Source organism: Diplotaxodon limnothrissa, linkage group LG12 (assembly GCF_057381915.1).
Source record: "Diplotaxodon limnothrissa isolate DT_005_m linkage group LG12, D_limnothrissa_male_GT1.1, whole genome shotgun sequence".
In the NCBI taxonomy this organism is placed as follows: Eukaryota; Metazoa; Chordata; class Actinopteri; order Cichliformes; family Cichlidae; genus Diplotaxodon; species Diplotaxodon limnothrissa.
The window spans coordinates 29494058-29638236 of NC_140607.1; the positions used below are offsets into that span (position 1 = coordinate 29494058).

At 39.8% G+C, this 144179-nt stretch overlaps 7 protein-coding genes and 1 non-coding gene across 13 annotated transcripts; 5 read left to right on the forward strand and 3 right to left on the reverse strand.

Annotated features, from left to right (window-relative positions):
- Positions 1 to 2802: 2802 nt before the first annotated feature.
- Positions 2803 to 2875, reverse strand: trnar-ucg (transfer RNA arginine (anticodon UCG)). Its single transcript has one exon. It is a non-coding gene; the product is annotated as a tRNA-Arg (tRNA).
- A 24492-nt stretch (positions 2876 to 27367) lies between these two features.
- On the reverse strand, positions 27368 to 32518 carry lipg (lipase, endothelial). The gene is made up of 10 exons (XM_085367458.1): positions 31855 to 32518; positions 30743 to 30933; positions 30353 to 30532; positions 29492 to 29603; positions 29181 to 29399; positions 28822 to 29064; positions 28494 to 28614; positions 27823 to 28050; positions 27618 to 27722; positions 27368 to 27508 (listed from the first exon to the last, which is right to left on the reverse strand). The coding sequence occupies exons 1-10, from the start codon at positions 31943 to 31945 to the stop codon at positions 27496 to 27498; spliced, it is 1503 nt and encodes a 500-aa protein (XP_085223584.1). The 5' UTR covers positions 31946 to 32518; the 3' UTR covers positions 27368 to 27495.
- Positions 32519 to 36016: 3498 nt separating this feature from the next.
- LOC146621555 (E3 ubiquitin-protein ligase KCMF1-like) lies at positions 36017 to 47893 on the forward strand. Its single transcript, XM_085368604.1, has 7 exons — positions 36017 to 36215; positions 37978 to 38145; positions 40671 to 40810; positions 42235 to 42336; positions 44048 to 44228; positions 45447 to 45765; positions 46170 to 47893. The coding sequence occupies exons 1-7, from the start codon at positions 36017 to 36019 to the stop codon at positions 46495 to 46497; spliced, it is 1437 nt and encodes a 478-aa protein (XP_085224730.1). The 3' UTR covers positions 46498 to 47893.
- Positions 47894 to 54087: 6194 nt separating this feature from the next.
- Positions 54088 to 100500, reverse strand: slc20a2 (solute carrier family 20 member 2). Of its 6 annotated transcripts, none has more exons than XM_085367465.1 (11): positions 100226 to 100500; positions 71119 to 71701; positions 67793 to 67933; positions 66122 to 66207; positions 65324 to 65420; positions 65027 to 65146; positions 63630 to 63863; positions 62836 to 63454; positions 62495 to 62680; positions 58120 to 58204; positions 54088 to 55251 (listed from the first exon to the last, which is right to left on the reverse strand). In XM_085367465.1, the coding sequence occupies exons 2-11, from the start codon at positions 71405 to 71407 to the stop codon at positions 55087 to 55089; spliced, it is 2022 nt and encodes a 673-aa protein (XP_085223591.1). In that variant the 5' UTR covers positions 71408 to 71701; positions 100226 to 100500; the 3' UTR covers positions 54088 to 55086. The 6 variants fall into 6 exon arrangements, with proteins under 6 accessions (XP_085223591.1, XP_085223585.1, XP_085223586.1 ...); XM_085367459.1 differs by lacking the exon at positions 58120 to 58204 and adding an exon at positions 59508 to 59592; XM_085367460.1 differs by lacking the exons at positions 58120 to 58204; positions 100226 to 100500 and adding exons at positions 59508 to 59592; positions 100081 to 100215.
- An 11786-nt stretch (positions 100501 to 112286) lies between these two features.
- mthfd2l (methylenetetrahydrofolate dehydrogenase (NADP+ dependent) 2 like) lies at positions 112287 to 125983 on the forward strand. The gene is made up of 8 exons (XM_085368606.1): positions 112287 to 112429; positions 113750 to 113934; positions 114192 to 114314; positions 114816 to 114968; positions 117549 to 117656; positions 121388 to 121480; positions 125608 to 125733; positions 125868 to 125983. Exons 1-8 carry the CDS (start codon positions 112287 to 112289, stop codon positions 125981 to 125983), a joined length of 1047 nt encoding a protein of 348 aa, XP_085224732.1.
- A 1864-nt stretch (positions 125984 to 127847) lies between these two features.
- epgn (epithelial mitogen homolog (mouse)) lies at positions 127848 to 129086 on the forward strand. Its single transcript, XM_085368607.1, has 5 exons — positions 127848 to 127881; positions 128116 to 128244; positions 128541 to 128661; positions 128788 to 128940; positions 129032 to 129086. The coding sequence occupies exons 1-5, from the start codon at positions 127848 to 127850 to the stop codon at positions 129084 to 129086; spliced, it is 492 nt and encodes a 163-aa protein (XP_085224733.1).
- A 1585-nt stretch (positions 129087 to 130671) lies between these two features.
- On the forward strand, positions 130672 to 136031 carry LOC146621559 (proepiregulin-like). Its single transcript, XM_085368608.1, has 5 exons — positions 130672 to 130711; positions 133292 to 133375; positions 133975 to 134101; positions 134616 to 134762; positions 135965 to 136031. The coding sequence occupies exons 1-5, from the start codon at positions 130672 to 130674 to the stop codon at positions 136029 to 136031; spliced, it is 465 nt and encodes a 154-aa protein (XP_085224734.1).
- A 3902-nt stretch (positions 136032 to 139933) lies between these two features.
- On the forward strand, positions 139934 to 143259 carry areg (amphiregulin). The gene is made up of 5 exons (XM_085368609.1): positions 139934 to 139970; positions 140650 to 140820; positions 141027 to 141255; positions 141583 to 141753; positions 143166 to 143259. The coding sequence occupies exons 1-5, from the start codon at positions 139934 to 139936 to the stop codon at positions 143257 to 143259; spliced, it is 702 nt and encodes a 233-aa protein (XP_085224735.1).
- The last annotated feature ends 920 nt before the right edge of the window (positions 143260 to 144179 follow it).

Consider the following 144179-nt stretch of genomic DNA (forward strand, 5'->3'; position numbering starts at 1 on the left):
TTTTTAAAGGTGATACAAGACAGGAACGTTCAGTCGGATTCCACATCCCCATCACAGGTGCACTTGTGAAGTGCCAGTGGAGGTGGTGTGAACATGGGGAGAGGAACAAACACACTGTAAAACAAATCAAAAGAAGTAACTACAGTCCTACTCTATACTATTACCACCACTGTGGTGGACAGTGTCGCTGTCCCTCACAGCAGGATCTTAAAGGATCTTAAAGCACCATTATAAGCTTGATCCTGCAACACGGAAACTTTGGGGGACTCTGGGGAACTTTGCTGACAGATTCACAGTGATAAGATGTCCAGACAGATCAGAATGAACAGTAAATATGAACTCGTCCAGACAACTGTTAGTTTGCCAAGACCAGTAGTTCATTTACTCTGCGATCAGTCATTATGCCCTTTGTTTTTATTATGTGACTGCCACTCTCACTTTGCATTTATTATGAACTTTCCAGACCACTGTGTGCATGCAAATGTTGTTCCACAACAAAAAAATGTCCAAAGGAGCATCTAGGCAGAACAATTTAAGCTTCTGCATGAAAACCTCCCTAAAAGATTTCAATTATTATGTTTGATTGCACCTCTTGTTCTGACTGCACATGACAGACATTTACCTCAGTTTGATTTTAGCTTCATTACATCTTACTCAACCATTACATCCTTTCCATTCCTGCAGAGGTTTACTCACCCAGAACAATCAGCACAATGAAGTTGTGTTAGAAAAACCTGTATAACTGTATTAGGCTTTTAACACCTTTTTTTAGGTCTTTTTTTCTTGTTTCAAACCCAAAGTTTGAAACTTAAAAAAGGGGCTTTTCTCGGCAGCATCACGTGATCAGATTGTCATTCACATTAGGTCATCTCTTGTTGGTAGAAACAGTACACCTCGTCGGTCTGGAAGAACTCCGCCCCAGCCCATCACCTCATCCTTCTTCTTGCCCAACTGCCGCTCGTTCTCTCCATTTCACCATGTGTGCACCACTCCCTTCCTTTGAATTATTTGTTTCTTAACTGTCAATGATTTCCAGTCGGCCCCTCTGAATTATGTAATCTGTGTTCTGGGAACATTTTAAAGAACTAATTTGAAATATTATTGTTGTTTCGAAAAACTACGAGATGCTAGGCTGATGATTTCTTTTTTAATTTCTTTAATTTACTTGAATATAAAAGTTTACCTCCAGACAATAGACATGAGCACTTGGAACTATATTAAAAGGAATTCTAAGTCCAGCTATTGTCTGCAACCACATGAGGACAATGATGACGCTGTTGTCTCAACTGTGGTTACAGACTGAGTCAATTTCTGAGAATTTAACAGTGATACTAGCAAGATGGTTTTTTTTCTACACATAACATCTCAGAAATGCTGGAGGAGCTTGAAGTTTCACAAAATTAAAAACAAAAGTGTATAAATATTTCCAAAGAGGGATTAAACGATATGGGCAGATTAAAGGTTTAATGAACACAGTAATCATCATAACAAGAAAAACCACAAGAACCACACCATGTAAATTGAAATCAATAGTTTCAGGCTGGTCTTATCCAGAGTGTCAAGTACAAAAGCAAAGCTGTGTATTATTCATCTCTGATATGTGTTGTAGTACAACGGCTCAATACAGTGGTGCAGCTGTTGTTGGGGACTTCCTGACTTCCAACTGGTGAGAGGTGGCGTGATGTGGATGAGGTGACTGCAGTGTGTGTATGTGTGTGTGTGTCTGTGTGTTTGTTTGGAGTTAGCTGGAGTTTTCAGACGGGCTTTTGCATTATCTAATTAAAGGGCAGACAGAGACAGTGGTGTGATATCAAGCCTATCTTTCAGATGGGTGAACACACTCACACCCATTTGCTTGCTCTGATAACCAGCCTCCTGGGAACTCTCGTCCGAAGCCAAACTTTTTGTCGCACAGAACAAAAGTGTAAGCCAGAACAGTCTGATCTGATGAGTACATTCCTTTCTGCTGCGGTTACTGCCTTCACTATATTACTGAGGACAAATTAACTTATAAAAGTCTGCAGTGTGATTATTAAATTCATCGTCTTTTTTTCTGTCTACCTATATCTTGCTTATCTTTAATAACGGAGACATACTGTTATCGGAAATTCAAGCAGAACCCAAATGCAGACAAAAAAGGCTGACTGCAAGGTTGGAAAGTGATAAGCTTTCTTTTTTTAAAGTACAGAATAGATAATAACATGTTTATGGAAGGTTAAGCTGACTTATATCACCAGATGATTATTCAGCGACGTGTTACACGTCCGAGGATGCTACAGGAATGTGTTACGAGGTCAGTGAGGGAGGAACAAACCGATAACAAGCAACAAGGTAAGCACTGAATAAGAACACAGAATATTAAACAAATAATGAACCAAGCAGCAGCTGCTGGGGCTGAAAAAGTGAAGCTATTCAGTTGAAGTGTCAAAAACTGCAGTTCCTCTGGGTACATGGCTGAATCTAAAAATGAGTCAGTTTCTGTTTCCGTTTTGCTTGGTGAAATTCTGCTGCTGCATTAGTATGTTACTTAGCACTAATTAGCAGTTATTTAGTGTTTGTGGATTGTGGAATGTTCTAACCTTAGCTGATTACGCCATTAATTACATTGTTCATTTATATTCACTGTGAAAGGAGACACATGAGCAAAGTTTTCAAACAATTTAATCCCACAATAGAACAAGGAACTATAGACAATGATATAGAAGAGTACGAGAAAAGAGAAGGAAATTAACCCATTAAATTTGATAAAGTTTTAATAATGCGTCGGGTAGGTTCCTCCGGGAAAATTTGTAGACATATAAATAACCACGAAGGGACTTGAACCCTCAATCTTCTGATCCGAAGTCAGACGCCTTATCCATTAGGCCACGTGGTCGTCTTTGGGTCATGGGCTCTTCAATTAGAACACGTGGTCATTAACACAAAAACAAAGGACGGCTGACTGTAACACCTCTAGCTATTGTGTGTTTATATATATTAATGCATTTCATGCCTCTACAAGAGAATTCTTTTTTTTAATACACTGTCTTATATTTTATATTTGAATGCTCTCTTTTTAGCGCAACTAAGTCAGTTCCTGCAAGAGCTGAGCTGATAGCCTGAGCATGGTTGCTCCATCCCTTTAGTGCTGCATTTTTCCTGTTTGTCTTTAGTCTCCCCAGGAAGAGGACAGGAAGTTGATTGGGGAAAAGGATGTTTGAGCTTTCTCAGCTGTGTTTCAGGTGATCTAAAACCAAAGTGACTGTCCTTTGGTCCACATGGCAAATGTCACCTTTCCTTCAGGCAGAAGTAGCCAGGCTTTGTTTACCATGCAGTTATTGTGAAATTCCTCTCCTGTGTATTATAGCACTGAAGAAAACACCAGGAGCTCAAAGTGCATGCATTAACCTTAATGAGGTCTGTCGTCTGTGTGTTTGCATTCTGGTTAGATCTACATGTATGTGATAGTGCATGACCCCAGAATGAACTCTACACTCCATATAAACCCTCTCAGTTTATCTCATTCACTTTACACTTGCAGCCTATGTTGGCATCTCTAAACACGTGGTGACATTTGTAAAATCAACATTAAAAGGATAATACTTCAAAAGTAACTGGTAACATTTTTTAACATTCTGAATGTTCACAGGTTTGTGGTTGTATGTGTGAATGTGTGCTGAAAGATTTTTTTTTGCTGCACATGAAGATCCAGTGTTACTCGCTCTGCCACTATTTTCAGTCTTTCGTTCCAGTTAAACATTTGGTAACTTTTTTTACTCATGACTTCGAGATATTTCTGTCATTTACAAGCAGTACCTCTACAGGAATGGAAAATAAAGCCAATGCGGACATGCCAGAAACTACTTCCTCTAGAGGTGTTCAAGCATGCTAACAGATGCAGCTGGTCTGCTAGCCCTGATCTCTGATAACTGGACTCACTGAACTGGATCCCCATTTCAGATCATCTCGTTTTGGAGCAGTTTCTTTGAATTATCTGACATCTGATATGACTTGCTGTGAGTCAGCCTGTCTAAAACATTTGCATTTTATTTTGGTTTGTTTCTGTTTCAAATGACATAAAACTTTGTATAAATATAAACTTGTAGTGTTTCACTAAACAGGGTGGATCAGTTACATTCTGTGGATTTCCAAAGAAGCCAGAACATTTATGACAATCAAGTTTTTTTTTACATGTTGTTACTACTTGAGTATTTTGACTATTGTTTCTTCTCCATGCAGCTAGGAAGATGGCAAAGTTAGACTAATTCAGTAGGCATTCCAGTAATGCCTATTACTTTCCCCCCCCCCCCCAACCCTTTAAAATGTTTTAAAATGTTAGCAACTTACTAATTGGCCATTATCAATTATAATAATCCGCATATTCACACATATCACACAACAACTGTATTCATTTGCATTATCTGGGAAGCTTTCTGTTAATTGTTAATTAGAAAAGGGTGTTTATTTTCTGTATCTGTGGAAGTGATTAGAACTGTTAATCGCCATTCAACGGCATGATAAGGACTGAAGCACTGGTTGTGTATTGACCTACAGCTACACTAGCAGATAGGAGTGACAGGGTCTAAGTACCTGATTCAACTTCAAACTAAAGTGGCCCCTTTCATGACAAAAGGCTTTTCTGAATAGAGCTTTGACACCTTATTGTGTGTTTGTTTGCATTCTTGGACAAGCTAAGACATCTTCCTGCAATACTGGCTCCCGAAGTGGATCCAAAGGGCTGTGAAGTCCAAGTCTGTGACTGAATTGCTCTCAAACAATAATTTCTGACGTCATTCAGTGTGTTTAAGGGTCTCCCCATTGTAAATGAATGAATAAAATGCTGAATGAAGTTCAGTTTCCTGACTCGTTATCCCACCTAAGCAGCTGTGAGTGCAACTTTATTTCCTTACTATGTTTCTTTTGTTGCATACATGGGGCTTTCACAGTAAAGATGGATGTAATGCTAAAGTAATGCTTTAATCATGTAAGAACATTTCCTTCTGGGCATGCAGAAAGCTCAGCTAGTCCCCTTTCCGCATGCCCAGAAGGAAAGCTGCAAATAGCTGATCCTTTTCGTACTGCTTTTTTTTTTTTTTTAGCACCATCTGTTTGTTGAAGTGTGTGTTCGTGTGTGAAATGTGGGGATCATTCATATGCAGAGATCGGCAGCAGCAGGCTGTCTAACTGTGCTGTCTAGCTCCCCCTGAAAGGTCCTGCAGCTCTCTCTAAACTTCAGATGACATCCTGACATCAAACACTCTTCGCATTTTCACACATAGGTGTGTTGATGTTTGAATCACTGGGTATGAATGCTACACTACAGGATCACGTTTGCCTGCACGAGCAAAGTCATTGTAAAGACATCCTGTTTGTGTGGGCTTCTTGTGTATCATGGGAAATACCCTAGACCAAGATGTGTGTAAAACAGTGATTTTCTTTGGTAACTTGAGGAGGGGGGCAATAAACCTAATTATGGATTATTTCAAGGGTTATCTTTTCAGATTAGGGTGTGTTTATTATCTAATAAAAATAAGCCTTGGGTAAATTTGAGCCTATGCTTCAGTGTTCGCTTTCAGTTTTGAAGGAAACATTGATGTTTGATAGCATGGCTTCAGGCAAGTAAATTTTTTCTTTGCAACTGTTGGCATGATTCAGCTTGCATTGAAGATTGTGTTATTTCAGACCCATTTTACAAGCATCTTGGAGAAGATCCATCTGAAGTGGACTATGTTCCTGTTGCTTTTGAGACATAGTCCACTTCAGAGTCTTCATGTGTGAAGCATGGTCGGACAAGCTTCACTTTTTAAGGATGTGAAGCCTTCATAGACATGTCAGGAAGTCTGAAAATCTGCAAACCTGTGGTTTAAGTTCTTCCCCTAACCTGAAGTTACCCAAAACGCATATAATGCTACATTAAAATGCAGCACAGGTGTTTGGAAGAGATCCACTATCTATGGCTTACTCATGGCATAAGAAGTTTTTACAAACGGTCACGTTAAAAGAATTGTGAAAGCGATTTGATGAGCACTACATGGTCACACCTAAAACATGCCTGTAACTGCAAATTTATTGACTAATAGTTCTGATCTGAGATAATTGTGGGTAGAATAGCATGTCATCTTTGGTAAAGATGTGCTGTTGGATAATGGTGATCTCGCAATTTGCAGAAGAATGTAGCTACCTTGCAAGGCAAAAGCTTCACCCTATAATACACCACTGAGATGTTTCTCAACAGTAGAGCTCCTATTTTGCTTTGCTTGTTCAAGCCCCCCACATTGCAAATGCACGTATATGTGCACACAGCTGATGCAACACAGTTTCTCACCAATAGTGTTGCACAATTTCTGTGGCATCTGGCACTGCATCAAAATACAGCACTGTGCCAGTAGAAGTAGGTCAGAAGAAGGCTACAAGCTAGTTCACATGCAAGTAAACAATGCAGGTTTCAACTGGCAGGAAAACCAGATTTCCAAATATTGTATAAGAATTGGGCATTTTTTAAGGGCACCTTTAGCCAAGGATAATTAGAATCTTATTAAATTATCATCACCACCAAAAAACAGAAAAACACTGTTTGAGTAGCTACTACTGTAATCTAGATGTGTGTGTAGTTTTTTTCTGACTGCAATCTTTTGCTACCCACCCCCAAACCCACCCCTACCAGAAAAACAAGGAAGAAAGAAAAAGCCAAACAACAAACACAGCAAGAAGCCTTTTTGATAGTCCACCTATCATAAAGCAATTCTCAAAAAGGATGAAGAGACTGACAACAGATTCCTTACAAAGTTCATAAAACAATAAAAATATATTTTTATATAATTTATATATTTATAAAAAGGCAGGCAGGTTGATGGGCATCGATATCAACATATCAGGACATTTTTTTGTTTGAAATGTGTTTTTTATTTTAGTTTTCATCGCACATGTAAAGTATTATTTTTTAAAGAGTAAACAGCTGTTATGTTGTTTGTTATTCGGATACTAGCTTGCCATCTGTTTTTCGTACGTAGTAATGTCAAGTCATTGTGGTCTCAAGTGTTCATCATCTGCAATATAAAATGATCATATTTCCATTGTTAAAAGGTCCCCCAAAAACAACAAAACAATGCGCTCAAGAACATCTTGACAGCAGCTGACGTCTTTGCTGTGCTGTTGTTATATGCTCTGTTCACAATGTGAACTAAAAGTTTAACGACCGAGGACAAAGGTTTTACTCTGAAACAGTGCCCAGTGATTCATTGTTGAACTTCTTTCTCGAGCAGTCACGCTACATTTTTCTGTAAGTTTTGAGATAAAAAAAAAAAGGTTCTGTGGGGAAATAACTGATCACAGCCACTTTCCCACCACGCACTCCAGCTAGATATAACACAAAGTCCCTTTGTTTGACCAAGTGCCACATATTCAATGGCTAAAATTCAGAGGGAGCACGGTGTCACAGCTCCCGGATTAGGGTCATTTCAAAAGTTGGATGGAGGAGCGAGAGGGTTAAGGGGGTTAAGGTTAGAATTGGCATGGGGGGTTGGCTCAACTACACAGAGCAGGAATGCGTATATGCCTACAAATGAATTTAGCCTGAATGCTGTTTTTATGGTTCCTTGGTAGTGTTTTCCTAGTGATTAGCTTCCTTGCCATTACTGATCTCTCTGACACATGGTCAGTCACGTTTGAGTGCCTGATAGGGCAGATGAGAGAGAGGTTGTCTGTGAAACAAGAGAACAGGGGGCATCACACTGCCTTAATCTAAAGATTAATGTGATTTTTTATTTTTTTATTATTATTTTATTACTTAATCAGAGTTTCAGGGAAATAAGTAACTGTTTGTACTGGATGTATGATGAAACAAGACGGGCATATAATAGTGAGTAAATATTCAGGTATGAACTGATCAACGTTTGCACATGCCACAATGATTGTTGCTTATGAGAATGGCATGTCTTTGTAGTGAATGTAGGTTCTCAGCCACACCAACACACACGAAATCTCAATGTCAATGAACTGGAGTAACCCTCTTTCAAGGTGAGGCCATACCTCTCAGCCAATCACAGTGGGTCTAGGATCAGGCACCCTGGACTCAGCCAATCAACACGCTTGTGTTTTTTTCTCCCCCACTTTTCTCTGGTTCTTTGTCATTCTTTTAGAAATAGTATTTTATGACTAACAACTAAACGCCCTAGCGGAAATTGTTACCATTTTGTTGGTGTCTGCCACTCAGGCAGTTTTTTTTCTCCTTGTTCTTATGCCTCTTAAGCTTGCATGCCATTGTATGGTCTCTGCTACTCATTCATTGACAAAGTAGACAATACAAAGGGGAAATCCCTAAGTCTGTTGCTGATGACCATGTCTGTGTTTTCAGTGGACAGACATTTATCCCATTTGATCATTTCGTTTTTGGAGAAGTTTGGGAGCTGTGTGTGAGTGCGAGTGTACAGAGGCATGTGTGCAGACGTCCTTAGTAAAGTGTAATTTGAGGCTGGGACACCGTCATCTGACATCAGCCGTTGCATAAACCATGTCAAGTAAAGACACGACTGCTTGTTACTCTGCACAGATTCCCACAGAATACCATAACATGCAGTGAAAGCTCAGGTGGTCTGTTCCCATATGTCAGGATGATGGGAATGTTGTAAGATGAGCTCCTCCTAATAATAAGTCATTGTTTTAGTTGAAGGAGCTCTTTGGGATAAAATAATGTTTTTGTAATAAGTATTTTAATCTGATACAGATCCAAGAACCTGTGGTGGGGAAAAATAAGAACATAGAAAAAGCCGAGTCTGGTTTACTTAATGAGATTTGCAAGATATACATTTGCCTTAAAGCTTTACAATTTGAAAAATACATCTTGCATTTGCTTGTATTCATTCATAGTTTACTTTTTAAGCATACTGTATAACCTCTGGTAATTGTGATCTTTTCCAAAAAGACCACAATTACTTTTCCAAAAGTCTACATCCTATTTTCATTTAAGTTAACTACAATGTTTTTTCCACACCTTTTTATTTAATCCCCCCCCCTCCCCCCGCAGTTTTAGTAAACTATAATGACCTTGGTGTACTGCTTGGGTGAGTGATTTCTTTTTTTTTTTTTTTTTGTTTTTTTTTTTTAAGTGAAATCTAATCTGATGAAATTCTTCAACTCGGGATGCACTGTTGGATACTCTGGTCATGGATGAGCACAGTAGAGAAAGAGATAATGCTACAGGGTAGAAAACTGAAGCCTGCAATAAAGTGCCAAAAAATGCAGGCTTTATAGTTTTTCTCCAAAGCTAGTCAAGCATTGAAGGTTCCCATGTTACAGAAGCTTTACAGCAGAAATAAACAAAATCTGATAATAATAGTAATTTAAAAAAAGGGTCTTTGGTCTCTGTATCTTATTTCCATTTCATGACAACTGTACTGCTGCAAGTGAAATAAATTTTTATACACTGTTTCAACTGTATTTCAGCTTTGATTTATGCATAATAATAGAAGGCGTCTGACCTTTGAGTGACAGATGGGTATTGTTTTGTCTTGCCAGTTCCAACCATGATCTACAGACTCCTCCAATTTGGACATTCCTTTGAAACTCATTTCTTAAAAAACTGCATGTGCTGGCTGCCGGCAGAGCCCACGGGCACGTCACTGCAGCCCCCTCTGGCTTCTGCCCCATGGCTGCTGGGTGATCTGGGGCTCTCCTCAGCTCTTCCCAGGAGGGTGATGCCCCTCTGGTGGTCCTTCTTGGGCTCTCACACTCTGGGGCCTCTGGATGTCTGGGGACTCTCAAGGCCTGGAGTTCCCTACCCCTGCTCTAGCAGATAGTTACATGGAGAAACCTTTTGAATACAAGCACGCTGATCCACATGGGTGTGCACACAGGTGTTCACTGTTCATAGACACAAACTACATTTTTCTTGGCTGCTACCTCAAAGCACATTGTGCGCTGTCAGTCTTGCGCGCTGCACAACAACATTCAATATTAAGTATTTACTGTTATTTACACTTAGCAAGATTAATGCAATGGTGTTGCATTAATTTTGATAGAACAGTGGCAGTATAATGCCCTCGTAAGTGGATATCAGGTCCTTGTAAAGAAAAATTAAGTATTTTGGTCTAGACATCCCAAAATGTGATGTCCACATATGTGGACGCCAGGTCCTAGGAGGTTAAGACATTCTGGGACAGTGAGAAAATGCTTGAGGAATGGAGAAGGAGTGTACTGGTACCAGTTTTTGAGAACAAGGGAGATGTGCAGAGCTGTAGTAACTACAAGAGGATAAAGTTGATGAGCCATACCATAGGCCATAAGGGGAAGTCTTTTTAAAACTAGGCTAAGAAGAGTGCTGACAAGCAGTAAGCAGCAGTATGGCTTCATGCTATAGATGTGACGTTTGGGTTGAGAGTGTTGATTGTAAAGTAAGAGAAGATCAAAGGGAGTTATGCTGTGACTTTGTGTATCTGTTTAGAGAGCGCATTTGATAGCGTGCCAAGAGAGGAACGGTGGGAATGCATGAGGAAGTCTCGAGTTGCAGAGAAGTTTGTGAGGTTGTGCAGGACATGTATGAGGTCAGTGAGACAGTGGCTTACGTCAGGGATGTGCTCTGAGTCCCTGCTTATTTCCAATGATCATGGACAAATTGACTGGGGAGATCAGGCAGGGTGGATTATGTGGGTTATGATGTTTGCAGATGACCTGTAGTAAGAGCAGCTGGAAGAGGGCTTGGAGAGGTGGAGATATACTCTGGAGAGAAGAGCAATGAAAGTCAGGAGAAACACGACAGAATATGTGTGCCTGAATGAAAGTTTCTCTGAAGCAGCAAAGGTAAGGAAGGTGGATTAGTTGCCAGGCAGGAGGAAAAAAGAGAAACACCACAGATGAGAGAAATGAATGTAGTGAAGGAAGAAATGCAGAGGGTTGTTGTAAGGGTGAGATGGAGTCAGAGGTTGCCACATTTTCTGCTTCATCCCTATTCCTTTTCACCTTTGATGTGTATGTCATACCATAAATAGTTGGTGTCAGAAGGAAATGGGTTTTTAATTAAGAAAAATATCACTGTAAAACTCCATATATATGTTTGTTTTTTGGTGTCTTTTCTTCTTTGATAATTCAAAGTCATCATTACAAAATACCCATTTACAAAAATATTAGTGTATGTAAAATGCGGCTCTAAAATACGTTGTGAATATTGATGAAGAAGATTCACTGGAAAGCAAACAATGAGCTTTAATTCATCTTCAAAACTTCAGCTTTTCATGTCAAGACAGCTCCAAAAATGCCACTCTTCCATGAGTTCCAAAACTGCAGTGTCTGCCCTCCTAGAAATGCCTTAGGTTAAACTGATAATTCATTTTGAGTCTCGTAAAAAAAATTTAATAAGACAACAGATAAGACAGCAAATTCCACAGTTTTTATAGGGTAGGTACTCAGTGTGTCTGTGCTCCATAAACAAGGTTTGAGTTTTGTGTGTTCATGATTTATTTTTGGGTTTATGAAGTCATTTATGTTCTACTTCTATATCCTTTCATCCTTTGAGTATATGAGTATAGTACTATTTCCCAGCACTTCTGAGTTTTGCTAATTGCGTTTCTAGTTCTCAGTTCTTGGTTAATGTGAATTCTCTTTTGTGTCCAGACTGTCCTGGTCTTATCTCTGCGGTTGACCCTTGTGTCTCCTGTATGAAGTCAGTCTTGTCTCTGTGTGTTTTACTTTCTGTCTTTGTGTCAAGTCTGCATTTCTGTTCCTGTGTTCTGTTACTTCCTATTGTATTTTGGCAGTCGGTAATTAGATTCTGTTCACCTGTGTCTTGTTTTCCCCAACTGTGTCTTCTCTCTTTAAATACCTCATGCACATATTTAACCCTCAGTTGTCTCAGGTTTTTCTTGTGTCCCGGTATTCTGGTTTCCCCTTTAATTTCCTAGTGTGTCTTCAGCCCAGCTTTATTTTGATAAGTTCCAGCAATAAAGATTCTGAGTTTAGTTCTGCTTTGGAGTCCTGAATTTGGGTCCACACCCTGTCTGTCTTTGGACTTTTAATGACCTGGCTGATGGGTATATATAAAAGAACAAAAGCCTGAGTGAGCAGCACCAAGAATTGTGTTTATAATGGCAAAAACACATTTTGATCATGAGTTTCCCCCATGTTCCTATGCTTCTGATTAAGGCAAGCAGCCCAGGAAATACGGGATGATAGTGATTAATTTTTGGGGGGAGAAATTTAGAGCAGATGTTTTTTTCTTCTTTAATTCAGTGATAATTGTTACCATTTTATCATCAAAGGTACCCTTTACATGGCCTTTTCTTTCTTGTTTGATCTGCTGTGAAACCAACAAATAAGATTAAGTTCTTGTGAAACTGATACTAATACTAATCTTGTTTTTTGGCTGTTGGGCTATTGCTCATCCGTTATGGACTAATAAGAATTACTGTTGGTAAAATATATGACCTCACTTCACGATAAGAGGATGTTTGGAAAGACAGTCGTTTCTTTGGGAGAACAGAAAACCTTGTATCTAACATCCCTTAGTAAATTACTTTATTTTACATCTGTTTAAATTCCTCGCACAGAACAGTCTGAACAGACAGCCTCTTTTAAAATGTCCTAAATCAGTTATTAATTAGTTTGAGACAAAAACACAACCTCAGGGGTCACAAGCTAGTCTACTCCTCATGCTGGTCTCAAGCCTGACTCAATGAGTTGGTTGTGTCAGGAAAGGCATCTGGGTAGAGGTCACCATGCACATCAGTCCACTGTGGTGACTCCTTGGGAAATAAGGGAGCAGCTGAAAATAGCCATCTGTCTCTGTCTGCTGATTCACATGTAATATTTGTTAATGTGTTTTTTAGTTCATATGTTTGCTGTGAGGATTTATGCAAGTGAGTTTCTATTGCATTTTGTGAAATTTAGCCTCAATAGCTTAACTTTCTTTTTATGACATTTCTACTAAATAAATACAGTGTCCTACCCTTTATATGTCAGTTTTGATCAACCTTCATAAACAGACTCACACTTGCTACTTCATTGTGTACACATGTTAAAAACTGATTGTTAATGCAAATATCCAATCAGCCAATCACATGACCATGAGCTGGAGTTCTCGGGGTGAAACTAAATGCCTTGTTGATGTCAGAAGAAAATGGCCAGACTGCTTCGGCCTGATGGGATGGTTACAGCAATTCAAATAACTGCTTGAATAACCAAGAAGAGCATCTGTAAATGACTCTATGGCGTGGTGTGGTTTGTGGCTCAGCTGCAGGGGAGGGGTGGAGCAGTGGGTTGAGGGTGTGGTGTCTGACTCACACACCTGACCCCATCATCTAATCATGTCTCCCCTGTCAAAGATGTTGCTGGCACCTGAGAGGGTTGTGTTGTGTCCGCCACAGAAGAGGAGCAGCTGGAAAGCTGCACGTTGGAAAGCCAGTCAATAAAAATGTGTAAACCTGCAACGCTGCTGTTGTCGGGTCCTTTCCCACAGACTCTAAAGGACAACACTGACTTTCCCATAGTTATCCCGACAATAAAACTGGTTCTGGGCTGGATCTGGATCAACTGTGTGAAACCCAGTTCTACCAAAGTGTACCTAATAACGTGGTTAGGCAGAGCATTTGTGTAGCTTTTTGTCCTATAGTCTAGCATTGCATAGTGTAGTTTAGTATAGTTGCTGTGATGTAAGAACCACAAGGCATTTTACTGACTCATTACAAATTCCCCCATAATTTAAGAGTAATTATATAGTAATTGTTAGAAAACAACACTATATATTGTAAGGTCTGTTATGTTATGTTCACTCAGAAGGACGCTGAAACAAAGTGTAAAACTAACTGTACAAACCTAAATAAACAATAGGAAGGTGGAGCCATACATTAAATACATTAACATCCACATGCTAAGGATTTTGCCTTTTATAGATGGATTTAGTGCCCCTGCGGACTGTCTTCCCCAAGAGAAAAAAAAACGTGATTCATTGGTATTAAAAGATTAACAGTAAATCCTCATTCCACAGCAGGGCAGCTCTGATGAAAAGTGACGCTCCCTTTGAGGTTGGTTTTGTCTGCTGCTGCAGTGAGCTCAGCTGAGACAGTGTAATGTATTTGATCTACTGTACAAATCAATCTTCAAATCATATGATTCAAACCATGTGACTTCAAAGCCAAATACCTTCACATACAATACAAGGACTCGGCTCAGCAACAACACGATGGCCGAAATCTTTACAATAAAACACCAAAAAGCATTTTCCAAAATGCTTGTTTGATTGTTTGTTTGTTTGTTTTGAATATAGAACAATGTGATGCATGTGTTATTTAACTTGCCTACCAATGCTGATTATATTAAAGTAGAAAACTAAAGGGTCTTTTAGGTGTCATATTTGATTGTGTTATGCAGGCAAAGAGGTGTGGTAATCATGTAAGCAGTGAACAGGTCATGTGCACACAGCTATTAAAAGAAGTGACTGGTCTTAAATAACCCAAGCACTGTTGTATAACTATATAGCAAACTTGTGGCATCAGTGACATTATTCTACGAGTGACCAACAGTTAGAAAGCTGATACGGCTGATGTGTGGATACACACCCACTTAGATAAGTCCAACTGCAGCTTGTCTTCCCAAAACAATAAGTATATAAATCTAGAAAATACCCAAAAACCTTCAAAAGAAAAACCATGAGTATTGCCACAGTCAAAAATAATGATTTTGCCATGTAGTTTGATTATAAACAAAACTAACTGCTTTATCATATCCATATGTCATTTGTGACTTTAACTGTATAAACCGATCCCAGACGTTGTCTGAGAAATAAGGCCAAATCAGAATGTTGATTCTTAACATTCAGACCTAATATCCTTTTGTAACATGAAAGAATTACATAAGTCCCATTGTCTGCAGATTATGGTTGTTTTTCTACGTTCCTTCAGCTAGAAGGGTATTTTTGTGGCTCCGTCACACTTGTCTGGCTCATTCCCACGAGAACTTGTGAGCCTACACTTCTGACACCATAAAATATGGGAACACAAGAAACGACCAGCTTCAGAGGCTCTTTGTGTGGCACTGTGTGTCCCAACAGAGTGAATCTGTGTTTTTAATCAAATACAATTCAATTAACCCTCTCAGGCTCAAATTAAACTTTTTGTTGCTAATGCACAACCAAGTCCTGCAGTGGTACTTCTGACTAAACAAACTCATAAAATATGTATGTGGGGTAATCAGGTTGTTAGTTTTTAACTGTTGGAAATCGGCAGAAATCGAAAGAAAGAAGCATGTGTGTTCTGGAGAAGACCAGTTTCACTGAAATATATTGCCTTACTGATGCAAATCTAGAAAGGTCAAGATCTGCACTTGTACTTCCTTCTTCAAAGAGGTTAAGACCTGGTTAAATTTAAGATGATTAAGATTAGAATTCCACTAAGGTTAAAAAGTTTTTAGTTGGACCTGTAGTTGCAGTGGTGCGGTAAAGGCTTAATCTTAGTCAACCTAAAAGGCTTGTGTGTGTATTTAGACTCTTCAGAATAGAACAGAATAGAATAGTCATTTATTGTGATTGATATTGTCAAGTTCTTTGCAGTCCGAATAGCTTAAAAATGTTTTTGAGTCTGGAGGTGTTTCATCAAAAGAAAAATTGGCTCCAAAGTTTATCAGATGCAGCATAACGGAACGTGATGATGCTGCACGACAATAATCATAAGCATCAAAATAAAACTATTGCATGATGGCGGTTAGACCGCAAACATGAACAAAAACAAACCTAAATCAATTAGCTGTTCATATTAGATGTCATAAAAATATGGCTGAGATTAAACAGATTTGTAGAGATTCAAAATTCCTTGTGAATGTTGCACACGTCTCATCTGTAGTTACTGGAAGCGGTTTGCGGCCAGAAGAGCTAAAACCAGTTTTCAAATTCAAGGGTTCACTTACTTTTATCAGCAACACTGGTGATGGTGTGTTCAGTAAAGACTTGAAGGATTATGTGTAAAGAGTATTTGATTTAAATGTATTTGTGTTAATCCTACAGCATCATGCTTTGGTTGCTCTTAATATGACTAACTGATATGAAGAAAGATAAAGTCTACATCATTTCTGCAGGCTCCCATTGACATTTTAAATAACTAATAAAGTTACTGTTTGAAATTTGGACTCAGTGTGTCCTTGTGTAACAATTGTTGTTTATTTATACATGTTTGCTTAATGGCTGTGTGTGTTTTGCTGACTGTACAATAATTTGCTGATCTGCGATAATAAAGATATCACTGATCCTTGACCCATGACATTATGATGAAATTGCTGCAGAGAAACAGTTGAAACATGGGACTTTACCCAGAAGCACATGTGGTGGTTGGGATTTCTGTTCAGTGTTAAACCAAAACTAAAGGCTCAGATATTTTTAGACTCCTACATTTTTCTCTCCTTTTCCTTATTTTAGGTTTTCATTCACAGTTTGGCTAGATTTAGACAACAAAAGTATTTCTTTTGATTTGGGATAATATCAAGGTTTAGATTAAATTAGACTCTTGCACAAGCCACCATGTGTTAAGTATTACGCACGCAGGACTGGTGTTGATTCCAGTCATTTGTAAAAGATTTCAAATGTCATTAATGATATTAACTTCAACAGAACAAATGTTATGTAGCAGATGTAACAGCTATGTTTGTAACTACCAGTCACAGATGTCAGTGAAATAAAACAGATTTTTCTTACTTCATGAGAATTCTGCTCATGAGAGAGTCGTTCCCCTGGTAACACTAATCCTGTGTGAGTAAGGTTCAGAAATATTTCTATCAGAAAGGATATGAGGCAGATAACCTTGAAGGTTAACTACACTGACTCACAAAGCTCTGAATAACATACATTATGAGCTGTAGGAACAACATTAACACGCATATTGTTAGCTTAAATGTGTGTTTGTGTGTATGTGTGTTTTACACAGATCACATTACATTTATGTTCCATATTCTACTCGGGTCTGGTTTAATAATTGAATCCTTATAAAGGCAACATTTGAATTGAGAGATGTTTTCAGGCAAGTGCTTCATCATATCGAAACATTGCCTTTTAAAGAATGTTTTATGAATGTTTTGTGAATTATTGATGAGACTTGTGGAACATTGGACATGCTTACTACAAGTACTGTGCAGAAATGTACTATAAAAGTACCAGTCCATTTACATTCATGTTTTGGAAGCAGTAGCATTAGAACCTGTTGGGATTGGTTATGGCTAAATTTGGCTGCATGTTAAGCCGATTTTTATCAGTTTTTATGTTAAGCCACACCAACTAATCCTGGAAGACAGATATAGTGATCTAAGTTAACCAGTTCAATTCAATTCACTTCAATTCACTTCACTTCACTTCAGTTCAATTCAATTCAATTCAATTCAATTCAGTTCAGTTCAGTTCAGTTCAGTTCAATTCAATTTATATGGCAAAAATTCATAACAACAGCTTTCTCAAAGCGCTTTATATTGTAGGGTAAAGATGCTACAATATTAGAAAGAAACCCAAACAATCATACAACCCCTGCAAGAACCTGGAGACAGTGGGAAGGAAAAACTCCCTTTTAACAGGAAGAAACCTTTGGCAGAACCACGTTCAGGGAGAGGCAGCCATCTGCCATTGCAGTTTGGGAATGAGGGGGAACAGAAGACAGCAGGGAGAGAACTCTTTAAACGAGAAAAGAAAATGGAACTTTACGAAGATGCGCAAATCAGCAGAAATAAGCATACAACAGATATAACTTCCTGGTTCATTAGAACGCTTGAAACAGCTTTGCTGACACTGAGCTTTAACAGTAAATGACCTCTGATGTTGGATTTCCCCTTAAAAAAGAAAGGCCTGCAATTTAGTCATTAAGATGTTTCACTGTAAAACTGATCCAGTCCCATTGTTTATTATATCTTTCCATTGTTCAAGATCCTGTTTGCAAGATGATTTGGCACTACTTCAGAAGTCGTGGCAAATATGTGACATTCAGACACAGCCGATTATTATTTTCTTTCCAAAGGGAGTTTCCATGAGAAAAGGGGATGAGAACTGAAGCTGATTCGGCTCACAGTTGACGAGGTCGGAAGAGTTCATTGATGTCCATTCCAACGCCGCTGGCTCACCGGTCTCTCCATTTTTGCTTATGTTGGCACTTAGTGGTACACTGAAAAAAAGGGATTGGCCAGCTCTTGGATTTATGTAAGCATCTTGCGTGTATTTAACACATGTGCCTCATGCTTTAAAGTTAAGTGTAACTATATAGTGTAGAAACTACATGATATGCAGAGAGGGTAGATTAAATTGTTTATATCATGTTTGAGTGAAGTAAGTCAATAATATAGCAATGTTAAATCTCGCGACACCGCACGGTATTTCAGTTTCGCGCGCTTTGGATCGTGGTTTCAGGAAGGCATCCCCCTCAGTCAAGTCGAGCAGCCTCCTCTACTTTTCTTGGTAAATAAATTTGGTGGTTGTTACATTAAAAAAGTCTAACTTGTAATTTGAACACAATAATTTCATGTTTCTATGAACCTAATTAAATCATGAAGGATCTGTAACAAATTCAACAACTTAATTTGTTCTTGTTTAGATTACATGATACAATCTAGTAAGAGTGGTTAGTTGCTGAACTCATGAAATTCACAAGATCGCACGAGATGTCAAACTTCAGGAAAATCACTGGAGTTATAAGAGGCAGACAACTACACACACACTATGTGTATGCTATTGCTATTTATTGTGGTTTAACCTGTCAACGACAAAGGCATGGATTGGTGGCGGTTAATGCTGTTGCTTCACATTAAGAAGGTCCTGTGTTCAAATCCACAATCTCGGCTAGTTTGCAGGTTTCTCTCTGGGCATTCTGGTTTCCTCCCACAGTTAAAAGTCATGCAGTTATTAGAGTTAGGTTAATTGGTGATTCTAAATTACCTGTGAATGTAAGTGGCCAATGGTTGTTTGTCTCTGTGATAACCAAGTAACTTATCACTTCAGGGTTATTTCCCTGCAACCAGGATAAAGATAGGAGGATTAGCTGTTGTAGATCCATTTGATTTTTATAGTAACCAGACTCTAGATTTTGCTGAACATTATGTAATATGAAGACAACATGTAATATTTAAGTGACCTGGGATAAAAGCTATTGAATAGTGTTGAAATAAAATGACAAAATTGTGAAGGATTAAAATATTCCAAGAGCTCAACTTACTTCATCTAAACATGTTTCAATCACGTTTTATGAACACAAAATGCACAGGTTTGTTAATACGGAAAAGTTATATTGATTTAACTCAGTTGTTTAAGTTTCTGCCAAAGCAAAACATTTGTGTGCAACCAATGTACACTATTGAATTAAGTAAATCCAACATGCCCTTTTTGTCATTGTAGGATCATGGTGATAACTGCACATTGTTTACTTAGTAAGTCATCATCTGAGAGGGCAGTGAGGACACAAGTCCAGCTGTGTTGGAGCTCTGCATTAGGACAATGACCCGAAGCCTGACCTGACAATCTTAGTCCGTTTCCGTTTCATATAACTGATGAGTGATGATTCCAGAAATATGTACTGCTCAAAAACAGTTAGGGGAATACTCTGACAATCTAACCTTGACTTCTGGTGGGATTTAGAATAGAGCACTCTGAGGATAGATTATTTTGGTATCCACTGGCCATTGTTATGGGATTTTGTTCTTAACAAACATGCACGGCAGAAAGATTGTCAACTTGATTATTTTGTTCTTCAAAACCCAATTACTGATTTGAGTGTTCTCTTAATTGTTTCCATCAGTATATATATATTTTTACTACAAATCTGATTACAGAATGGTTTTAGCTAAAATACACAGTGGGACTGAATTGTTGAGGAGCCAAAATATTATATCAAGCAAGAGATGGACATTTAAAGTCTCATCAGTTCCTGAAAAGGAAAAGAGTGCTTTTAAAAGAAGTGATGATGCAGCACAAAATGCCACTTCACAATTTTGTTTAGATGTGCTGCTGGTATTAAATAAAAAGGGAGCATATACTATAAAGTACTGGTCAAAATCCTTGAGCCATGTATTTTCTTAAAAAATGGGAAATAGTTGCAAACATATATCGAAACATCTGCAAACATGAAAACACAGTACATAAGGCAATAACAGAGTTTGCACAAATGTAAAAAGCTTAAAAGTCAATATTTGGTATGATGACCATAATTCCATCAATTTTCACAAGCTCTCCATGTGCACCTGACTGAATTACATCTCCAAACAGTAGATAGATCAGTTGAAGGGCCACATGCAGCTTTTAAGCTTTGTGTCAGGTATTTGCTGGATTATTTCCTATTTCTTAAGGACATGACTTTGCAAATAATACAAGTGTTTCCCACTTGTCCAGTTTGCAAAAATTGTTTAAGGACACACTGCACTGCAGCTAATAGCTCTAGCGAAATCAATTTGCTGGTGCAAAAATACTATTAGAAACAAAATATAAAGAAATGGTGGATGGCTCAAGACTTTGGCAAATTTTGTATTTTAAAAAAGTAATATCTTATTTTTACAAATTGGTTATTCTGATTTTAATCAGCCAGGCCATGTCACAATCCTGGGTCTGTTGACCCAGCGTTTTGAGTTTTAGTTTATTTTGATGTTTTTGGTTTATAGTTAAGTCCATAGTTAAGTTCATTCTATTATGCCCAAGTTACCATTATAGTTTCTTAGATTCCGCTTGTGTCTTCTACCCCTGTGTTTAATTTTCCCTTGCCTGTTATGTGTTTCATATCTTATGTCTTATATTGTCGAGTTTGTGTTGTCGTGTCTGGGTTCCATGCTGTTTCCTGTTTTATTGTGAAAGTCCCTGTCCTGTGTGCAGTGTCTAGTTTTGCTTCCTCTTGTCTTGTTGGGTCTGATTTGTCCCAGCTATGTTCCCACCTGTTCCCCATCCCCTTATTATCTTTCTGTGTACTTAAGTCCTCTGTCCTCCTTTGTTCAGTGTCAAATCGTCTGTTGTCTTTTGCGCTATGTCTCCATGTACAAGGTGTCTTTGTAGCAACGCCAGGTTTCATGTTTAGGGTTTTGTGTATCTTTAGATTCCTCAGTTTAGATTGTTTATTCTCGTCTTTGCTTGCCTTATGCATTATTTTGTATTTCTGCATCAGGGACATTAAACGGCTCCCTTTTTGCAAATTCAAGTTTTTGTTCCACGTTCCTTCGTGTCTGCATTCTGGGTCCACTATTCACTATTCATACAGTCTGCTTTGGCACACTGTGACAGGATGAAAATTTGAACATTTATGATTATTGTGAAACTTTCCAGGTTTTCCCTGGTCTTTCTCGCACCACTTCTCAAAAAATACATCTTGAAAAGTATTTATATGAAGCTAAAATTTCTTTGTACCATAACATTTTTATATAAATTGGAGATGGTTTCATGGGGAAAGCTCTCAAAAGTGGACAGAATGATCCAAATAAGATTTGAATGGTGTGCAACTCACTTTTATTTGAAATTAGTGAGTGTAAAAACATCTTTAAAAAGAGTAAAATGATCCTGGAGATAAAACCTGCCCACATAAATTTACTGAAAATCACTTGAAATCACAGGTGTCTAATAACCCTCAAAACGCTCTTGGTCTGTCACAACATGGCATAACGGTGCTGATGCCACCCACACATTCTCAAGTACTAGAAGGAGACTTGTGGAAAATTCCCCCCATCACACCAGCCCCATCCTACACACACACACACACACACACACATATCAACATAGGGACCAGGGTATATAATTACAGCCTCTTAAACAAACTTGTTATGTACCTGCAAAGCATAAACACTGAACTTAAACCATGTAGCCTCTGGGTGCTCGGGCAATTTATGATAGGCTAATGACAGTCATAGTGGGTGGCACCTTCCCACCCACAAACAACACTTTCCTCTTGTATGTGAACACATTTTTCCATCTGACGTCAATATATTTAGCATGTGCACAACACGCACCACTGTCCATGGGCAAAACAATAAATACAGCAAGAAGACGATTTTGGGGAAAGTAGCTTTGTACTTATTGTCACCAGAATTCTGCTGACTGTCATAATGCTCTAAACTGGAACCAAGCAAGATCACATTTATTACTGAAGGAGAATAAGAAGAAGGAGAAATAAGTAAAAACACTTTATTTACCACAAAAGTTGGGAAATTACTGTTTTACAAAATTTTATACATAAAAAAAATCATCCGATAAATCTCAATGAAAACAATTTACAAATATTTGCGTTCTCTTCCAGCATTAAAGATATGATCATATGAAGTCCTGTACAGTCCTGTGAAGAACACCACTGCATGTTAATTTGAAAGTAAGTAGAAGCCGGTTGCTGTGCCACATTGCTCCTTGCACTATAAAAGCAGAGGTTTTTGCACTTTGCTGGTCTGGAGCATTCATGTATGACAATACTGCAACATTCCTGGGAGTGGACATTCCATCAAATTTGTCATTTTTAAATACTAGCAGCTAGATGAAGTTTATGTAAAAATAATTTACAGCAACTTTTCTGCAATATCATTTACATCAAAAAGTGTTGCTGTTAATTCATTTACAGTGAGGTTTTGTAATAAACATGTCAATCCTAGTATCTACTACTGTAACCTGAAGATGGCACTAAATGCAAAAAACCAAAGGTCACTAAAATCATAAAAGACAACCTAAAGTCTGGACCACAGTCTTCATAATCCACCTCATAACTACAGTGTCTATGTCACCATAGAAACAAAGATGGTAACGATCTAACACAAATCAGCTTTGTTGTGTTTGCAGTGTCACTTCAGAATGTCAGCTTTCTATCAGGTCAACTGGCAGCAAAAACATAAACAAAAAAAGAGTTATTTGTGTTGTACATTTCAGCAACTTTGTCCATAACCTCTTCTTGAGACACAGTAAGGTAATTGTTTTTTTTTCTGGGGTTGATCTGGGATTTGGTTCAGGGATATCAGAGTTCATTGTCTCTGTGAACCTGCAAGAACACTGTAACAAGAAAAGGGGTTAAAAGCAGTTCAAAAAGTTGCAATGAATGCCCAGTCACAGCTTCCCCTCATTGCTTAGCATAGCACTTGAGAATAATCTTGATTTTCTGTTTGATAAGGTGGGGTGGGAAAATAAAATTTAGCCTATTTCATAACAAACAAACAAAAAAAGTGTCTTTCATACAAGGCAGCAGCTGTAATCAAGTAAATATCCCTCCATCTTCACTTCACTTTGTTGTATTATGGCCAAAAGTGAAAATAAACTGCAAGTTTGTCACAGGTAAAGTAAAGAATATTTTATGGCTGTCTAATCTAGTTTAACCTGCCAGCCTTTTATTATAGCATCTTCAATGTGTAGACAATTACTTGTTCGGAGATGGTACAGCTTTAGACCCAACTTCACCAACTTTGTAACATCTCCTAGAAAATGTAGCAGATGTCTTCCTTGGAAACAGAGTTAGTACATGTGACCTCAGAGTGCTTTCCGCTCATGCCAGGCTGGCTTGCCAAAACCAGTGAGCCGTCAGCACACTTTGTACCGTAAACCCAGAGAGGTCAACATTCATTTCTGCTCAAAGTGTCTCTAATTGACCACTGTGATGTCATTGAACGCCCTAGAAACAAGGTTAAAGTGGTTCCTCCCTCCTGGCTATAGGGTCATGTGAGGTGAACTCCCCCGCTTCCCACCACCACTCTGTGCTATTGATCGCACTGCAGTCACTGGTATAATGCCAACAACATAACATGTGGCAATGTACGCACAGCCACCCTTTAATCTGCAAGGCACGTGGCTCCAGGGAAACCAACAACACAGGACAGCTCATGTTGTGTTGCTGGGAGAAACTACAGAGCCACTGCTTGCAGGACCTTGCAATAAAAATATTTAGATTTAGATTTTCCAGGACATGCACAAATGAATTACAGCTGGACTGCAAATGTAGGACAGGTTTGCCTAAAACCTATTTTAATCACATTTCTGCTTCAGAGACCAGGCCCCATTTAAACAAGCATACACTGGCGAAATATAAACACACACATAAAGCATGTGGTCTGTGGCTGATTATTCATCTTGTTCTGCTATTTCTTGTTGAGTCTTTTAATTTCATGACAGTAGAACAGCTTTGTATTTAAAAATGACGTGAAATTTGGAAGAGATTCCCCCAAATCCCGCTGACTTTGGTAATCCTCTGACTTTACGTTCAAGGTTGTGAGTGAGAGTTTTTAATAGTTAGAGAGTGGATAAACACAAACTTGGTGCATACATTGATGTTCTCATCCAAATGCCGGGAAACATGCCAACATGCTTAATAAGGTGTTCACTGACATAACATTAACCTGGTACCACTGTCACTGTGATCATGCTTGGTTACATTTCTGCACTTTTGAAGAAACCAGCTTGATATCTGTCACTGCTTAGATGTGACAGATATCAAACCCAGAGAGGGTTTAATATCTGTCACAGCATAATGTGCTTAGCTGCCAAGCACATTATTTTGTTTTGGTGTAGAGGAGAGAAGGTGTATGAGGAAATGAAAAGCAATTTTTCATTTTCTCGCTACTTTAACCAGTTAAAGTGGCTTTGTGAGGTAGTATGTAATCTGCCTGTATGCTTATTTGGAAGGCCATGACCGATGTCAAATAGCTGTGGGGAAGCTGTGTCTGAATGTTTCTGTAACTTATACTTTGTGGAAACAGTATGGATCCAGAACTTTTTCTCAATAGTCCTGTATAAAGTCTCAAAAACATCATTGCAAAACACTCACTGCATGGAAGTGGCTTATTGGGAGTTTCGTGTTCTGAGAATAATGGTTTCAGTTTTGTAAGTGGAAAATCCCCTGAATTGTGGTATTTATTTGACGATATCGGGTACAAGCATGCTAACGTTAAATACATTTCATGGAAATTGTAAACACTTGATACTTTCAGAAACAGAATCTACAGACAAAGATGATAAACTTCAAAGAAAAAGACAATTTCTTTTTTGCTAGTTGGCACGTGCATACACTCACAAGTGCATTATATGGTAGCAGATTCACTTTTCAAGATGACTTTCGTTTGCAAATTTCTCATAACGATGGGTCGTGCAGGAGTTTCAAATGTGCGTGCGAAGTACTTGTTTCGATGCCTTAATCCAAACATGAACAGAAAATATCTGAATTAACAAAACATCAAAGAGAATCCTCAAGTTCAATTGTTTTAAAACTTCTATATCATGGGTTGTTATGGCTCCACCATGGTGATGGTGTGATGGTGAAAATTGGTGGACACAAAATGACAAAACTGACAGTTTTTTATCATTAAATTAAATAAAAATTTAATAAAACACATCAGTTTACAAAACACCAAGAAAGCAGAAGTTTAACCACCGCAAGGTTTGTTTGGCATTTTATATTTAACCATCAGAGGTTTTGAAAATGTTCTGTCTGTACTGAGGTTAAGATTCCTTTGCATTTTCATCATTTCTGAATAAGTCAAGATGCCAATAAGTTCCAGTTATAGAAAAGACATGTTTCAAACAGTGACTAAAAGCTAAAGGCTATGGCTTGTTTTCCATTCTGGAGGCAGACGACATTAATGGCATTAAAATACCCTATGACTATGAAACTGGAGTGAGTCACTGAAACAATATTGTGTGGTCAGCTTAGCGTGGTGGTAAAACCAGCTTCATGCCTTTAACCACAGACATTTTCTGAGCAGATGTTTGTTTGTCTTGGTGAAAATGGGTCAGCAGAGTTGTACACAGGCAAAAGTAACCACTGAAGATAGCAATCAGACAGCAGAACAGGAAAACAATTAAAACTTTGACAGAGATAGGAAGTCTTGATATAGATCATACGTAAATAGCTGCCAGGCAGCAGCGACGATCACAAGGACCCATCTCACGTTACATACAGCACATCTGAAGGCATTACTAGACCTAGAAATCTTCAAGTACACTATTTCACACACATCTGTCAGCTTATTACACTCTTTTCCCATGTTTAGTCAAGGCAACCGAGTGATATCAAGGGTCTAAATGTATTCAAAGAATTTCAGTGAAACATCACAGGATAGCAGTTGTGACGTAGATGTTTGTGAAGGAGTAATATGATGGGAAAAAAGTGAGTGAGTGTGTGTGTGTTTGTGTTTGGGGTGGGTGGGGGGTCCTGCTCCAGTAAATGGATGTCTCATTAAAGACTGGAAAAGCTTGTGGAAGGAACACATCCAGTTGGATATTAACTGCGTGTTGTGTTACAGCAGAATAAAGTGAGTCAACATGTATACAAGAAACAAACAAACAAAAAAAAATTCTGCTCAGCTCAACCTATGCCATGGTTGAACCATGCCACTGTATGCTATGAACCATGAAGTGTCATAGGTTTTCCTGTTTATTCAGAAACTATAGCTTAGAGGAAGCAATGCTGACGTTTCTCCTGACATCTTTCAAGGCCTGAGAAAAAAAACAAATTTTACAAGCAGAGCAGAAATCAGAGTGTACTACACTGCAAATTTACCCCATGACATTTAGCCATTTCTTCTAGTTTCTCAGAATAGCATCAAACTCCTTTTATAATGAAAGGTGTTCAGCTTTTATTTCAAATATAAAGTGAATCCTCACAGGAGGTAACAGGCGCGCTTGAAGTTCAAGCATCAGTTGCAGTGTGAGCTGTAAAAGCATGTTCTCACAAGCAGTAGTGGAGTCTTTTTCAGAAAACATTCACTTTCAGCGTTCTCCTAAAGTTGAGTCATACAGAAATGTCACATGAACATGACAGTGTGACAAATATACATGCTCTGATTACTGAAAAATCAAAGTGAATCTTCAGGTTAAATAGTTTCATCTTCTATGTTGTGAGTAGGCCACAACACCGATTTAATCTTGAAATGATGGACAAGGCACAAGCTGCTACAAACAGTGTGAATTTATTTCTCCAAAAGAAACAAATGTATTTACATTATGTACAGACACATCCCCTCAAAAGTAAGTCACATACAGTAACTACACACAAAAGCACAGAAAGGTAGGATCCAATAAGACTGACATCTCCTTCAATTAAACAGTGTATCAGTAATCTCTTTCAGCAGAAAGGCACACTTCACAGGTACAAACACGCACATTAATACACAAATACTGCATCTCGAAGAAACTCATTCAACATGCGCTCCATTATGGGGTGTGCTCTGATAAATAAGGTTGTCTTGCAGTGCTTTCATTTATTCATAAATAAATATTTTAAAAATTGTACAGTACAGTGACTATAACTGCTGGTGTGTCCACTGGCAGAAATCTCTACTTCACTAGTCCACACAGAGGAACTTTCTGTAACTTCTCAGGCAACCCACACAGTTGAGAGTGCCACCACTTCCAGGCTGTGCACCATTTTGCAACCGCCGCATGCTGAGAGAAACCCATCGTTCTTATTTTCAGAAGTCAGTGGAAACCTTCCACTAGAGCTGAACCCCCCCGCCCACTTCCCCCCTTCACCACGTGCTGATTAAGCCTAAGTGCTCAAATACAGAGGGCACAGCTTCTTCCTGATTCATGTTGGATTCCCCCATGGTGATGGTGCATTGGTTGTTGGGAGAGCCGAATTGTTACATGGGCACCCTGTTGATCAGAAAGAGCAGAATAATTACATACACCATAAACACAACTTTAAGTTACAGGACCAGGTAATGATAAATTTGAATTTTTCCAGTTTTTCAACTTTTCATACCGTTTTCTCGGTTTCGCATCCCAGCCATCAGGGCATTTAATAAAATTGATATATTCCCCTGGAGAGATTTCTGTTTTTGAAGAGTCTTCGGCACAGAAAGCATACCTGTAACACCACAAAGCATCAGTCAGTGTCTGAACAGATTAATTAAAATTAATTCTGCACCATTAAGACTGGCAACTGCAGTTTTGACCCTTCAGCTCACTTTTTCTGTGATTCTCCAGCTTTCACACGCATCCGACGAACTTCAAGCACGGGTTTGGAAGGGTTGGCGTTCCAGCCCCAGAAATTCTTCTTGATGTTTTTCCACATAGACCTCCAGGAGTCGGATTCTCCTTCCCAACTCAGACGGATCCTGAGCACTTCACCGATCTCTTCCTCGGCAAAAACCAGGAAGGTGTTTGTCATGTTCAGACCAATGGTGTTATCGCGGCTGCACAAGTAGTAAGAAATTTGTTTAAAAAAAAAAAAAAAAAAAAAAACCACGTTAAAAGGAAGCTGTGTTTAAGTCCACCATTTTTTAAGATCAAGCATTTGCAACTAAAGTAGACCTCTAAAATAAACAGTCTTCAGAGAGCTGTCATATTGCCCTGGCACGCTTGTATATTTATGAAAACTGCTGTTCGCTTCAGTCTGCCACCAAATTTGTTGTACAGCCCAAGACCACTTTGAAAAAATTCAGAACAAGCACTCGAGTTGAAAATTCTAAATGTATAGAAATAATCTGATTGTTTCTCAGTACAACATTCAGTCAAAAACAACTACCACACTGTGCATACAGAAGGTAACTGAGCCGTTAGCGATTTACACGTTGTCATGTTGAGACATTGTGAAAGAAGACTGGTTTGGCAGGAAGGGTTTAGGTTTTGAACTTACACGTCAACAAACATATCAGCTGTGTCCTTGTGCTCGCCATACAACTTGATATTGAAGATGGGATCAGCATCATCAGACTGTTTTTTGTTGAACACGTGCATCTTCATCTGGTAGTGGTAGCCTTGAACAAAAAGCAAGAGTTAATACTTGATCTAGTGTAGGTGTGTGTACAGTAGTAGTTTACACTGCAACTGTAAAATCATAAAACAAGTTAGATATAGAGGTTAAAGATATGAAAACAGATTGGGTTATAGTACTTGCTTATCACTTTTGCTCTAGGAAGTACACGTCATAACATTTCACACATTTCATTCTTCTTGTATCTCACCTGCGAAAGGTGTGTCAGCCCGGGTTTTCAGATACATTTTACTGTTACGCCTCTTGCGCATTTTTGTGGCATTGTAGCCAATTTTGTTGCAGCGGTTTTTGCGACAGCTCAGGCAGATTCCCTTCTTGAAGCGGTCGGGCCCAGTGCACTGGAAGGCATAGCTCAGGTGCTCCTTGTTCATCAGAGAGTCCACAAACAAGTGCACAGCGCGCTCGTGTTCACACTTCATCACCTCCATGAAATCTAGAAAAGTTGAGTATAGTAGATTATAGTTTAAAGGTCAGTAGGATTCTTTTTCTTCTTTTTTTTTTTTTAAACATAGGGGATACATGCAAAAGTAAAGACTTTCAGCCACTTACTTCCTGCCACTGCCAGCACGTCCCCAAGTCCACAGCCCGGCTGCACGTCACCGCCATTAGGATAGATATCAATGTCCCCAATTGGCTGCTGGATTCCAATGCTCACACCCAAAGCCTCCCGAGTGTATGTGTGCAGAACATCCACAAAGTCGGCATCATCTGGTGAGAGGCGCTTCTCCTTCTCCACGCCCTCAAACATCGGTCCTGCTGGGTCTAGACCTATGAAGAACAAAGATTAGAAAGGTCAAGCAAATGAGGCAACCCTCAAATTAAAGGGCTATTTTTTCTGGCTCATATTACTTCCAACTTACCAGTGATTCTGCCAATGGTCCCTCGTACATGCATTCCTGCGTAGCCTGCCACATGAGCACCTAAACTATAACCAATCAGGTGGACATTCTCCAGAGGGAGCTGGTGCTCATCCTGTTTCAGGAAACAATAAAAAAATATATATATAAAGATGTCAGCTGCTGCCACAGTGGCCTAAAATGGACAGAGCCTGGATTTCAGCCAATGATGAGTTGTGCCTGCAGCTGAGCCAGGCTCAGTTAACCCGAACAGAATCCACTGATAGTTCCTTCCATGGAGCAGCGCCTCCACCCTCTGTCTCAGTGACACTCTTTGTCTACATTTACAACTACATGGCAAGATGCCTGAACGCTTTCTGAATTGCCTTTTATTTACTGATAAAATTTTGTAACAGTCCCACTGAATGGGAATTGTTGTCTTTGCCTTAGAAGTGCTAAATGCACTGATCTTATTTGGAAATTGGGAAAACGAACCATACAAACAAAAAGGTACTCAAAGCAAAAAAACAAAACAAGTATATTACGCTAAAAAAAAAGAAAAAAAAGAAAAAAAAAAGATTTCAGAAATGGAGCAACCATGTTGTACTATATCAGAAGCACAATGTTACACTTTAAGGCTATGATGAAAGCCATTTATACATCAGTTCTGCAAATGAAGCCATTTTGCCTTTGATAAAGTTATGCACGAGTGCACCTTGGTGTCCACTGGGATGTTACAATTAAGTAGTTGCACATCAGTTTTCACTTTCTATAGTTTAAAAAAAGAAAAGGCTGAATAGAAACCCACTGAAGCATTACTAATATTTGAATGTTTAGTTTTGGTACTCTGGGTGGGTGGGAGCTTCTTTAAATTACTGTACATACCTGAAGCCAGTTGAGCAGCGCTGCAATATCAAGGCCAACACCATAAGTGTGGTTGACTGCATCAGGGTATAGCTGCTGGGCCCTTGATATCCAATCAACAATCACCACGTTGGCTTCACTTTCACGTTGCATTAATGCAGAGACGAGCTTGTGCATCCAGTGTTCAAACATCCCGCTCATCTAAGAGGAAAGGACAGCAGAAGTCAGTCATTGGTCAGACTGTTAACTATGTAAGCATCTTTCTGCTACCCCCAACAATCAAAAATAAATAGTTAAAACATTTAAGCTTGATTCACTCTGAAGTCAAGAAAGTGACCTAGGAAGCCAAAGAAATAACCTAAACTACACAGATGCTTATTAACAGAGATATAAATTATCATTCATATGTACCGTCCAGCCATGGATGATGAAGATAGTCTTGGCTGTAGCATTGAAGCCACATTTCTCTAGACAGTCATTCTTGCCAGTTTTCAGGTAGCAGCCCTCCTGCTCCAGATCTAAGCTCTTTCTCATGTTGTACTTGATGATGCCAGCAACAGAGTGGCTGTCTGTTGACAAGTCATTCTGCCCACTGTCTTCACCTGAGGAGAAAAATGCACAATAATAAATATAAAAATTGACTGTTTATATTGTCTTTATTTTCAGCCTTTAGGGGCTGAAAAACAAAATAAACCTGCTTTTGCTGCCAAGATTTGCTCTTGAACAACGGTTAGGTGCAAGCTGGACTCAAGAAGCAGTAAAGTCATCGCTATGCTTCTTCAGTTCATCTTTTTCACAAATCTGCAGCTACAGCTCATAATTATGCCACAACTTAGCATACCTGTCTCAAGCCTGAGATTAAAACGCCTGGTGAAAGAAGCCGACTGTTTCCAAGTTTAAAAATAATTGCAGCCGTGCTTGATTTTAAAGATGTACAGTCCGAATTGGTTTTGAATAGGACTTTTAATTTAGTCTCATTGTGTTACGCTCTTAATAATGAACCGAATGAAGTCTGGTTTACCCTCGCAGCAAGTAAAGATCAGTTTTAGTTATAGCCAACATCGCACATTGTGTCAAGGAACTTCACAGTGTGCTCAACATGAACTCAACGCCCCAATGGGCCACACAGACCAAAATGATTTCAGCTGAGCTGGGTAATAAAAACGATCTCGTGAAGTCTGCAGTAAAACGCGGATTCAGCAGGACATCTTTCCAAGGGCAGCGCACAGACGTGGCGTTGTGTCCTGGCTCTACTTGAAGACTCCTTCCAAAAAGGACGCGTCGCCCTCGTGTCCTTTAAATCCATTCCAGTTTTTCTGCTTTGCTCTGCCCGCCACACTTGTTCAAATGTGTAATTTAGTCTAAAAATGACGCGCATTAATCAAGCGAGACGTGGGAGAATTTTAGGATTTTCTCAGGCGTATGATATATACCCCGCTGTATGCTAGACGTGAGGTTTTCACCCTCTCCCTTTATTTTAGAGAGCAATTGGCGAATGAATAGACAAAAAAGCCATTTCTTACCTTTAAGAACGGCGTTTTCCTCAGTTGCTGATGAAAAAAGCGGATAAGCACATAGTAGGAAAATCCTGATTAAAACGCTTTTATGATTCATTTCTCAGCCACAGATGAGTGTGGACGAAATGAAAGCTTTCTTAGGATATAAAATGTTTTTTGGTAGTACTGCCGGCAACGAGGTGCGCTGGTGAGCGATTGAAATTCAGTGGTAACAAAAGAGCCGGTGATGCGTTTTCGTGTGCGCCTGTTAAGAACCGGCTCCAGAAATGTGTAAGCTGTGAATGAAGCGTGTCATTACAGTTTTAAATAGTTTCTCCTTTCGGTCATCTGATCATCGGCTGATCTATGGCGGATCTTATTGGTCAAGCCCCCATTTGTTTACGTTGAGGGCGTGGAAAGGTTGAATGAATCGTAGTAGCCTATCTCACTTTAACCCTTAAAGGGTGTATAGGCGTCAGACGCAATTAATTGTTTTGTATTGGTCTGAAGATCATACAATTCCCGTCTTTGTTTTCTTACCGGACAGATGAGGGTAAAAAATAGGCAACATATGACAAAAGACGCGAAAGGAATATGCAGACAAAAATTCAAGAAAACTCCAAGACACCCAAAGAGAATGCGAAAATACGCTTTCTTTCTTTTTTAAATTATTTTTTATGTTTTGCTCATCCAGAGAGCACTTCAAATAGAAATGTTCCAGGAATCCAGGAGGCGCCACTTCTCAAAAAAGAAACAAGCAAACAAAAACCAAAAAACAGTTGAACGCTGAAAGACGCACTGAAACGAGACGGCGTTTTTACAATACCAACATTAAAAAAAAATCCAGTCATACAAAGAATATCCAATGGGAGCTCTTATAGGAATATTTAAAAGGCTGCTGGTTGTATGGAGAAGGAAGGGGTCTCTCTCCCCCTGCCTGGCATGCTGCCAAATCATCAGCTTAGCTCGCAAGCCAGTTTCAGTTGATGAGACGAAGAATGGGTGCACTCACGCAAAGGTCCCTGTTAAAGTGACACCACTGTTTTTTGTGTGCACACATCACCAGCTGGAAGTGTCATCTGCTACCCCAACAGCGCCTGATACCTGACATCTAAAAAAGTTTTTACGCATCTCTGCAAATAGTTACAGCGCAATTTCTTATGTTTTATTTTGCTTTTTTCACTACCTTAAGGCACTATAACTACACAGATCCTATCTGTCTGTCTGTCTGTCTGTCTAAGATGTCACTGCGTGTGTAATCTATTACATCGTGCAATCAAATGAGGGTACACACAGTACAGCTTTACGTTAATGAAAAACTAACAATGAGCCATCAGTGCACTGAAACAAGCAGTGATGGAAATGCCAATAACCCATATCCTTCATAGTGCTTCACTGCACAAATTGACCAAGAAATTATGTCCTTTTTGAATTTTTTTTTTACAATTTTGAAAAAAATCAGAAGACACACTAAAATGTATTCTTGAATGGAGGAGCGTGACACTGTGTGACAAAGGGCAGTCCAAAGTAACTTTTCGTATTTTTAACACCCATTTATATAAAAATGTATAGGAAAGTATATGTTTTGATTTCAGTAGGGCACTAAAGTTCAAGTGATAAGATGAGACAATGCACCTGACTGACTCAATACTACATTACTTGATCCCCTGAGGGTTCCAGGTGCCTTTCAAAACATTGAAGGTTGCCTTATAACAAAAAAAATTCACTGTCTTTGTGAGTCGTAAATTGAGGAGTAAACCTGGAGGTGGCAAAGCTGAAGATGCTAAGATTTCACCTGAAAATGACCAGAATGTACAGGATCAGAAATGATTATATCAGAGGGCTATAGCTTAAGTTGAGCGCTTTGATGACAAAGTTAAAAAGACAAGGCCAAAATGGTCTGAAGTTTAGGAGCAGAATCTTGTATTGGATGCGTTCGGGAATGGGGAGCCAGCAACGCTGGATGTGAATAGATATAATATGATTGGTGGACTTCAGGTGCATGTGATGAGTCTGGCTGGAATTATGTTGTTAAGTTGTTTGGTAAGACTGGAGACATAGATATGCAGATCTGCAAAGTATTTATTTACTTTCCAAGCCCATATACTGTGCTAATATAGGTATCACACTGTGCTGTGTGAGATCTATGTGGAAAAAAAGGCGTGGGTCAGATGATTACCTCTGTGACGTCTGTGCATGTTTGGAAACTTTCCAGTAGTAGAGCATTGCCCTGTGTTCTTTCACCTCTGGCAAATAAGTAAATATGAGATACAATTTCATGGGGTATTATAGAGTTCCCCAAGGTGTTTGAGGTCTAAAACTAAACATTTCTCTGTATGCTGTGGAAATAATAAAATTAGAAAGATTGTAGTTTAGAGGTCAACATATGTTTTACCAGATAAACTTATTTTTTTCTGCTTCTTATTAAAAATTAAAAAAAAAGAAAAGAAAAGCTTGTGGACTTCCCAGAATCAAGCTGATGTTGGACATTTGCGTCAAATTTAAAATAGCTTTGCATGCACAATTAAAGTTATTCTTTCCATCCACATACCTCAGCAAGCTGCCAAATGTGTGAGCCAGTTTGATTCTGCACTTTGCTGACCTGTCTTGATTTCGCTCTACAAGGTCTGCCTGGCAAGAAGCAACAATGAGGCACTGTGAAATACAAAAATAATCAGCAGTTCTCCAGTATAATTTAAACATCTTCATCTAGTGCAGCCGTTACTCCTTCCTTAAATTACTGTCAAAAACTTCAATTTTGAGCCATGAAGTTAGAACAAAGCTTGCAGTGTTGGCAGACCACTGAGATGACATCCTGGCAGCAGCAGCTTCTCAGCAGAACTCACACACAAAGCTTTTAGATGTCTCAGTCTTGGTGTGTTGAATAAAAATAAATGACTAAATAACAAACTTCCAAGATTAAATACCTTTTGACGTTATGTGTGGTCATCCTTGGTTTGGTCTGGGGAGTAGATCCCTTTAGAGTTGCATCAGGAACAACACCTGGTGTATAAACGTCTGCCAAATCATCATGCTGAGCAACCCGCTGTGGTGACCATTTGTGAATAAGGGAGCATCTGACAGTAGCTGACATGATCAAATCAAGCCTCCCAACTAATATTGTATGGGCACCCACCAAACAAGCTTTGGCACCAGGACAGGGATGTATGATCTCAATTCAATTCTTTATTTATTTGTCACATGTAGTTATAACTAGTACAACACACAGTGAAATGTTTTTTCCGGCTAAAAAGTACCCCCCCCGACTGTGCATCTTACTAAACTTATAATAAAAAATATCTATATAAAAGTATAAAAATGTATAATATCGTGCAAAATATTACGCTGTAATAGTTAAGAGCTATAGTGTACGTATTTACATAAATACAGATGTATATGATAAAGTACAAATAAAAATAAGGATAAAACTCAAAGGAAAATTATATACTGTGTATGGAATTGTCCATCATGTTGTCCGATTTGTGTTTTGATTGAGGAGTCTCACTGTTTGTGGGTAAAAACTCCTCCTGAACCTTTCAGTTCTTGTTTTCAGGCTACAGAGGCGTTTCCCTGACCTCAGTGGCCTGAACAGTTTGTAAGCAGGATGGCTGGAGTCGTTAGTGATCCTGATGGCCCGGGATCTGGGGGCGTTGGAAGAGGATCCTTTGAGATTTGGATCTGGTTTGGTGGGAGCAGATTATTCCACCTGATATCCTGACCCAGCATAACATTTCATTGTAAGGCAATGATGAAAATTCACCTAATCTGTCAGTTATTCTAATGCTGTGGCTGTTTGATGATGCTAAAAATTAAATAAAGTGGGTAGAACTGGAATGAGCAATAATTAGAGGTCACGACACCTCATCTGCATCCATCTCAAACTATCCCTAACACCCAGTCATCTGTCACACCAACCCGCTCAATGTTGTCCTTTACTACATTCATGAACCTGCTCAACCGGAGCTCTTCCTCACTCTTCCTCATTATCTTCAACTGTTCCAACTCCAGTTGCACCTCCTGTTTAATGATTTAAAAAACACTTGTGAGAATTTTCAATGCTGAAATTCACGGTAAATTAAAAAAGTGAGAACTAAGGTCACTATAGTTCATCCACAAGCGACCCAAAGCAGCATTTGTGGTAAAAAAAAATAAAATGGAACAACAGCGCCACCGTGTGCATGGAGTGACAATGCACTGGACAGTGACACAGCAGGAGGCGGAGGGAGAAGGAGAGGGAGGGGGCAGCGAGCCAGACCGGATCCTTCATGAGGGAAGAGGCCAGGGAGAGCCAGCCAGCCCCGGCTTCTCTTCTCTTCACTCATATTATTTTGCATTGCAAGGCGAAGGAGCCCGAGCAAGGGGCTGCGCTAGGATGTCCCGTCATGAAGGTAAGAAGGTGCTTTAGCACGGAGGTGGAAGCAGAGACGGGATTTGCGATTAAAAACGATGACAGCTCACCGCTAGCTAATGTTAGCTAGCCGAGAATTCCTTAGTTTGCAGCTCATCCTAGCTAACGTAGGCTAGTGTTAGCAGCGAGGTTGCAGTGAAATTTCGTGGGGGCACATTATGGCTGCCGGGAGAATTGGTGTGTAATCATAACGGACTCTTGGAGTTGGTCTTCTCTCTTCAGAACATATGCACTACTCTGTTTTAACTGACCAAAACAACGCTGACATATAAGCGGAAGGAGCTCCGTATCTTTAGCTAAGTGTGCTAGCTAGCCTGGGAGATGGGTAATGTAGGTTAACCTTAACGAGCCGGGGAGCGAGGGGAGTGTCGAGAATAGGAAACAGAAGCGTGGAACGCGACCCAGATGGCGTTATGGGTTTGAAACTTGTATGTCGTAAACGTTAGCTAGTTTCAGCCTCCTTCCTGGTCATTGCTGGCCTGCTGAATCAAGTTTCGCAAGCTAACATTTAGCAAACTAACATTCACGTCGTCCTTGTGGCCAACCTTGTTAGTTATTAGTGTTGAGTAGATGTCTTGCAGTGTTGTTAGAAGACGTTTCTGATCACAAACCGGCAAAAAATTGACTTGGGTAAAGTCTACCATTGATGACTTGCCTGTGAGCTAAGAGTTAAGTTGTTAAATTGTTAGCCGGTTGCGAAGGTTAGGCCGGGCGGCCTTTACATGCCATGCCTGTGTTGTTGTTTTTAACTTTGCTGTCAGTCAAGGTGTTTGTGCCTGAGTTATATCATGAAGGGGTTACCGTTATCACACTCGTTTATATACCTTTTTACAGCTTCATAGTTATGAATGGAGATATTAGGGGGGGTTACACAAACCAGTGTCATGCCATGCGTACACTGTGTCTGTACGACTGTCGTAGTCAATCAAAAAGTGCCCGGACTTGACCACAGTCCATCTCACATGGCGCATTACATGTATGTAGGTACTGAAATGAAGACAGTGGTAATTAGTAATTCACTGTTGTGAATGTAGTTTTTACTTAAACATTGATGGGACTTGGACTAAGTGTAACACAGTAACACTTTATTTATAAATTGTGCAATAAATAAACACTTGTAAGGAACATAGCCAAAAATCTACTCCAAGTCACCTATGCCCACCACAACACAAGCAAATATTGAACAAAACGCTTAGCCAACTACAACAAAACAAATGCACAAGAAAGTAATGCAATCCAGTATGTTACCACAAGAGTCGACTTCTCTCAAAGTCCCAGTTCAGACTAAACAGTGCTGTCTGTGCACTTAATATTTATTATAAATTATCTTAATGAACATTGAATTATCTCGATTGTGTTAGTTTTAATGTTGAGGCAGGAATTCTGCAGCGATCTGCGATATTCTGGCTCAGGACTGAAAAATCAACTGAATATCCATTACTTTAAAATCTTCCAACCAGACAATATGTAGTGGTAATGTTTCTGTAAATTTCCAATGTAGGTATGTTTTGAATATTATTCACTGCAGTTTAACTGAAGTGGACATACAAGGAAAAAAATATCAGTTGTAATCCAGTGAACCTAATGGTATCAGAGAAACTGTGATAAATTGTATCCAGTAATAAATCTGGCAATCCTCAAAAGATGAAGTTTTCAATTACTTGATTTTGAAAATTAATTAAAGTTGATTAACTGTCACATCTTCTAACTTTTCTCTCTTCTGTTCTCCTGTCTTCACTCAGGTGTGAGCTGTGATGCATGTTTAAAGGGTAACTTCAGAGGACGACGTTACAAATGTTTAATTTGCTACGACTATGATCTTTGCGCATCGTGCTACGAGAGCGGTGCAACTACAACCAGACACACGACAGAGCATCCCATGCAGTGTATATTAACCCGCGTTGACTTTGGTAAGTAAAGATGATATGCATGTCAACAGACAGTCAGCTAAAAACCAGGAATGAGAATGGAGTGTAGTTGAATTTATGAACATTTCTCCATTAGTTGAAATACTGAGCCTCAAATTACAGACACAGTGCCTGTAAGCCAGTTCTCATAGAGGGTAATTGCCTGTTGTATTTCACTGTTGAGTCAACTGAGGGACTGTAAACTGTCAAGCAATCAAACATGAATTTATCAGCTGTTAAAGAGGGATGATGTGTGCTCATATGGTGTGTTGAGTGATAGTCCAGGTATGGGCCAGGTGTATGAGGGAAGGGGAGGGGGGGGTGACAAAAGATGGAGAAATTATGAGCTGTTTTCAAACTTGGTGCAGTGGTATTTTTTTTTTTTTTTCCTTTAAAATGTGACAAATGCTAAAGAACTGAATTGTCTTGGGATGGTCACGACTGTCAGTTAGGGCAGAGCGGTAATACTGGCAGTGTTTTTTTTTTTTTTGTTGTTGTTTTTTTTTTTAAATTTTATAAACCTCCCTTCACTAGATTTTATAAGATTGCAAAAGTGCAATGTCGTATGTTATCTTTTCCTGGCACTGGCTTTTGTTTTCAGATGGGAAGGCTGCTCCCAAATGGCTTAACAGTGATGGATTTGACTCAGCCTGAGGAGTTTTTGGGAGTGTGTTGGTGGCCTTCTGGGTTTGATTTATCACTGCATAACTGGAATATTTTATATTGGCAGCAGTAAGGATTAAACTTCTCCAAATCTTTTAATATTCTTAATTCTTTAATTAAGCATTCGGGTAAGCGTGGTACAATCCAAATTTCTTTCGATTAAATGGGCCATTTGTCTTCCTTTTGGACGACTGCTTCTGTTATTACTTCTTGTCTTGATGTTGTGAAATATGTTACCGTTCAGCTTTTCACACATTGAAGATGCTCTTTTTCAGCCTGGTGAAAAAACAAATACAAACAGCAACTGTTGCTGAAAACACAACAGAAGGTGCAAGCTTAATAAGAGGTTTTCTTTTTTTTGGCAGTGATATTTTATTGACTTTTTGCAAGCATTTTCAGTGAGCCTGCTGGTTTTCCACCAACTGAGCTTTGTCTAAAAAAAAATAATTGATGATTAGAATTCTTTTGATTATTTGGGGAAATGAGACCCCTGCCATGAGTTGTTGTCATACATGTAGCTAGTAATAGGTGATTTCTTTCTCTTTAAAAAAAAAAAAAAGCGATGTGAAAGAAAAGGTGTGCTATAAATTGGTCTCTGTGAAATGACCCGTATCAGCAGCTTTTCTCAGCACCTCTATAGAACTATTCAGGGTATGTGAACATTAAAATTTTCTGGTATAGTTTTAGCGTTGTGCTCAGTTTCTTTTTCTTTTTTTCAGAGCTGAAACTTTCACACCAGGTCTAGAGTCAAATCAAGATGGTGTTTTGTTTTTTTTTCCCCCCACAGATGTTTGTAAAGACCAAATTTAAAAAAGGAAAAAAAAAGCTTCCATAATCAAGAAAAAGCGATGACTTATTTGCATTCAAATAATAATTCAAATATTTGCATCATTGCCAGTCTAACACAGGGCTAACACAGAGACAGGCTACCACACGCACATTAACACCTTCAGCCAATTTGTTTAACGTGCTGCTGCCCAATTCAGCCCAGTGATGGTTTTTCTTCCACTCAGTTTTTGAGTTTACCTGCAAATCAAACTGCCTAAAGCAGCTCAGAAGTACCTTTTTTTTATTTTTTTATTTTTATTATTTAACCTATGCTCACATTAAGGAAGAATTTGAAGTAGCAGTGGTGTTGCTGGACAACACAAGTGTTGATTTTTAAAAAGATGGTATTATGGACTGTAGAATGAATATAGATGAGCATGCATCTATAAATGCATGTTTTCATTGCTTTTCATTGATTATCCCTGAAGACTCGTGGCAAGGAACACATCTTTAAATTTTTTAGTTCAATAAATATCGGATCTTTAAGTTTATGATTAGTTGTGTTAAACAGTTGACATTAACCAATATTAATCAAGGTTTATAGATTAATGAATATTAACTGTAATAAACACCATTTTGAGGGGGGAGGGGGTTTGTTATTTGCGAGTGTTAACTATGAAAGTAGGAAAAGTGAAATTTGCACTTATATTTAACTCAAACATAACCCCAAAGTTAATGCTAATGTTGTTGTATGTGTTTTTTCTGTTGTTGTTGGTGGGTTTTGTTGTTGTTTTGTTTTTTTAAACAACTAATGGAGTGCTGAGTAGATCTCTCATTAGGAGCTAAATGTTCTTCTTAAATGGACTGTTGTAGTTTGTAACTATGTCTGTAGATGGCCTACTTGCTGATGGTTTCATGTGCATGGGTTTATTTATGTTTCCTGGTATATGTAAAGGGTAAAAATACTGTAGTTAACAGAGTATCTTTAATTGTGTTTACATTTTATAGCATACTTGTAGCTTTAACTTAAACTCTTGCATTTAAATGTTGCTACATAACTGACACTACATGGAATGTGGGTGTTTATTCCCTCCCAGACTTGTACTATGGTGGTGAAGCCTTCTCGGTGGAGCAGCCCCAAGCCTTCACATGTCCCTACTGTGGCAGAATGGGCTACACAGAGATGTCCCTGCAGGAGCATGTGGCTGCAGAGCATACAGAGACCTCCACAGAAGTGGTAAGTTGGTGCTCCATGAAATTAAACTTGATGTTTGTGCAGATATTAACAGCTGCATTTCCTTCAATATTATCTTAACTAAGCAAACTGAATCAGTGTCTGAGTGGGCCTCACATTGCAGGATCTTGTTGGGTTTGTCAGCATGCATTTATGTCATATTTATTGTCTTGGTTCACAGTATTATTGTTGAAAGTCCTTGAGTCAGTTTCTGAGTCTGAAATAAGAATCAAATTGCAAGTCATGGCAGACTTTGCAGCTCTATTTATAGCTTATTCTTTTTGTACAGTCAACAAAAACACCACCACCACTGGCTTATACAGCTGAGACTGCACGTGAGCTTTCCAAGCTGTTGACTTAAAATGATTTTTCAGTTATGGCTTTATATTTGTTTTCTCATTCTAATAAGGGGAGAACTAGTTTTCTATGTGTGCAATTTGTGAGAAAGGCGCACGAGCAGACAGGGAGACTGAGAAAGTACCGGGGAGGCACAATCTGTCCAGGAACACCAGATGAAAGTTAGTATATTAATTGTTAAAAGTCATACAGTCCCCTTAGATACCATATAAGGCCAAGAACATATGTAGCTAAAGGCGTTCTCAATAAGTTTTTATTCGAAAATGAATGAAATTTAACAGTATGTCTTCCCCACAGGTGCAGATAGCCATTGTGTAAAAACACTGTTAATGTCTCCTTATGTTTGCAAGTGACACAAAATCCTTGTTCTTTGAATATATGAGGAATTGCCTACCTGCTCTGGTTAAATCAACACTGCAGCTTAGCTTGGATAATTTGAATTTTCTTCCTTTTTAAATGTACAAACAAAAATTTATCACATTGTGGAAATTTCTAATGTGATTACATTAGAAAAAATTGTGAAAAACATTTCCCTGGGGAAAAAATGACAGCATTGAATAAACAGATTTTTATAGATAAATTTTAAAGATAAATATCACTTAACAAGTGAGGAAGATGGAACTGTGAACGATTAGCTGCCATTCTTTCTGTCATGAAACTCTCCCATAGATATCTCTCATTATAAAGTCTCAGGTGTCAGTTCCGGTCAGATGACGGCGTGAGAAAGCACAGCAGGTATCAGTCTGTCACTACTGCAGAAAATTGGCATTGAAATAGTAGTCAGAGTTTACAAGGTATTAAAATATTGATGTTTTTATTAATGTCATTGTTACAGCCAGTGCTGTGCAGCATTCTGATGTTTTGATGGCAGTCTGTGCCTTTTAAATTAATTTCTGTTGGATATATTCCTTTCACATGCAGGTTTCACTTTACTGATATTACATTTCTTCGTGTTTAAGCACAGTGTTTGTTTAAGAGGATTTAATACCTCGTGGTGAATGTTGAGTGTGAGGTGAAGTGTGTGTGTGTTGTGAAAACTAATGTGCACACTCTGTTTTTCTGTCATTTAGATCTGCCCCATATGTGCAGCACTTCCTGGTGGTGACCCAAATCATGTGACAGATGACTTTGCTGCTCATCTAACACTTGAACACAGAGCACCCAGAGACTTGATATCCTTTTCAAGTACTTTAAGTACCATCTCTGCAGATATGAAGTGACATTAGCTGCATTTTATGCTTTGTGAAAGAAATGCTGAGTTTCATGTCATTGAACTAGCCTTGTCTATTTAAAGATCATTGCAACAAGGAGGCATCTGTTCAGTGGAACTGACATTTGTTGATATTTTGCTTACAGTATTAAAGCCTACTCTGCATGACAAGCCATTTTAACATTAACATTTTATTTATGTTAATAAAATCTTTAGCAGTTTGCTGGTGATCTGGTGCATAGACAATGCACGACAGTGAAGGCACATGGACTAATTATCATGCCTCAAAAACAAAAATATGAACACATGATTAAGTGGTAAATTAATAGCATGAGGAAATGTGGCTAAAACAGATCAGTGGCACTTGTGTTTTCAGCTTTTTTCCCTTCTTTTTTGTTATTTGGCTGTTTCAGGTTGTCATAGGGGTTTCCACTGATTTTGATGCCTAGTGGCATTGTCATTGATATTTGCTCAGGATTTATCAATACAATCTGGATCCTTATTGATACTGATATTGTAAATACTGTACTGTTTTCCTCTACTGGTTACTTTTATTATTTCTCATTATATATAAATCCATGGAGCCAAAAGCTGCAGTTTTTTTCTACTCTTGGCTCTGTAAGATGCCAGAAAAGAGATGAAGAAAAAAGTGCTGATGGACAGAAACATTACAGTAGACTTGTTTTATGAAAGAGGAAAAAAATGTATAATGGAAACACTGATTTGCATTGTTTTATCACCTGATTTAGATTTTTGTTGATGATATAACTGCAGAAGGCAGTAACATGTTAGTGGTTCAGAAATCAGTGCAGGAAATAAGACCTGAGTATTTCATTCACTTAAGCATTATCTGGGAAATTTCTCTACTCAAAAAAAAATTAAGTAGTCTTAGGAGTGCTCTTATCTGATCCGTTACTTGATTGCTATTAAACTTTCCATAAACCCAAGGCTCTGTCAAGGCGTTTTAACTAATTAGATTCCAGACATGCATGCTTATCTCCTTCATTCCTTTGAGGATAAAAATGCAGACACATTGTAACTTAAATGAGTAAATGACCACTTGTGCAAAGGTTAAAGAAGCTTCACCTCCTCCCAAAAAAGGGACATTCATTAAATTGAGCTAATTGTCTAAATGGCTAAAATGTGATTGTCTACTTAGCCTGTCAGAAATCAGCTGAAAAGCACACTCGTGAATAGACTCGGACTGACAACAGCAGTCTGGCTGCCTATTTATAGCGTACTTTGAATGGGTGCAGTGAAGAAAACCACAAATGCAAAAATATAGTTGAATGAAACGTAGCTCAAACAAGTCCTTTGACAGCTTCACTGACAGAGCCATAACTTTTGATTGCGAGTCAGCAAAGTTCTTTGTCTTCTGTGTTTATGTTGACATGAGAGCTTTATGCAGGTATTGATTGCAGATGGCTCATTAAAAGTCCTGGGAAGCATTTAGAGGCGTGGCAGCGATAGTTTTGAGCTACATCTCGCTTATTAACTGTTCGTTTTTTAAAAAGCAATTTTATAAGCAAGAAATATCTGTTATTCACAATCAGGCACATTTTGAGGTTTATGGATTATTTTTAATTGTACTTTTTTTTTTTTATTCATTAATTTTTGACTTTTAGTTGTATCAATATTATGCTCTTGTTTTGTTCCTTGACGGCAAGCATCACGATGAGTCCAGTGGCGTGCGGCATGTGAGGAGGATGTTTCACCCCGGGCGCGGGTTAGGGGGCCCGCGAGCCCGCAGGTCTAACATGCATTTCACCAGCAGCACCACAGGGGGGCTTTCCACCAGTCAGAGTTCATCACAGAGCTCCAACTACAGCAGAGAGGCCATGGACCCCATAGCAGGTTAGTCACACATACACTCAAAAAAACTTTTTTTTAATTTTTTTTACTGGATTCAGGAAGTGCCTGATGATTTCTTCAGTATGAGTGTATGCAAGAACGGTTCAATAAAGTACCCAAGCCATTTCAGGGTAATTTTTAGTTCCTCTTCCATGATAGGTAATCTCCCAGCACGACAGTAAACGATGAGTGACGTATGTTGCGCTGACTTGAAATGTAAATGCCGCACCAGAAAGTGTTATTTAAAAAAAACAAAACAAAACAAAAAACGGGGAAAATATCCTGGTAGCTCTGTAAACGATGGGTTTTAACTTTACGAAAACCCTTGGAAATCCAGGCTTTGAGCTTAACTTTAGTACATTTGATGCAGTTTTTAAATAGTCTGAACCCACCAACCAGTAATGTCACCTCACCAAGGTTCAAATGCTGCTCCCCAGTGTGTAGTTTTCCCTTAGTCCCCAGTCCCAAAGCACCTGTTATTACAGGCTTCCTGTGGGGCACATAATTGTAGAGCAAGAAGCTGCAGAGCCAGGTGCAAGTCAGACAACAAATTATTACAGTAAGACACTAAAGGATTAATTTATCTTTATTGTTATATGCATTATCATATAGGTCTGACAGGGAAAGAAAAAGTGCGCTCAATACTAAATCAGGTGTAGCATGTTTATTAGGTTTTCTTTAGTATATTTTCCTCCTCACAAAAAAGGGTAAGCTAACTGCTGTAGCTTGGGTATTACAAACCATTGCTACTTGTGTCTGCATGTACTTAAGTGTTGTGTAGATGGTAAAGAAATGTGTGGGTAGAGTTGTTGCTGTAGCAATTCCTTGATTATCCTGTTCCCAATTTGAATCTGGTTCAGTGCTTGGCATTCGCCATGTCAGCTCCAGCTGTGCCATAATGAGGGACCCTGTTCAGTCTGCCTCACACACGGGTACCAGCCGCCTCTCTAATGACCCACTATACCTGCTGAGCCCTTGATCCAGCTCATCGAGTTTTAGCCCTGAAAATCACATTTGTCTTTTGATTTGGTGTGCTGGTGACAGTATAACTAATCAGTGCATATTTTGAGGGATAAAACGCTTGACCGACTTGATATATTATTTTGAAAATAATAAAATATTGCTATCTTTTAAAGAAATGTATTATTGAGCTATCATCTGTAGTTAGTATGATCAGCTTTAATGCTTTACACTGACCACTGTTGTTTTCTGTTCCTCCAGAGCTTCTGTCTCAGTTGTCGGGGGTACGGCGTTCAGCAGGAGGTCAGCTCAGCTCGGGCCCGTCTGCCTCCCAGCTCCAGCAGCTTCAGATGCAACTCCAGCTGGAACGCCAGCAGGCCCAGGCAGCACGTCAACAGCTGGAGACTGCCCGAAATGCCACCAGAGGTGGCGGCCGAGCCAATGCTATTCTAAATACCAATTCAGCCACTGCAAACCCCAACCCAAGCGCCAACCATAATACCAACCCAAGCCCTAACCCGGGCCCACCCGAGCCCAACACACAGCATACTGCACATAGCTCCCAGTTTCTACTCAGCAGGTGTGCCAGTTTTAAATGTTTTTATTTTCAAGTCTCTTTTGTTTTTCTTTTTTAAATGTATTTTACTTATTACCTGTGTTTAGAAATTCTTTCTGTGCAGAGAACGTGGAAATTGAGTGGAAAAATTAGCAACAACCACGTGCATGCTCGTTTGAGTATGTATGTGTGATCCACTCATTGGTTCACAGCTTAACATGTGATCAGAAACTCCTTTTAAATCTTAGTTTAAGGCAGTTATCTGCAAGCATTACGTTTGGCCCCTTTGTGGAAATTTAAAAACCTCTAAATCTTGTGTCCAGTAGTAGACGTTTTGGATTTTTCAGTGCGGAATAAGTAGTTACAGGATTTTTATGTTACAAATAAATTTCTTATTCTCATCACTCCTTCTGTCTCTCTCTGTGCAGGCTGAACGAACCACGGCTGTCTGAGGCAGAGCGCCAGGCGTGCGAGGCCCAGTGGGCCGACAGGAGCCTGTTCGTGACGGAGCTGCTGCTGTCCACACTGTTACCAGACGAGGACGCCTCAGCCTCCTCCTCAGAGGACGAGGATGACTGTCACGGTTCGTTGCGGAATTTCGCTGACTTCGAGGCCATGGGTTGTGTTGAGGTCATGACCTTAGACGTGGCGCTGGAGAACCTCAACCTGAAGGAGACGACCCCAGCTACCAAGACGACGAAGACGACAACTAAAACGGCACCAACGAAGAAAGAGCCTCCTCCGCCGCCTCTTTGATGACATGGCCCTTCCCTCCCCTCAAAACCACCATTGTAACTGGCTGACTGCGGCGTCAGTCCAACTGCCAATGGATGACAAAAAGACTGCAGTTCTTCTTGGCTTTTTTTTTTTTTTTTTTTCCTCTCAGTGATCATCTGTCAGTGATCATGTCATTTCAGCTCTGTTGCTCCCCACTCCACCCCATGTTTTATGTTGTCCATTGAATAAAAGTAGTGAGACGAGAGAATGTGAAAGCAAGAGTGGTGGCTGCGTGAGAGAAAGGAAAAATAACTATATAAATATATTATAGAAAAATCTATATGAAAGTTGATAATCAAATCCACATAACCCGTGTTTCCTTTAGCAGATGAGTAAAGCGTAGTTAGCCATTTTAAGAGAAACTTGTCACACACTCCACTCACCAAGGGAGAGGAGCAGACAGAAGCCTCTCTGGTAAAAACGCTGCTGTGTATTTATAGTTATAAATTAAAGAAGTGCTTGGATGGTTTACCACAACTTAAGCATGAGCTTAAATCACCATGTGCCCATTTTTAACTGCACAGTCACTAGACGGGGAGGTCTTTCTCTTTTTGTTCGTACACCTGAGTAACTGTACATTAATGGTGCTGAGTGCCGCATCGCCGGCACTTCACCGCACACACTAGACACACACACGAACACAGACTGATGACGGCGTTTGGTTACCTTCAAGTCCAATCTCACCCTCCTCCCTCCCCTTTGTGTGACATTACCTGTTTTGGGTCATGTGACCTTGCTTTCTATCAACTGTGGGCACTTTGGTTTTGAATTGCATATCCAGTGTCCATTTGTGTACACTACAGATGCTCTACATAAAAGCGATACACAACTTGGAGGCAACCAGAGATGAAACTATCTCAGCAGTGTGACCGTTTTCAGGCCTTTTCTAACATGGAAGAAACGCGACCCTGTTCTTCATGTGGTTTTTTTTTGTTTTGTTTGTTTTTGTTTTTCATCTTCTCCCTCCTTTCTCTCTTAATGAAGATCAGATGCTACTTTCTCAAGCTTCCAGTGATCTGAGATTAATCTTCTCTCCATTACTCATGAATGCAAAGATTACTCATCATGTGACTTGAAGGAGAGAATCCTGTATTGCTCTTTCCATTAATTTCTCTCACTCAAAACGATCTTTGTATGCCTCCACTGCTACCTGAGGAAATGCAATGTATGTTTTTTGGCTTATCAAAGAAGCCAAATCACAGGGTAAACCTTTCAGTTTGGAGGACAATAAAAAATGTTTTTGGATGGAAATGAACTAACTCAATCCTGCTCTCTGGTTTGTTTGTTTGGTTTTTTTACTTTCTTTTTTTTTTTTTTTTTTCTCTCAGTTGCTAACTTCTTGGCGAGCATGTACAGAACATGGTTACAAGAAAAAGAATAAACGCCTATCTTACAGGTCAAGGCATTCTCAGTTGGTCTTCTCCTGTCCTCATTCACAGCAGCAGATTGACACACTGGACTAAACTGAGTGTGGGTTATTTTTTTAATAACAATAACAAAAAGATTTCACCTTGAGTTCTGACATTGTGTAACTCACAAAGAGTGAGGCACATCTGTCAGTGTGGAATGGCTTTTATTACTGAGCTCTCTCTGACAGAAATGAGAACAAGGGTATGAGTCTCTTCGGTTATCCTTGAGATTATAGTGGCGCTAATGAACTTTTGGTTTTATGCCCTGGTTTTTGACTTGCAGGCCAGCTCGGCTGTTCTTGTATTTTCACAGTTAAATTAAGTTTGGGAGAAATAAACAGCATGATAATCTCAAATTTACAAAAATCATCTTTGTAAAAGTTGATTTCCTTGACAACCACTGGACTAACTTGGGTCATTAAAATGTAGTGGAAACTTACCTGGGGAAAATTTCCACAGTTTTTCTGTGCACAGTTAGGAAAAAAAACAACACATTAACTATTAAAGGCACAAATACTCCAGTGTTTTTTTTTGCTCACATTATGGCAGCTGCACTTTCCTCCTCACATGAACACGCACAAATCCAGACGAATATCTGTTATGCTTCACTGTGAACTTATGCAAATCTGAACACACGAACGCCACATGAATACCAATATAGAACAAAAATAGCCGTATCTCCGGCCTGTCTGCCATGTGTCATGTGAGCAGACCATCTAGGGCCAAAGAATCTCAAACATCAATGGAACAGTGGACAATATGTCTGGAATAACACACAAAATAAACACGTCTTGGTTTTTAAAGCACATAGGTGTCATTCTTAACCTTTGTTTCTAAATATAATGACGTCACTGCTGCAGAATGGAACAGTGGACAATTTTAGCATCTACAAATTCCAATCGATGGCAATGGCAGGACTGGGACTTTTTAAGAATCATGTAGTTGAAAATTAAGGCTAATTTTTTACAGCTTTACTGAAAAGACTGCAAGGTCTTTTGTGAAATACTTTCATCATCGTCATCTGGAGACATACCGCGTTTCAAGAACAACTTGAAAACAAGGTCTTTATAGAAAATTGATTCACAGAAAGACACATCTGCAACATACTACAAACAAATTAGACTTGGTGTTTGAAGTTAAGCATGCAAACCGGTGGTTGCAGACAAAGGAGGAGGTCAGGGGCTTAAAATGAAGTGAACCTCCACCCTGAACCCTGATGAGATTTTTACTGCAGTGCAGGAGCCACATTTCATCACAGCTGAAGGGTTGTCTGTTGTCAATTAAGATGAGGACGAGAACCACACATAAGTGGACAAATACCATTCACAAAGCACGCAGGCTGTGTGTTACTGAAACACTGCAGAGAGGTTATGGTTTCCATTTCTTGTTGGTTACTGATTTAACCGATGTGAAATGGAAACCATTATCCCTCTGAACGCAAATGGTGTCACTTGCTGTGTGCCAGCATCAAACCAGCATTTTTCACCGTTACTGTAGAGATGTATTAAATGAAACCCAGCTCAGACAGCAATGCTGCTGAGAACTTAAAGTGCAATCTGAGCCAAGTCAGTGAATTATTATTTCAGCTCAAAACCCTAAATAAGAGCAGCCTGAAAAGATCTGGCAGATTCATTTGGTCTTTAAAGAGGTCGGTTGCTGCAGGAAACCAAATGCATGCAAAGTGGGGGGAAATGAGAAGAGACGCAGCATGAGCAGAAGTTCATATTAGATGCAGTGGAAACTACACACTGTATAAAGCAAGTTGCCGTTGTTGGGTTCATAATACCAGAGATTGGACTGGATTAAAAAAAAAACAAAAAAAACACTCGGACTGTATATCAAAAGTTGGTTTTTTTTGTCTCTTTATTGACTTAAATAAGCTAAATAAGGGGTGGGGTGTTATTGTTTTTACCTTGTGAGTTTTATACTGCAACAGGAACTGCCACGGAGGTGTTTTTTGAATACTTTATCAGGTGTTTCTGTCTCTGTGGTTACATTTTATCAGCATGCCTCAATAACGCTGGACCTAAAACCAGTCAAAACTTTACAATGTTAACTACATTCCTGTAATCACGATCGAGAGGTTGGGTGTGGTCCAACACTACTAAATGGAAGTAGGGGCCCAAAGGTCCTGTGGCTCCTTTCCACTGTTGGATTTTTAATACATGCATAACTCCTAACATGAGACATCTTTATCTTGTATAAAAGGAAACAAAATGGTGTGGTTCAAGAACTCGCTAGCATCAGCGATGGTCTGATCCCATTGCCAGATGTTCTCTAGCTTACCCATAATGCAAAAAAAATAAATAAACACTATGTGAAATAAACAATGTGGTAACTTGTCTTAAATATCCGTCTCTTGTGCCTACTATGCAATAAAGCCTCAGTGTTTAATTATACACTTTCCCAGCTTTCCTTATGCAGCATACAAAGACATACCACACACCTTTACAAAAGTAAGACACAACTCAGTGGATTTTAGGTACTCTTTGTAATTTTAATTCCCATAATTTAGTTTAAATGCAGACATTTTCTCACTAAATCTTAAATAAAACATTACAGTACGATATATGCAAATCAGAAGAGCTTTAAGATTTTGTAGAAGCAGGCTACAGTTTCTTTAGATTTTTTTTATTTCTTTTTTAATTTATTCATTTGTATTCATATATATATGCATCTTATTTCTGAAGGACCGGACAGTTAAGTAGCAGTAAACAGTAAAGAGACATCACAGAGCTGTAAAACCTGCAGGCCAGCCAAGGAGCACATTCTATTACAAAACAGACCCGACAACTAGGAGACAGCACGCCACATCCAGATGAAAGTCTGAGCTGATGCTGCTCCGCCTTTGGGAGGCGGTGCTAGTCCCACACACACAGGAGAGGGCGCTATTACACCAGGGCAGGTGGAGCTACACACGACCACTAAAGTGACGGCAATGTAGTTGCACCTTCACGAGAAACGGCTTGTATTGCACATTCAGGGAGAAAGAAATGGCACATTCTGTTTTTTTTGTTTCGTTTTTTGTCTACAAAAAGGTTGATAAACAGTTGAAATGCGGCAGAAGCACAGCAGCTCCCTCAATGGCAATTCAACCAATCGTTGAAACAGTCCGTCTAAAATGCTGTCCCTCTCTACGGGGAGGGAACGTGTCAAACTGCGCCCTCTAGGGGCCGTGGTCATCCCTACGCCCAATCTTTTTTTGCGTTTGTGATCAAATTTTGAAAGTGTTCGGATTTTACAGGGAACCACGTTAGATGTATATATTTCCTGTTGCCGGCTCAGGATGTAGCCCTTTCTCTCAGATACTTAAAGCTGCCAGCAGAAGGCGATTTTCACTTTCCCTCCCCATCTTGAGCAGTGCATCCCTTTTGGCCTATCAGGACTGAGAATGCATGGAAAACAATATAGAAAATGACAGTGTGAGTTACAAAGGGGGGCTGCAGCAGAGGATGGTGACACTGCACAAATCAAACACGCGATGCATGCCGGCTGACCTCAGTCCATTCACAAACAAACCTCCTAATGCATGAAGGAAATAAAGTTTTTTCCGGCTCATTATATTGTTTAGTAAATCTTGCACCAGAGCAACAAACTTCCACAAGCCTCAGAGTAGAAAGCTGGCAAATGAAAGAGTCTTTCTTCAGCTTCTGACTTCATATTATGAATATAGATTTTTAAGGTTTAAACTGCTTTTATTTCAGCAGTTATAAATGCCATAGTATAAAATAGAATCCAAAGAAATAAAATAGCACAAAATGCTATCCTCACGACTGCATGAGAGATTTAAAAAATTTTGAGGCTACCGTCTGCTTTTACTAATTTTTGTCATTTTTGTGCCATTTGCTTGAGGCCAGAGCGCCTCAGCTGTTTAGCAATTAGAAGTTGGCCGTAACACTGGCTTGCTTTAAAGACAAAGGGGAAAAAAACATCCATGAAAGCTTCAGATCTCTGCTGCATATTTTCCTGGGTGGGGGGGGAGGCTAAATGTTTTGTGTCATCACAAAATTCCTTCTAAATATTCTTCCTCCGGGCATCAGAGAACAAACACAAGAGGATTTGAACACACCGGCTCTGTGCAGCCCCATTGAACAACACACAGCCTGTGGAAAAGTAGAAGGCCATGAGCTTCAACAGCGCTAACCTGCCAAAAAACAGGGAAACAAATTTCCTCACAATCAAGTTTCCAGATACCACTCATTGCATTCATCTTCATCAGGTCAGTCCTACACAATGGTTTTCTGGCACGGTGCTGTGCTGCTCTTGAAGCTCGTGGCCAAAGCAGTAGGGAAACAAAATTACAAAGTGTTTTCATCAAAAATTCAAAAATAAAAATGGTAATTTAAAAATCTGATCTACTGGCAACCGACACATCAGTCTATATGTTAGAGGAACCCACCGGGCTGAGAGGAAGTGTGGCACATGGCACCCTGAAATAAGACCATTTCTCAGTATTGCTGCGATTACAGTCTTACAACAACTAATCCCAATTGGCCAGATTTTACCATCAGCCCCACAGAGTGTCCTCCAAAGTGTCCGGAAGCTCATCCCGGTTAAAACTCAGATATGGTAGAAAAATATAGTTCTGATGAAATTTCTCTAGTTATCCTCTTTATTACTGAATTGCACCCATACATGTAGTGTTAATGCATTGTAGTAGCAGTGTAAGGTGACGGGGGTCAGGATCAGCACTACCGCTACAAGAAACAAAATGAAAAACGAGTCACTGCGCACACACTTGCTCTCGCTCTCTTTCTCTCTAGACACTTCTGGTTATTTTTTTAAAAATTTTTTTACTTGCACTTAAAAACTCACGGTTAATAGTTTGTCTTTCATTGGCATCATTAGGCAACAGTTGTTTTTTTGTGGGTTTTTTGTTTTTCAGATAACTCTACAATATGGTTACGATGTAAACACCACAGTACATAATTAGTTTACTTTTTCTGCACAAAGTAAAACACAAAGTTACAAGGCAAGTGGCTACGTAAGCATAGATTTGTTCATGAGAGAGAGAGAAAACAAACAAACAAACAAAACAAGAAATGAGGAAACACACCACAAGAACAAAAACAACTTGCGACACCTGGCATCGAGTTTGTTCAAATTAAAAGAAAAAAAAAAGACTTTGTTCATCTACAGGTCAGGTGACCGTTTTAAAAAGCTGGTGATGATCAGTTCTACCTCCAAATACAACCTTAAGTCCTAAGACAAAAGTCTTGTGATATTTTTGTGGCATGAGCAGCCTTGAAACCCTCACCGGGCTGTGATTCACACACCTCATGACATGGCGCTTAGACTGAATCAGATGTGATTGAGAGACTAAATGCTTCTCTGCTCCAAACAACACCTGCCCATTTTGAGGAGCTACTCGTGTGGCTTGGATTGAGTCCTCTTCCTTTCGACGTCTGCATAACGCTTTACAATTTAAGTATTCGATATGACAGATCACAAGGCCTTAGCTTTTTGCATGTCTCACTCTGTTAGATTTGAAACCTGGACTCGGATAATCTCGGATAACCGCGGTGCGAGATCTGAGATGATCTGAATATGAAAAAATGTAAAGGTTCATCAGTGGGCAGGGAGCCTTTGATATAAGGAAATGACTCCTGCTTTATCCAAAGTCAAAGGCATATGGATGATGATATGCAAACATTTTTACTAAACTTAATCAGTGCTTTATTTTTTGTACATCTGATCAGTTTTGGCATCTGCTGTACCTCATTTATCTGGCATACAGACATGGTGACAACAACTTACTTTGGCATGGTTCTGCTCTCTAAAGAGCAACCTCACTGTCCCTCGCTATCTGCGTATCTCCTCGAGGAGGGAGCCGTTAACAAAAGAACCTTCTGTCAATACTGTTCAATTCACCCAGGCAATAAAACAGTGAATGCAACGGCAACTCTCACTTCCTCTGCTGTGGATGGGTTTGGTAAAGCAAAACACTTTGTTCTAATCAATATTCTTCTGCCAACTTCAGAAAAACCTGCCAAGTGTTCATCGGTGGGAGTTTCCCATGAGCCGCGGGGGTTGAAACTAACCGTGAATTCTGACATCATTATGAGGTGAAGAGGCCCCCCCCCCGCCCACCCACTTTTCTGAAACCATTCACACTCACACGCACGCACGCATCCCCAATCCCCCATCCCAGACCCCCACATCCAAACTCTTAAAGGACATTATTTACAGTACAAATTACAGTATAATACATCATTAAAAAATATGAGATCTCTAAAAACATACAGGAGCTCTTGACAAAAACAAAAAATCAACTCTTTAGTAAATTAGGTTCCTATGGTATCATGTGAAAAATAATAATAATAATAATAAAAAAACAAAAGCAGAGTGACAGTCTCACCGCTCCTCTCTGAGGCGTCCGTTCCGTTTGGCCCCAGTTGTACCGGCTAGCATGTTGAAAGTGAGATGACGGATGGGTTTGGTTGACCACGCGCACATCTTTTCTTTTGTTTGAAAGCAAGCTGCAATACAACGAATCACACTCGACCCAATATCACAATATGTACAGTTTTGTTTTGTTGTTGTTTTTTTCACCCCTGGCATTTTGGAACAATGATAACGATAATAAAAAGTAAGCACTTGACCGATTGTGCTGCCTAGAATTTCAGGCAGAAGGATATGGATTTACTGCAGGCGAGTCTGCTGGCTTATGTTAGCAGAATAAACTGCTTTTTGATCATTTTTATTTCTGTATTTTTTATATTTACGTGGTTTTGTTTTTTAAGGAGACTGTCACGTGTTTTGTTAGAAGTTACCAGTAAGTCCCCTGTTATTGTCTTATGTACAGCAGATTGAATGGTACACTAGTTACACTTTTGTTTTTTAATCAATCCCACCAAAAAGAAAGAGAATAAATAAAAACCGATTGGGAACTCAAATGAGTCAAAAAGATCTCTGGACTACGGAGCCAGGCAGCACGTGAACCAACCCTCCTCACATCTACAGTACAACCAAGTCCACCTGTAAACCATCCTCCCTTCTTCCTCGTCACCCTTGTGCATCGACTCTCTTCCTTCTCTTCTATCAGCAACCCACACATTCGAGATATGACATCTACCCAAGTTTCCCCCTCTCTCTCTCTCTCTCTCTCTCTCCCTGACTCTCTTTTTCCTCCTCTGCTCTCCCTCCCGGCGCTGCGCCCTCAGACGTAGGGCAGGATGCCGTAGACAAACAGGGCCATGACGGCGGCGCTGAACAGGCCGGCCACAGGCACCGTGACAAACCACGCCAGGAAGATGTTCCTGAAGAGGCGCCAGTCCACTGCTTTCTGGGAGCGGATCCAACCCACAGCCACAACTGAGCCCACCTGGAGGCCGCAGCAAGGAGGGAAGAAAGAAAAATAATCAGCAGCAGCACAGAACAAAACGTTCAACGCAGCAAAGCCAAAGTCAGTATAAAGAGCTACAGGTTGTCCACGCTTTTCTCTTGATGGAAGTTTCTCCAAGATTGTTTTGCAGTCAGATTACGTCAGCTATTCTTAAGGCATGTTTTGCAATGCTTAACTCTTCTCTTGTGCAGTAAGTGGTTAATTGTCTAATTAACCCTATTGGACAGAAAAGATAACAGCAACAGCTGATTAATTAAATTGCAGATGGTGATTGGTGGAAATTATGTGTTAGTCTCCTCTAACAGTATCAGTCAGCACTTGAAGAAGTCCTCAAATTCTTCTGCAACAACAATAATAATAAGTTTAATATTAAATATTCTATTTAAGGGCTCCTTTTATGGTTTTCCTAATTTGCTCCCACATAAAACACTGCATGCTTATTTAGAACACGAGCAAAGTTTCAAAAAATGAGGACAGCGTATGTAAAAGTAATCTCTATGAGCTAAAGCTCAGGCTTCAGACTACGTTTTTTTTCTACTCGTCCCGAGATGACATCACCTCGGCATGGATGTCCTTACATGGTCATTTTAAGCACAAACAGAAGCACTAGGTTGAAAACATGGGGCTAAAAAGAATCAAATTCCTGTTTGTGGAAGTCAGGCAAGAAGAAGCCAGTTAGTAGAGTGTGGTCAGCAACTTTTTAGACAGGGGGTGAGCTAACATGCTTCACAGAGGGACAGTATAAGAAAAATATGTACATACATACTCAAGTCCATTTTCGTACTATATGGACTCTTACAAAAAAATACTTTGATACTTTGAATTTAATGTAATTGATATTGAAACTGGTAGTAATTGGTATATTAACTGTATCTAAAACTTGTACTGAGCAACAACAAAAAAAACTTCCACCAAAGAGTGCGGCCAGAAAGACACACGAACAAAAGGTGATAACATATCAACAGGTCAGCAGAAAGGCCACGTGCAACCTGCAGCTCTTCAAAATCAGATCAGTTTTCAGTGTCTGCGTTAGTGACTGCAAGCAGATTATAGAGGTTATCACAGCATAAATTAAATTTGGTATCCGTGGAAGCCTGAAATCAGCAGCTCCAGAGTAGCAACAGTCTATTATTTACTTAATATTAGGCTGTAAATATCAAAAAGCACTAAACTAGAGCTAGTTAGCTTTTGCAAATCTGTCTGCAAATTTCAGACTTCCACTTCTTTCTTTTGATAGAAATAACTTCAGAATACAAAAGAGATTGTTTTCTAATCCATGTTCAAAGACTCAAAGCGACACACCTGAGTGTTGGAGTAACGTGCAGTGAGTGGTTTCAGCTCTTAGTGACGCTACAGGTGGGCGGGAGTTAAACCGCGTTTCCCTGCTCTTATATGGCCGCAGCAACATGAGACACCGTCTGTCACACGCTGACTAAATGTGGAAGGTCGGGCCAACAGAGTCCAGCCTGTTCTTTTGGTTTATTAGTCAGTCTTAATAAGACTAAGCTCTACTAGACTCACAAAAATATCTCCCAGAAAAGACATTCAGGTCATGTAGCCTCTCTACTTAAACGCAAGATACTTTAATGTAGCATTTCTTGGATTCTCCTCTTTCCAAAGCAGGGTGTGCATGTGTTGAACAATATTTAACTCAGTGGTCACATTGTTTGTTTGATGGTTTTAGTACCTGAAGCACGGAGCAACAAATTCTGAACTCGGTGTGACCTCAGTGTTCGTATTGCTTTTGAGTTTTTGAAACGAGTCACTGCACATTACCATACCACACCAACCCACACACCCATCCATTCGGTTTAACTTCCACACCCACACACACAAAAGACCTGAAAAGAAAAATTATCACTCATACACAACAGAACTTCACAAACCGAATGGATGCCAGTGACACAGATACAGACACACTCTCTCTCACACACGCACGCACGCACACACGCACACACACACTGAAGATGTTGAGAGATGTTGCTGGCTACTTTCTGAAAACCAAACAATTTAAAATGTCAAAGAGCTGCAAGTCTTGCTAGTGGTTTTTTTTTTAGTCCAGCATCATCTGTGGACCATCTCCACATTTAAAATAAACAAATAAATAAGAATCACTAAATCATTCAAATCACCACCACGATTATATACCTCTAACCATCAGTAGATTTAGCATTTTAGCAGAGCAGTTGATTATCCAAGGTTTTTAGGAAGGAAACGCGAAGGCATTTGGAGGTGAGAAATGAAGATAAGGTATGGATGGCGATGATATTGATGTTTAGACAAATAGATCACCAGTAACTTAAACCCAGTTTTGAGTCTTGTGCAGTTTCCCTTCAGTGGAGCTAACATTTTTGCATTCCTGTTTTCACTGATTATTGCACGTATGATCTTATATAAGCTAAAAACAAACATTTCGGGTGTTTCATCCAGCTTCAGCTTTACGAGTAGCTAAGAGGCTAACGGCAATAGCTTAATATTTAGTGATATCAATATTATCATCAAACTCTCTACTTGTGTATTTGTTTAGCAAATATTCCTAGTTTTTCATCTATTAAAAAAAACTTTTACTACTAATTTAATAAACAAAAAACAATAAATAAATAAAGATGATATCTATGTATTTGCTGTATGTCTAATAAACATGCAAGTAACTGCCTGATAACATTCTTTAATCTTACAAAGCTACCTTTCAGTCAAACTTGGGGTTGTGTTGCTGAAGGAAAACTGCACGAGAAATCAAAACGTCAACTTCGGGAGTTGTGATTGGCTTTGGCGATTGACAGCTACAGGTGAAGCGATGAAGGCGAGCTCCCGGAGGGCTCTCTAGGATGACTTCACTACCAATACCTTGCAGTGGGTGGAGCTTATTGGGATGCCCACATTTGATGCAACAAGCACTGTTAGCGCACTCATTACTTCAATGCAAAATCCGCTGTGAAGATAGATGAGTAGAGAGACAGACAGAGAAAGATGGAGAGGTAAAAAAAAGTGGAAAACAAGTGTGACAGGTGGGTTTCGGGGGGGGGGGTGATAGGTATTTGGGAGGTTGAGGTCTGCTTGCGGACAAGCACGGCAGGGTCGAAAACCCACACACCAAACCATGCCAGTGCTAAGAGGGCAAAATGGAAGAGACTTGGTGGAAATGAAACAGAGAATGAGACACCGTGTTGATGGGGGCGGGCAGGGGAGGACTGGGACTGGTGGGGTCCGTCTCGAATTCCAGCCTCGATCTGCTGTTCCTGAAAAGAACAGGGGAGAGGGGCTGCACACTGCTGCCTGGGGCTGGTTGTAGCGGGCTGGACATGGATTCGTTTTGATCTTCTCATGCACCTCAAAGATTGGTTAGGATTATCAGTTCCTGCGGAGGATAAGTCTCGTTTATGAGAAAATGAGTGGTATTTACATCGTTTTGACAACGATTTCTACTAACGATGCTGTTACTGTGATCACTGTGGGAAACACTTTACCAAACTGGAAATATTAGGGTTCATTTTTCATACTCATGAGGATGGAAATGATAGAAATGGCAAATCGGACCAAAAACAATTGAGCAGAGCTTCTTCTGCTATTTGAAAAGCCGCCTGGAGCGCCCTGTAATAATTAAAGGCAACTCAGACTTACGAGAATTTTTATCGCCTGGATTTCAGTAAATCAGCTAGAGGATAATGTTTAAAGAGATTTTAATGATAAAATTAAAATGTAACTGTAAAACTGGTATTAGGAAATTTAACCGAGTCAGGCTCCCTGCTGATTTCCACAGGAAAATACTTTCTTGCTTTTTTTCCCCCCCCCACAACACACCCGACAGTAGGGCCCGTGTTACTGACTTTGTTGGACTAATGATGTCGTGCTCACGGCTTTCGGCCTAGCTTGTACAAGTGATCACAACAGACAGAAAAGAAGGTCAAAACTAATAAATAAGACCCACGTTTTCATAAACTGCAATTATCCTTTTTTTTCTCTGCCACAATAATCTGAGCTTTGATTTCTGTGGAGAAATTTAACTAAGAAGCAGAGCACTTGTAGGGAGGTAGGCATAAAATTATAGTAAACTAAAACAGATTTTAGCTAATTATCTCACGACATGACTAAGCACTAATTATAGCTAAAGCGGTGTGTGTGCGCGATTCTAGCTCAGTCCAGCACGGCGGCCTGGGAGGCAGTGTGAGCTCCCTGTCCCCTGGAAATGCCTGAAAGGGAGTTGAGAGGCCAGCTGGAAGGCCACTCAGTCATACCTTGCAGTGTGTGGTACTGACAGGGATTCCGATATTGGAAGCGAACACGACTGTGACTGCAGAAGCCAGTTCAATAGTGAATCCACTGTGGAAGGAAGGGAAGGGAGAGGAAGGGAAGGGGGGAGGGAGCAAAGAGACATTCTTCATTGTGATGTCTTGGATGATGCTCATGATGGCACGATCTCACTGGCATCCACATATAAAACCATTGCAGAGCATTCAGCAGTTCTTTAAAGTATACCCAACACACATTTGAAAAACAGAAATAATATTAAATATCTGAGACACACACACACACACACACACACACACACACACACACACACACACACACACACACACAATAAACACAGCATTTCTACCAGGTATTACACACTAGTGTGTTATTCATAATGGACACAGTTTCAGTATGTGATATACAAACAGGCCTTTGTGTTGGTGTGTTTCTGTGCTGCCTTGTGCTTACTAGAAGACAGTTTCTCTAAAGCCACCAGCTGCTTTCAGGACACACACAGAGAAGACATTAGACATTAGAATAAACTTCCAAATCATAAAAGAGGGGAAAAAAAATTAAACTAAATGCATGAAAATGCAACTTAAAAGGAGAAAAATGTGGCTTTTTTCTTACTAGATGGCAGCCAATAACATTCGTCAGAAACACTGAGCTAAGGTTCCAGATGAAGATACGACTGAAATTTAAATGTCACTGCAGGCGGAGTGTGGAGTGGTCGAGCAGCAGGAGCCAATCTCTAAGACAGCAGAGCACCAGTGATGTCACCTGATTAATTTTGAACCCATTTGTAAATGGCCACTTGGCCCCAACTCATGGCCTACAGAAATTGATAGCCATTAGGCAAATGTTAACTGTATTACTTAGACCTGTGCTTTCCCCCAGCTCATGTCAGAATGTAGGAGTAGAGGGTCTTGCAAGAAAGCTACAGAAAAAACTCACACCATTCGCTCCACCTCTCAACAGCAACAATAAACTATACACAACTGGACAAGTGTGCCATATCGACTCATCACAAAGAGATATGATTGTTTGTGTTTCTCTGAGTTCTGCTGGTTAAGCTTTGCAGAGCCTGGTAGATCTGCAGCAATCTGTCCCTGTGGTGCTTCAACAGCAGAGCTGGGCAGAAGGATGGAAAATCCATACTTCAAGTTTCAAAAGTCTTTTTACTGCTGTGATACATTGCACTTTTTAGGTGTTCGCTGCGGCTGCTAAAATATATTCCCGGGCACATAGACCGCAGACACACATATAAACACTTCTGTGTCCTTGCCCCAAACAAACTTCTTTTCAGAGTGATGCATGGAAACAGACACTGGAGGAAATCAAGTCTTTAGAACGGTGAACCAGTGCAAATTTGTCTTTGGGTCCTGGCAAAAAGTCTAAGCTGGTGATGGAAGGAGGGAGATTAAGAGAGAAAGGAGACAGACAAAAAAGAGAGAGCCCAAACAAAAAGAGGAGAAATGAGGGAAGGGAAAATAATGAGATGGCGTGGGCGTGAGCGTGAGAAAGAGACTTTAGGGAAAAGGGGAGAGAGAGAGAGAAAGCTCTTTAGGTGAGACGTAAAAAAAAAAAAAAAAAACAAGATGTAAAGGAATGAAGAAAAAGAAAAAAGCAGGGCGCTGAGAAGAAGAAGAGGGTTAACCACAAAAATAGTGATTTACAGGAGTGGGTAGGAAGGAGAAAGGAGGACGGGGGGGGGAAAGAAAAGTGCAAGAGTCAGACTGGCGTCCCTCCCTGCGGTTGGAGAAGAGAGGCTACGGTTCCCACTGTGGCCCTCCCTCACCCCTCCTGCTCTACTTCTCTTCACCCAGAATGCCAAACAGCTTCCTGCAACCCTGTGTGATGTTCCTGCCAGGCAACAAAACACAGCCACTCAAACACACACATGCACGCACGCACACACGCAAACCTCAAAACGCCTTGCTGGAACAATTAGACCCTAATGTGCATGCATGCTCGGACACATACAGTACATTCAATGCACAGTGACTTGCAGAGTTCGGTTTCCTCAGCACACAAACAACTCGGTGGTATGCACAGACACACACACACACACACACACACACACGCAAACTCTTCATCTTATGCGTGGGAAGAGAAGAGAGAGAGGAAGGAGGAGACTGAAGTCAAGGACAGAGCAACAGCACGGGTTTGTGGATGTGAGACGTCTACTGCCAGTGTCCTCAGGCTTTGTTTGTTGTGGTCCGAAAGTCTACTTGTTTATTCAGAATTTTTTATGTAATAGGTCAAAAAAATCTGAGAAAAAAAAAAGCGCTACTATTTCACTTCCTAGGCACCACTAAGATACTATTATTAAAGCAGATTTCTGTAAAAAAGTAGTAAGAATTATTTCTAGCAAAGTCTGGGATGATTCCCAAAATCATAAATAGTGTGCTTAATGCTGAGATCAAGATTTATTTATCACCAAATTTTTATTTATACGTTTATAGCAGGAAAAAGTAATAAAAAAAAATCCATTCAGTCTTTGTATTTTACCTAATAAACTCAAATGTAATGGATTTGAACACACAGATCTTTTCACTTAAACGATCTGTCTGACCTCTGATGATAAACATGAGTGCACATCAACACTGTGTGTGCAGGTCACTCCCTGGCAGAGAGTGAGGGAAAATCAGAACATTCATTAGTTACACAACAGACAAACTGCTTTATGCATTTTGCTGTCTGCACATAGATTACTAAGTATCTTCTGATTGTTCATTTGCACTTTACTGCCCTTAAGACATTGTGCATAAGCATTCTAATACGGCTGTGGGAAAGTAAGTACTCACCATGGAGGCTGGGAGCCCTCTATGAACTTGTTTGTGTCAGCGTGTTGAGGCTCTATGGAGCGCGTAAAACCAAAGCATGGTGGATAGTTCACCTCTGCAGCACAACTCTCCTTCAAACGCACCCAACCGCATCCACAGACATGCACATGTGCACTCACTCTCCTGTGAGGCGACTTTCTCACCTTGAGGGGGTAATGGGAGTGAGGTCCTTCCCCATGGTCTGGATGACGCGGCGGCCCCATACCCACAGGCCGGCACAGATGCCTATACCACCGTAAAACAGCAGCCAGATAGGAGTGGCAGCATCCTGCATCACACCGCCCTGTTCATAGATCATCCACAGTGCCACCAAAGGCCCAATGGCATTACTACAAACAAGAAAGTAGATAAAAACCTTATTCAGGCATTATATACTCAAGTCCAAAGAGCAGCGTGAAGATGATTTTTTATATTTAGTTGACAGAGAAATGTACTCTGGACCATAAAGGTCGCTATCTGTCATGCAACACGTAGGGGGCAGCACCTGACATCGTTGCCTCCGTGGGCGAAAGAACCGAAGCAGGCGGTGAGGATCTGCAAGAAGTGGAAAAGCAGAAACACCTCAGGTTTGTCCTTCTCCTCCTGATCCTCCAAGTCGTCCGGCCCTGGAGGTGCAGCCCCTTCTTCCTCCACCCCTTCCAGGTCTGTGGCAAGCTTCATCTCCACTCCGCCCTCCTCGGCCTCGATCTCAGCCTCGGCCACGGCGTTACAGTACGATGAGTAGCTGTCGTAGCGTATCCGCTTTTTGGAGTAAGACACGCTGTTGCTCCTGCCGCCTCCCTCACCAACCAGCTTTTCACTGTCCTCGCGTGATTCGGAGCGCATCGGCTGGACGGGCATGCCGCATATTGCCGCTGTGTAGCAGGTGTAGCTGTTGTTGCGGCGCAGCAGGCGGTAATTGTTGTCAGGCGGGCCGGCGTTGGAGCGCTCGTTGTCATCCATGCGGCCCAGGTGGATTTTGTGAAGCAGGTCTTTGTACAGACCCGAGTCTTTGTGCACCGTGTGGTACACCTGGCCATCGCTACGCATGTGGCCATCGAAGCTGAAGCTGCCGTTAGAGATGGGGGATTTGAGGCTGCCGTTCGTCATTGAGTGTGTCCGACCTGGAAGACAGACGATTAATGAAAAGTCTGCGTGGGAGCAGGATATTAATGATGATGACCGACGAGTTTGATCTCCATTAATGGCAAATTTATTTATGCTAATAAGTATTAACGCATAAATAAAGCTATAGTTACTCTCCTCTTATCAAATATTATTATAAATGTCCAGTTGTACCATACACCCTGCCGTTTGGCAGGATAGTGCCTCCATTCGCCAGGTTGGTGAGCTCGCTGCTGGATTCGCGGGTGCCCCGGTCACTGCTGCCGCCTGTGAGCGGCATCACAGCCTCATCTGTGCCCTTCGCCCCTGGTAACTCTTTGAAGACGGGGCTCTCCTCCTCCTCTTCAGGGATCTTATCCAGGCTCTCATCAGAAATCCTCGACAGAGCCTGCTCTTTCTTTAAACGACCTGGAGGAGATCAAGCAGCAGTTGAAAGAGCACCGAGTTAGGACATTTTTGCAGGTTGCTTTAAATCCATCATGAAAGGAAAGCCACAACTGTATTGTGGCAGCCTTTTATTATTAAAGGATTTCAAGGAAACCAATCTGGATGGCAGCCAGTTAAGAAAGCAAAACAATAGTTAGACAAAAAAAGGGAAAGAAAAAAAAAAGATTAGAATTTATTTGCAACTTTTCACGCTTAAAAAAAGCTGTTGCTTCTGCTTTCAGGTTCGGGAGACAAAACTTCTGACAAGAAACAGATTATCTAAATTATCCCAGTGCCTACCCGACTCTTTGAATACCCCAGTAGAGAAAAAAAACCCAATCAGAGTTATGACCTGTTTTATTTAAGTGGATGCAGTAATATCCAGATTAGCACCAATAATTTTACCTGTAATCCTCGCAGGCATTAGGGGGTTCATGACACGGTCACACAAACCACGAGTCAATGGAAAAAAACATTCATTTTTTTGGCCTAAACATAGATATTATTTTTCATGGCCTATAAATACCACTCAGCTTCTTATTAAATTTTATTTATATTTCTTTATAGTGCAAAGCATTTCTGGCATCGATCAGATTTTTTGGATCAAGTGTTTGAGCTCTTACACAAAGAACCTTTTATTTATCCAGCACAAAGTTAAAATAAATAGAGCTGTGCCTTGTCTTTATCCACCACTGTCTACTTTTTCCAATGTTTTAATTGTCTGTGTCATGAGTTTTACAGCACTGCCTGCTTTGCTGTGGGCTGGTTTTCCCATTAGGGAAACAATTCCCAGCCCTGATCCTGAAAGCTTTCTACACTGCAGGCCACGATCTTAGCCTCTTTCATCTGACCAAGTAGCTCTACGCCCAAAAATCTAAGTGGAGCACTGGAGAGTTCACAGGGATTTTTCTGGTGGCTTTAGTGCCTCTGGCAGAGGCCAACAAGAAAGCACATGCCCTGGCTTCCGTTGTTTGGTGTCAGAGCGTTTTCACATGGCGTGAGAGAGACAGACTGGACACACACACACACACACACACACACACACACTTGTATGGATATCCTTGTGAGGACATTCGTTTACATAAAACCAAATACCTAAACACAACACTTACCCTAACCCTAAACCAAATTTAACAGATACTTACTTGCAATCTTTCTCCTCATCCAGGGACAGACCAATATCCAGACCAGAGCTGCGCAGACCAGCGAGCCAGCTAAAGTGATGAGAAAGATGGCCCACACCGGTAGCATCTCCAACCCGAGCACTGCAGTTAATGAACACACATTAAAAAAAAAAAAAAATACAAAATCATGTACTGGCATCACACATTCAAGAGGAATTTTGAGCAAACTAACAAGCGCTTCCATCCCTGAGGTGATAATTTGATCATACACTGGTGTCAGGTTAAATAATCAGAGATATACTGGGAATAAGCACTTACATGGAGCTCCAGTATACATGATGGAGAATGTGTTGATACCAATGGTGGAGGCGTAGAAGAGGGGCAATGCTCGCAATCCGTTTGGAACAGAGTCATCCTGTGAAGTAAAAAAGGAAATGCAACAATAATGATAATAAATCATAAAACAAAACATGTACAACACAATAACATATTAGCTAAAATGAGAACATCTTCTGGCTAAAAGTTTAGCTCAGGTCAATTTAAAGGTGTGGAGTAATACAATTATTCCATCTTGCACAACCATGGCTTGCTTTTATCAGAAGGTTAATAATTAATATGACTAATGAGGCAGGTGAAATGTAAAATGACACTAAATGGGATGTGGATTTTACAGAAGTAACAAATCTCAACCCTGCAAACACAAAACAGAAAGATCGAATATTCTGATGCAAATAGCCCGCAGACGCAAAAATGAACTCATTCCTAATTTGACCCATCTATGCAGTAACACCGGCCCAAACGGCAAATCTTCCCGTGACTCACTCATATATAATCCTGCAGTCGTGACCCTCGGATGATCTGCAGCACTTCCTAGTCTGCCAGAGCTTTCCCATTACATAACAAATACGCGGGTGTTGCCATATCAAATGGGTTTTTATCTGTGCTCAAGTTCTTTCAGACAAGTTGGGCGTACACGTGCAAGTCTGTCTCCGATTTCTTATATTAAAATGACCAGATTGGCAGCTAAGTGTGAGTGCGGAGAGTGCAACGGCTGCAAATGCAAGGGCAGTGTCACAAAACTGAACACAGCATTAGTTGAAAGTGATGTGCGCCTACCTTGTTGAGGATGAAGTGTCTGATGAGCATAAAGAGAAGTCCAGACATGAGTCCAGAGAGCAAGGGGGAGATGAACCAAGACGCCACTGAAGAAGAATTGAAAAATGTTAATGAGGAAACGACAGGAGAGCCTTGCCAACTCTCTACAACTAGAAATTTTGTGTTTTAATAGTTTTTTGTGTTTTTAGCCATCAGTTCTCTTCCTAAAATGAATTCCAAGTCATTTCATTTATGCGTTATGTATTTAAGTATGAGAATAAATCCCAATAACCAGTTTTATGGTGACTAAGGCTGCCACGATTTGTCGACTAGTCACGATTACGTCGACTATCAAAATCGTCGACGACTGATTTAATAGTCGACGCGTCGTTTGAAGCTTTGTAAGATCCCAAAAGACGCAGGAATAAGTAGCAGGATTTAAGAGTGTAATAACGGACTGAAACAGAAGATGGCAGCACTGCATGTACAAGGATGCCAGCTGCCGTTAAACCCCGAAGAAGAAGAAGAAGAAGCAGCTGTGTCCCAGAATTCATAGCGCGGCCCAGCTCAGTTTCCAACAATGGCGGCAGCTAGTTAGTTTTAATATTACTCTTATTATTCTTTCTGGGTCACAAAATAAACGTTTAACATATTTTCAGCCGAGAATGTAGCTGTGTAAACCTCAAATATCGGCTCAGTTTATCAGGACACCGCATATTTTCAAAAGCGCTCTGACGTTTTCGGAGACGTCTGTTACCCACCAGCTCGATAGCTAGCCGGGGGCTAGGTCACTAGCGCGGTAAGAACACCGGACTCCCGGCAAATTGTTTTCAAACCCACCGCCGTCTTTCGCTACTCAGGTTAAATATATGAGTCACTTAGATAACTTAAAAATGTTGTTGTTTGGCTTTTTTTTTTTTTTTTTTTTTTAGTATTTTATTTGTTCCTGAGTAAATCGGTTTGTCTGAGATTAAAGTTATAGTTTTTACACAGCTGAATAAACGTCAAGCAGACAGCTGATTATCAGAAGTGTGAGATGCTGGAGAATATACTCCGTTGTCCTGTTATAGATAGCAAGGAGTTTATTAAACTTCACCGAAACAATCTGCAAATTTCATTAAAATTGAATAAACTATCATCTTGTCTTTATTTTTAGTTAGCACCTTAAAAGCTTAAAGCTGTAAGCTAATGATAGTTATATAAGAGCAGATGCTGCTGGTGCAATAAGCTGTAGTTTTACGTCCAGTGGATGATGATCTGATTAGTCGACTAATCGCATAAATAATCGGTGACTAGTCGACTATCAAAATAATCGTTTGTGGCAGCCCTAATGGTGACGTGAGAGTTTATTATTCTTTAAAGTATGCATTATTATTGGATGCTGTATGATGTATGACAGAGGCTCTTAACAAGGAAGAAATAGGTTTATCTGTCTAAACTAAACTCAATAAAGTACTGGGTATAAAGTGAGTCATGTACTTGGAAACACAATCTGAAGATTGTTGTTTACTAAAAACCTAGAAACCTTTCTAAAAATCAAACTCCACTGGGCATATCTCAGAGTGGTTTCTATTCCATCAGGTTTCACTGGAAAATGGGGCAGTTATTATAGGCACACACACACACACACACACACACACACACACACACACACACACACACACACACTATGATACAATCTTCTGCCATTACCAATCTTGACAAGCTGCATCCACTGTACTCCCTTTGTGCCGATGGCTACCATAGAGAAGCCGATGGTGGCGCCAACGATGCAGTGAGTCCCAGAGATGGGGAGCTTGAGGAAGGAGGCGATTAGCTGCCAGACGGCTGACCCTGTGACCAAAACAGAGACAAAAATCTAACGTTTAGCTTGGTTTATTTATTTGTCCGCCTCCATGCACAAAAACAATCTCTTGGGAAAATTAGCAGTTAATTCCCATCTGCAGTTTGTGTGACATCATGTAACATCTTAAATGAGGGCCTGAGAGTGCCATTTGAAATTCCAAATGACTGCCTTAAGTTTGCAGTGTTTATAGAAGCTGAGACAAAAGTATAATCTGAAAACTACACTAGGCTTTGTTTATCCCTCCTTTAACAAAGACTGCTATTCAAAAATTGCTCAATGATGTGAGTAATTGCAGTGTTTTTGACATAGAAGATTATATATATTTAAAAAGAGGAATATTTTAAGATCCAGTCGTGAGAAAAAGTTTCGAAATAATCACTCAAATATGTCTTCTAAATCACTACATTCATTAGAGACAAATATTTTAACTAAACCAATAACACAGACAAAGTTCAACACAGAGAGTAGTTTCATGGCCCAAGCTGGAAAATCGAAAAGAACATCTGAGACTAAGACTTTAAAAAGCTCATTAAAATCAGGAAAAACTGGAAGTGTGGGTTTAGAGAGGTACCTCTCTCTATAAATAAAGTCATAAAATGTGTGTAGTGAAAGAGCACCCTGTCAAATCACTGAGGAAACAGTGAATTTGAAAATTACAAGATAACTTTAGGGGCAGCGGATCATGACCTGCAGCTCTGGAGATTTTGGGTGATGTAAGCAGACAATGACCCAAAGCGCACACAGTGAAACAATAACAACAGAGCTGCTGAAAAAAGAAAATTTGTTGCGGAGGCTAAGCCAGAGCCTTAACCTTAATCTAATTGAGATGCTGTGGCATGACCTGAAGGGGGCTGAGGACAGGAATTAAGAGGGGCCGAAACAGTTTTACAGCAGAGGTATTCTATGAGGGATGACACAACCTGCCTCCAAAGAGCCAATCAACAGCTGAACCAGGAAACTGCACTGACTCATGCACACAGCTGAGGTTCACAACAGTTTCAGCCGAGTGGCGCTAGGGAATGTGTATGTGTAGAAAAATGTGTACCATTTCTCTCGGCTTACATTTCCATAAATTGAGTTAGCATGGTGTCTGTTCAGTGCTCCGGTAAGTAGAGCTAGAAACACTCATCGAGTTAGCTGTTAAGTACTGTTTTGGGTGTACATAGTACACTTATAACCTGCAGGGGGGGGAGGCAACCTTTTAAAAGCTTATTTTGGCTGGAGATTTTATACATGCGGTTGTTTTCATTATCCTAGAGAAGCAGATAATAGGACAAATCATTGTCAGCCCTAAATTAGACTTTAAACTCCAGCAAAACACCAAAGCCTCCAGTACACAAGAAGCACTGGAGGAAGTTTTAACAATAGGTTAAAACTTCTTTAATTATGCATGAACAATATGCCAGTTAAAACGTTTCTCCAACAGTGACCTGTGGCAGCCAGCCACACCTGAATTTTCATCTCCTTGGGAATCCCCTGTGCATAATGCTGCCCTTTTTAAATCAACGTTTGCCAGCAGTCTGTCATCAAAATGGTATTGTCCTAATGGGAGACCCATTGTTTTCTGCTTTTACTGAAATGGTGGTGTGCGAGTCTCCAGTTGATACTCAACAATTCCTCTTTATGTTTCACTTCAGGAGTTTTGTTTTCCTGCGGCTCTTAGGAAATACTTACAATGCTGCAAGGTTAGCTAACATTTGCAAAGCCCCAATAAAGTTTGATCTGAAAATACATTAAAAAAAAAAAAAAAACACTTCGTGCAGTGCCTTTCATGTACAGTAAGAAAGTGAGTGAGGTGCACTGCTTAATAACAGTAATTATGATACATACATGAGGATTGGTGCATGTCACAAGTACCAGCTGAGCCCAGGATAATATATATAACATTATTGTTAAATTCAAATTCATTTCTAAGCCTTTTATAAAGGTCTATGTCTGCATTAAGCTATGGATTTAGCAGATTTCGGGAGGATTAGCAGGGCCTAATTTGTGACATGGTAAATATTGAACAATACATATCAAAGTAGTTTATATGAGGTAATAAATAAGACATTGTTGAAGTTTTAAAAAAATTGTCTTTTGGGCTGTTGGAAAGTAATTTTTTAATTTTTCTCTTATTTTACAACTTTACAGGTGATGGGGACAAAAAAAAAACTGAAGCATTTCCTCTTTAATATATACCATATATTACTGCAATGTGCAAATCTTTTAGGCATGTGAGAAAGATTTCTAATGTAAAGAGTTTTTATTTATTATTTTACTAGGAAAAAGCATGTGTTGTTGTAATCCTAGACGGACAGGATGATGTTGACATCAGGAAAACTGCTGTAGGAATACTTGATCATGTGGCCGAATGGCTGAAAATAGATCTTTGGCTCTGCGTGACCCTTTGCTGGATAAGGATCGAAACTTGTAGTAGTAACACTGGAGTGATGGGGGGAGGGGGGCACCTTTGGTAACACATTTTTCATCTATGGAGTGGAAGTCGCAGGAGTTTCTCTTGGCTGCAACTAGCATCACAACTAATATTAGCAAATGAATCAACTTTTAAAGAGTCAAAAAATTTCAGGAAAAAAAAAATCGCCGAGGCAACAAAGTCAAATGTCTCTCTTCCATCGCGGCTCATTCAAAAGCCTTTTAACAGTCTTAGAAGACAGAAAAGAAAAATACACTTAAGCATCTCTAATAAAAAGCATTTACAGACTGTTTTCAGAGCTACTGACAACTATTATTCTTATTTCCAGTCTCATGGTTGTTTCCTGTTTGTTAACAGTTGTTTAGCAGCTATAACATCAAAAAGTCAAGCATGTTCTCCACTAATCGTGTTTGTTACAAGTTTTGATGAAGTCTGATGTGATTTGTAAAGGATAAAATAAAATAATGAATCCTAAATTTCATCGACATCCAAGTTTTTTTTGCACATTCAAGTTACTTCAAACTTCATTCAGACATGCGACAGGTTGCAAATTTAAAAAAAAAAAAAAAACAATCACTGGGTCTATTTAGTAGAAGTGCTGTTGTGGCTTTTACATCAAATTGACTCTGGTGCTTATTCCAGCATGGCCTAAAACTGTCCATCAGATAAACATAAGGATTTGCATGTCTAAAATGAGGCTTAAGACATTAGCGGCAACTGCGTCACTCAGTGGATGTAAGAGCAAATTCAACTTACCAACCATGGCGCTGACCTCGCCTGCCATGAGCACGGGCACCGTGTCATTGTAGAGGCTGACATCTATGATGCCCTTCCGAATCGTCTCTCCCACTTTGGCCCCGAGCAACATTGAACCCAGCGTCTCGAAGATGGATGCCAGGATGCAGGCCTGCTTCAGAGTGACCACGCCGGATCCCACTGCTGTGCCAAATGAATTGGCCACATCATTAGCTCCGACTGAAAATGCCAGGACGAAGGCAATGATGAAGCCAATAACCACCATCCACAGATACGACTCCAGATCCATCTTGATATGATTTCAGGTGAGAAAAATATGCAAAGAAACAAAAATCCTGCTTAAAATATCTACAAAAAAAGACGAAGAAGAAAAAAAAAGATGAAGTGCTCTGTGCGTTTTTAGCGGAGGACTTGGTAAGCCCACACCTTCTCTTCGTCCCCTGGTTATAAAGAGTCTGAGGGGAGAAGCACAGCCGCTAACTAAGCGTTTGGAGCTCAGTCCAAAGATTGGAGGTTAGTGATGGTGGGAGCAGAGAGCATTCCATAGCTTAGTGTGAGACAGTCGGTCTGCACGTTCTTTCACCTGCCGGAGAAAAGAGAGAGAGGAGAGACAGAAACAGATTAGTGTCATAAGCTATGATTACTCTTTTTCAACACCTCCTGACAACACCTCCCCGTGACTTCCTCAGAAAACCAAAAACAAAGAAGTCTGGGTGGGACTAGGAGAGAGGGGAGGGGAGACACACATAAATGAAAGATTCGGGATAGATGATGATGAAGCAGAACTGGCTTTGATGAAACAATGATAGCACTCCAGTGCACTCCAGTGAGAAAAGCTGAGGACATCTCAGATATCTACAATAGGAAATCACAGTCTGCACTTCAAAGGAATCAAATCAGATCGTGCAGAGGGTTTGATGTCAGCACTGACACTATAAAAAGATCACCGTTTCCAGAATGAGACATGAGCAATGCTCCGAACATTAGAAAGGCTAGTATCATTTTATCCCCGCGCACCAGGGCAGCTGACAACCTTTGCCACACATTCAGACAATCTCAGATAGGAGTTTATAATTTACTTAGTTTTAATGTTCAACCACACAAAAAAAGAAAAATCACACCATCTGTTATTATTTTAATCCGACCCAGTGATGCCAACAGTGATAACAGAGAATTTTTAAGTATTCTATGAAATGTTAAAACAGAAATGTTAGTCATAAAGTTGCTTCAGTGGCAGCCCCGTAGATGTTTTCTTGCCAGATTTACATTATAGCTGGTTTCCAATCTGTGCTCCTTTAGCCTCAGCGTCACTATAATTGTGCTTGCCGGGCGACACTGAAAGGTACACGAGTTTTGTAACCAGCTTTGGAGTACAAGTTCAAACAGAACCAAATGCTCTGGTGCAGTGCAAAAAAGAAAAACGTGGTGCGTTTAAGTTAAGACTGCAATGCAGCAACAGTATCTGCGCTGATGTTCTACTGCTGCTCGAGGTGGGATACATTTCTTGAGGGGACTTACAAGACTCTTCGTTTCTGATGTGAATAACTATAAAATAAAACTATTAAGGTAGCACAATATTTTTTTTTGCATATGAAACCGGAGGAGTTGTACTTACATGTTATGCCATTAGCTTGTCCTAAGTCATGGTTTCCTTCCACATATAGCTTTGCAAAAATTGCATATAAAGCACTGGCAGCAACAAAAACATAATATATTCCACGCTTTGCCGATCCGATCAGCTGTTCATAACACTTCCTAGGTTGGAATAGACACCAGCGCGAACTACTGTATGTCCGCCATTACCTGCCCGAAACCGAAGTGACGTCATCTTCGTGGAAAAAGTAGTTTTTTACCTTCAGGGCCTTATAAGCCTTTGCTGGTGTTTTTAAAAGTCATGTTTGACTTTTCTGAATAGTTTCTGGGATGCTTAGGACTCAAATTGCACTGCTGGAAATAGTTTATTGTGATGCACATGCAGTTTTTTTTTGCAAATTTGCATTACAATATTTATTTTAGTTTTTCCTGCAGTATATAAAAATTGGTGTTTCTCAAAAATGAATTTTGTATTTACAGTTTTTAGGAATAAACCTCTTAAATTTCTCTAAATAGAGATATATATATAAAAAACAAAAACAAAAAACGATTTTCAATTTTTTTTTTGCAGTTTATTGCACTTTTTTGCAATTTATGTAGTTTCTATTGATTTAATGCATACATATTATTAAAATTTGGGCTATAATGGTTGTATTGATGTATAGCAACTTGAAATGCTCCCAAAAATGGCACTACAGCATGTAAAAATATAAAGATAAGCTCTGGCGGACTTGGTTCTATGGTAGGTCTTAAAGGGTTAAGAAAGCCTGCCTTGGAAAGTTCAGACAGTGTCAAGGGATAATGTTAGTCATACTTAATATTAACTTTCAAGGTTGATAGAATTGTAGAAACTCTGTTTTTGTCTTATTTATTGTATTTCTATGTATGTTTGGACATGTTTCAATAATTCACTGCACCTGTTTCCAATTTTCCTGGCAAAATATAGAGGAACGAAGGGGGACTAAAGACCTTTGCACAGAACTGTATGTTCCTATTTACACCTGGTATTAAAATACACCTTGAGATATCAGATTACAGTGGAAAGTGCTAAATAAGTGTAAATGACCACCCTGACTCATTTCAGCGCATGAAGTCCAAACACTTGCTGAAGTTGTCGCATATGACTACCTGGTGTATAAACTACAAATGCATCGTCAACATGGACATAAGAAGAAAAGATGTCCCGAGAAAGGACATGGTGGTCCTTCATCTTGTCCTCTACCCTTTTTGCAACCTGTGAATGACTTCAAACAGAACCAAATGCTCTGGTGCAGTGCAAAAAAGAAAAACGTGGTGCGTTTAAGTTAAGACTGCAATGCAGCAACAGCATCTGCGCTGATGTTCTACTGCTGCTCGAGGTGGGATACATTTCTTGAGGGGACTTACAAGACTCTTCGTTTCTGATGTGAATAACTATAAAATAAAACTATTAAGCCCCTATTTCCTAATTTCTCTCTAAATTTAAAAAGTATTGTTCTGGGGGGGGGGGGGGGGGGGGGGGGGGGTGTTTCACAGTTAACCTCAAACAGTCTGGAATGGTTTCATTTTTTCTCTCTTCTGTTTTTTTTTTTGCTGTATTTCAATAATTGGATTCGTTACACTACTAAAGTCATTTAAAAATAATTTTTGTTTGTGGATGATCAGGTGCTGAAGAAGGGGCGATCGTGGCTCAAGAGTTGGGAGTTCGCCTTGTAATCGGAAGGTTGCCGGTTCGAGCCCCGGCTTGCACAGTCTCGGTCATTGTGTCCTTGGGCAAGACACTTCACCTGTTGCCTACTGGTGGTGGTCAGAGGGCCCGGTGGCGCCAGTGTCCGGCAGCCTCGCCTCTGTCAGTGCGCCCCAGGGTGGCTGTGGCTACAATGTAGCTTGCCATCACCAGTGTGTGAATGGGTGGATGACAGGTTGTGTAAAGCGCTTTGGGGTCCTTAGGGACTAGAAAAGCGCTATACAAATACAGGCCATTTACCATGTTTACCTGTTTAAAAGCCGATCGCATCCACTAAAACCTCACCACTGTTCCCCAAGGCTTACACACAACACAACAACAACAGTGACATGCTTTAAAATCAGATGATGAGGCCACCTACTACGAAGCCTCCAGTGGTCTTTAAGAGGCCTCTATGCCGCAAATGACTTTGCTTGGGTTTTTAAGTTTGTATCTTCATGGGGACCAATGACAGCCTACTTCCTTCTATGGTTAAACCAGTGGGAAGGGGGGGGGGTTCTTTTATGGGGAAGCATTAAATGTAAACAGCTCTTGGCATAAACCGACTGCATTCTCCTCGCGTGGGGGGCAAGCAGCTCCTTTCTAAATAGCCTGTGGCCAGTTATGGCTCCCTCCTCCCGACCGAGAACTCCATCTGGAACAGTCGGTGTCACGCACTCTTAGCCTTTATCCTTTGCAGAACCACAACAAACACATAAAAACATGATAATTTGTCTTTTGATCAAGACCTCCTGGAATAGGGATCCATTAGTGACACTAAAAATGATTACGTTGCTGCTGATTTGAAAAATAAGTGGACGCATTTCTTGGTTTTCTCACAGTAAAATCACAGAAGTGAAGGTGAGGAGAGCTCAGACGCTGCCAAATCTCAAACAGAATGAGTAAACAATGACTTGATGATGTACTGACCCCCGAGGTGAAATCCTCTCCAGTGAGAGAAACACATCTGAGCACAAGTTCAGTGCCTCTTGGCCAAATTTTTATGTATTATTGTAGGATCTACCTTACAATATAAAGTGCCTTGAAGTGACTGTTGTTGTGATTTGGCGCTGTATAAATAAAACTGAATTGAATGAATTAAAAAGTTAAAGAAACCAAGCTCGTGAACTTGTGTCCATCGCCATAACGAATGAAAATTAATGATGAACGATAAAAAAGACAATATAAGGCGGGGCATGATTTTATCTCTGATTACTTAATTGCTTCCCGACTCATATCTGCTGCTTGTAATTATGTCAATTCATAATAAAAGGCAGTTTAATAAAGGCCGCACCAATATGAAAAGCTACCCTAAACTGATTTCTCACCGAATCTTTATTGAATAAGTTAAAGAATCCATGTGTGGCGGCTTGTTTCATGCCATTGAGTAGCGCTCTCTAAAAATGTTTTCTGCAGTCAATGTATTGACTCTGGCAAAGTCTGAAGGACTAACAAGAGACTGTGTAAATGTTTATTCCGGGGAGCACTGCTGCCACAAGACGACCACATCACACACCACAGTCAAACACGAGCGTCCAGCAACACACAGAACCAGGCAATGCTCAGAAGAGATGTGCAGCCAAACACATCTGCAGCAAAAGCAGACTGAACGTCCTGTGCCTTAGGGTGACATGGAAGAAAGATAAGAAAGTGATTTGAGCGCGGGTGTGATCTCTAGGTCAGCTGGTCATAATTTTATTGAGTACGTCCTTGAACACAACTCAATAATCCTACCACGACCTGGAGTATGCACTGATTTGGATCCAGCCATTTAGCAAAGAGATTCAGTTTCATATTCATGTGTGTGATTCAAGCTAAATGGACTGTCTGGCTACATGACCTTCAGAATGAATCTTTACAGTTTTTGCCTGAAAGCAAAATAAGAACCGTTGCATGGTGTGTCATACAACCTATTATCTTTCCATTTTATTGCCATTTACCAAGAGCGGCCCTTCTGTAATTCACTTGTAACAATCAATGAATAATTCATGTAAAAGATGCGCTCAGTGTTAGCAGAATAAAATAGAAGCAAGGACGGAGCAGAACCACAATGCAAATTGATGCACTGCAAATATAATTGCAATTGCTTTTTGCTACCTGGATAAGAATGAACTCCGTGATGTTTCTATTTTGCAGGTCGTTGGGATGCAGGTAAGTAATCAGGTGATGAAACAGTAGCATACAAAATTTAATTTGAAAATTGGCAGCAGAGAGAGGAAATCACGTAACTGTTCAAACAACTTAGAAGAAATGTTTGAGATAAGGTGCACACAGGAAGGAGTCTGACCCGCTTTGTTAAGGAAACTAATGCATAGGTGCCATTTCGGTAAAAACACTGAGTCGGTTAAAAAAAACAACAAAAACTTGGAAGTCCAGGTCATATTTATATGATGTGATTTTATCTGCCGAAATGAAGCATCCCGTTTCCAACACAGCTCAGGTGAATCATTTACAACCTTTAAAAACTGTGCCGCTGCCACTCTCCAAGGTGCTGATCCTGAGACCACCAGGGATGACTGAGGTGACTTTGATAGACTTTTTAAGAGCAAGAGCAATATTCAGGTCACGATTAATGTGCCTGAGAAATGCTGGAATTATAAGGGAAAATTCTGGATACAGTGGCCCTGAATAGTTTCAGATGAGTATGAAGAGTCGATTAACAGGCACCATTTCCACAAAGGATGTTGTATCATATTAGGGCTGTTCGATATAACGATATATATCCGATGACGATATAAAACAGTCTATCGTTTCATTTTACGCTATCGTTTGTTTCATGGTGTCGCAAAATAAACTGTTTACGGCAATATTTTTTCATGGTTTTGATGGTCACTGTAGTGGCTATATTAATTTCTTAAAGTTCTCTCTTTCTCTTATATTTTATTTGACAAGCCCTGTTTTTATGGTTGTGATTAGCAACAACTACGGTAACAGCATCGCGTGTCTGCTTGTTTATGTTCCACATAAACCTTTCACAATAAAGCTCAAGATCCTGTTGAGACTTTTCAAAATAAACTGAATCACGTGAAAGAGCAGATTATTTAAGGATGAGAAGTAAAAAAGAGCCGCCAGGTGCTAAAAAAGAAACCTTAGACTCAAACGTTAGAACAGGCTTTTCCCCGCAGCACGCCGTGTAATAAATACGCAAAGAAAACGGCGGCCTTTACAACTTATGTCTAAAAGTGTATCGTTTCATGCATCGGTTAAAACACTCGACTGCAGCTACATGACGCGCAGCTGGAAACACTTCCCGCAAGTCGAGCTGCCCGAGATTCACAGAATTTACAGAAAATGTTACATTTTTGTGATTTATATCGTTATCGGACGATAGAATTCTTATATCGGGATATGAGATTTTGGTCATATCGCACAGCCCTATATCATATGTATAATACCTTCATTTTGTTTGTTTTGTCTGTTGAAATTTTATAATTTTTTGCATCAAAATGTTTCCAGTTGGTACATGGCCATACTTAAGCCTAGTTTATGGTCACCCACACTCACATTTACCTAAGGGCAATTTAGAATTACCAATTAACCTAACTCCACTAACTAAAGCCAGAGAACCCACACAAACACAGAAAAACTCCCCACACAAAGACCCTGCCCTGATGGTGGAAATGAACTGAACAGTTAGCTACAGTGCTAACCCCTGCAACACTTTCATACGCTTGAAGAATAAATGAAACTGAAATAACAAGGACATTGGTACATTTGGAGACACTGCCTTAATTTTCAAAAATACATCACAAACTAATAAGAGCTCAGATATTTTTCTGGATCCAGGGTCAGTCCAAGGAGATGAACCGGCAGTTCCTCCTGAACATGGAAAATTGGAAATTAATAGAATTTTTAAATATCAAGGTAAAATGTTCTTTAAAAAAATAAACCCCACACTCCACATCTTATTATAAACACCACCAGTTCTGCATTTCAATCGTCTGTTTAACCTTTATTTCCACAATCTGCTTGTAAATTGTGGGCCTTCCTTGTTTGTCCGCTAACAGTTTGAGGTTTTATCTTTGAGCGACTGTGTAATTGTTCCCAAAGAGCAAACCACGGCCTTGCACAGCAACGGTGCGCCAAGAGTACCTAAGAAAGCAACCCTAAATAAAAACACTGGAAAGTGACTCCGTAAAGCAACCTGCTCTTGAGGATTATTTCTGGCAGACTCATTTTCTTCCTGTGGATGTGGGTTGCCAAACAGTATCCATAATGAGAGCACTGACACAGACACACATGCACAAACTCAGAAATGACACAACATGGGCAAACAAGGCTAAAGTGGGTCTTCGTGTTGTCTGTGCAGAAGAAATTAAGCAAAGTAGAAACATTTAAACCTGAAAATGTTTTTTTCTGGAATGTTTTTTTTAAACCAGTCCAGCAATTACAGAGCAGCAGCATCATTCTTGGGGAGGCTAGATGCCAATTCACTCTCGCTTCGCTCCACTTCTTGGCCTCTATCAATTCTTGACACCTAATCTTACATTTGCAGGTGTACAGTGGGTTTCTATTCAATAGCTGCACGTGTTGTGTGCCATGGACTGTAACACGAAGCCTCTGTGCAAACTACTTCCAGTGATTAGTTTAACTGTTTGTTATCACTGCTGAACAGTGATCATTAATCCGCCGGAGATGCCAATGCACCACAGCCACAGCTGGTGCAAAACACTGTGTCACGAGCTACAGTCTGCATTGACACGCGGCTCCTCTATCCTCACACTGATTCAGCCCCCTCCCCTTCCTCTCATCCTGTCTAGGCACATGCTGAAAGAAACAGAACTAGAACATACATCTAGTGTCAAGATGATGACTCACAGCAGCATCCTACTAGCCGGCTAATTGTTATACCTGAAGCATACGCAACTGCAGTGCCTTCAAGGACACCGGATGCTCGCATCTACCAGATGGCTCAGTAAGTTAAGAGACGGAGAGAGATTATATTTAATAACACAAAACTATGAGAAACAGGAAGCCAAGTACAGAAAGATCAAATCCTTTAAAACAGCACCACTCACCTTCATGACACTTCACATCAAGAGGAGATGGGACAGTGGTGGAAATGAATAAACGTCAAAGACGAAATGTATTTTTTGAGGGGAGGTAGAGGGGGACAGAGGGAAATGGCAGTATGGAAAAGAAAACAGACTGGGAAATAGAGTGGCGAGTGATTGATCAGAAATAAAATTACGCAGAGAGACGGGAAGAAAACTGATGATGAACGAGGAGAGGGGAAGAGAAGGAGCAGAAGAGGTTTACTGAGGAATCGGCAGGTTGTGGTGGTGTTGCAGGAGAGAGGACGGCGCGAGCTAACCACCAAGAGCGAGGGAGATAAAGAGAGAGAGAGAGAGAGCGAGCAGCACAGCCAGCTGAGTCTAGACTGCCTCTTAAAGGAATTTATCTGCATTCACAGCACACATCAACCAATGACAAATGTCGTAGAAGAAGAGGTGTACCACTGACTGGTTATCTGAGTGCAGAGAGGATGGACAGACAGGGGGGAGGCGGCCAATGTCTGTGGAGGAGGACAGCCAGCAATGGGGGGGGGAGAAGAAGAGGAGCTGAACCTGCGTGGATGTGTTTTACAGCCAGGGAAAAGCATTCGGACAGATGAAGGGCATTCAGAGCACTTCCCTCTCCTTCATCACTCTGATCCCAACGCAAGTAGCAGACCGATTCATATAATAATAATAATAATAATATTATTATTATGCACACATACTAGAAAACGATGCACAGATGAACGCACACTGTCATCTCTAGCGGTTGTTATTGCAGAATAATCAGTATAATGAAATGAACTAAGACAGGACTACTTTTCTTTGTAATACAGAAGCCTATCACACAAGAGCGCACAGCATTTCAGCACCATTATTTGGCTGGAGCCCACCCATCACTTTCTCTGCCTTTCTCTCTCTGCCACAATTGTTCCTTTCAAAGACACGCCGAACAGTGCGTCTTTATGTCACTTGACTTGTGCGGGCAGAGATAGGGGCTCTCGTCGACACAATGAAGAGCCCAGGCCAGAGCTGATGTAGGCGACTAAATGCAAAGCCGCAGAGTTCGCATCTCTTCAGCAGTTCCTCAACACGTCACTGATAATTAAACAAGAAGAATGGCAAGAAAAATCCTATACTTGAGATGATTTTACAGGGAAACAAACTCTAATTGGCTACGACCAGCAAGGTTTTTGTTCTAAACTTATTGGAGATTTGGCTCGACAATAAACTACCTGCTTCCTAAAAAGTTTCTCTTTTAACCTTCACAAAATCTTTTGTGTGGATTTTTTTCTTTGTTTTTTTTAATCATTACTCACATGCGCCATTGAAGCCAAGAATAAGTCAGATGCCTCCACAGCACACTCTGGGTCCTGTTCCCTTCCTCCTCACATACTGTCCAAGGGCTAAAAACACGGTGACCTCATCTATCCAGTTCTGTTCAAAGGTCTGATGTTGTATTTGTTTGAGCTTTCTCTTCTATCGCCTCTCAGCTCATTCTCTCCCTTTCTGTCCCCCAAACTGGCCCTGCCTGCTAAAAGCCAATCTGCGTCAGCTGCACCTGCTGCCTCTGACTCTGTACTTCGCAGCAGGGAGGCGCTGTCTCTTAGAACCCAAACACGCACACATACACACACACATGCTACAGTCCTATGATCAGTCAGCGTTGATGGGCAGGAGGGGGGTCGCTTAAGAATGACAACAACAGCGCATGTCGCTCTCAGCACCATCTTCAAAAGGTTCACCAGACACACACACACACACACACTTTCATAAATCCTCTCACTAAGTCTATTTATTTTCTCCCCGCATTGCAGCACTAAGTCCGGTTGTTAAGAAGTGAATAACTCTTCAGATTGCTTCTGATGGAAACACACAGGCAATCTGTCAAAAATTTATGCGAGCACACAGCTAAATAAATAGTCTCCAGTAGAGATTTTTGCTAGATTTACTTTTGTAGAGATTCTGCTATCTCTGCACAATGACTAAAGTCTCAAGATAGACTGCTTTGAAATAAAATCCCCTCTTAACTTTGTTTCTAAAAATATGTTCATTTTCTCTTTATTTCACTATTACATAAAACCTGACAGCATCGAGTTCCTATCATCGTTTCAAATATAAGTTAAAGATGCATTAATGCAGCTGCGTTGGTTAAAACTCGGTTACAGTAAAGTATTTTGTTGAAAGGGGGACTGCTTTTATGGGGCATTCAACACACAGCAAAGATGACTCATGAATGGATTTTGTGACATTAACACAGCGTTGCCACGAACAACAAAAAGTCAATAGTAATAAATCCCTCAGAGTTAACCTTTAACCTCAATTGAATGTGGATATCCGCTGCAAAATGTACCACAAAAAGATTACTCCAACGATTTAGCACATAGAGCCATTTTAAATGCTGATAAGCCTTTTTTTTAAAGTGCCAAAATTCTTACAGCAGAACCAAAGATTCTCCACACATTTCTTCAATGTCAAACTTTGGTATTTAGGTTTCCCGCAATGCAACCAGGAACATTTTCTGAACATTGGGCGGCCTATCCTCTAGCTAATGGCTGTAGTCTCAACCCACAACCATCGAGCAGAGATGAGGTGCATGCTAAAGAGGTCTGACAGACCTCTTTTTGCACTTGGTTTTAAAATATGTACGGGGTGACTGGATCACAAGTGGACAGCAGAGGCACATCGTCATTTAAACCTGTGCCACTTGTGTTTGGATCTCATTAATGTCAAAGGGTCCAGTGCACCATTGTTACATGCATCTGTCACCAGTGAAGAAACAGATTATATTTTAGCGAGTGCTAGCACAATGTTTCAAGGACCAATATACATGTATGAGGAGAATGACAGGGCAAAGTCATTCACAGGTTGCAAAAAGGGTAGAGGACAAGATGAAGGACCACCATGTCCTTTCTCGGGACATCTTTTCTTCTTATGTCCATGTTGACGATGCATTTGTAGTTTATACACCAGGTAGTCATATGCGACAACTTCAGCAAGTGTTTGGACTTCATGCGCTGAAATGAGTCAGGGTGGTCATTTACACTTATTTAGCACTTTCCACTGTAATCTGATATCTCAAGGTGTATTTTAATACCAGGTGTAAATAGGAACATACAGTTCTGTGCAAAGGTCTTTAGTCCCCCTTCGTTCCTCTATATTTTGCCAGGAAAATTGGAAACAGGTGCAGTGAATTATTGAAACATGTCCAAACATACATAGAAATACAATAAATAAGACAAAAACAGAGTTTCTACAATTCTATCAACCTTGAAAGTTAATATTAAGTATGACTAACATTATCCCTTGACACTGTCTGAACTTTCCAAGGCAGGCTTTCTTAACCCTTTAAGACCTACCATAGAACCAAGTCCGCCAGAGCTTATCTTTATATTTTTACATGCTGTAGTGCCATTTTTGGGAGCATTTCAAGTTGCTATACATCAATACAACCATTATAGCCCAAATTTTAATAATATGTCTGCATTAAATCAATAGAAACTACATAAATTGCAAAAAAGTGCAATAAACTGCAAAAAAAAAAATTGAAAATCGTTTTTGTTTTGTTTTTTTAATATATATCTCTATTTAGAGAAATTTAAGAGGTTTATTCCTAAAAACTGTAAATACAAAATTCATTTTTGAGAAACACCAATTTTTATATACTGCAGGAAAAACTAAAATAAATATTGTAATGCAAATTTGCAAAAAAAACTGCATGTGCATCACAATAAACTATTTCCAGCAGTGCAATTTGAGTCCTAAGCATCCCAGAAACTATTCAGAAAAGTCAAACATGACTTTTAAAAACACCAGCAAAGGCTTATAAGGCCCTGAAGGTAAAAAACTACTTTTTCCACGAAGATGACGTCACTTCGGTTTCGGGCAGGTAATGGCGGACATACAGTAGTTCGCGCTGGTGTCTATTCCAACCTAGGAAGTGTTATGAACAGCTGATCGGATCGGCAAAGCGTGGAATATATTATGTTTTTGTTGCTGCCAGTGCTTTATATGCAATTTTTGCAAAGCTATATGTGGAAGGAAACCATGACCTAGGACAAGCTAATGGCATAACATGTAAGTACAACTCCTCCGGTTTCATATGCAAAAAAAAAATATTGCGCTACCTTAAGTGGTTCCAGTTCTACAGAGATTTAAAAATAGTTACGCAAAATAGGGCTGAACGATTATGGAAAATAATCTAATTGCGATTTTTTGCCCCAATATTGCGATTGCGATGCGATATGCGATTATTTTTTAAGGTCTTTGTCTTCTGTATTATTAAACAAAGACAAGCAATACATCATATAGTATGGCCAATACTATATTACATTAATTTTAAACTGTTCTTTCCTGGAAGACAGACCTCTGTTATGATGACATGAGGTGATGCATGAATTGATGACTGACATTTTTATTTAACTTCTTCAATCACAACAGTATATTTGAACATACACAATAGTTTATTTTTAGCTTACAAACATCTGAGCATAAAGTGCTGACAAGGAACCCTGGTGTAAACATTAAAATGAAAGTCAGTACAATGTGCAGATTGCAGAAATATACATAAACAAAATCAGTGGCTTTACCACACTCAGTTTTTCGACATCTGTGAACTACTAGACAGTCATTCAATTAAAAAATAATATTAAATAAATAAAACTAATAAATAAAAAATACACACATCTTACTGATCTCTGCAGTCAGTAACATTACACATAAAGTGCAAACATAATAGCAATTGTATAAACACACACACACACACACACACACACGCCTTTAAAATTTAAAGGCGTGAAATTGGACGGTCTAGCCTTCTGATTAGCTAATCAGAAGGCTAGTTCTGATTAGCGTCACCGCTGTCTCGGTGGAGTTTAATAAACTCGGCCGTCTGCTTCTTGCTATCTAAAATATAACCAGACACTGGCGTAAATTCTCGACTGTCTCATACTTCTGTTTAATAAGTTTTCTGTTTGACGTTTAGTCAGCTGTGTGAAAACCAAGGAGGAACCCACCCGGGGGATTAATAAAGTTTTATTTTATCTAATCTAATAACTTTAATCTCAGCCAAACCGATTTACTCACGAACAAACAAAACACTGAAAAAAGCCCAACAATAACATTTTTAGGTTGTCTAAGTGACTTATATATTACGTTTAACCCGAGCAGAGAAACTCCGCGGTGATCTGAAAATGATGTGCCGGGAGTTGTGCCGTTCTCGGCCGCATCAGTAACCCTCGAGCTCCCGGCTAGCTGTCGAGCTGGTGGGTAGCAGACGCCTCTGAAAACGTCGAAGCACTTTTGCAAATATGGGATATCTTGATAAACCGAGCAGATATTCGATGTTTACACAACTACTTTCTCGCCTGAAAATATTTTAAAAGTTTATTTTGTGACCCAGAAAGATTAGTATGAGTAATTTTAAAACTTAGTAGCGGCCGCCATTGTTGGAAACTGGAGTTTGGCTGGGCCGCGCTATGAATTCTGGGATATGGTAGTAATTTGGACAGCCTTCGGCGCGTCGCTGTGACGTAATCGGTCTACAAATGCGGCCTCAGGAGGATGCAGCCCATGAATTTGGACATGTCCAGAGTATAATCGCAGCCTTTGCGGTTAGAAAATTGCACTTGATCATGTCGCGATATTATCGCAAATGCGATATATCGTTCAGCCCTAACGCAAAACGGAGCGTGCCCGCTCGGACCGGTTTTAAAGGGTTAAACTAGTCTTCATTAATAGTTCTCCAGTCTTCTTGAAGGACTTTAAAAGATCCCACAGTGCTTCAAAAATGTAGAGGTTCAAGCTCTGGTGAGGCCAGTCCATGGCTAAAAGTGCACCATTGTGTGTTTTTCTATCCAGGTGTGCTTTACTGCAAAGGAAGGGTGTTTGGGATCATTGTCATGCTGGAAAATAAAGCTGCTGTCAATCAGATGCTTTTCACATGCTATTGCATGTTGTATCGAAATCTGACGGTACTTTCATGTGTACATAACATAAATTTTGACAAGATCTCCAACAACATTGTTTGAGAATGTTGTTGGAGCCGCATTGGAAAGACCTGTCACCACTGATTTTCAGTCTTGTTCTTGCATAATTTGGGATACCTCAACCTTTTCTCTCCCTTCTTTAGGGATGCCTTCTTGATAGCGACCCTTCCACCAAGACCATTTTCTGAAGAGGCTTCAGTGAACACCAGATGGAGCAACTGAAGAGTCAGATACACCTGCCAGGTCCTGTGTCAAGTCTTTGCTATCTTTTGCATTTTTCATAGATTCGTCTAAAGAAATTGGAACAAATTTTGTGTTTTTGTGACTGACTGGTAGTAACAGAGTACCTAAAGATACAATTTGCGTTCTTTGCCAAGTTGTCTGCTATGTATGGACACAACAAAAGCGTGGACAACTATTACTCAGTGTGGTAGTACTGAGACTCTCAGACCAATTACCCCAAAAGTATCGAATACATTTCCTGGACTATCAGAGGAGAAAGAAACAAAATTTTCATCACAGTCTCTAATAAGGCCCCTGTTACCGTTGGATTTGCATCTGTGTTATGAAAGCTTTTGCCGCTTAATTACCTCTGGCTAACCCTCAGACAGCAATTATCTTCGAAACAGTTTTAAAATGACATTCTCATGCACCTAACAAATATCCAAGCCTTTATCAATGCTAAACCGAGCTCTGGTGCAAGAGCAAACAATTGAGCCCCCCTGTGGCTTTCAATGTTGTGTAAGGCTTAGGTTTAAATACTCTTAAGGTCAGCTCTCTCTGGTTTCAGTGGAGACTATGCATGGGTTTGACACCCTTACTGAGAAATGGCAAACCAAGTAAAGCGACTCATCCCTATTTAAGCGTCTGTATGACTGTTTTAAATAACAGCCAGACACACTGCACAGAACCTAACACTGCTCGCCCTTGTTGAGGTTTCTAAGGCATCCAAATAAGGAAATTAACTTAGATCAATAAAATCAGTGTATTTAAAGGAAATACTGACTGAATGCATAAAAAAAACTAGAAAACGTCACAATAACTTCAATAATTATACTTTCTATACTTGAAGTTCATAAATTTGGGACTTTAAAGCCAAGGACACACACAATAACCCATGTACCCAATGCACAAAAACCACCAAGGCTAAAATAGCAGCTCACAAAGGATGGAGTGCTCAGAATAATGCTTTTAGGCAAGCAGAAACTATTAGTCACCTCTGAGAATAACCCATGCACACAAGTGGGATCTTAGTAGACCAATCAAACAGTGCCACAAAGAAGGAAAAAAAGAGCCAACAATTTATTACTAACAATAAGAGGGCCAGTTATTCAGGCAAGCCCTCATATCATGTGACTGACACAATTAGGCTTGGTACCTACCAACTATTTGGGGCCTTTTTTGAGGCTGCAGTCTGGCTTTTTTCACTTTCTGCCATCTGTGTCCATGTTCCTCAGTGTAGGAGTCATCTTACCCCTGACCCTTTCTCCGGTTTCCCCTCCTTGCTCCCTCCCTTCCGTACTTAGTTTTGCCCGAACAGCTCCAGTTCTTTTCCACGAATCAGCATAGGTACCCAAAAGCAAAAAAACAAATCCCCTTCAGCCCTGTCCTTGCTTCCTTCTTCACTCCTGTGCCGACCCCCTGCCACCCTCTCCTCTTTTTAGATGTGGAAGCAGAACAATTTTGATCTGGCTCTGTACTCACATAGCACTACCAGGACCTCCAGCCTACCTACTTTTTTCTTGACCGCTGAGACTGGTAATCTACTGCTGGCATGTTCTGTGGTATTAAACTGTGTTACTGGGACAAAGTGGGTGCCGGTATAAGTGAGTGCTGGAAATGTAGGGCAAAAATGGCGAAAGAGTCCAGTGAAAAATGAGACATACCAACATGATTAAATTATGTTTTGGTCCATGTTTACACCAGTGGGAATAAAGCATGTTGTCGCCTCAGTATTTTGTCTACACTAAAGCTGCCAAGTGACCCATGAAACTTCAAATGGTCTCCAAAGTGGAGATCTAAAACCTCTGGGATTGTTATGTAATGCGAAAAGACAAATATGAGGCCTTTTAAGCAAATGCTGACATAGGATTTCGTGGTCCTGAGTGCCACAGGATCCAGAACAATATTCACTATAAAGCTCTTTGCTTGGGAGGGGAGAATGATTTTTCCCTCCAATTTTGTTTACCGTTTATGTTTGAATTTCTCTTACTTTCTCTGTATCCTAATAAAAAGTATGAGAACATATGTGTAGAACACAAGCACAACAAAATGATTCACCTAACATGCTCCTATTTGTGATGTTTTTGGTAGTGCTAGCTGTTCGGGAACGTTCTATGTGGTGCTAGTGTCCCGCCAGTGGAACAGTGTGTGGTAGAAAGGTTAAAGGAGGACACTATTGGATACATAAACAGTACGTGTATGTGCAGATACTTTAAGCTGTGGGTACTTTTTTTTTTAGCAAAAGGATTATGAAAGCGCTTTGTTTTGTTTCACATTAAATCTATAGTATTTGTAGTATAACACACTTCAGTGACCTTGGATGGCTGCAGCCACCGCATGTGAGGTTAAACGTAAGTATAAGACAAAGCCAGAGAGAGAGAGACAGAGCAAAAAGAGAATGAAAGAGAATGGCTCCTCCTAAGCTGCATCTAGTGGCCGTGCCCTCTTGCTCTTAATCCTGGCTTCCAGCACATGACACAGCTAACACTATTACAGAAGTGCTTTGATTAGGCCTGCTGCTGCGCGCACGTAGTGACAGACGTAGCGGTGGCAGGGGTACGTGGGGTCCTGTACTTTGGCACCACTTTACAGGAATGCCAGGCCTCTGCATAGATGCATGTACAGCCACACAGTGTAATTAACTACATGTCGACCCAAGCGTACACGGCTTACACACAATCGAAGAAAAGGCACGAGGCCTGACAGATTACATCTGCAAGTCAGTGAATTGGTGTATTACCCCATTGCTGTTATTCTGAAAACTGAGAGTAATGCTCAACAATGTGTAGTTAGCATTAGCCATGGGTAATGTCTTTGTCCTAAGAATGAGTTGCAGTAATGGTACTTAGACTGTTTACAACAGGGAGGGGATTTTCACATGACAACTTCAGCAGCAGGCTTTAATCGCATCAAGGGGTTTAAAAAAAACAAACAAAAAACTGTATTTTTATAAACTAAGAGGAAAAAAGCTAACTGAGGACGTAACTTAAGTTTGCAGACAGGAAAACAAATGCTAAATTAGAGAAAAAAGGTCAGTCCATCATCAGTCGTGAATTTGCAGTCAGATTTATCAAAATCAGCTTTCTTTATTTATGTCTGAATTTTTCGTTTTCTGTTTTTAAAATACATAAATTAAGTGTATCCTCACTAAAACCATGGCGATATATTAGTGACTGCACTGAATCTCAATTGTCTTAGTTAAGGGGAGCTGAGGACACAGCAGCTCCAGACTCAGACGTTTCTGAACTACAAATACTCTGTTTATCTCCTGGAATGATTGATGACAACAGAGACGGAACAGTCCACAGGCAGGCCGCTGCCAGTGAACAAATGCGTGCATAAACAAAATCACAATCACGAATCCAGGACTGTCAACAGAGCACTGCATTAGGGCTGGGCGATATGACCCAAAATTCATATCTCGATATTTTTTACCTGGATGGCGATATAAGATATATATCTCGATATTATTATTTTTTTAAGCCATAAGTTAAGAACAAAAAGAGAGTTCTTAGTCACACTGTGTCCCAGCTGTCACACGGGCACTTTTATTTACATACAGCGTAGATGTACATGAAGAAATTACTCAAAAATAAATTATCAGCATTTATTAAATAATCATGGTCCATAAATAAAAGAAAACAATGTTGTTTTTGTGCATAACAAAAAGCTCACAATTGTGCAGTCAAAATGTAAACTAATAGATGCTGAGCGTAATAACAAAGAGATAGATTTCACAGCTGCACCACGTCTCTGAACAGGTCTCTGAACACGTATCACTCCGCGAGGCTCCTCCTCGGTAGCCGTAGTCCTCTGACAATCCATCAAGCGGTGCAACTCCGTAGCTTAGCAAAGTCATATTAAAACATTTTTTGACAGATTGCTGAGCGCTGTGTACCACATAAAATCGGTTCGCGGTCAGTAAGCACAACCAGAATTCATACATAAGGTGCACTGTCGATTTCTGAGAAAATGAAAGGATTTTAGGCCGTGCAGCACCTCCGGGCTGCATGTCGTTAGCGCGGTTAGCTCGTTAGCGCGGTTAGCTCGCTAACACGTTGACACCGTCCAGCCCCACGCACGGTAACTCGCTAACGGAGATTTTCCGCTTTCATCTTGTCATTGCCTGCAGGTGAAGCTATGGGGGAGGCGGAGTTGTGTTCAGTGAAGGAGAGGCGAGGCCGAGTAACGCAGCGTAGAGACAAAAGTGGACGAAAGAGAGGCAAACCTGCGGCTCCACAAGTATAATTATAACGTAACATAGACTATATCGATATAAACGATATTGTCACATCTTATATCTCGTATGAAAATATATCGATATTTTTAAAAAACTCGATATATCGCCCAGCCCTACACTGCATGGCAGGAGATGTTGGTCTACGTTGCTACGTCTGTGAAAGAACAAATGGCTTAATCTGAAAATTACACAGTAAACACAGTGTGGCCAGTGTTATCACATATTCAAGCTGCACCGCACATTCATGGCACATGGCGTCCACACACAGACACAATGCACTTTTCAACTTTAAGGAGGTGTGTTCAATTTTGCATTTGTGGAGCAAGCTAAGGTCACACCCAGGTGCTCAATACAAGTGTCCTAGCGTTCGGACTAAATGAAGAACCTGCAATCAAAACTGATAACAATTCTCTACACAAATGTGCAAATTATTTATCTGTCCTGATATGCGCAGCCTTGTCAGAATATTTCACACAATATTTTGATACAGCTGCCGTGCACACTCCAGGGAGTGATATTTTTGGGGGCAGCATCCTTGGAGGCTGTGTGTGACATGCGCTACTTTCTCTGTGTGTGAATGCTGTCACAGCATGCCTGGTGCTGAAGGAAAGCCGTTGTGACAAGTGGTCTGCTGGTGTTTCGGTGATGGAGGGTAGGATGGGGAGGAGGGCAGCTCTGCCTGGGTCACCTCTAATCTTGTTGGTATAACTCATTTCTTCAAGACTTTTCCATCCATGGCTCCAGATCAGAACATCATCTTGCCCAACCAGTAGGGGGTGCAATGAAGCTGAAATCCCCAACCCCCCTCTACTCTCAGTTTTCTTGAGTAGGAGAATTTTAAATACTTTGAGTAAGTTTTTCAACTACTAGCTTCAATGGCAACTTACCATGCTTCTGAATCAGGGATTTCAGTTAAACAAAAGTCCTCTTGACTATACACTTGACTGAACAAATATAATTAGGTTATAAAATTGTCCAAGTAAGAACGCCAAAGTGCTGATAAGTCCCATTTCCCATTAACTGTTTAAGCAAACATCTCCCAAAAGCCAGCAGGACTCAAAAAGAGGGCTTTAACGGAGCTGATCTCACAGCCATGCTTTGATGTGTTTGCAAGTTTAACTCTGACATTCAGACATTTGTATCAGTGGTCTATTCCTTAAAAAGTTGCCTACCAGCTTTTAGGAAAAAAAATATAACCCTGTCTTTTATCAAAATCAAATATTCTTAAGCTCAAAATGTACTTTAAAACTCCTGAACTTAAGCTCAATAAGACACGATTCTATTGCGCAAGTTCAAATTATATTAGAGCTAAAGATGTGAAAACTCTCTGTTTTACAGGTTTTACAGATTATACACGGCCCTAGACACCTAGTAAACATTTTCTAATATCATATACAGTATTCTGAAAGATGCCGTGTTTATGTGTAAAGATTATGTAGACAGGTTTGTTGACTACAGTTCAGACTGGAGCTGGGTAAGCCTTCTAAGTATTAGTAGGCTGCTGGCCATAACGGTTACTTGCTGTATACCGAGGGCAGGGCTGGAATGTGATAAACATTATGAAGATGTCATCACCTGTTCAGTATAGGGAACCCTCCGAGTTGTTCAATCACATTTAATCCTAACCTCCTGTAGTTTACTGCAGCGGTCCCCAACCCCCGGGCCTCGGACCAGTACCGGTCCTTGAGTCGTTTGGTACCGGGCCGCGAGAGTTGAGGCTCGGGTGTGAAATGTATGGTTTTCACGGTTTTTATCGGTTTTCAGCGTTATTTTGTTATTGTTTATTGTTAACTCGGTTTCTTCTTTTTTCTTTTTTTCGGTACCGGTACTAGTTTTATTTTGTTGTATTTATCCGCGACACCTTAAAGGCCGGTCCGTGAAAATATTGTCGGGCATAAACCGGTCCGTGGCGCAAAAAAGGTTGGAGACCGCTGGTTTACTGGACTGATATCAGGTTTACTTCACAATAGGAGTGTATTCTGTGCCCACACTCTGTTCCAAAATTATCTCTTGTTTCTGTCACACATCTAAAGAAGACCCAATTATACAACTAACCATTATTAAAAATAACAGACTTGTATTAGACCAACAATCATATCCTCCACTCCGTTTGAATACTCTGATTAATTCGTCCGTAAAGTGTACAAAATGCCACCTAACATTGTAATAGGTAGTCTCAGCTTGTGAGAGCTTAATGGTATGATTCAGTGAAATTATATGTGATCACAACAGTACTCCCTCGGTACTATTTTAGACTTAAAAATTATGCATATGGCAGTAAATTGGTGCTTACCGTGGAACAAATCATTGAGTAAAATGACTGGATAAAAATATGATTAAAATTTGGGATTTGTTGATAATTTTTGTCAATACTAGAGTTGCAACATGCAGCTTGAGATTCCAGTTAACTCACACAAATTCTCATTGTTTTCTATACTGTACCAGTTCTTGGCATGAGCAAACACAGGAAATTTTGCATTTACCATCACGTGAATTAAATGCAAAACATAAACGGGAATCACAAGATGACAGCAAATCTTAATGGTACAATGTGCAAAATATCATTAATAGATGTCAGTTGACTGATCGGAATCAACTGAGTTCTATTTTCTAACATCTTACAATTCAAGTGCATAATTAGAATAAACAACTCTGGCCACCATTCATCTCAGTGTGACCGTCAGTCTGCTGTTTACCTCAGCTGTAAATATGCTAGGCGTACAGGTCTATTTATGCTGGAGGAGGCTGCAAAACCTTATGAAAGGAGCCCAATACGAGTCAATGAAGTTTACTTCTGTCCGATGACAATGATACCAAGGTGAACTGTGGAAGTTATCCTGAACTTTTGTGTCCATAAGAGCTGCCTTTTTTTGCCCCTTTAAGCTACTGTTAGCTATTGTTAGCTACTGTTAGCTACTGTTAGCTGGCATTAGTGAAACTTTCTTTGAAGTTGATTCAACATCGTTTGATTTCATCTTCATTGGGAATCTAATCAAACTGTTTATCAGAGGGAAAGTGTGATTGTTAGGACACTTGACCCTAACCTTAGCTGGCATGATGTTAGTTTATAACCAGCTGTTTGTGTTTAGCTGGCTGTCAGCTATCGAGAGAGAGGAGGGTCACATCTTATCTGCTGACAATAAGTAATTACAAAAATATCGGGAATAAATAAGCATGTTTATGCATGTTTTCATGTATTAGAGCCTTGGCTTCAGTTCAGGAAATGAGGCTAGAGGTGAGAAAGAATAGAATGAAGTGGACATGAGGTAAAAGAGAGAGCAGTGGAGGAGGAGAATGACATAATGAGAAACACAAATCTTTTGTACAAATGTTACAGTCATATATAGTTTGAAAGATTGATTTTTGAGATTTAAATTTATAGTAACTCATAAGGTACTACTTATGTGGCCGGTCTCTAGCCACGTACATAAAGCCTCATTTGGCGCTTTACCATGGCTACTGTATTCAAGATAGCAACATGGTGGCTTCCAAACCAATGCCCCATGTATTGTTAATGGATTAGTTCTAAGCTTATGAGAATCCAGCTATTAAATGTAAATATTGAATCTAATATTGCTGTCTGTGAAAGACAGCAATGTTAGCACAGAAAGAAAGAAATGATGAAGCATCTATTAAGACATCACATTCAATACCACAACCTATCCAAGTGGCACTGAAGTTGAGAAATGACACTGAACAACAAACAGACTTAGATTCTGAAAGGTTTTTTAAGTAAGCAGCAGAACTGATCAATCACCTTATATCTTTACATCTTCCCAACAAGAACGTTGGATGTGTGTCAACCAACAATTCATGTGTTTATTTCCAGCGTGCCCAGTGACATGTGCAAACACTGTCTGACAAATTACAACTTTGTGGCAACAGTCTCAACCTGTTCCGACCACATACCTTTACTTCAGTCTTCTACTGAAGACATTCAATTGGCCATCAAGTCATGTCCTACCTAGCTTATCCCCATCCCACAAAGTGGCCTCTGGATAGATACCACTGGACTATGACGACTGCCCCCACCTTCTAACCTCACGGCTTCCTGAGGTGTCACGTATCCACCACTTGCTCTTGCACTTGCTGGAGGCAGCAGGGAGAAGGAATGATTTGGCTAGAAATAGCCGTGTCACATGAGCGTATGCAGTAACCAGTCTGCCAGCTGCTCAACCTTACATGGAGCCCTGCCTCATTCGTACAGTCAAATACAAATAAGTGGCAACATTATAGACACAACAGCAATAACCAGGACATGTACACGTTTCTCATTCATATCTGAGACCTCTTACACATTTCGCCACACAGCAGAGTAAAATGGAGAAAACTGCGATACGCTACCATAAGAGGTGACCTGTTTAAATCAAATACAATCTGCAATAAAATATAAATTATTTAAAATAAAATTGTGCAACCAACATAAATCTGCCAATTCTCAATAATTTTACCCAATTTGTCACAGACACATTACCCCAAAATAACAAAAATTGATTTCCCTAAGCGCTGTGCCAACAAACATTTTCCAAAATTTCAAACTGGCCTCCGGGCTTAGTGGCGAAATGATTTCACATTAATGTCAAGCAAGCCCCACTGTGCTCCTGAGAAACATACATGAGCGAAAAGAAGAGAAAAATGCATACTTTCCATAAATAGAACCGCAAGGCCTCACAGTTTAGCAGTAAGCCTGTCATGCTATGCCATTAGCATAGTTAACACAAGGCCAACATCCGAACAAGAGAAGCTCTGTGTGACGCCGCTTTGATACAGACCCTGCCGCTTACAGAAGGCCACCAGAAAGACTACAAAACCGCTCTTATGGGCAGAGTGGAGTGCACAAACAGGGCCAAAAAAAGCACACAACAGGACTGAGAAAATGATACAGCTATCGTAAAATACCAGAGTGTAATATATGGCTAATTGTTTTGTTGTTTGATGGAATGGCTTACATTTCTCATGGGAAGAATCTAAAGGTTCAGGAGGCAATAACTTCTTGTAAGCACCAGCCTTAACAATTTAAACGAGAGATTCCAGCTTTAAAGAAACCAAAACAGGAAAACTAACAGGAAACCTACGGCTGGCAGCACGATTAAAGAAGTGAGTCAGTAAATGCTGATATTTGTGAAGAAGACCGAGGAAACCTTCAAAAATACCACAATCGTCGTGTTACGAGTTCTCGGAAAAAAAATTTCAGCATTAAGAGCTATTAAGGTTAACTTATGGTTTCTAAGAATGAAGGTCTACATGACAGCAGTAAAGGCGGATAGATGAGCATTATGGCTCTAAACTTGGCAGGAGACAGAAGTTCCCTGAAACCAGCTGCATACATATACATGTGTACTAGCCACAAATATTTAAACGTATAATTGCAGCCTCAAGTATTTTGCGTCCTGATAGTTAAAATCTGGTTAAGTACTGAGGTAAAACCGAACTGATGGTTGTAAAATAGTCCAAGAGCTGAAATGGTTTGGGTTATTATCCCAAGCTTTAATGGCCCCCTGACCCTAAGGCACAGCTTAAATTAAACAATTAAAAAAAGGCAAATTTGAAGTTTGCTCGATCTGTTTTTGTCTTCTTTCTCTATCACTGATAGCTAGCAGATTCCCCTAAGTGTGTTTTGCTCTGTGTCCTCTTAAAACACTTGCATGCAAACCTTTCCGTCATCTTCTGTCCTATGCATGTTGTGACCTTAGCTAACAAAATAAGAAGACACGTGATTGATGATATGCTTAACCAGGTTTTCAGCAATAACATGGATTAAGCAATACTGGCATAAGCAGGCATGTAGCGCACGCATACACACACACACACACACACACAGCATGAAGATTCTCGCTCTTTCAGTGGTATCATGTGATGTTGCCATGGCGAAGGAGGGTTCAGACATAACAGGGTGATTGTGCTCGGAGGGCGAGGTGGGCTGATCAGAAAGACAGACTGTTCTCTGACTGTGAAGCTGCCAGCCCCGGTGCCAACTGCCCTTCTGCCCACAGCGACGCAGACACACCCACTGGCAGAAGGGCCGGACTGCACGGTGGGCAGCCATAACTGAAAGGAGGCGAGCACCTTTTCCTATCATTGTCTTTTATTCCAGGTCATGTTGACAGACAAGGTCAAACTAATTTAGTCTTTTTATGTAAGAAAATCCAAATTAAATCTGAGATAATTCAGAATTCTGATAGCTGTGTGTAACTGCCATCAATGTATACAATATTAACACGGTACAGCTTTATTTTATTCTAGTAATAAGAAATTATAATTCCCAAAAATTGGGGTTAGATTATTTGTTTAAGAATTTTAATTTAAAGTTGTTTCCTTTGTCTTCTTTGACATCATCATAAAATAATAAAAACTGCTTGGTTTCAGGCTGCTATTAACAATGTGCCACTGGAGGCCCTGCAAAATTCTGATTCACTATCCTCTGCAATACATATGAGCAAAAACATTTCTTGGGAAAATAACCTGTAGATTAATTAATAATTCAAAAAAAATATTTTGCTTTAGTTGTACTCCAGCTGTAATATTGCTAATCATAGGGTGAGGTTCTTGGAAACACTCCTTATGACATTTTGTCAACCAGAGGACACTGACGAGTCTTAAAATGTCCCAGTTAAGACATTTATTGTTATTTAGTAGATGTTTTTCCACAAAGTAATTGTTAATGACATGTAAAATATGAGGATTTTGCTATTCTGAACACTTAAAAGTAACTGTTGGAGCTGAAACAAGCTGTCAGCACAACAGTGACAACTCTGCAGCAATTTGTATATTAACCAAGATCATTGTGCATCTGAAAAGCAGTCACTATTTCAACAAGATAAGACTTCACCTAAAATTTTTTAAAAACCCCACTTGATTCAAATTTAGTGCTTATCCCCTTCAACAATGCCTCCTTGTGCAGCCCTGCATAACTACCAGAGCTGCCACGACACTTAAATCATTCCCTGTAGGGTCACTGTTGACCTCAAATATGTACATAAAACAAAATCTCAAATGTTGTGTCACTCTGACCCAAATTTAATATAAAATGTCATCATTAGTGACAAGAATTGGGTCACCAGTTGGTGGCCAAACATTAGTAGAAGGATACTCAAAGTATCCAAGGTAAAAGAACACACAAGTCTTTTTCTACTGCGAATGTATCCACCAGGGTTGGACTGTCAGTACCGATTAACCTGTGACGCACTGAGGCATCGGACAGAGAACATTCAGTCCAAACAGCCTTAACTTTATCACATACCATTAGGCTTTTTTTGGCACAATTCCTCTGCTTTGGCTTCCTTTGACGGCACCTAGCTTCCCCAATGAAATGAAATGATTAGAAATGTTGTTTTGACACAGTTTATTCACATCCTGTGAATATCCCTGCAAGTGGGCAGAGTGGGACTTCAAGTGAGCGATCCTAACAAAACAGGAGCAATCTGAACGTGCATTTCTACGACATGGAAGGAACCTTGAAGGGAAAACCAGCCAAATTTAAATCAGGTTTGGTTTTTACTTTAAAAAACAAAACAAAAAACAATCTAACAAAAAAATCTCAGAGTTTTATCACACCTTCAATCAAAACACATGAAGGTCTCCTCCATGAAGAGAGACTATAATATGAAGTGCTGTAGCCTGCCTGCTGACAGAAAATATTTTTGTGTAATCGCGAGAGGCCTCAGGGGAAATAACGTTGAACCGGAACTAAAAGCAAAGTCGCAGAGGGCAAAAAGTTCTTAGAAACGACAAACTGTACTTTAAAAGTACAGCCACGAAAACCAGTCTGCTCACTCAGTGTACTGTTGAACATGAAAACATTACGCAATGTACACATACCTCTTCCATGCATAAAAACTCGGCTCACCCCCCACCCTCCTCCACTGATGGCTAATTTCCACACAAAAGTTCTACTAAACAAGGTTTAGCTGCAAAGCTTAAATATGAGGTGCTCGGTGTCTGTCATGGAGCATTTGGTTAACCATTAGAAGAGAGACTATTGAGCATGTGGTCTAGGCTGTGGTTGCACCCTGTCGCCACGGAACTGGCAATTTAGTGTGAATCATTTTGGTTTGATTGTTTTTTTTTCTCTCAAAAAAGATTACACTCACAAAAGGCAGGTCAAAGTACAGTCAAACATAAACACAGTGGACCATAATGTTTCCGTGAACGCACCTTAACTCGACTAGATAGTGGTGGAACTCTTTAATAAAAGCTTTGTCAAAAGAAGTCCAACCACACTAACATGTTTTCTTCTCTCCAAAGCTGTCAAGTAAATAAGTACAACAAAAAAAAGAAGCTGACGCTCAAACACAGAAGTTGAACTGAAATGTTCCCTGTGTCAGTAAATCAGACTGCTTTAAAGCAGCAGATTACCCACAGCCGAAGGTGTAAGGACTTTACGTTTTAAAATCCCTGCATAACTGCGTGAAAGCCAGTGAGCCCAGCTTAGGTAGACTGGCTACTGTTCATGTTATTAAAAAAGTTAATCCAAGACACAAAAATGGCCGGATGGTGTAAAGAGAAGCAAACAAATTCTACTACCATTTCATTATTACCACATGGGTGCAAACGCCCTGAACAGCAAGTACCAAGCCAAACCGTTACCTAACACCCTTCCCTGCTCTGTACCATATTTGTTAGCATTCTCCACCCTGTAGTTAAGAAAAACATATAAATAAATAAATAAATAAATAAATAAATAACTTTAGCTCACTCCAGGGACATTTAGGTTGGTTGTGCTTTTGTTTACAAACAGGATAAAAGTGTAGAAAGACAGGGAGGTCATTAATCTGCGTATCTTATCATTCTGCACTTCCATATCTGTCTTAATGCCGATAAAGCTAGAATAGACACAGCAATCAGAGCATTTTATTCTCCCAGGTTATAACCCCTGCTGTGCGAAGCACTGCTCTAATATTTTATTACCAAAACCATATAGGAGAAAAAGCAGAGAATGGAAAACACGTAAGGTAGTGACAGACCCTGATATTTTTGCCCCTTTCTCACCACTGCTTATCATAGCACGCAGACTAATGATTAACTAGAAAACTGCATCATGGGTCCATAAGTAATATGTGACTTCCACTTCCTATGCAAGCAGTAGCAACAGATATCATTAACGTAGTGAAATATTGTTAAAGAAGACAAGAGGACAACTGGATTTGCCTAGAATATGACAATCAGCACTTTTTATTAACTATGAAAATAGCTAAGTGCATACACTTTGGTGCCCAACTTAAGGTACTTGAAATTTACTTGTATTTGTTTTCACATACACTTAAAATAGTTCACGTAAAAAAAAAAAAAAAAAAAACAAAAAAAAAAAACGAGCCTAGCCAAAATATATTACCAGGGACTTTTTATTTGGCACTCCTACCTCTGAGTATTTGCATAATGTTTGCTTACTATCTTACTTTCACTTGCGTGACATTTCAGTAATTTTGTGATGGCGTATTTTTACACTGTGATATTTTTGTTCTGAGTAAGCAGTCTGTAGCGTTTTGCCCAGTTCATTCTGTTGTTCTTCCCACAGCCCTGTGATATTTCTCTTTGGAAAATAGTCATCATGGTGACAATGAGGCTTGCCTTGAGCTACAGAGCTTGCCATCACAGATTCATTTCTGCTCGTGAATAACAGGATCTGCTTTATTTGCTTGTGCTGCCCGACTCACTCGCCTGAAGTTCCACTCAATAATCGTTCTGTCAACAAACCGGAGAAGCGACCCGATGCACTTTTGAGAGGTGCAGGACAGACTACTACTACTCTCAACTGATTAATATTATAGGTCAAAGGGGGCGGTAGTGCGCATGCCCAGTGGAGACCACCGTTGTCCTCAGCGTTTGGTCTGCTCACGAAAAGCCCTGAGAGAAATGCGCGCGTGTGATTAACAACTAAATGATTTATTAGGCACTGAAAGCAGCTCTCAAATTCAAGCCATGGCCGGCTACGGTGGTTCAGAGCGGACAGTGAATAAGAGCTGGTGACTCTCAGATGTGGAGTCACACACACGTGTAGCTTCATTCACTGGTTTTGTCGCGTGCGATCAGCAGCAACAACAGGAACGAGCGCACAGAAATAAAACAAAAATGTTGCCACTCACGGTAAAATGTGACGTTCACGGCGCTGTCCGTCAACGTAACAGGAGTACAATTCGGAATCACCGTAGCGTGCCCGTGAGCTGCTGCAGCCCATTTTAATGTACACACATGCCTCTTTGCCGCTATATTGCTACTTACCAGGCCTCTTCTTCCTTAAACGCAGCCCGCGGGGACGCAGACCACAACAAACGCGCAGGGAAAGTGGCGAAACGAGACACGAGTCCCGTGGAAGAGGAAAAGGCACATGTGCAGCGGTTTTTTTTAATGGGCAAAATGTACTTACCAACGAAATAGGACACCGCAAGAGGAGGGGGGAACGCGCCGCTCCTCTTCGCCTCCACGCCTCTGTCTCTGTCTGAATTTTTCCCACAGCGATCTTCGTGGGTTGCGTCGAAAATTTTCAGATTCCTGCACTCGCTGTCGTCCCCCACTGGACTGGTTGCCTTCCAGTCGGTCGACTCATGCGACTGTGTTGCCCTGAATGTCGCCTGCCGCTCTCATCCGGGCGTTTAGGGATTGAGCCGTCGACTCAGTACCGCTCAGGATGACAGCTTTTAGATGAAGGAGGGGGAATAACGTGAGACAGGGAAGGAAACGGAGAGAGAGAGAGTGGTGGTCAGTCTAGTGGTGGTACCATATGAGGGGTGAGAGGGGGAATTACAACAATACGATTAATATGCGCATAATTTGCATCTCTAAATGTGGTTTAATTTTTTTTATTCAGAAGATATCCGAGTGATCATCCAATCGCATTCATTTTTTATTTTATTTTTTTAATTAACATTTTCAACGAGTGTATGAACTTTGCTTTAAATCAGTGTTTGCTCATTGCCCTCTTGAGATAAATGCCAGGAGGCCCATCGAATAATACCCGTTCAATGCATTTTTCCTGGTAAGGATGACACAACCAACAACCGGTCACGCTGAACTGAGTGTACCCTCAGATCGAGTTAAGAGCAAACACACTGTCCTGTTCAATCCCTGGATTCGTTTTTATGGTCGGGACTGAACGGATGAGTGCGAGCTCCTCGGTAGAAAATCGATTAATTGGCCACAGCGTTCATTGACCTCACTCTTATCCTGTGCCTTAGAGGTGAAATGCGGGCTGTTTGGTTTCAGGGGTGGATGGTAATGTTTAATCCGTCCACATATTGTCATTTATAATGACTGTAGCCACGTGCGCAAGGCATAAATGTGTTACATAACCGGCCGAGCCAGTCAACAACAGTGGGTGGAAGAGGGGGGGGGGGGGGGGGGGGGGGGGTCGTTTGGAGGGTAATTAAACCTCAATTCAGGGATTTCTTAGACACATGGATATATTGAATATTTAGAAAATTGAAAAAAGAAACTCCTCCCAATTTGATCTCTTGCACCACACCTTCCCAGTTTATACCTTTGAAGAGTGCCTTCAAGGTTTTATAAAATCACACTCTGAATTTCCAAAATCCCTGTAGCCATGATGTCTGAGTAGCGGTGTGCATAATCTGAGAAATAATTTCTCTTTTCATTTATACAAATGCTGGCTCTTGCTGAAACATGCTTCTGCTTCATTCAACCTCTGTTGGGAAGGGACAACTGACTCTACCTTCTCTTCATTTTCACCCACACCTTGTTATGTCAGCGTTATTATTCCACCCATCTCATCTTAACCCCATATTAACTATGACAACCTACACAACACCACAGCCTGACAGACAAAACCAAAGCTTACTGGCCAGATCCTCCCATAGATACTCCTAAGGACACACAAAATGGGCTTTTCCTGTTTTCATCCTTTGAATTATATAAGGTCTCAGGGCAGCTTCACGGAAATGATAACACTTTTTTTAATGCCTATTAAACATTAGCATACACCCATTTATTACTGCCAATATAGACTATAATACTCAACACAAGATAGAGATTAGATCAGATTAGACAGATTACAGTTGTCATAAATGAAACATTGTGGTCAATGTGATGAAAAGGTCATAGCACTGGATGGTGCTTTATAGGATAAAGCAAGTTATCTCATGTCTCACCAACATTTTACTGTAAAATTTTAAACATTTTTGTTATTATCCCTAGCATCCCTATTATATGGTGGTACTGTGGTTTGCAGTGTCACCTTACAGCAAAAAGCTCCTGTGTTTGACTCCAGACAGGGGCCTTTATGTATGGAGTCTGCATGCTCTCGTTGTGTCTGAGTGGGCTTCTTCTGGATACTCTAGCTACCTCCCACCATCCAAAGACACGTATGATTGGTTAGCTGACTATTCTAAATTGGTTGTAGGCATGAATGTCTGTCTCTCTCCATTACCCCTGCAACAGACTGGTGACCTGCTCAGGGTGTTCCCACCATGACCTTGAACAGAAGACAAAGAAATTAATGGATTAATTTATATATTATATTATATTATATTATATTATATTATATTATATATTTTTTTTCTTTTAACATTCTATGACATTCTAGTTAGATTTTTTAAACTTGTGGAACACCATCTTTTTTCTTCTTAATAAGCCACTTTCTTTTACCATATTTTATTTTAGTGAGTTATTCTATTTTATTTTATCTAATCACAGCAATTTCCCAGTTTAGGGGCAATTAAAATATATTTTATCTTTTAAAATGGAGTTCGTACTTCTTTTATGCATTGGATTAAGTTGTGTTTAACATGAGTCATCCCAGTGAATGATACCCATGTCTTGAGCCTTTGAACAAAGCAACTTTAATGTTGGGGTTATTTTCTTCATTTGGGTTCACGTCACAACTTGTCATCCTAATAAAAAGCAGTCATCCTCTTGTGCGTCAGCTGTGCTGTCTATTTTTTTTAACAGTCACATATCAAATATAATGTCTACATCAGAGTAATATGATAATTGAACCTTTTTGTTTAAGTTATATTTGGTTAACAACCAAACAGTCTCAGTTATTGCAGTAAAAAGAATATAATAGCAAACTTCAGGATTCGCAAACAGATCATGTACGTAAAAGCCAGCGATGAAACCACAGCTTAGCGTTTGTCACACTGGATATTGTGCACATTCTCACAAGTCTCATGTCCAGGCAGGCTTGGTTGGGTGTGGTGTTTACCACATTGTCTGAATTCATTCCCACCACTCGCATAAACCTTTGTGCTAAAAATGCGTCATGCGTTGTGTAATATTCATGTTTTCTCCAAATAAACAACCTGTTTTCGTAATATTAACAGTCATACTGATCAGTGTGACTCAAGACTGCACGTCATACATACAGCTATCTTTTGTTATAAGCCAGGACTTCCCAAAGTGTGGGGCCCGCCCCCTGGGGGGGCGCAGAACCATTGCGGGGGTGAAAAGGGAAAAAAAACAACGCTTGGACACTGCTAGCACGGGAAGGCCACACAAACGCAAAGCAGGAGATAAAGCATAGCTGAATATGTTTCCAAACCAACTTCATTCTAAGCCAAAGACTAGAAAATATGGTGAAGCATATCTTCCCTTTGGCTTCACCTGCACAAGTGCCAAGGTAGGTCTCCCCTGCATAATTGGTTTTCCCTTTGTTGGGAGCAGCGCTGGGCTCTTCAAGTCACGGACAAACAGTGTCCGACATTCTTGATTTTTAGTTCACAAACACTTGTTGTAATGACTATTTACTCCTGACATTTTGGAGATGTTAGCTCTTTATACAGTAAAGTTACAGTGGGATACAAATAATATCAGGCTCAGGGACGTGCAGGGGGGGGGGGGGGGCTAGAGGGGCTTGAGTACCCGCCCCTTTCCTGATGAGTGTCCAAAGTGCCCTTTTGTTGAGGCAACTTTTAAATTTTTTTATTTTATTTATTTATTTATTTAATGTGTGTGTGCGTGCGGAGTCCTGTCTGTGCCCCTCAACAATAATATTTAACTATTAATCATAGTTTTGCTAAATAAAAGGATCTGGCTTGCATCAGTCACATGATCACATTTAACCAATGGTCGCCCTCGACGGCAGAACGCGCTGGTTACGAGCCGGGAACGAGCTCACAAAGAGCACGCGCATTTTTTGCGGTCCGGAGCTGTAGGAGAAACACAAGTTAACTCAGAGACACAGACTGATGCGACAAAACCAGTAAGTAGGTGTACAGCGCACACTGTAGTGTGTAGCACACAGGAGTATTAGCTTATTACGTACACGTTGGTAAGCTGTCTTGTTGCAACTGACTAACTGAAACAAACGAGCGTGCTGTGTGTGCAACAGCGCGACAAACATTACCTGTCCTTTTATTAACTGCACAAGTAGTGCTGGTCATATCTGCTGGCTACCTGTGTAAGGCTGTCATGGGTCTGTAGCTCTGTCACCGTTTTAGGGAACATATTTAGTTTTAAAGTAAGTTTCTGGGCATTTCCTGCCTTTCTGGAGGGATTATATTTCACTAAAAAACGATCTAATATGCATGTCCACATAATAATTATTATAATTATAATATATTAAAAAACACACGCTGTATTTTAAAGAACATACATTAAGAAGCAGATTATATTAGATTTATATTTTAAATAAGACAAAAGTTGGATTTTACAGCAGTAAAATGATTGTATCTCTACAGTTTAAAATGTAATAAGCTTTGCCCCTGCACAGAGTGGATAGTGAAACAAATGGAATCATCATAAATACATTATTTCATATTTATTACTTCCCCCTCCTCATTGCTTTATTATTGTAGCTCTAGTAATAAATAATAATGTAAGGATGCCCATAGTATATACAGTATTCTGAAGAAGGTCTAAAATGTCACTGTGTGTGCATGTGTGTGTTTTATTTAGCTGGATTTAAAAAAATATTACTCATGATATAACATTGTGCAGACATGGCTGGTAAGGACATGAGGAGGAAACAGTAGGAGCTGTGTGAGGCTACTAAAGGCAGTGCTATAACATTTTTCTGTCATCATTTTATTATAGATTAAGTGCAAGAGTTGTTAGGTGTGGATAATTAGATTATAGTTTATTGCAATAGCAAGTTGTGCCTTGTTCTCAGATAGACAGCAAGTGGAGAGTGATATATGAAATGATGGGAAGGAAGGAAGAAGAGAAGCAAAGAGTGATTCATAGGCAGAGCCGAGTTTATGTCACAGTTTTTCGTTGCCTTATGGTTCCAAGCGCTGTCACCAATCTTTGCATTTTGTTATTATCTCATGACACTTGTTTAATCAGCTACCATCTCTCCTGTGGACTTTTTAATGTCTACAGTCTCAGATCAACACAGCCCTGCCCTTCCCATATTAGATTCTTGATGAATGTGTGTTGTTGTTATTCAGCATGGTTCAATGTGCCCCTTTTTAACTTTGAGCACCCGCCCCTTTAAACCTCTCTGCACGTCCCTGATCAGGCTGATACTGCCACGATTTGTTCCCTCTGTCTAAATCACAGACAAACAGCATCCCACAGCTGTTTATGTTTTTAAACCCATTTTGCACAGAGAGGCATTTTTTGAATGAGCAATGTTGAATATTATTACACAGGGAAAAAAAACTACATGTAAAATAATCACACCGTGAGGCCTCTCCCTTTGTAAATAGAGGGACATTACAGTTTTTTCTGAATGCTTAAACCCTAACTGTGATTCCTGTAGCACAATCTCTAAAACTATTCAGACTTATAGCAAAACCACTCACTGAGTTTGCAAAACTAAAAGCACAAAAACTGCTTTGCACTCAGTTTGCAATTTTGTAACACACACTTTGCAAAACTGTAGGCACAATTCACTGCACAACACTCAATTACCAAATTTACAACACAATCCTAGCAAAAGCATACACATGTATGGCTATCATTAACACTAATTTGCCAACTGTCTGGCACACTTTCACATGTGAAAACTTCTTTAGATAATTAGTTCACTTTGCAATCAGCCTAAGCACTATAATACAGGTAAGCTGTGTGTGCGGAGTACAATGGAGGGAGCAGAAAGAGTGAGAAGTAGAGGAGGCCGAGGAAGAGGACGTGGAGGTGAAGAAGTAGGATGAAGAGGACGACAAGGACAAGGAGGAGCAAGAGGAAGACGAGGAGGGGGGAGAGGAAGATGAGGAGGGGGGAGAGGAAGGGTAGGAAGAGTAAGAAATAGAATTGCTGATGACATCAGAGCTACAATAGTGGACCATGTAATCAACCGTGGAATGACCCTGAGGGAAGCTGGCCAACGGGTCCAGCCTAACTCGAGCCGCTACACTGTAGCAAGTACCATAAGGACATCTTGAAATGAGAATCGGTTAGTACAGTCACTTCGCACAAAGATTTGTAGCACTGCCATATGCCAATGAGAAACACACCAATACCATTGATGTAAAAATACTGAAATTGTTACTTTACAGAATTGCTAGATGACCAGATGCTGGGGGCAGAGGAAGCATGTTCACTGCAGACCAAGTAACCCATATAGTCATTATGGTGATTGCAAATAACCCTATACTTGGAAATAAACACTTGTGTTTGTTTTGATGTGTTTGAATAAACACCAGTACTTGAAGTTTGGATCCCTCTATGCTTATGGATCTATGACAGAAGTATGAGCCCAAACTGACATAGCCTACCTTGTCCACAGAGAAAGCAAAAGCCAGATGTGTTTTGTATTCATACCATCAGTGTGCAGTTGGCGCATTGTGTGCTTAGTAGATGATGGCTTGTGTGTACTGTTTGATACGGAAACACCATTTTTACGAAGGTGTGAAGAGTTAATCTAGCTGTGTTTGCTTTTGCAAGAGAACTACAATGTTTTGATGATTGGGTGACAGGTTTTCTTATTTGTGTGAAGAGTTTTGCAAAATTAGCCAATAGTTACAAAAAATGTGCTTAAGCAATCAGAAAAAACTGTAACTGCGTGTGTATATGTAAGCATGTAAAACCTGAAGATAGTCAGATTAACAGTATTTTGTCTCTATCTGCCATTCTGCAATTCATCTCACGTAAACAATAACGTGGCGCACAGCTGACGTGAAAAAAGGCACATAAATTTGACTTTGCATGATTAACTCTGTATTCCTCGTCCACACATAAACCAAAAAAGGAGTTTTAAACAAATCTCCCTTTTCGGTGATTCGAAACGCCGTTTACGGGAGGACGAAACAGCTGCGTTTTCAAAAATACCCGTGTAGGTGTGGACATGGCGTAAAACAGTTATTTCTTACTACCTGTAATTTATTGCAGGTTACTTGTATTTGCGTAATTGTTTACTTAATGTTTGAGGTGTGAAATATACCGCAAAGTTTGGGAACCACTGTTATAAGCTATCTTTTGGTTACTTAAAAAAAAAAAAAAATGATAGTACCAACATGCTTGAATCCATTTGTAGTATGCGCACTAAAGTGAACTACATTTATTTGAATGGTTACCATAGTGTTGTCAGGTCACACACTGGAAAGATTATAATTTTTTTTTTGTGTCTGAGTAACAACACAATAATAAAGTTACCTCTGACATGATACCAATATAAAGATGTTAAATAAGAGTAGCATCAAGACTATAGACTGGAAAATTGGTCACCTAATGTTGGTCTAAAGAGCACAGTTCTGAGTGAAAAATCACTGGAATATTATATGTTAAATATTTGCACACATCCATCATACATGTATGTAAATATTTATTCTTTGTGTTGTATTTTTGTATGCAGGAAGTTTTATGCATTTGTGGTCCTGGTAACGCTGAAGTGGTGTCTCAATCCTGCAGCAAGGAAGGTATATAATGTAGCTGCTCTTACTGTGGTGTGTTTGATGAGGATAACTGACATGAGACCACCACCATACTCCAATTTGGTCATTTAAGGTCAAAAGTTACACTGAATATATATTTTTATATGTAATTGTATTTGTAATTTTTCTTCCAGCAAGGCAAAATGTCATGGAAATTAGTACTGTCACATCACAGCAAGGAGGCCCTAGGTTTTAATCTGCCTCTCTTGTTTACATTGTCCCTGTATACTCCATCTTTCCCCCACATATGTAAATGGCCTGTATTTGTATAGCGCTTTACACATCCAGTCATCCACCCATTCACACACTGGTGATAGCAAGCTACGTTGTAGCCACAGCCACCCTGGGGCGCACTGACAGAGGCGTGGCTGCCGAACACTGGCGCCACCGGGCCCTCTGACACAACAGGTGAAGTGTCTTGCCCAAGGAAACGATGACCAAGACTGTCCAAGCCAGGGCTCGAACCGGCAACCTTCTGATTACAAGGCGAATTCCCAACTCTAACCCAACAGGTTACATGTTGGCTTAATTAAAATGTAAGTGGCTGTGCCGTCCAGGGTGTATTCCCCTCCCCCACATATGACAGCTGGACAGCTGGGATAGGCTCCAGCCCCACCATGACCCTGACTTGAATAAGCGCAAGAAAATGGATGGATGTGAAACGCTGACATATGCTAAACGTCCACTTCTCTGCTGTTTATGTTGCAAAACCAACATGTGCTTTAGGACAGCTGACAATTACGGTCTTGAATAAATACTGCAAAAAAGTAAACAGGAGCATAAAGCATGGGGGGGGAACCCTTAGTGCTGAAGTTATGTGCAAACACTGTACAATGAGCACCTTTATCTTAGCGTCCTCTCCAGGAAACATGTATGATTAAGAGCAGACAGTGAGGCTTTCTTCTTGACTACTATGGACTCTAGACACCTATCATCAGTTCTAGATGTTCATACTGTCAGGTACTGCACACAGATTGGACAATTTAATTCTTACATTTTTAGCTATTTTACAGTTTTTTCTGAATGCTTAAACCCTAACTGTGATTCCTGTAGCACAATCTCTAAAACTATTCAGACTTATAGCAAAACCACTCACTGAGTTTGCAAAACTAAAAGCACAAAAACTGCTTTGCCCTCAGTTTGCAATTTTGTAACACACACTTTGCAAAACTGTAGGCACAATTCACTGCACAACACTCAATTACCAAATTTCCAACACACTCCTAGCAAAAGTATACACATGACTCTTATAAGTACCTGGGTGTTCACCTCAACAAGAAACTGGACTGGACAACAAATACAGACGTCCTGTATAAGAAGGGCCAGAGTCGACTCCACCTGCTGAGGAGACTGAGGTCCTTCGGAGTCTGCAGGACTCTGCTAAGGACATTCTATGACACTGTGGTAGCATCTGCCCTTTTCTATGCAGTGGCCTGCTGGGGGAGTGGATGCACGGACAGGGACAGGAGCAGGATTGACAAACTGGTGCAGAGGTCTAGCTCCGTGCTGGGATGTCCCCTGGAGTCTGTGGAGGTGGTTGGTGAGGGGAGGATGTTAGTAAAGCTGACATCCATCATGAGCAACCCACATCACCCACTGCATGAGTATGTGAGTGGTCTGAGCAGCTCCTTTAGTCAGAGACTGAAACACCCTCGCTGCAGGAAGGAGCGCTTTCGCAGATCATTCATCCCAACAGCAGTTAGACTCTATAACTCCTCAATCACGATGTCATAAGTCACTGGACACTGTGAACATCCACAGTCACCACTTCATGCATAATGGACCTTCCATGACCTTCCAAGCTATATAGTTTATGTCTTCCATATTTCCAACCATATCCATAATCACATACTGTGTATGCTACCATTGTATATAGTGTATTATCTTACTTTTTTTCATTGATTGTACTTAATTGTATTTTTGTATTTCCTTCATATATCTGTACCTGAGCTGAGGTGACGCAAAAATTTCCCCGTTGTGGGATCAATAAAGTCTTGTCTTATCTTATCTTATCTTATCTTATCTTATCTTATGTATGGCTATCATTAACACTAATTTTCCAACTGTCTGGCACACTTTCACATGTGAAAACTTCTTTAGATAATTAGTTCACTTTGCAATCAGCCTAAGCACTATAATACAGGTAAGCTGTGTGTGCGGAGTACAATGGAGGGAGCAGAAAGAGTGAGAAGTAGAGGAGGCCGAGGAAGAGGACGTGGAGGTGAAGAAGTAGGATGAAGAGGACGACAAGGAGGAGCAAGAGGAAGACGAGGAGGGGGGAGAGGAAGATGAGGAGGGGGGAGAGGAAGGGTAGGAAGAGTAAGAAATAGAATTGCTGATGACATCAGAGCTACAACCGTGGAATGACCCTGAGGGTAGCTGGCAAACGGGTCCAGCCTAACTCGAGCCGCTACACTGTAGCAAGTACCATAAGGACATCTTGAAATGAGAATCGGTTAGTACAGTCACTTCGCACAAAGATTTGTAGCACTGCCATATGCCAATGAGAAACACACCAATACCATTGATGTAAAAATACTGAAATTGTTACTTTACAGAATTGCTAGATGACCAGATGCTGGGGGCAGAGGAAGCATGTTCACTGCAGACCAAGTAACCCATATAGTCATTATGGCGATTGCAAATAATCCTATACTTGGAAATGAACACTTGTGTTTGTTTTGATGTGTTTGAATAAACACCAGTACTTGAAGTTTGGATCCCTCTATGCTTATGGATCTATGACAGAAGTATGAGCCCAAACTGACATAGCCATAATTTAACAAAGAGATTAATATAGCAGATATTTGCTGCCATCTAGTGGAAAAACAGGACATATTTCACTGACGATGGCTATTACAAAAAGTTGATTCAGTTGGCTATGTTGTGTCCAAATAAACAGAATTAGCTTTTTGGGATTTCCTTCCCTGGGATGATTCAGCATGCATCAAGACTAACAATGGTTGCTTTTCTTTTTTGGTCATCATTTCCTTTATTGCACTATCTTCATAGCTGTATGTGTACAGTACCCGTGGAACCACACACCTTTCTTTTGACAAGGATGTACGAAATAGAGATTTGATCTATTCTGGGAATGTAGAGGCACTACAATGATTTTATAATTATGGTAAATGGACTGATTCTTAGATAGTGCTTTTCTACTCTTCTGAGCACTCAAAGCACTTTACACAACTTGTGCATTCACCCAAGCACATTTTCTTAGTGCTTTCTAACTAACATTCACACACACATTCATACTCCGATGGATGCATTGGAGAGCAATTTGGGGTTAGTATCTTACCCAAGGATATTTGGCATGCAGACTAGGGGAAGCCAGGAATCGAACCACCGATCAATAGATGACCTGCTCTGCCGCCTGAGCTATAGCCACCCACAATTAAATGATGCCTCACAGCAAGAAAGTCGTATGTTCATATCCACTTGATGGCTGAGGTCTTTCTATGTGGAGTTTTCATGCTTTCTCTGTGCCTGTGCAGGTTCAGGACAGACAAAAGACCAGCTTTTCCATCATTTCCAGTCTTTGTGTTAAGTTAAGCTACTCAGGTGTTGATGGTAGCTTAATATTTACAATACAGACATGAACTTGGTATGGATCACTTCACCTAACAGCCAAGATGGGAAAAAAAACCCCCAAAACAAAAAAAGGGTGTCCTTTTACTCATATTGTTTCATGCTTTGAATGTCCATGCAGAAAATCCTTTTATCCCTGTCCTACATGTTGAGACAATGTCCCACATTGTGATTCACTTTAACTGAACAATTGTGAACACCTGACTCTCTCTAGAAGCATGTGGTCGAAAACGAGATGTGCTGATTGATAGTGTGGAAGATGATTACCAGAGTTTGATCTGTCAAAGCTCTACATAAAGGGATCAGTGCTAACAGTGGTTAGCACTGTTGCTATCACTGCTGCCTCACAGGAACGAGGTCCTCGGTTCAAATCTGCCATGTGGAAGGGGCCTCTCTGTGTGGAGTTTACAAGTTCTCCCCCTAGCAGCATGGGTTCACTCCAGCCTCCTCCCACAGTCCAAAAACATTCAGTTAGTGGGGCTAAGTTAATTGCTGATTCTAAAACATCTGTCTGTGTGTTAAGCCTGTGGCAGACTGGGCTCCAGGACAGCTGGGATAGGCTTCAGGTCCCTGTGACCCTGAACTGTATAAGTGGAAGATAATGGATGGATGGAATATAGGAGTGTACAAAGACTTGAGACTATACATACTTTAGCTCATATGTGCTTATTGCAATCAGATAAATTACAGCATATTCGTTTTCCCTATACTTAAACTCTAACCTGTATAACTTTTGTGAGATTTTAGCCAAACATTTATCAAAATTTCAGACTACACACACCACTCCATTATGGCACAACCACACTCTTTGACCCTCATCTTGTTTATTGGGCTCTGGCCTCCCTGCTCACATATGGGCTGTGTTTGCCATTACAGTTGCAGCTCATTTCATGAATGCACTCCCAGGCAGTGCACACAACAAAGGAGGCCAGCTCTTCCTCATAAGCCAAAAGATGTGTAGTGTGTAATGCAGAGTATCATTCATCATCGTCTACACGCTTCCCTGCCCCCTCTCTCTCACACACACAAACACACACACACGCACACACACACACACACACAAACATGGCGGCCTCTGTTTCACCGCTACGCTCCTCCTTCAGGATTTGTAGCCCTTTAACGTTACACCATCACTGCTGCCGGGCCAAACTGCGGATGCACAGAAAATGCGAGAGTCAAAAGAGACATCTACACGAGTCGGCGACGAGGTAAAACGCAGCACGTCTAAAACAATGCTGGTTTTTCTTTTATTATACGGCATCACTTTGCGCAGGGCTGAACGACGCTTCAGGTCCGGCGAAGGCGTGCGCAGCGTCACGTGTCGGTGGGTGGTGATTGACAGCCTGTTTCGCCGTTCACGAAACCTGCGAGTGTAGATTACAGTACAAATTGCAACCATATTTAAAGGGACTATTTTTTCAAAAGACATGACAGAGTTACATAACCGGCTCACAGCCTCGCCGGCTGAACACAACGCGCTCTATGTAATGTGGACTGTAGCTGATGGAGAGGGCTGTCACCTATGGTTATACCATATTTAGTATATTTATAGCACATTTAAGAACACATAAAATTGTGGTCCCTAAATCAGACGCCTTAATAAAATCCTCACTGGACACTTGAGAACATCTTGCTATTAGTGAATATGAGCCATCTACTCTAATTCTTCCTGGCACAGATTCAAAAAAGTGTCAAAACAATAAGTAGAGATTTTGCTTCATATTGACCAGAGAGCATCACAGAGTTGCTGCACATCCATGATGCAACACTCCTCATCTCAAAGTTGCATTATTGGACTGAAAGCAGTGACTGTGGAGGCTATCTGGCTATCTGAGCACTGACTCGCTGTCATGTTCAAGAAACCAGTTTGAGATGATTAAAGGGTAGTTACGGATGTACATAGTCAGCAACAATGCTCTGATTGGCTGTGGTGTTTAAAGAATATTCAGTTGGTGTTAAGAGGGCAAAGTTTGTCAAGGAAATATCCCTCACACCGTTACATCACCGGAAGCATTCTGAACTGTTGAGACGAGGCAGGATGGATGCATGCTTTAGTGTTGTTTATGCCAGGTTCTGACCCTACCATCGACTGTTTTCAGTCTACAGTTGTCCAATTTTGGTGAGCCTGTGTGAATTTCAGCCTCAGTTTCCTCATCTTAGCTACAGGAGAGAAACCGGCTGTGGTCTTATAAGCTTTGTTACTGGAAGTATTCACTCACTTAGCCAAATCACTGAATTCCGGTGTCCCTATCACTTTTGTGGCGACAAGGGTATAAAATGGCAGGTCATGGGTAATAGCTGTCAGTAATACAAATTTAAAACCAAGAATATCCAAAAGTAGATTCTGGTCATCTGGATGTAGCGTTTTCAGTGGGAGAAACATTTCGTCACTCATCCAAGTGAGTTCTTCAGTCTCAGCTGACTGCAGGTCAGCTTGAAAAGTGAATTTGTCACTGTTAAATTCATCTTTCATCTTTCCCGCAGTGTATTAGTGCATTAATTCATGTGTTTTCTCTTTATCTTTCCAGGCATGCCGCTGTGGTGATTTCCGGAACAGAGTTAGCTCGTCAGCTGCACAGAGAAATCCAGCGTGATGTGGAAGAGCTGGTAGCTCAGGGCAACATGAGACCACACCTAGGTGTGGTCTTAGTGGGTGACGACCCAGCCAGTCACACCTACGTTAAGAACAAGACCCGCGCAGCCAGCATCCTGGGTCAGATATGAGCAGCACATGCATTCTTAAACGTGTATTCATAAAGTATTTCATGCATATCTAAAAACAATAAATATAACTAAAGTAGCACATATTTTATGCATACACAGATACATATGTTCAGACGCACTTGCTTAAGCAAAAGTAACATACATTTAAAATAATCAAAAATAAAACAATGTGTATTTAAAATAATCATGCAAAAGTACACAACTACATCTTCATGGTTTAGGTATATGTGTTTATGTGTTCTCCAGGTATTTCCAGTGATACAGTGGTGCGGCCCAGCACAGTGTCTCAGGAGGAGCTGCTGGAGCTGATTGACAAGATGAACCGTGACTGGAGGGTCAGTGGCTTATTGGTGCAGCTCCCACTTCCAGGTGAACAAAGGCACCACTGCTCCAGAGGTGTCCTCCATGACATCATGTTAACTGGTCTTTACAGTTGTGGTGATTCTGCTTCTATAGTCGATGGATATTGTGTGCATAAAATTTTATGCGTACAGAATATGTATTGGAGTGATTTCTGGTGACTGTGGGGCCCACATGACTGCAGTGAACTCATTATCATTTTTAAGAAACCAGTTTGAGATTATTTGAACTTTGTGATGTGACACGTAATCCTGCTTGGAAGCAGCAATCAGAAGAGGGGTTCACTGTAGTCATAAAGGGATGGTCAGACTACTCAGGTAGGCTATATAGTGTTTAAACAATGCTCTGCTGATACTAAGGGGCTCATGTCGAGTTCTGACCTTATCATCTGAATGCTGAACAGGTGTACCTAACAAAGTCACTTGTGAGTCTATTATGTTTCAGTTCTTTGTACAGTTCTTCACATGATATACAGTACCTGAGCTTATGTTCTGCTCCCTCTGATTTTAGAGCACATAAATGAGAGAGCAGTATGCAACGCCATCGCTCCAGAGAAGGATGTGGATGGCTTCCATATTGTGAACATCGGTAAGCTGTGCCTGGACCAGAGATCCATGGTGCCAGCCACTCCTGCAGCTGTCTGGGAGATCATCAAAAGAGCAGGTATGCCTCCCAGTATTCTCCAAAGCATTTACTCAACTTAATATCTATAAACGTTTGTCATGGCTATTTTTAGCCTTGCCATTCGCTCTGTTTTTTGAACCTACGATGGCATGATCCCTAAATTTGAACTGAATGTTCAGTTCCAAAGAATGTAAAGTTAACTCTAGAAGCAATAGCAGAAGTAGGTATTATATGTCCATTTCTATGCATCTCAGATCCACTAGGTGGCGCCTAATATCCTTTCTTCCATCTAAATCTAAATTTCATCTGTTCTTTGACTTTCATTAGTTTTAACATGAAATAAAAGTATAATGTTTCAGTTTTCTGAAAAAGTGTGAAAGTTATTTGAAGTAATGTGTGTAAAACTTTATATTTAACAGATGTTGTTATTAAAACATTATTTGAATAAAATAGTAGGACGTTAGTTCTTAAAATAAAACTATTCTTACTGTGATGTGAGAACAGTGTCTAGAATGGCAAGAAACCCCTTGGTTATCATACCAAAGGAGTGGAGGATTGAGGTGCGGCTAAGCCTTGGCTGCCTTTGAGGTTAGTTCAGTTGTCGTAGGAATGCTTAAGGGTTTTATATCATCATGAAATCAGCTTATCGGCTGTGACAGAACTTTTGGAATCCTCCATCCCACATAGTGCTGAAGCAGATATCTCTTTATAGATTACATTGAGAGCTGAAGGATGAAGGGTTTGGCGTAACTCACTTGTCTGTCTGAATGACTGGAATGTTTCAAACTCTAAGTTATGGAAATACACAATTCTGATGAACTTGAACACTATACACTATGTGTATATAATTATTTGAGCTTGGTTTTGGTTTCAAAGGTGAAAATGGTCCGAGAGAAGTGTGACTGAATTCTTTAAGCCTTGTAACAAACCTTTCTGCTGGCTCTATCGACCTAGCTAAGGCAATGCAAGTGAAAACAGATGCAAGTTTTTAATAATTACTGTATTCATAGAAGCTAAAATATTATCCAGTACCCCAAATCACCGGTTTAAAAAGTAATGGCTCCTGTTAAATAGTTATCCATAGAGTCATAAAAAAATAAGGTTTTCACAGGACTCTATGCTGTCATTAAATGTGGCATTGTGCATTTGCCATTATTCCAGAAATCTTGTGGTTTGTTGACAAGTAAGAGGCTTTCTCTTGATAAACATTCCAGACAAGCCAGGTATGTTCACTCTTTTGTTAACTGAAAGGTCATGAACTTTAACATTTAAATAAATGGTAAATGGCCTGCATTTGTATAGCGCTTTTCTAGTCCATAGGACCCCAAAGCGCTTTACACTACATTCAGTCATTCACCCATTCACACACACATTCACACACTGGCGATAGCAAGCTACATTGTAGCCACAGCTGCCCTGGGGCGCACTGACAGGGCAGCACAGTAACTAAAGTCTGTAGAGCCTGAAATGCAGGTCTTGAGTTTTTACAGTTTCTCTGAGCACTGCATGGTCTGACTATGGGGTGAATTTACTGGGATATCCACTCCTGTGAATAATGTGGTATTATACACCTCAATTCTGCTTTTATAGAGGTCATCACACTTGTTGATGAAGTGCATTTGATTAGGTACCTGTTTGCTATTTACCTTCTTAATTCCTATTAAACCAGTGGGGATGCATTTAGTTTATCACAGGACTGCATAGAGTCCTTCAGAAACAAGTCATACAATATCAGAGATGTAAAGCTTGAGTTTTTATATTCTTCTGAAAGGTTTTAGGGATTTCAAGATACATTATCGCAAAATTTGGAGAAGCCTTGAGGTTCCTCTGGAGTTAGTAGTGTTTTTACTTGCCAGCCTTCTGTGCACGTCATTTATGCCCAGTATCTGTTGGATTGTGGAGTTACCAAAAGAGATACTAGATGACACAAAGACCAAGGAAGGAAGGAAGGAAGGAAAAAATCCCATGAATCTTTTTCTTGTAACTTTTTTGACATCATAGGATGATTCATTGTTGTACTCTTTGGGATATTTTGAAACTCTGGAAGGATTTCAAACTTTATAGACTTATCTGGCTTAATATTCTTCTTCCTTATCACTTCTGAAATTTCTGGTCGTTACCACATATTGTGCTGCTGGTAATTCCTTTTAGGCAACTTCACACTTCTGAAAATTGCTTATATGCCATGGTTTCAGGCCTGGGTGTGTCCAGTCCAGCTGCAGCCGGTTATCAGCTTTTTTTTTGACTACAAGGGCAAAAATCTTTTTTTCTCACATATACTTTGTAATATTAAACACTCTTTCTGCTTCGATACTTAGATTTGTTATTTCAAACTATCACTACACAACAAGCATGCTCAGGTTGACTTTTTAAAAATTGGACAGAATTTGGTATGACATAAAAAACAAATAGAAAACAAGAAGGGTTTAGATCAGGTTTAGCAGCATAATTGGTATTTAATACAAATTTCATCAGCAAATTGTGATATTGGCCTAATTGATGACACCTATGTTAACGTCTTAATAGTTTTTGCTTGACAATTTAGCTTCAGGGAGAGTCAGTTTCTCTCTACTTGAGCAGTACAGTGAATCTAGCATATTTTATCATTTCTCTGTGCAGGTATTGAGACTGTGGGGAAGAATGTCCTTGTTGCTGGTCGCTCCAAAAATGTTGGAATGCCCATTGCAATGTTGCTGCATACTGATCGCCATCATGAGCGTCCTGGAGGTAAGAAAATGCATTTGGATGTCTGTGTGGCTTATCTGCAATCTGAGTCAGCATTGTAATAAGATTGGCGTGCTGCTCTTTGTAGGATTGGTGTTTCACCATTGTGGCTTTCCCTGAGGGATGTTTGATGTTTGAGCTTTTGCCAGGATGTGAGCAATAAATTAAAGCTTTATTGTTTCCTCACCTTTTTAATCAAACAAAAAACTGCTGATGAATGTCCTGCTGAGGAACAAAGAAAAAAATCTGGGAGTGTGAAGGAAAATCACAGGGTGAGACTTTTGGCACTGGAAGACAGATCAGCCCCTTATAAGGGTGCAGGAAGAAGGGATTGGATTTGGAAAGGTATTGCATGTTCAGATGAAGCAACAAGATGTGCTTAACATTTCAAAGTAAAGTGTTATTGCAGGTCAGAACAACACAAATGGGAACATAACTCACTCAAAGCTGCATACCAAAGAAAAATTAGGAGATCAAAACACTGCAGTTGTCCCTAAAGTCATCGCTAAAAGGATAAAACGTTCTTTATTCATCCACATCAAATTAGGTCAGGGGACTGAAATATGCTATACAATTTCTGAAAGTAAATGATTGAGACCCAGTCCATGTTCTTCCAAACTATGTCGTGTGTACATATTGCAAATTGAGAACCATTTTTAAGTTTTTGAAATCAGTAAAAGAACACGCTATTTTGAAATTTGAGTCTTTTAAAAGCTCTTAATGGCTACTACTGACTTTGTAGCTGAAATTGGTTGCACTGTTAAAACATATGAGTTGTAATGAGTTGCTTGGAAACATCTATGCCAGGGTTTTAGTAATGCAGTATGCAAAAACAAACTTAAAGGCAGGTGTTATCTTTTGAAACTGTACATATTTGTTTAACTTTACCTTTTACCTTTAGAATCACTTGGAACTGCACCAATGCTATTTGTTTATTTAGTTAAACATAAGCATAATCCTAATTAATTTCAGGTATGTTGTGCCATCCTTATGTAAAAAATCTTTTAGTTTTACATTATATTATTATTGTAAAGCCCATAACAGAAAACTGTATTGTTTATTCTATTGGTAGCTGCGTCATCTATTACCAAGTTTTGTCAGTTTATTAATCATCAGTGATTCCTGGATGATGGATGGTATAAATAGTTAATGAGAACTTATAATCTGTAAGAACTTGGCAATCTTTAAGATTGAACTTATGAACTGGTGCAGCCAGTTCCAGGTCTTCTGAGCCTTACACCCAGATCAAGATTAACACATATTTGTGAGGCACGTGACATGGACAGAAGAAATAGAAAGTTCTTGGTCATAAGACGATATTAAGGAGAGGAGAGGAGAAGAGAGCAAATATCAATGTATCAATAACTATTCATATGTCATAAACTCCAGCTTCCTCCCATGGTTCAAAGACAATTGGTCAGTGGGGTTTGGTTAACTGGTGAATCTAAATTGCTCATAGGTGTGAATGTGAACGGTTGTCTGTCTCTATGAGTTACGCTTGTGTTTCTGTTTGTCAATCCGATCAATGAGTCTGGGTTTTGTGGTTGCGAGGAGAACGGTACTTGTCTGACTGCTTTGTGGTGTGGGATTGTTTTTCAGGAGTTGGGCTTGGTCACTTAGTTTCAGTGAAACGCTTTATCGTTTTGTGGGAACAGTTTCCGGATGGCTCTTTCCTGTTCCAGCATAACTGCGCACCAGTGCACAAATCAAGGCCCAGAAAGACATAGATGAGCGAGTTCGATGTGGAAGAACTTGAATGGCCTTCAGAAAGTCCAGACCTTAACCTGATAGAAGACCTTTGGGCTGAATTAGAGCAGAGACCCCAAAGTTGTCCTTCAAAATCAGTGTCTAGAAGCATAAATGTGCAAAAATGTACATGCACATACCTTCAGGTAACGTCAGGAATTTATAAATCATTTCAAAGAGTCAAAAAGAAGCGTGGAGAGGCTCAGAATCTAAGGTATTTGAGTTCCATTGGAACGTTTGCACAGTGTGGGATGACTTGAGTTTCCCTGTCTTACCTGAAACACAAAGAATCTTTTAAAGCATTGTCACAAGGAGGAAGAGACACATCCGGCGCAAAAAGAAACTGATAGATACCACACGGATGCCTTAAGTTGTGGTAAAACACTCCCAACCAAATATTGAGTGCATAAATGTACAGATTTTTCAGAGGTTGGACATTTTTGTATTGAAAATGTTTTTTTAATGATCTTATTTTAATGTTCTAACTATTCTGATAATGCCAGATACTGGATTTCTGATGTTGAAGAGCTATAAGCCATAGTCAATAAAATTATAACAAAAAAAGATTAATATATTTCACTTTCGAAGTAATGAATATCTGATAAATGAGAAAAAAAAATTTCTGAATCAAATTACAAGACTTCAAAAAGACTAAATCTGGTCAATGATCTACCAGAACTTTTTCTGTAACTTTAAAAATGTATTTCTTACAATTTAAGTCAGATTTCTTTCAGCAGCTTTTTGTTTACCATGTAGAAATACAGTTAAATATGTAATTTCTTTACACTGTCAGAAAGGGGAGTTTCACTGGCCTGAAACACTTAAGATCAAAGTCGGCTATATGTGGCCCGCGATGTAAGATGAGTTTTACGCTCCTCTTGTACTTGTTATTTCAGGTGTATGGATTTTATCAGAACGTGACACTAAGGTGGACTACCTAGTTCTTGAAAACTAAGTTTGCAAAGAATGGCAACTGAATGTGTGCTTTGTAACTGGATATTAAACTGCAAATATACAATAAGGCTAAAAACAAACTTTCCTATTTTAAAAATCTTCAGTCCCCAGTAAGTGTTTTTTTTTTTATTCCAAAGGGAAGTTGAATAACGACATAGTTCATAGGTTTATTTCCCACAACACGAGTTGTACAGCTTCACACACATTTCTTCTGGTATGCGATATGCAGGTTTGCTGTGCTGTGACTTGCCTTTTCTTCCCTCTCGTTCTTATCTTCGCAGAATACCTCCGTGGATTACAGCAACAATACTGGTCCTAATACAGTTATGACTTTGCAAGTTGCTCTGACACACCTAAACGGAGATTAAAGTTACTATCACGCATGCTGCATTTCCTCATTGTGTAATGTCTGACTTAGGGTGTCCTTCCCCCACCACTGTCTCATTTTTTTTGTAAAGCTGTAAGAGAACAACAGGTCTCACAGTAATGAAGCAGAAAGAAGAGAATATTTACACTTTAAATGTATAAAAACACTGCTTAGCAGAATCAATATTCTTCATTCCCACAGGAGAACCTTAATTGAATTAATTAATTGAAGGTTAGGTTTTGGCCACATTAACTGTTTGCTGATTATTAACATTAGCACTAATACCCCCCAAAATGCACCACCTGTCAGTACCTGAAGAATGATAGACTGGGTAATAACTTGAAATATTCATATTGAGTAAAAGAAATCTTGCTTCTGGCACTTTGAGCATGTAGAGACACCAGCTTTAGAACAGTTTAAAGGAACGTCATTGACAGGATAACCTTCACTATCAGCATTTTTAGAAGTATTGAAAGATGTCCTTTCATGGTTAATTTGCCATGTTTTGGCTAAGTAAGTTTTTATACATATTTTTAAAACCCTGATGTGGCATTTTATTCATATACATTGAATGTAGCAGGTGATGTAGGTGATAGATATCTCCGAGACCAAGAAGTGTAAACCAAGAAGTGGTGGATTAACCACAACATGTCCTTTTTCCTCTTAGGTGATGCCACAGTGACCATTACCCACAGATGTACTCCAAAGGAAAGGCTCAAAGAGCTAACCCGCCTGGCTGACATCATTATTGCAGCAGCAGGTAAACGTATCAGGACCACAGTAAAACATATCTGTCAGTTTTTTCCACAACTAAAGAACTACCGAAGTGACATATGTCATACCCAACAAAACGTCTTTCAAATGAATGGAGTGACACATGCAAACTAGTTCAGGCAGGCGGTTTGGGTTGTCCTGCATCTTGCATTCATGACAACCCTCACTTTCGTCACGTAATTCGTCGCCATTTACTTCATTCAATTTAAGCTGAAAAATTTCCAGTGTTACCCTGTGTTGTGTCACTGACACTGCTGCCATGCATCACTGGCTGTTATTTCATCACCAGCGTCTAGCTGTAGGCTCCAATGTAATGTTTATGAGCTGCTGCTGTAATAAATCAACAGTTTCTGGTGTCAGTTGTCATACTAACTGTATTAAGTATTGCAAAACGATTCATAGGATTTAACATCACATCAACTGGCTGTACGGTTACAACCAACCATCACTGTCATAATTTGCTAATCTGCCAAGGCATTTCTCAGTCAGTGTTTTGGTTGAATAATGTCACTGTTTTTGAAAAATTGACATCAGTGATGTCATTTTTGTCCAAACAAGAGTCAAAACTAGGAACTTGGGATCACCTGATTTTCCTCAAACAATTAGTACATTTTCACTCATTATTCAAGTTGTGCTATTCGTTATTTTGCGACCGTGGCTCAGGGGTTGGGAAGCGTATCTGTAACCGGAAGGTCGCCGGTTCGATCCCGGGGCTCTCTGTCCTGGTCGTTGTGTCCTTGGGAAAGACACTTTACCCTACTTGCCTACTGGTGTTGGCCAGAGGGGCCGATGGCGCGATATGGCAGCCTCGCTTCGGTCAGTCTGCCCCAGGGCAGCTGTGGCTACAACTGTAGCTTGCCTCCACCAGTGTGTGAATGTGAGAGTGAATGAATAGTGGCATTGTAAAGCGCTTTGGGTGCCTTGAAAAGCGCTATATAAATCCAATCCATTATTATTATTATTATTAAAAAATGTTCAGCGTGTACTGCAAAGAAATGTATCTACAGTCATGTGAAAATTAAAGATTTATAGGATTTGCAATCCTGTGAGAAACTAAGTATGCCCATAGTGCTTCCACAGGAATTAGTACTAATCACTTGCTCATCATCAAGTGTGATCAGCTCTGTAAAAGCAGAATTGATGGGTGTAATAACAGTGCCGCAATCGTCACAGGAGTCCATGTCCCAGTAAATTCACCCCAAGTTCAGACCTGTCACGGCGACGGATGGCCGGTACTGAATAGGACCCAGGTGCAGGAACCCAGAGCGGATGATTTAATAGTTTATTACGGTTAAGTGCAAGGGGAACAAAAAAAAGGGAAACGTGGCAAAGACAGAAAATGACGAGACGTGGAGCCTTGGTGTGGCGTGCCCAGGGGAACGTGGCTAGGGCGAGGGAACGAGGCCTGAGAAGTGGAACGGAGCTGAGTGGGGAACAGTCACACTGAGGGGAGAGGATATAGAAGTTAGGCAGGTAGTGAAGGCAGCTCAGAAGTGGCCAGTATAAGAGCAGCAATTCTTACTTTGCAGTTAGGGACCTGAAGTGTTTGAGAGGGGGATGATGAAGATCCAGGGGAGGCTGAGTGGCGTGGAAAGGCTGACCTGAGATCCGGGGCTCCAGATGGAGTGTGATGGCAGGAGGGCAGGCAGGTGAGGCACAGAGGGATTTCCAAAATGATCACTAGGTATTCCGAGTCCGGAGGTGGAGTGAGCCAGGGTGGGTACAGCGACTGTAGCACAAAAGAGTCTTAGTTAGTAAGATGAATCACAGCGAGAACTTGAAACACAAGACCTGTTACCAACATGGGTTGATGACGAACTGGCAGTGAGTGAACATCGATGTGTGGTTTAAATCCCTCTGGCTTGATAGCCTGCAATAGGCTCCAGGTGTGCAGGAGCTGGAGTTGGCCCTGCCCAGGGGCGGATCCCAGGTCAGTTCAGGAGCCTAATGGAAACTCCAGCCACCCACCGTAGACCATGACAAGACCATGCACAAAAGAAACTGCAAAACACTACAGAGCTACACCTCAGACTCTGCAGGTCTCAGTTAGCATGTCAAATGTCATTGTTGTACAATTAGAAAAAGACTGAACAAGCATGGTTTGTTTGGAAGGGTTGCCAGTAGGAAGGCTCTTCTCCCTGAAATGAACATGGCTGCACAGCTTAGGTTTGCAAATCTGAATCTGAACAAACCAAAAGGTTTCTGGAACAATGTCCTTTGGACAGATGAGACTAAACTGGAGATGTTTGGACATAATCCACAGCAGAAAATTTAAAGAAAACCTAATTAGCACAACACCTCATATCAGGTAGAGGTCTGATGATTTTGGTTTGTTTTGCAGCAAAATGACCTGGGCACATTATAGTCCTTGAGATGACCGTGAACTTTCTATACCAAAGTATTCTAGGGTGTATGAAACCATCTGGCTGACCGCTAAAGCTTTGCCCAAACTGGGTATTACAATAAGACAGTGATCCCAAGCACAGCAGCATATCTACAACTGACTGAAAATGAAAATAATCAAGGTGTTGTGTGTGAATGGTAGTTAGAAAGCACTTCAAAGCATAGAAGACATTGCCTTTATGAATGGGTGAATGTGGCTTGTCGTAAAGAGTGCTTTGAGTAATCAGGGAGAGTAGAAAAGTGCTATATAAGAATCAGTCCATTTATCAACTAAAGCAATGTTGTACATAAGAGTGGGACAAAATTCTGACACAACAATGTGAGAGACTGAGAGTCATTCAGAAATAATGACTTCAAGTTACTGCTACTGATTGTAGTTCTACGAGCTACTGAATCATGAGGTGTACTCACAGAACTGCAGAGAGTTCTATGAAAACTTTCCTTTTCACATACTGTACGTCGGCTTTTACTTACTTACCTAATCTGTAATAGGCTACTTGTTTGTATGCAGTCATTATTATACTGAACTAGGGTATCATTTGTTTTTGCTTTAGAGAAACTGGATTAACCCATTTTAAAAGAAGAGTTTAAAATATATTGAGAGCAAACATCCATATTTTGTGAATTTTCTTGTTAACCCTAGTTTTTTGGATAGAAAACCCTACATTAAGAAAAGCAGTGCCAGTTATATGGCATTACTAAAGAGGTTCTACCCTCCGGTGTGCATTCCTTTCCGTCAGTTTCAGATTACTTTTCCTGTGTTGGAACAGGTGTACGTAGATTTATGTTGGCTGATTATGCAAAAAGGAGGAGATGTTGTGAAAAGTGCTCACCAGCCCTTACTTGAAGCGAGCTTCTTGGAATCAAAATAATAAAAGGCGACATTTCCGCCTGTTACTCTACCCCATCTGTAGGCATTGATTAAAACTTTCTGGAAGAACAGTAGTGCTTTGTTTGTTTTTTGCGTGCTGGAACGTGCAGCCATTAATCAATACAGGGCTGTAATATTAGATGAAAGATTCTTTATTAACGCAATGCAGCGATGGGTGCCATGTCTTACTCTGTTTGTCATAAATGGGCTTTTTCCTGATGAGTCACACCTCAATTTCTTTTCATGCTGCAAATGCTTGGTTTTGATTTTGAAGTACTAACTGCATGTACATCATCTCTTTCAGCTGTCTTTGTGTCTTTTGGGAAACGGCACGTGTTTTGGTTGTGTTAAAAGCAAAACGTATGCTGAGGGATTAACTGGTTGTGTAATCTGTAGTAATTGCAGTTAATAGGCTTGGCATTTAGTTTTGTTATACCCTGTCTTGGAAGTTTTATGCTGGCTTTATATGAGCAGTTCTAGTTTAGCTAGACAAACCTGTTATTTAATTATTTAATTATCCAACTGAATTTGGGGCCCATTATTAATTAACAATAATAAATGTGTGAGGAGATCAAATTGATTGTTATCAAATATGATGTGATGATTATTTGAATATTTGTGTTTTAATTCAGTTTTAATGTCCATGGTCCACCCGACAAAAGAACAATCAACTGTGATTCCAAAGATTTTTTTTAGATTTCATGAATAATTGATCTGTTATTGAGTTCAGTACTTCCCCTAACACAAGAATAGGATTTAAAAAAACATTTTAAAGCATTTAAAGAAAACGTTTCAAAGTAGTTCTCGTTTGTCACCATAACCTTGGTTTCTTTACGTAGGTGTTCCTGAGCTGATCACAGCAGATATGGTGAAAGAAGGTGCAGCAGTCATTGATGTGGGTATAAATCGCATCAAGGATCCAAACACAGGAAAACTTCGGCTCATTGGTGATGTGGACTTTGAGGGTAAATGAAAAAGAAGTTAACTGTGTCACAGTTTCTTCTATACTGCTGACATTCTGAAAACAATGTATACCTGTCTGTCGACTTTATTTTTCTTGGGAAACTGTCTCCAAGTCAATTGTTGTGGCATGTTGTAGGAGTGAAGGAGAGAGCAGGTTTCATCACACCTGTCCCCGGAGGGGTGGGTCCAATGACGGTCGCCATGCTGATGAAGAACACTGTGACTGCTGCCAGAAACGCACTGATGCATTAAACACACACACACACACACCTACACCTAGACACACACACACGTGCACAAACAGTATAAAGATTTTTATTTTAACAAGGGCAGACATCATGCAGACATGCAGATATAGATGCATACATTTATATAGGCACCCGCACAGGCAGACCTGCCAAACATCTAACACAGTTTTATTTGAACATCTGTGAACTCAAGACTCAATACCTGCTGGGAAATCTACTTGATATGTATTGCGTTTATAATATTTATTTATTCACTTATTTATTAAGTTATTTATTTCAGCTTTCAATTTTTAAGAATTTATATTAATATTTTTTCTACTGATGTAAGTTTGGTTCATTTTGAGCATAATGAAATAAAAACATTTCAGTTCCAAAGTTTTTTTCTATTTAGTTTTTTCATGATTTCCAAAAGTATTTTGTTGTGTGTTTGTTCTGCTTTTGAGTGTAGTGAGACAGTAAAGCTCAACCATGATTAAGGGTTATGCATCTTAAACATTAGGCTGCTGATTCCTGATCTAACAGACAGCTTTTCATTTCCTTATCGCATCCTCTGCAATGCCTCAAATCCAAAAATAGGGAAGTTCTGAAAAATGAATGTAACCAGTGAAAAGATTCCCCAAAGACATTTCATCTTTTGATCATCATAATAATTAGATAATTAATCTATAGATTTCTGTATGGCTATCCATTTTCCTAATGATGGCACTGCTCCACTGTCTTAAGGCTAGAGGCAGGCCATCTTGGACTACTTGTCAGTTTTGCCCCTTCCTGATTTCTCAGTTTTTTTTCTCTCCATATTTGTCACACTTACATGTATCAGATGTTAACACGAATTTTAATAATAGTCAAAGATAACTCATGTAAATAAAAATTACATTTTAAAATGATAACTTCATTTATTAAATAAGAACAAAGCTATTTAAAGCTACCCGGCCCTGTGTAAACACATCTTCAGCTAATTCTGGACTCTATGGCGGATAATTTATATTTGAAAATGATATCTCATGCTCCCTGAGTCACTCTTATAATTTGAGCTAGATGAAGCAGCATTGCATCTAGAAATGTGCCTGTACTATAAAAGAAGAAAAGAAAATCTACTGATGGAAAAGCCTGGTGATTGAGTATGTTCAGGCAGCCGCCTGACCTCAATATTTGGGAACGTAATATAGGTAGCTGTGGGACAGTAAAATATAATGGTGGCTCCACACCAGTTTGCAATGCAATCCCCAAAGGATTTGTGTTTTCTCCCAAAAATGAAGCGGTTGTTCGGTTGTCAGGTGAAAGTGTAAACCATATCACTTTGGAGCCACCTCCTTAAGGTGATAGTGAAAAACAAAAAGCAAAAAAACAAACAAAAACAGTAAACACATAATTGAAGAGTTCATCTAGAAATGCTTGGCCCCCTATCAAATTTTTTGATAAAACTTTTAATTACATCTAATTCTAATGTGCTGTAACCTGTCTCTAACTAATTCTCTCTTCACGTGTTAAGAGGCCAAAGAAAAATAAAGCTTCCATTGTGATCACGCCAATGAAAAAAGAGAGGATTTCCCAACATCCGCTGTCAGTGAAGCAACTTTACTGGACTGTGAAACTGATTGAAAGTCACCCAGCCAGTGTTCTTCAGAAGCACTTGCCTCTGGGGATATCGTGCCTCCCCCATAGGCTTTGTCTCTGCATGTCTATGAAGTAAATGACTTGATTCAAGTCGAGTATCAAAAGGAAATACTTTTCATTTTTCAAAAGAAAAAAAGCCTTCAGTGTTTTGATTGGCTGTGCAAATCTGGATAAATAAGCTCAGCGCAGACCTGTTGGTCACACCTGTGCAGGCAGAAGGAGCTGAACACATCACATCACCAAAGGACAACATGGTCACACAAAGACAGACGTACCTGGAGAAACGTAAGTTTCCAGTTTGTTCTGTGATAGAGCCATGAAGCAAGAAAAAAAAAAACCTTTTAAAATAAAACTTTCATAAAGCTTGACCTAGGTATTTTTTTTTTTTTATGTATAAATGATAATAGTAAAGGAAGAAACTTGTTAGGAAAACTGAAAAATGCATAGAGTAAAAATAAATCATCTATATATTTAATATTTAATATATTTTCTACATTATTTTCTTTTTTTCTTTTACAGCGTTTCTGCCGGCAGTGACGGTGCTGGTGCTTTTGGCTGCAGCAGGACATTCTGCAGTGGTGAATGATAATCTCCAGACCAAAGCACCGCCTCTGTCAAACTCATCTCTGACCACTCAGTTTAGCAACAGTGAGTGTTTTAAGTTTGAGTTTTGTGACGGTGTAGAAACACATGGCATTACAGTGCTTTATCCCTGACATATATGAAATCTACAGAGCCCCAAATGTCCCCAGTGACGTCACGATATATGCTTGTTAAGTTGTGGGCACAAGGTTTAAGGTCTTATAACTGAAGCTTATCTGAAGACCGGTGTCAAATAATGCCGCCTGTTAATCAAGGAATTAATAATAAGAATGAATAATTAAAGTCATATATTTCTGTTAAATTTTTGTTTATGTTGATTGTTTTATTCTCCCTCTCTGCAGGTAGCATGGAGTTGCCTCAAGTCCTACCTTTACACAAGCCATGTAGAAGCGAACATGCTTCTTATTGTGTAAACGGTGGCAAGTGCATGTATCCGCAAGACAGTGACAAACCTTCTTGCATGTAAGTTCTGCAGTATCAGACAGTATCCACAGTAGATTTAGTTAATAATGATCTGTATGAAATTCTTCTACGTGTTTGTTCATGTTCACTTTTGGAATGCGCTCACATATTTTCTCTGATCTGCAGCTGCGAACCCTCGTACAGCGGGCCACGCTGCATGTTTGTGGAACCAATTCGTGGTGTTACTTTGCTTGATGTAGAGCAAGTCATTGGCATTATTTTCGGGGTGTTCATACTCATCATATTTTTGACGATCGCATTTTACTTCGTCTACAAGAGGTGAGTATCCACAGGTTTTCGCGGTGTAATAAAGTATGCAGGAATAGTGGCAGTTCCATTTCTGATGTTGTTTTTGTGTTTCTGTTTTCAGGTGTACAGAATCGACGGTGCCAATAAAATATGCACCTGCTAAGACCTCGGTGTGAACTCTGCAGCTCACATTTGCTCATGCACCACCATCTTCAACATTTCCCCTTTCAAGAAAAGACAAACCACAGCATTTCATGAGAGTGAATCATTTGCAAGTCTACAAAAATAATATAATATATAAAAAGAAAAAAAATCCCTTTGACAACATTTAAATGGAAACACTTGACTGTTACAAGAGGTTATTAACAAGGAAAGAGCAAGCTCTATCAAATCTAACGTTATTTTTTTAACGATTGTTTTATTTTCATGTAAAGAATAAGAATGAAAAATTGTATATATTTATTGCAAAATTATGTTAAGTAAATTATTATAAATTATTATTTTCTTGTATTTAAAGTTTATTTTTTAATTAATTACAAAAGATATTTGTGTTATTTGAATTTCACTTTTTGCTACAGCCTTTTTACAATAAATATATTTTTGCTTTGATAATTGTGCGTGCCAAATATTTGACAGGAGATACTCCATTACCATTTTGATAAGGTAAAGAAGAATTTTTAAAACTGCGTAATTCCTGTTTGAGTTTCACTTATTAAGCTTTTGAAACGATAATGCTCACTGATCCCCAGACAAACTGTAAATGAGCCATTTATTAAGCCTAAAAAGGCTGCCCAAAGTCTAATTAAACAACAGGTTAACTTGTAACACGATGCTGTGAAAGGCTAAACATGCTTGAACGGCATATTTAGCCATGAAATATGACGATGAACTGGTCCCATTCTTAAACGGAGTAAATAAGCCCAAAGTACAGTAAAGGGTATAAGAAAAGTTCGGTAATTTTAATTAGCAGTGATTAAAGCTGAGATTAATATACGAGAACAGGAAAAAGAACATGAAGAATAAAACTATATTTGGACTGCATAGCTAATAAATGCTCAAACAGGCGACCTGGCCTGGACTTCTGCCAAATCAGTGTACCACCTAACTCCTTTACTCCAGATAATATATCTGCAATATATTTATAATGCAGCCTTCACATATGTATCCAGTTACCTATGCCATGTACGCTATATAATAGCCCTATCCCGGTCATGTTACAGAACAATTTTCCACTCACGCAAATAAGCTTTTATCAGTTTGGACGTTTCATAGGGTGTCTTACTACTTTTCAAATGATATGGGGTTTAAATGGTTTGCTGACAGCTTTTTGTTTAGTTTATATTTTACTGTGTCCACACTTTTGTCGATAATGGTACTTACAAACGCAGCAAGAGCCAGACTGCAGAAGAACAACATATTATAAGTGGGTTTTTTTTCTGCTTTGATTGGGGCTTTTTTTTAAATTGTGCTGTTACTAGCTTTAGTCAGTTATCTGAAAATTTCTATTACAATCCGCCTTTTATTATCAACAATAAAAACTCCTGTTTTATGGAAACCGGTGAGGACAGACATTCTCGGGTCTGTCCTTTCATTGAAACCGCTGAGAGGTGAAATTATCTAAATTACATGAGTCTGACACCACACCCAAACCGCAGGAGTAAAAGCCCACTGGTTTCCTATTTTCAAAAGAAACGTCACCTGCACCTTTACCTGACAGTTATTACTCGTCCTGCTCGTCCTACCAGCGAACTATCGACTGAGATGGGGATCAGCAAACTGTCAGTGCTCCTGTCAATTATCGGTAAAGTGTGTGTGCTTTTCTTAATGTTGACGTCTTGAATATTATTTTTATTGTTTTATTATTATTATTATTTGAGTTTGACGCGTTGACAGTGAATGGCAGGTCTGTTCAGGTATGGATTGAATTTAAGTTATCTCAAGGAACCCGGAGCGATGATCCCCTTTAAATAGACGAAAAGCTCTTTCAAAGTTAAACTTAGCATCTACTGGAACGGAATGTTGAATTAAAAAAATAACTAAATGCAGTTACTAATGGTTGTAGCCATGGGAACACTGTTTAACAGCGTCAGTGAGTGACTCCATACTGCAAGATTTCATTAAGGCTGATGTGAGCGTGTACCCATTTGCAGTCTGACTTTATCTGTATGTATTTTTAATTTGTAGTAGGCTACAAGTAGAGTACTTGCACTTTAGCTGATGTAGTTTGATATAGAGGGTAGCTAATTTAGTTAAATAAAAATGCAAGTTTGTAAGCTGGTCACCTGTTATGTGCAAATCATGAGTTCTGTTGTTTTTACTTTGAAATTAATTTTAATACATCTGTTAAGTACCATGTACCAGTACAATATGCTGCTATCCTTCTGGGTTTGACTGATTCTGATGGTGTTATAGATGTTAATAGCAGATAGCAGTTGAAAATTGAACAGAGTAAGGTCTATTAAAAGATAATAAGGTGATACGATGTTAAGTTATGTAAAATAACTTTCCATACTGATGATTACTTTCACTATTAAGACTTTAAGTACAAAGTCCACATACTATTTCTACTGCATCTTATTTATCATCTTAGATATGTCTTGGTGTAAGATGCAGTTAATATGAATGATTTCTTTATTCATACTCAAAGCTTGAAAGCATAATCACCGCAATATAACATTAAAATCTAGCATTTAAATAGTTTTAGTGTTGATCTTCAGATTTCCTTTGCTGCTAATATTTTGGCATTCTTACCAAACTGACTTTTAAACTGGTATTTGGCACTTGAGTCAAAAGCTGAGTTAACTCCAATTATAGTGTCTCTAAAACCCTTTTTTGGCACGCCCCAAATCAGCCAAAAATGTTTAAAAATTCAATAAAATTCACGTGATTTCCATTCCACTCAATTTTGGTCAGTTAATATCAGTAAAAAGGGATCCAGTGTGTATATGAAATCGTGGTAACTTAAATAATACGATCAAAACTCTTTTATTTCATTTGATTTACCTCAGTTTTTTTCCCCCTGCATGGCTATGCATGCCACACATGCAGTGGCTTTATGTCCCACTGGTGGGGCCCACAGTTCAAAAACCACTGGACTAAAAGTAATTACAGAAACCATCCAAAGTTTTTCAGACAAATGATACTCTGTGGCATCTGTAGAGCCTAAGGGAGGCTGAATTATTTTATGACAATTATTTTCACCTCAATTAATGTCTTGAGGTAGGCTGGTTGCTAGGAATGTGCAATTAGAGTGAGTCATTGGCTAATGATGTAAATGATCTGATTAATAGTGATTAATTAGTAATACGGGAAAGCTACTTCATCACTTCCACTGTACTTTACACCAGTCAACCATGTCAGAAACACCCAACAACCACCCTGAGCTCTCTAACTGAAAACAGAGAAAAATACCTCTGCAGCCATAACAACAGACAGGAACAGAAACCCAAAAAGGGAGCGATTTTATGGCGAGTATTACCAGATTCATAACCAGTCCTAACTAGACACATCTTGCATTCTGTTTGATGTGTTTTTGCATCCTGTCTGCTGGAATGTGGGCGGCTGCTAGTGCTGTCCATTATAAAGTTGTGCAGGCTAGTACAGGTATTTGATCCAAGTAACACAAGCTATACCTTCTTGTTATCACCTAAAACTGACAGGCATTCTCACAGTTTCTTTTATCCCCCTGCATATTTACAGTTTCTGAATTTTTCTTTAATGCTGGTGCTATGTAAATAAACTCATTCATCCCTTTTCTTAACCGTCTTCCTAAATCAGGTTTCAGGGCTGGAGCCTTTGCCAGCTTTCACTGTGTGAGAGGCTGGGTACACCCTGCAGAGAATGCTAAGCAAAACCAACAAAAACATGAATCATTTTGGGTTGTTGTGGAGTAATTAAAGGAACAGTCGTCCCTACATATAATTAAAAATAAAATAAAATCATAAAACATATTGCTGACTGACTGTACATATCTTCTCTGCAAGTAAAAATAACATTTGCAGCTGTGAAAGTCTGTGTTTGCATGCAAAACTATATCATTCCCTGACAAACTGGATTAGGTTAAATATATAAGAACCTGGGCAGCACATTTTTAAAATGTCCATTTTCAAATGACTTTTTTGATTGTTTTACCTTCTCAAGGCCTCGCAAACGCTTAAATAAAAACACCTGAAAGTTGTTACCCTGTACAGGGGGTGGCATGTTCACCTTGAAGGTGCACAAAAGGTTTTTGACCAGCTATTCTTAAGGTTGTTAGAAATTAGAAAATGCTATTGGTCAGCATTCTTTAGGAAAAAACTCTTACAAAAGGGCTTGCGTAGCTCATTGTTCATATCAGACTTATATCCAGTGTGAATAACGAGGATTTGTTTTTATCTGACAGGTGTCATGATGATCTGGCCGTATGTACTCACCGAGAGTGCATCACCCAGAGTGCCGTCTGCAGATGGTGCTTCTTTGCCTGCAGGTATTCAGCTCTACAGCTGCTGTGAAGACATTTTATCAGCCTTTTTATAGCATAGTAAATCAGAAGATTTCAAAATTAAAATGAAACACTGAGCACCTGGAGTTGAAACAAAGTGGGGGCTATGAGGATGAGGTGTTATACAATTAGTCAGCTATTATTTTTTTTTATTTTTAAATGTTTCCTTAAGTTACAATAAGGTGAATATATCTGCATCATTGACTGGTAGCACAATAAAACCACACAGATAAATGTTACTTTCTTTACACTTCATAGATAAAATGATTGATTAATGGCATTAACTGTCAATATTAACTGACAGATGCAGCCCCAAAATACTACTTATTTCATTTAATGTACAATTATTAATAGAAAGGATATAATGTTAGATATAATAACCTTCAGAAGCCCTTTACATTAAAAATAAGACAATGAAGTAAATTATTTAGATAAAACAAATGGAGGATATTTAAATCTAGTAAACAAATAAGCCACAGCTCAGGTAAAAAGTAACATCCACAGTACTTTTTACCTGAATGTACACCGATTCATGCAGGTCTTATTTTTAGGAAACGTTTCCAACGGCTTGTTGTTTGTTTCAGGCCAGGGAGAAAAGCAACAGCATGTAGTTAAGCGGTCGATGCAGAACTGTGAAAGCGCATATGACAACTACTGTTTGAACAACGGCCAGTGCATACTGCTCGTGGACATCAATGAACACCACTGCAAGTACGATCGTGTGTGTGTGTGTGTGTGTGTGTGTGTGTGTATGTGCAAGGGCCATGACAAATAATGGGAGGAATACCACTCAAACCAAAATTTACACACTAAAAAAAGATAGTACTCCATGAGATGTGTCAATCATTGCTATCAGTCAGCATATCAGTAGTTGGATGGATGATTGAATGTTCAGGATGCATACTGTCATGTGGTGTAAAACCTAAAAGAACCAGGCCAAATCCAAACAAACAAATAACATAGTGCTGGATAAATGGAGCGATAAGAAAGAGAGCCCAAGCGCTGAGACAGCCAGTTCTTAAATGCTCCAGGGAGACTGACCAGGTGCTCTCAGTTACACGGATTAACCCCACCTACCAGGAACCTGCACACACACAGGGACAAACAGAAAAAGCAGCAGGCCATGGCAGAGGGCTGTCACATGTGGCTATGTGGGTGGGTAAGTGAATCTGTGCTACTTTGTCATCATGAGTAGTTATGCATGACTCGTCTGTTTGTGTTGCAGGTGTGAGACAGGCTTCATTGGTTCCAGGTGTGAGAAACTGGAACTTGTTTTGGGGCCAGAAGGTGAAAAGCAAATAATTATCATCATTTTCTTCATGATTCTGCTGATTATTGGATTGGCTGGAGCTCTGTACCTTTTCTGCAGATGGTAAGGCTTTGATATTGTCACGGTCTGGCTAGGGCAGACCGTATGTTGCAGGGAAGGACTCAAGCGCAGACCGAAATGAGATATGAATAACAAAACAAGCCGTTTATTAAGGCAAGAAACGAGGGTACAAAATAATAGGGAATCGATGAAAACTAAACAATGACCTAAACTGGGTGAACTAAAACGAAACATACAAAACTCTAAACATAACGAACTGACAGGGATACCTGGAGCGGAGACATAGGAACAACGGACGACCTGACAAAGAATGACTGAGAACACACAGACTAAATGGACACAGGAGGATAATGAGGGAAGTGGCAACACATGGGAACCCAGCTGACACATGAACATAATTACGTCACAGGGGGAGAGTAACTGAACATGATGAACACAGACACACCAGACCTCTTCACAATAAAACAGGAAACACAGTGAGATATAGACATGACAACCTGAACTGACAACATAAGCCACAGACATGAAATACATGAAAAGCAGGGGAGACTTAACATAGTGGGAACACGAGGGGTAAAATTAACTGGAAACAACTTGGCATGATAACGATGAACTTAGGAAACCTGAAGGCTACATAAACTAAACACAAAACGCTGGGTCAGCAGACCCAGGATCATGACAGATATGTGAATGTATGTGACTATACGTGTGGTTACTTAGTAGGCCTCAAACTAAAGCAATGAGATTTCTTACAAAAACTGAACGCTGAGAACAAAGAGGAGCCCAGAGCAGAAAAGAAACAGACTTTTGGCTCATGTGGATTATTTTAACATAAGCTGACCTCATTTGAAGCCATGTTGAATATGAGTTTTGACTGTTGCAGCAGTACATATGAAAAAGAAAATAATAACATTTTGTCTCCATGGAATATGTCAAAAGTAGGCTGCACATTAAGCTGCTAAAAGTCTACCACTAAAACTCTGAGGGTATTCGTGACACTACAGCTAAACCTACAGATCTACATTTTACTTTAAATATTGAAGTTCATGAAATAAAATCTTGCCCTCAGCATCTTGCTCCATGCACACGCACCAAACCACAAAGAACGGCTATGACCGAAATCCCATTTCAAGTTCCTCAACCTTCATTGTTGGTTATATTAAAGCATGAAATGGTGAAATGCTACATCACCGAGACAGGATTTGTGTATTTTGAAATAAAATCAATATGTGTTATTTTTGTAGGTATGAGAAGAATAATTTTCGACGTCAGCTGAAGCTGCAGGGTTACAAAGGAGACGAGATGGCTTAGAGCATTTCACGCTCTCTTGCAACATCCACTGCTGGAAAAGACAAATCAAGATTTCTCCCAGTTTTCTAAATGAAAATTTCAACATATCAAGAACATCCTGGCAGTTCAGTGGCTAGCTTAGTAAATTATTCCTGCCTCCTTTACACTGTACGTCACGTGGCTTTATCAAGCAGGCAGATCACCACAAAGAGGTTATAATGGTCAGCTTTGTGTGCGGTGGGATTGTTTTCCAGCTGCACTGGTTCTCAAGTTGCGGCACCTGTTACACTCAGTTTGAAAAGATGAATAGTTAGGCACACAAAAACAGTTTCTGTGGGTGACTCCGCCCACACGATACTGAAAAATTAATGGAAAATAAACAATTGTGAAGCGGTAACTATAGTAACTTGTAATGCAACAAAAAAAAAAAATGTTGCTCCGAATTTGCTGATAACTAGCAGAATTGATCATAATCAATTATCAATAATAATGTAGTTTCCTCACTTTGGGATTTCTGTTTTTTGCTAGAATGCAAGTCTAATTTTAGAATATGAAAGGCTTTTCTGTGGTTCAGTGAGGCTGCGTTATCTTTTGAATCAACCCACTCTCAGATCCTAAAATAGAACTGGTTAAAGATGTTTTGTTTGTCTTCCAGTCCTGTCTACTCTGACTTAACATCCTAAAAAACAGATTAGGACTGTTTACACTGTGGTTCGAACTTTGCCTTTAATTTATGCTTGTGCCTAGCTTTTAGCTTTTATTAGATATCATTTTTTTGTCTTGCACAAAATCAAAATGGCCACTATTACTATTATGATGATGTCACTTTAAATTGGCCAATGAGTGTAAAGTTTTGAGCTTTAACGCTTGAAACTTTGTGTAGTGTGGAGGTTTCCTCATTCTTATAAGTTCAGTTGGCAATGTTTATATACTCTACAACCTCTGTCTGTGTTTGAAGCTACAAAGTATTTATTTTTTTTACTTTTACTTGTTTTTTTTTTATTCTTGTATCTTTCAATGTCTTCACTCATTCTTCAGGTGATAAGGCTGCAGCGGTGAGGCTTCAAATTCTTCTCAAGCCTTCCTGCAGTCTTCACATTTTTCTTACATGTCATCAATATCTCTCTTTAATATATATATATTGATATGTATTGTTTTTTTTAATTTAACTTTTTTTTCCCAATTTTTTTGTCCTTTACATTTTATACACATGTAAGAATACTTCTTGCTGTACAGTTTGCAAAATAATCTTTCTTGGGCAGTGTTATCTGGACTTGTACCAGGGGAAACATTGCTGTGCTGATGGTGATGCTGGCTTTTGCACTGCTGCTTCCTTCTGCGGGTTTGCCACAGAAATGCTTTGCAAATGGAAACCAGGTGGTAAGAGCCTTGGTTCTTCTGATAAAACTCTGAGAACGCCATCTCCAAAAAGCTTTCCTTTGAGTTGTTCTTCATTTGAGTCTAATAAAAGACTGACAAATGACTACAAGTTACGTGTACTGTGTGCATCCAAACCATCCCTATTAAACCCAAATAAATATGCATGTCTGTGGTCATCATCTGACCTACCGAGTGCAGTGTCAGATGTCAAGTTAATCAGTAGCTTCATTTTACACTCAACCAGAGCCAATGATCCATTTTAACACCTCGCCTGGATCCGCTTTACATGTTCTGTATACCAATGAACAGCGACGATGACACGTAAACATTAACTCACCTGCAGCTGCTGCTCTGTTAAGACATACTTAAAAACACATTAGCATGCGCTTACACACGCGATGACCCACAAACACACCCACTCTGTGGTGGCCATTTTGTTCTAAACATAAAACCCGTGGATAAAGATATTCGAAATTCAGGAACTGCTGCTCTAATCCCTGCACTGTGCTATTACTTATTATTGCATAAGTAATAGTAGGCTACTCATGCAGTGAGTAATACAGTGGGGGAAGCCCCACTAAGCTGCATCTTCGTGTGTTCTTTAACAAACAAGTCTCATGTCTATCACGTATGCGTTTGTTTTGCTTCTCAAGTCAGGTTTGTGTTTTAGTTTCTGTTATATTTGTATTATTCGCTGTCATTTATTCTCAAAGAGTCGCTTTCTAGATGGAAATACAGACTATTAAGGCTCCAGATTGAAAGTCCACATACATCATTTAAGGGCACTCAGCGGAGAGACATAATTAAGGTGAAATTGATAGTTTTCAGGAAGATGCTGGAGTTGCTTTTCTGCCATTAATACTAGTTGGTAAAGTTGCAAGAATTCATCTTCAAGGCAATAAATTTAAGAAGCCGATCTAAATAAACTGAGAACTGAATCAGCTACAAAAGGCACCATGTAGACAACAGTGTACATATACATTAAAAAACTTTAAGCTAATACTTCACATGGGAAATTATGCTTTTAACGGAAAAGTAGAGATTCAATATCGGCAGCTAGTAACATTGTAACAGTGTTGTGAAGATGCACAAAGACATCTAATTGTATTTTTGTGTTCAAGTTTTCATCCTGCGTGCCTTTAGCTTGACAGCAGTGTGTTTACTGTGGGTGGCTGTTATGAGGTGCTTCTCTCCTGGCTTGTGTCAGACTTTCCACACATCCATATCTCATATCCTCAATGTCATTACACATATCCAAACAATTCCATTGCATGTTTATCCTCAACAAAACGTGCCAGGAGCTCCAAGTCATTGTTACGGAATGAGATGGAGTAGTTCCCTGCATTCCTAGCAGGTTTGTGTTTGATTCCACTAGTGTATGACTGATGGGACAACCTGTATCTGCAGACACAACAACATAAACAACACACCCTTGTGTGCAGCTTCCCCACCCAAGCCTTAAGGTCTCCTCTTAGTTACAGTGTACAGAAATAGTAACACTGAGTATAATTTGATAAAACACACACATAATTCAGACAGAACCACAACCCGCCGAACAAAACGAAACAACAATAAAACAGAGAACGCTCATTGTCATAGGCAAATAAATAAAAACAGGTAACAAGTAATACACACTTAAAAAGATTATATTAAAAAAGTATCTTATATCTCAGAAAATAAGACACATTCAGAGGTGTATTTTCTAGAAGCCAGCCACAATTCCCATTTCATGACCCATTTGCCCATATATGTTTATGAAACCACTTACCGAAACAAACACTCATAGATACTCTTTTTATGACCCCTTATTGCTCTCACTGTAATGTAGCATTTTTTTATGTTATTTTTTATCTTTGTACCTTGACTAAAGTGTAGCTATGACTCGATTACAGAAAAAGGTGTGTATAGTTGCTGTCAATTAAGAACCCAGTAACTTTACTTTTGTGGTTTGCTTATGATTTTGTCTATCTAAGATTAGTCAACACTTTGGCCATTCAATAAATGACACATGATGGCCTAGAAAGTTGTTTTCAAGTTAATGTTGAAAAGCTTTATAATATCCTGGTATGTGTCTCTATCACTACAGAAGGTATAACTAAGGCCATATAAAGGCAGCCCTGCGGAAGTAATAAAAGTTACCAAACAGGTGATAAAAAGCCAAGAGCTTGGTGACCCAGTGTCGCCCACAATTATTATTCCCACCAGAACGTGAGGTGCAAAATGTATTGCCTGGGGCAGATGAATTAGTAGACACACATGAATAAGCCACACACACACAAGCACAATGCGTTTTTTACTCTCTCTCCTGTGCTCTCTCTTTGCTCTCTCTTTGCCTCATGCACACACACTCACAAGTGCACACACACACCCATCTTTTTCCTTCAAGTTGAGAAGCAGGCGTTGGTCTATAAAAGCTGCACCCAGTGGAGGTGAAGAAAGCAAAGCACACTCTTGATCAGCGGGGGACAAAGACACACTTCGACACCTACTTACACACACGTTAGTGCAGGACTATCATACACAAAACACTTACTTCCTGGGATATGAACCCTCTCATCCTCACCTGTTTCCTGTGCTTCGGTAAGTCTGAACTTGTACTTAAAAGTGTCTGTGTGTTTGTGTGTGCGGAGATAGTTTAAATGACTGAAATGAAAAGAGAAATGCAAGTGGCATGACAGAAAGGCATGGGTCAGGGGAGAAAACTTGTATCCACAGGCGAGGACTTGTCAGAGAGGAGAGAGGTATTTGAGTTTTTTTTTGTTTTTTTTTGTCAGAGACGCTTCTAGAGACCAAACTATTACCAGACATTGTGCAGGAGACACACCAGACACACAGAAAGGTCATCATATTTTGAATACTTCATTATCCTTTCACTGAATCCTATTCATCACTGGTGCAATACAGTCCTCAATGTGGACTGGTTGTACTGGTTTAAGATTGTTCCCAGCAGAGGAAGGTGAAATAATGAGTCAGAGGTAAAGCTATATGAGCACAATTTCTAAAGAAAGTAACTCACACAAAGTTCATGGTAAGAAAAAAAAAGGAAAGAATGAAAAAAAATGACTGCCAAGACTGATTTCTAAAATAGTTTATCAGCAGATCGGCAACTATTCACGTCTTTTTTCTATTTATAGCTCTGAAAGAGTGTTTTTCACAATCCAAGATGTTGATCTGGATCAAAAGAAGTAAACTTTGATTTAATTGTGTATTTCTATGTAGATTTAATGTCTTATTCATTTTTGTTGGCTTTTTTTTGTAGTCTGCAGTGCTCTAAGTGCTCAGGGATCTACAACCACACAGTCAGGTGACCAAGTTGGAGTGACTGTCGACCTGGCCTCAGGGGAAGGCCTCCAGAATTTGCACAGCGATGATGATGAGTTGGAAGAGGACGGGATTTCAGGAGGAGATGATGAAAATGTCAGCTTCCTTGGTACAAGGGAATCTTTTATCTGAGTATATAACTGTGTGATTTGTATATGTTTCTTTTAAGAAAGATGAGTATATAAAATTGTATGAAAGTGAAGTTCTCTTGACTTTAACAGCTTCAATTGATTAAAAAAAATGTTTTCAGCCTTTAAGTCTAGGGAGTTAAAATGGCACCCTAAACAACTGCGGATGCTTCCTTTCCTCCTACAGACTTGCATCCCACCAGAGATGAGAAGAAGAAAAGGAAGGTCAAAGGCAAGAGGAGGAACAAACACAAGGGCAAAAGCACAACTCCTTTCAACCCCGAGCACATGGTCTTCACTAGTGGACACACATCCACTCTCAGGACCAATGAGGATCCCTGCAACACCTCCCACCTGGGCTACTGCATTCATGGATACTGCAAGCACATAGACGGCCTGCATGAACCAGTTTGTATGTAAGTACAGTCCTGGCCCCATTGTATTTTTGCATGAGAAAATATGAGCTCTATGGTTGATACAAGCATGTGGCCTTCACTGAATCAGAACTAAATCATGTTTGGGATCATTTGCAATCATCAAAATGAATGATGTAGACACAAAACCCCCAAAACAATTATACTGTTAAAACCACTGCCTCACCTGAATGTGACTAATAGGCAGGTTCAGACAGATTCAAGTTATTGGAACAACTTGAAAAAATCATTCAAACACTCATCAATATCTGATATAAAAGCCTCTTCATTGCGTCATCACACTGATTTCTTAACTCTTTTTTTCTGCAGATGTATGAAGGGTTATGATGGAGAGCGCTGTGGGATCCAGACTCTGGGGACAGTGAAAAATGAGCCCACCGAGACCAACAATGCTGAGCTGGTGCAGACGGTCTTAGTGGTCATCGCCGTGGTTCTTTCAGTCATCAGTTGTACCGCCATACTGCTTATGACCTGTGCTCAGTGAGTTTGAAACTGTCACACAGCCAAACACACAAAAAGAAACACAACAAGACACACTATTTGGTGGTAAGGCTGTAGCAACCAAAGCATTCGTTTCTGGCTGAAGGATTTTAAAGTAAATGGATAAAATTCCAAACATGAAAAAATTAGTGGTAACATAATACATATATCAGAATATGCCAGTTGTTACATATGTTATATATAACAACATTTTAAAAGAAAAGAAAAGCCTCTAATTTGGCCTTAATTAATGATGCCAAAATTTAAAATTTAGCCCTCATTTAACTTTTGTCTTTTCCTAGATATAGATAGGTCTGGGTTAACCGAGTATTGTATTGTATTAGTATGAGTAACCCATCTTCAATTCACTGATGAACTCTTAATAGTAAACTTAAATCTTTCTTTTGTTCCCAGTTGTAAAAGCAGTCAAAATACAACTTTACAACTTGAAAGAAAATCCTCATAGTGGGATTTTTTTTTACAGCAATAAACCCGCCATTGTTCACTGAGGAGAATGAGGCGCAGAAAAAACAAAATGTAATGTCCCCACAAACTCATCACTATCAGACCCCAATATACCTGCTATCAGTGTGACCAGCTTCACCAAAGCTGGAACAACATTAAGACAAAGCCTGATTGTGGTGATTTTGTGAAAAAGTAATCTTCTTCTTTTTTACATTTAAAGTATTGTAGAGAATATTATCCAATAAACCATCCACACCCCATGAATCCCAACAGAACAAAGGTTACGCTTCCAAGATCCAGGCCAGAAACACTTCCTGGCATATGACCACACTGACACATCAAAAAGTACATTAACACACCCGAACACACCCAGACTTTAGAGTTATTGCTCACCACTTTGCCAAGATCAACTCAAATGACTTCTACAGCTCTAATGGTCATTCCTGTTCCTACAGCACCATCAACGGCGTCACCTCACTGTTGTTTTATCAGAAAGACTGTAAGGTCTTTTGTATTACTCGTACTTTTTTTGAATCTTGAATTCCTATGACAAGCAATTTATTACATAATCACAGTTTCTTATCAATATGTAATGAAATCAAAGGTATTATTTGAATTGTGGACAGAGTCAATCGTCCATGATGGTGCAAATAAAACAAGCAGACATGCAATTAAAGCTTTACAGCCACGGTTAGTTATAACTACTCAGTTGGAGAAAACGAGAGAAAGTAGGACTTATTTCTGTGAGTCTGAAACTTAAATAGTCATATGCTTTTTATGTGCACAGCCAATAGAAATGACAGTGAAAATGTCACCATAAAATGTATTTATCTCTATCAGACCATTACCATGTAGCTGGCACTGCAGTCCTGGTTTTCAAAATAGCTGATTCTTTCACTTATCTGAGCTGTTTGGGCTTTTGATACTAATGTTAATGTCTTGTGTAGTTACAGGTCACATAAAAACTTCCTGGCTTCCTACCTTGGAACCGTGTCAGAGCAGGAGAAGCTTCAGAAACACCCTGGTGACGTTGTCGTTTGAGGGCGTTAAGTTACAATGAGGTAGGTGCTCCTGAGGTTTTGACCTCCTTATGTGCAAACCAACACGTACTCACTGTACTTATTTTTTATACAACTCAGTGTTTATTGCACAATATAAAGCATCAAATTATCAGAAAAAGCAGTGCTACTTCCAAGTACTGCACTGTGTTCAGACCAGCAAGATCATGGAAACGTTTTATTTCAGACGGAGTTTGTAAATATATCGTTTAGTCATCACCTTACATGAGTGTTTTGAGTCACCCAACCCTGACCTCGAATAACCCATAAAAAATAAGAATAAAGATATAAAACAATACATACCATGAAAATGACAACTACGACCTTTACCAAGCTGGATAATGTGTCAGTGCTGTTGCAGTAATGCCATCAGTGCAGCAACATTGATATAATCTTCTCGTATTTCTGGCGCTGTATGGTTTCGTGATGTATTTTTCACCTATGGTCTTGCTTAACTCCTTAGAGGAGTGTGTCTAGCCACTGATCACATGAGTCTAAGCCAAACAGGAAGGAGTGGGCTCACTGAATGACAGGAGCGCACGTACGACTGTTGTTGTTGTTGAATACATGCATCATGCAGATCAAGAGAGATCCCTACTAGAGGCATTAGTTGGGATTAGTGAGGGGTGTCTCCACTTGTTCCATCAATGAAGTGAATAGCAGCGTAAAGAGAAACCACACGTTCATTTGTACACATTCATCTTTGTGTCCTGAACAATAAGAGTATTGACATACTGACTTTGCACGTGATGACCTATAAAGAGATAATTACTCATTAAATCTTACTGAGCAGCACATGCAAACATGCATGATGACTTTACATGTTTGGAAACAAAACACTTTAGTTTCAAGATATACACAGTGTGGACATGCCGTATTCTCTTCATAAGCTTTTTATTGTGG

Excerpts from the sequence above, each read along its gene's own strand:
- lipg (XM_085367458.1), bottom strand. The coding sequence starts at position 31,945 with ATGAATCATAAAAGCGTTTTAATCAGGATTTTCCTACTATGTGCTTAT. Across the intron at positions 29,065-29,180 it reads CGTGCTGGCAGTGGCAGGAA|ATTTCATGGAGGTGATGAAG; the intron begins GTAAGTGGCTGA and ends CAACTTTTCTAG. Across the intron at positions 28,615-28,821 it reads GGCTGACACACCTTTCGCAG|GCTACCACTACCAGATGAAG; the intron begins GTGAGATACAAG and ends TTTTTGTTCAAG.
- LOC146621555 (XM_085368604.1), top strand. The coding sequence starts at position 36,017 with ATGCACTGGACAGTGACACAGCAGGAGGCGGAGGGAGAAGGAGAGGGA. Across the intron at positions 36,216-37,977 it reads TAGGATGTCCCGTCATGAAG|GTGTGAGCTGTGATGCATGT; the intron begins GTAAGAAGGTGC and ends GTCTTCACTCAG. Across the intron at positions 40,811-42,234 it reads CAGAGACCTCCACAGAAGTG|ATCTGCCCCATATGTGCAGC; the intron begins GTAAGTTGGTGC and ends TCTGTCATTTAG.
- slc20a2 (XM_085367465.1), bottom strand. The coding sequence starts at position 71,407 with ATGGATCTGGAGTCGTATCTGTGGATGGTGGTTATTGGCTTCATCATT. Across the intron at positions 63,455-63,629 it reads GCCAAACGGCAGGGTGTATG|GTCGGACACACTCAATGACG; the intron begins GTACAACTGGAC and ends TCTGTCTTCCAG. Across the intron at positions 62,681-62,835 it reads CACGGAGGCAACGATGTCAG|TAATGCCATTGGGCCTTTGG; the intron begins GTGCTGCCCCCT and ends TCTTGTTTGTAG.
- mthfd2l (XM_085368606.1), top strand. The coding sequence starts at position 112,287 with ATGGCGGCCTCTGTTTCACCGCTACGCTCCTCCTTCAGGATTTGTAGC. Across the intron at positions 114,969-117,548 it reads GGAGATCATCAAAAGAGCAG|GTATTGAGACTGTGGGGAAG; the intron begins GTATGCCTCCCA and ends TTCTCTGTGCAG. Across the intron at positions 125,734-125,867 it reads TGGTGATGTGGACTTTGAGG|GAGTGAAGGAGAGAGCAGGT; the intron begins GTAAATGAAAAA and ends GGCATGTTGTAG.
- epgn (XM_085368607.1), top strand. The coding sequence starts at position 127,848 with ATGGTCACACAAAGACAGACGTACCTGGAGAAAC. Across the intron at positions 128,662-128,787 it reads AGTGACAAACCTTCTTGCAT|CTGCGAACCCTCGTACAGCG; the intron begins GTAAGTTCTGCA and ends TCTGATCTGCAG. Across the intron at positions 128,941-129,031 it reads TTTTACTTCGTCTACAAGAG|GTGTACAGAATCGACGGTGC; the intron begins GTGAGTATCCAC and ends TTCTGTTTTCAG.
- LOC146621559 (XM_085368608.1), top strand. The coding sequence starts at position 130,672 with ATGGGGATCAGCAAACTGTCAGTGCTCCTGTCAATTATCG. Across the intron at positions 134,102-134,615 it reads ATCAATGAACACCACTGCAA|GTGTGAGACAGGCTTCATTG; the intron begins GTACGATCGTGT and ends TTTGTGTTGCAG. Across the intron at positions 134,763-135,964 it reads CTGTACCTTTTCTGCAGATG|GTATGAGAAGAATAATTTTC; the intron begins GTAAGGCTTTGA and ends TTATTTTTGTAG.
- areg (XM_085368609.1), top strand. The coding sequence starts at position 139,934 with ATGAACCCTCTCATCCTCACCTGTTTCCTGTGCTTCG. Across the intron at positions 139,971-140,649 it reads CACCTGTTTCCTGTGCTTCG|TCTGCAGTGCTCTAAGTGCT; the intron begins GTAAGTCTGAAC and ends TTTTTTTTGTAG. Across the intron at positions 141,256-141,582 it reads CTGCATGAACCAGTTTGTAT|ATGTATGAAGGGTTATGATG; the intron begins GTAAGTACAGTC and ends TTTTTTCTGCAG.